The 143,150-nt window shown below is 37.1% G+C and overlaps 2 protein-coding genes and 1 pseudogene across 6 annotated transcripts; 1 reads left to right on the forward strand and 2 right to left on the reverse strand.

Annotated features, from left to right (window-relative positions):
- Positions 1–4,224: 4,224 nt before the first annotated feature.
- Positions 4,225–4,460, reverse strand: LOC100466681 (annotated as a pseudogene).
- A 22,872-nt stretch (positions 4,461–27,332) lies between these two features.
- NDC80 (NDC80 kinetochore complex component) lies at positions 27,333–77,409 on the reverse strand. The gene is made up of 17 exons (XM_011233410.3): positions 77,305–77,409; positions 75,844–75,953; positions 74,616–74,693; positions 71,771–71,894; positions 71,520–71,692; positions 70,729–70,831; positions 60,856–60,945; positions 58,221–58,314; positions 56,885–56,991; positions 55,995–56,139; positions 52,283–52,488; positions 47,476–47,628; positions 45,717–45,806; positions 35,933–36,025; positions 34,370–34,500; positions 31,989–32,091; positions 27,333–27,780 (listed from the first exon to the last, which is right to left on the reverse strand). Exons 2-17 carry the CDS (start codon positions 75,942–75,944, stop codon positions 27,643–27,645), a joined length of 1,929 nt encoding a protein of 642 aa, XP_011231712.2. The 5' UTR covers positions 75,945–75,953; positions 77,305–77,409; the 3' UTR covers positions 27,333–27,642.
- METTL4 (methyltransferase like 4) lies at positions 77,373–121,584 on the forward strand. Of its 5 annotated transcripts, none has more exons than XM_011233412.3 (9): positions 77,373–77,502; positions 79,451–79,851; positions 81,743–81,802; positions 91,196–91,565; positions 93,556–93,625; positions 110,656–110,830; positions 113,534–113,640; positions 114,020–114,111; positions 119,872–121,584. In XM_011233412.3, the coding sequence occupies exons 2-9, from the start codon at positions 79,459–79,461 to the stop codon at positions 120,015–120,017; spliced, it is 1,413 nt and encodes a 470-aa protein (XP_011231714.1). In that variant the 5' UTR covers positions 77,373–77,502; positions 79,451–79,458; the 3' UTR covers positions 120,018–121,584. The 5 variants fall into 5 exon arrangements, with proteins under 5 accessions (XP_011231714.1, XP_034498360.1, XP_034498357.1 ...); XM_034642469.1 differs by having other exon boundaries at positions 77,446–77,502; positions 79,010–79,851; XM_034642466.1 differs by lacking the exon at positions 77,373–77,502 and adding an exon at positions 77,516–77,787 and having other exon boundaries at positions 79,010–79,851.
- Positions 121,585–143,150: the final 21,566 nt, after the last annotated feature.

Genomic DNA, 143,150 nt, shown 5'->3' on the forward strand with positions numbered 1-143,150 from the left:
AATGGATCATAGGGGGCTACCAAAGTAATAGTCTGTGACAAAGTTCTCCTGGGGCAAGAAAGCATACAGCCTGCTATTTTTTGAATGGGGATAAGGAGTTGGTGGAGTTGGTGAAGGGAAAATCAAAGAAGGAAAAAGAATGTTAAAATATGTTAATATCTCAGAATATATCACTAGCCATATAGGCCTTTGTCAACTTTCTCCTGATACATTAGCTTTAATTTCCACGTCACTTAAAGAATTAACTTTGAATGAAACACCTTAAAATTTTTAAATTAACTGTTTGATTGTGTTTTCACCTTTTGGTAATAAAACACTGATTATTTTTTCCTTCAAGAAATCCATGTCTTTGGCCAGGACCACGGGGACCAGCAGCGCCCCAGCCTGGACCTCTAAGTCTCACAGCCCGGGTCACGGCCCTCCTGGCCCCTCACTTGGTGGGCTCTGCTGGCGTGAGGAGGACACCATGGCAGGAGACATTTTAAGACTGGAAGAACTTAGCCAGCAGAAAAAGGTATGTCCCTGAAGAAGCAAATAAAGGCCCCAGGCATTGAACTGCCAACACTGCAACATTTTAGAAACCCAGGATTCATGTTTGAAGCTGAATGAAACTTCTCAGACCCTGCCCAGAGAAGAAGATTATCAGGATAAGTTAGCAGCTGAAGAAAGAACCAGTAGTGAAGAAGGAAAGTACAAGACACGCAGACTTGGGAGGGCTCCAGTGAAGCAAGACTCAGATTTGGAAGGACTCATTCATTCATTCATTCTGTCCTCAAGTATTTATCTCTGCTCCTTCCATCATGCTTAAGGAGGAAACAGACATGTTTTGCATGTCCTTGGTACAGCCATGGGCTTTACATAAACTATCTTATTTAATTCTCACAGCAACCTTGTACCTTAATCATTTTATAGATTGAGAACCCAGAACTCAAAAGATTTTAGTAAATGTGCCCAAAACTCATACCCAGACTGGTGCAAAAGCTCTGTTCCTTGTCCTTCCAAGTTATTCTTTACCTGGGGAGATGGGGGAGCTATGTCACCAATAGGAAATTCCCCATATCTATCAGCAATATCAGTCAGCCTTTGTTGCTGTAACCAATATTCCAAAATTATCAATGATTTTTTAAAAATAATGCTTTTTAAAAATTGATGTATAATTAACATACAGCATTAGTTTCAGGTATACAATGTAATAATTCTACAGTTCTATACATTTCTCAGTGCTCCTCAGGATAAGTGTACTCCTAATCCCCTTCACCTATTTCTTCCATCCTCACATCCACCTGTTGCAACAAGCAGTTTGTTCTCTGTATTTAAGTCTGGTTTTTCTTCGTCTTTTTTCTTTGTTCATTTGTTTGTTTGTTTTATATTTCTCATATGAGTGAAACCATATGGTATTTGTCTTTCTCAGACTGACATTTCACTCAGCATTAAATTCTCTAGGTTCATCTATGCTGTTCCAAATGGCAAGATTTCATTTTTTTATGGCTGAATAATATGCAATTGTGTGTGTGTGTGCACATACATACATTCATACATACTACACCTTGATCTATTCATCTATTAGTGGACATCTAGGTTGTTTTCATACCTTGGCTATTGTAAATAGTGCTGCAATAAACACAAGGTGTGCATAAAAAAATCCATGTAGTTTTTTTTCCTTCATATATGAAAAATGTTACTTAATGTTTATTGAGTTCTTAAACTAATGGTACTTCTACAAAGATTTACATGTTCTCAATCTGTTTACATTTTTACACTTACACCATGAGATATTTCACACATACGAAGAGTATATAGAATCTAAATAACTATTAAAAGACAAAGACATTGGGGCGCCTGGGTGGCTCAGTCGTTAAGCAGCTGCCTTCCGCTCAGGTCATGATCCCAGGGTCCTGGGATGGAGCCCCACATGGGGCTCCCTGCTCAGCAGGAACTTGCTTCTCCCTCTCCAACTCCCCCTGCTTATGTTCCCTCTCTCACTGTCTCTTTCTTTCTGTTGAAGAAATAAATTTTTTAAAAATCTTAAAAAAAAATTAAAAAAATAAAAGACAAAGGCAAGTGTGATGTTACAGGATTTCTTGTCCTTCGGTGCCCAGGGTTCTTGGTCACACTGCTTTGAAGAATGAAGAGGTAGACCAGACAGAGCAGTGGGCAGCAAAACAAGGTTTATTGAGCGATAGTACAAAGCCCCAAGATGGAGGGGACCCGAGAGGGCTGCTACCGCAATTTTCTAAGTCTAGGGGGTTTTATGGGCTTGTTGGTGGGCTGTTTTAATCTGATTAACCCTCCTTGAGACTGTCACCCAATCAGGTTTTTGTCATCTACCTATCACCTGGCAAAGGGTGCAGGGCTCCTTCCAGGGTGGTGTAAAATCCTTTTAAGGGTGATTTCCTCTTAGGACAGGGACCTCCTTGTCCTTGCCTGCCTTTCTTCCAACTATCCTTCATCGTAGCCACCCCCCAACTTAAGAAAAAGGCCCAGTACGCCCCTCCCAAAATAGCATCTCTTTACTACCAAAGTACTCTCCATCCTGAAATGTGTAGGTATTTTTTTCTTTTGTTTACAATAGATTATTTGGTTTTTGAAAGATTCTGGATTTTACATATTGTAAAGGAAGAACAACACCTTCCTGCTGGGTGTCTCCTCCACTCCCATATTCCACTACAACACTACTTCACTTCTGACACTGGATGTGTGAGTTTTCCACACATCAAGCAATTCTGCGGCATCAGCTGGGCCCTCTACAGTTTACTAGATCCTACAGGTTAAGGGTTCAGTCCTACAGGACTGTCCCCTTGCTGCACTTCAGATGCTCAGTCACAAGTCCAGGTTGTTACCTGTGCTTCTGACCCAATGGCTAGTAATTGGAGGTTCCCACCACCACCTCCTTGGGTTCAATTAATTTGTTAGAGCAGCTCACAGAACTCAGAAAAACGTTTACTTACCAGATTACAGGTTTATTATAAAAAAATATAATTCAGGCAGAGTTGGATGGAAGAGATGCCTAGTGCAAGGTATGGGGGAAGGGACATGGAGCTTCCATGCTTTCTCTGGGCTCTCCGCTATTCCAGAAACTCTGTGTGTTCACCAACCCAGAAGCTCTCCAAACCCCATCCCTTTTGGGTTTTGTGGCATCTTCATTACATAGGCATGGTTGATTAAATCATTGGCCATTGGTGACTGATTCAACCTCTAGCTCCTCTCCCTTCCTAGGAGGTGGGCTGGTGAGGTGGGTGGGACTGAAAGTTCCTCTACTCCTTGTTGTTTCCACTGGCAATGAACATCCATCCTTAAGGGCTTTCTAAAAATCTGAAAATCCACCCCCCCAAATTAAAAAAAAAAATCTAAAAGTCCCCTCATTAACTCAGATGTGGTTGAAAAGGGATTGTTAAGAATAACAAAAGACACCATTATCACTCTTATCACTTAAGAAATTCCAAGGATTTTAAGGCTATGTGTCAGGAACAGCAAGACCAAATATACATTTCATATTATAAGTCACAGTTATGACTTAGACATTTATATATTTTTCTGCAACTATTTTTTTGGTGCAAATATTTGTGAGATTCATTCATGTTGATGCATGTAGCTGTAGCTCATTCTTTTTTAACTGCTATATGGTATTTCTTTTTTTTTTTTTTTTAAGATTTTATTTATTTATTTGACAGAGATAGAGACAGCCAGCGAGAGAGGGAACACAAGCAGGGGGAGTGGGAGAGGAAGAAGCAGGCTCATAGCAGAGGAGCCTGACGTGGGGCTCGATCCCATAACGCTGGATCACGCCCTGAGCCGAAGGCAGACGCTTAACCGCTGTGCCACCCAGGCGCCCCGCTATATGGTATTTCTTGATATGAATATGCCATAATTTTTGCATTCTATCAATGGACAATTATTTATTATTATTATTATTGATCGTTGGTGTTGAAGACCCATTTAATGTGGACACTCAAGGCCTGGGCAGAGTGGGGAATGCCCAGGAATTGGGCAGGCAGGCAAGGTGGGTAGGTCTCCAGCCCAGACCTGACCCCATGAGGGGTTGCCAGGTGATCGGGGCTGACCCAGGCACACCAAGGACAGTACCAGAAGGGGGCCCAGGCAGGAAAACCAACCAGGAGACCTGTAGGTCAGCCCTTGCAAAGGTATCCAAGCCAGGTGATGAGTGCGCAGGCCAAAGCCTGGCCCTGGGAGGCAGGTTTGGGGCTGGTTGGGGGCTCCCACAGCCTAGCAGCTGTCATCTCTAGGAGCCTCCCCCAGCTGCTGCTGGCGCTCAAGGCCAGTTGGATTCAAGCAGCTCCTGGAGCTGGGTGCGGAGGTAGTCCTTCTTCTCCTCCAGGTAGTCCACACAGGAGCTGATCTGGTCCAACGTGGAGCTGACTGACGGTAGTGTACTCTGCTTCCCTGGAGCCGTCGTCCCCGCCTTCCATAGGCATGCCCAGGTCCCCACTGGGGCCCAACATTGTGACCTCCAGAGCCCCTGGAGCCACGTGAAACAGAATGCAATAACCGTCGCACCACCAGCAGGTGCCAGGCAGAAGGATGGACTCAATGGACTTTTTTGGTTGGTTTTTTTTTTTTTTAAGATTTTGTTTATTTATTGAGAGAGACAGAGTGAGAGAGCACAAGCAGGGAGAGCAGCAGAGGGAGTGGGAGAAGAAGGCGGGAGCTGAGCAGGGAGCTGGATGCGGGGCTTGATCCCAGGACCCTGGGATCATGACCTGAGGGAAGGCAGATGCTTAACTGACTGAGCCACCCAGGCATCCCTCAATGGACATTTTAATTTTTTCCAGGATTGGGGTTTCTTGTTTGTTTTTGCTTTTTAAAAATCAGGCTTCTATGAATATTTGTGTGTTATATTCTGGTGCTCTTATGCAATGGATATATTGTGTAGGATATATATCAAGCATCAGAGTATGTGTACTTATAAATTTACCACATAATGCCAATTTTTTTTCAGCACTATAGAAAAGTTCCTGCTGTTCCATTTCCTTGTCAAGACTTAGGAATGTTTTTTACCTTAAAAAAATGTTTGCCAATCTGGTGAATGTGAAATAGTTTATCATTGTGGTTGTAATTTGCATTCCCCTCCTTGTAAATGAGACTGAGCATCTTTCCCTAGGTGTATTCCCTAATTGTGCTTCCACTTCAGTGAAATGCCTCTTCATGCCGAGCACCCGTTTTTTCTATGGGTTTGACTTTTCCCGTTGACATTTAGGAGTTCTCTCTATACAGTGGCTACTAACCCTTGGCTGGTTATATGTCTTCTTACCATCTTTCCTCTGTTTGTGGCTTGTATTTTCCTTTCTTTGGGAGATCTTTTAATGAACAGTAGTACTTGATCTTAATATGATGGACTTGGTGGCTCAGCTGGTTAAGCATCTGCCTTCAGCTCAGGTCATGATCTCAGTGTCCTGGGATCGAGCCCCACATTGGGACTCCCTGCTCAGCTGGGAGACTCCTTCTCCCTCTGCCTGTTGCTCCCCCTCCTTGGGCTCTCTCTCTTTGTCTTTCTGACAAATAAATAAATAAAATTAATATGATTGAATATATTAATTATTTCCATTATGGTTAGTGCTTTCTGGTTTCCTTTAAAAATTCCTCAACTTCCAGTGCTTTCTCAAATTTTATTCTTAAAGTTTAAATATTTTCCATTTAAAGTTTTTTTCCTCTAATTTGTATTGAGTTGATTTGTTTCATACCGACAAAGGAACCAATGCCATTCTTTTTTAATGCATAATTGAACATCATTTATAGTACAGTCAGCCTATCTTTCCTTGCTATGTCCCATGTAACTGAATGCATGCTTCTGTTCCCAGGTTTTCTAGTGTGTTGTATTGGTTATTTTTCTTCCTCTCAGGTAATATTGCACTGCCTTAATAACCTAGCTTTATTGTGCTTTGATGTCCTATAGAGCAAACCACCTCATTCTTCTACAGGGGAGTCATGGAGTTGTTTTTTAAGAGTGTTGACGTCTTCCTCTTTTTGCTTAGTGTTTTCTCACTAAGAGACACTTGAGGGACGCCTGAGTGACTCAGCTGGTTAAGAGGAGGCCTTTGGCTCAGGTCATGATTCCAGAACCCTGGGATCGAGTCCCACATCGGGCTCCTTGCTCAGTGGAGAGCCTGCTTCTCCCTCTGCCTGCCGCTCCCCCTGCTTGTGCTCTCTCTCGTGCTCTGTCAAATAAATAAATAAAATCTTAAAAAAAAAAAAGACACTTGAGATTATAGTCAACTGCCATTTCTACAGTAACAAAACCCATAGTTTAATAAGTACAGTATAAGCTTTTAAAATTGACTGGTATTACTTACTTTAAAATTTAATGTTTTTTAAGGTTACTTTAAAATTTAATGAGCACAGTATAAGCTTTTAAAATTGGGTGGTATTACTTACTACTAAACACTTAGTTGTGCTTGGAGAGGTGTTATCTGCTTCCACGTCAAGCTCATGAGATTCCCGAAAATCCTTTTTCATATTGTTCTTAACTACCCTGGGCATTCTGATTCAATTACAGCACAAATAGACAAGGTTACCTAACAACACAGAAGAAATAAATTTTCTAATCACTCACTGCTTATGCAAATTTTTTCCTTCCTGGATTTTCATGATTTTTACCAAGTGAACTAAATGGAAAAACTTGATTCTGTTTGTATGTAAACATGCATGAGACAAAATTTTTAAACGGAATAAAACTGCAAATTTTCTCCCTCAATTGCTAAAAGTAGAATTGACTCTCTGGACTAGAATGATGCATTACTTTATCCTGTGATTTTTCCATCCTCTCATACCCCAAATTGAGAAACACCTATCAGCAGTCAGAAGCAAGAGAAAAATTATATATGCGTGAGTGCCATAATAAGATCTATCCTAAAAACACCACTCTGGCAACAGTGTAAAGGAAGGATGACATTTTGTGCAGATACTATTTTGTACATTTTGTAAAGTAAGTAGGGTACCTTATGGTACCTTATTTAGAAGATACATAAAGTGATAATGAAAGATCTATTATCATTCATTCATCAAATATTTATTGTGTCCCAACTAGATATTGAGGATACAAATCAATTTCCTGTCTTCATGGATGGTGCTCATATTCAATACGGGGAGGCAGAAACAATTTCACAATGAAATATACAGAATGTCAGATGGTGATTAATGTGCTATGGAGAAAAATTTAAAAGGATAGGAGTCCTAGGGGGCAGAGGGTCACAATTTTTTTATAATAGAGAACATTTTCTGATAAGGTGATATTTGAGAAGAAAGCTGAAGGAAATAAAGGAGTGAGTTGTAAAGATCAATGAGACAAATGTTCCTGGCAGAAGGAAAAACAAGTGCAAAGACCCTGAGTTTTGAACATGGTTGGCATTGATAGAGCAATAGAGGGTGAGAATAATAATAATAGAGAGATGAATGGGGGAGAGAGGGACTAATGGAAAGGGCCTTTTAGGTCACTATGATGATTTTGGCATTCACCCTGAACAAAAGGGAAAGTATTGGAGGACTTTGAGCAAAGGAATTATATGCTCTGACATGTTTTTTTTAAGTCAAAATTTTCTAAAGATTTTTATTCATTTGAGAGAGAGACAGAGAGCTCAAGTGGGGATGGAGAGGCAGAGGGAGAAGCAAACTCCCCTTTGAGCAGGGAGCCCAGCCTGGGGCTCAATCCCAGGATCCGGAGATAATGATCTGAGCCAAATGCTCAACCATCTGAGCCACCCAGGTGCCCCTGACATATTTCTTAAGAGAACTACTCTGACTGCTATGTTGAAAATAGACTGTAAGAGGCTGAATGACTGGGGGCTGATTCAATAATCCAGGCCAGCAATTATAAGGGCTTGATCTAGGCTGGTGGTGGTGGACCTGAGGTGCAGTGGTCAGGTTCGGGATATATTCTGAAGGTGAAGCTGACAGATTTACTAACGGATTGGATGTGGAGTATGGGAAAAATAGAGGAGTCAAGGCAATCTCTAAAATGCGTGGCTACCTGAGAAGGATAGTGCATGCTTGTGTATTTTTGGCTACTCAGCCTCTCAATCTCCTATGTTTGGAGGATTCTCCATCATATAAATGTAGGTGCCAGACAGAGCACATCTCTGATTGAAGGTGTGGCTGTAAATGCCAGAAACTCCTTGTTCTAGTCTTCCAGGCCTCTGCGATGCACTCATGTGTCCCATCAGACCTTAATGGGGCAGCAACCAGAGCATCCAGCTAGTGGAGGCAACAGAGGCTCCCTTAGCCCAGGGTAGATCTGTGTCCACTGTGCAAGGGGCAGCTGGCAATGGGGTTCTCACGGAAGCAGTTCTTCATTCTCCCTACGCTTTCAGCTATGTAGCTCTCAAGTTGGATGTGTCAACCTCCCAGGAAATCCACAAGCTACGTAGATTCCTAGTCAAAAATATTGCGTCTGCTTTTACAAGGACCAGAGAAGGTTTTTGTTCCTTGCAACTAAAAACCACAATTGATACATTGCAGACTAATATCCTTACTGTGAATGTTGTCATAATAACTCCCATTATTGAGTTAAATGAGGCACTTATTTCAATTAATTCTGTTGGATAGATATTATTCTATACTGAGACATAAAGAAAAACCACTTGCCCAAGGTCATATGGCTAGTAATTGACAGAGCTGGGACTAAAATCCAAATTTGTTTGACTCGGAAGCCTAAACACATATACACTTGGATAAAGTCATCTGGGATTCATATGATATCGTGAACTGAACCATTTTTTCATTAATACAATTCTCTATATTACCTCTACATATATTCACACCAAGTATCAAATTTTCCTGAAATCCTCTAAAACTGTACAACTTAGTGCTAAAGTGTTAAGGTGTGTCATTGTTTTGAAAACTTATACTCTGGTAAGAACAGTACATCTAATTCAAAATAAATTCTAATATTTGTCAGCATTGTTTAAAATTTAGGCAAAATCTGGTGTTTTTTCCCTGAAAGCTTCAGTTTTAATAAACTTTATTTTGATCAACTAGAAATTGGAGGCAAAGTACTATATTGGCAAGCCCATCAAGCTTTTCTTCAGATGACTTAGCTCCATTAAGAAATTAGAGTTCCACAACAGACATTAGGCACCATGGCAGAGTCAAAAGTACACACTTACTGTGCTCTCTTACATCCATTAGAGAAAACATCTGTATTTACCTAAATACAAGGGTTTGAATATTTGAAATTCACAGCTTCAGAAAAATGTTGCTTACCCATAAGACATGTGGCTAACTGAGAAGAAATGAAACTAATTATCAGAAAAGAAACTGTGGTTTGTGAGCCTCTGAGAAGTCTCAGAGGTGGTGCATTTGTTTACTTGTACAGCATTAAAGAGTCGGCATGGTGGTAGGGACAAGAGGAGTGAGCTATGAGTAAGAACGTGTGCTCCCAAGTGCCGAGCCTAGCCTCTATCTAGCTATGCAACTGAGGGCAATTCAACAAATACTTCATGTCAGATTAATGAGTCAGAGAGGAATCAAACAGGCACAGAAACATAAATAATTGTGACGCCTTATCGGAAGTATTCATTTGTTTATTAATCCATTTGGCACTTGCTGCCAATCCTATCCCTATTGTGTGCCAAACACTGGGGGTTCAAAGATGAACAAAAAAGTGTCCCCCATCTCACACCCAGGCTATAACTATAGCTCAGACGCACTGTGGTGCTGACATTCCATTCCCCCTCCAATAGATGACTTTCGCCTTTCTGTGGCCCTTCCTAGCTCTGTCCTCCTCTACCAACCAACTCCCCACACACTCAGTTTAACTAACGAGGCTCACTTTAGACTTTATTCCCCCAAGGAAAACTTCTGTGCCCTGGGCTGCATACGCCCTCAACACACCCCAGGCCAGAATGATCTTTTAGAAACCTCGAACTTTGAAAATGTGATTGTGTCTCCCACTCCACACATAAAATACAAGTACAATCAATACGAAACTGTAAGATGAGTAAAACTATATATAGTTAATCTGCCCTTCTAGATAATCCAAACCTTGGAAAATCTAATGCAATTTATCATCTTTTCTCCAGGAGAGGAGGAGAACATATCCGAGCACGTTTCAACCCTTGCATACATTTTCATGCGGTTTGTCAATTTTCTGAAGTCCCACATGGCTCCCAGATGATTCTAAAATATTATTTATCCCTGAATTAAGAAAAAGGGTTAGTTCCTAAAGGCCCTAAATTCGACTTAAATGTTTTGTACTGTGTCAGGACGACAATGGGAATAAGGAACTATTGAAGGTTTTTAATCTAGGATAAGGTGCACTTAGATTTGCATTTTAGAAAGTTCTCTCTGACTGTAGTATGGAGAATGGGACACAAGTGCTTATACTAGTAACTTGTTGGAGGCTGTTAAGGGAACCCAAGTGAGAGACTACAGTTAACGGCTACAGGGTGCTGATTTCTTTCTGGGGTGATAAAAATATCGAAGGTTAGACTGTGGTTGCACAACTCTGTGAATATACATGCAACCATTGAATTGTACACATTAAATGGGTGAATTTTACGGTATGTGAATTATATATCTCAGTAAAGATGTTTTCAAATAGCAACAGATTAAAACATAAAAACTCTCATACCTAAATAAATAAATAAGAAGGTCATGGTTGTGTTATGAACTAGTATGAAAGACTTTTAGGATATAAGAGAAGGGAGTGGGGGGGAGCTAGCGGTCACAAATGACTATTAGGTTTTGGGTTCAGGCCACTGGCTGGCTAATGATGCTTTTACTGAAATGGGGAGAAATATAAGTGATCTTAGTGCAATGGAAGGGATTTTGGAGGGCACAACAGAAGGAGCTGGAAGGGAGCACCAAAGGAATACTGAGGATTCCGTCAAATTTAGGAAAGGAAGGACAAATTTTACTTATCATCAGTGCGAGGGTGTCAGACTTTCTGAGGAAGCCAAAAAGACTGGCTCACCAAATTCAAAACACACTTACGGGGAAAGAAAGGTAAAATTATCAAGGGTACCAACTTCAATTAGCCTGTTCATTGTGGGGAAAAAACCCAACTTTTTTAGGGAATCCAGGTTTACAGGAAATTTCCCAAGGTTTATTAGTCTGGATACCAGAACAAGTCAGGATGACCCTACTATTTTCAGTTTATCTAATAGTGCAAAATGGTTTAATTTTGCTTCTAACTATAGTGGGTGATATGCTTAATCATACCGGAAGCAGCACAAAGTATACGTTTTGCTTTTATAGATTAGTAATGACATAACTCATGCAGAGGGAAGGAGAGGACGCAGGAAGAATGGGACTGACAGTGTGTAAGCACACGGTAGGTTGGGCATGGCAGGTAAGTGAGGCAGCAAGAAAATATTAAAGGAGGAAGTATTCGTTGTTTCTGAGACTCCCATGAGTCCTCTGTGAGCACTCGGGTATTTCAGAGGTCCTGTGAGGCCACAAAGCAGCCAGGTCATTCGTTTCCAACCTTTGACTCTGGCTCCAAATAAAATGTTGGTGAGGATTCATTGTAGTTCTTGGAGAAGATAGAACCGAACACCCGAGATCCTACTCCAATTGTTGCAGAAAGATATTGTCTGACTCAAAGAAAACCACCTTCCTAAAGATTTGACAACAGCCCAGCTTGGAAGTTTCAGGCTTCATCTGGTGGCAAATCAAAGATAAGGTATTTATAAGCTTTTCTACAAAGAAAGAGTCAAAGTCTACAGGAAATTACCATCTCCGGCAATAACAAACTAAAGTCTTCTCAATTGGCAATAGAAGGTGAATTTACACACAGGCTCTATAAAAAAGCTAGATAGTGAAGCTCCAATCTTCCACTTGGGAATCTCTTTATGTTGTTTTCACCACCGATTCCCTCTTTAAAATTCTCTCACTGTCACGAACACAGATCTTCTCCTTAATTGCCGGCAGCACAGCTGAGATCCTGCTGGGGTGATCAGACTTTAGTATGCATAAGAAAAAACCCTGTAAGGGGTGTTTAAGATACAGATTCCTAGATTCCATGCTGAGATATTTTAAATGAGTCAGTGTAGGCATCCCTCATCTTATCATGCTTCACTTGATTGCATTTCACAGATACTGTGGTTTGTTGTTGTTTACAAATTGAAGGTTTGTGTCATCCCTACATAGAGCAAGTCTGTTGGTGCCATTTTCCAACAGCATTTGCTCACTTTGTGTCTCTGCGTCACGTTTAGGTAATTCTTGCGGTATTTCAAACTTTTTCATTATTATCATATTCATTATGGTGATCTGTGATGAGTGATCTTCGATGTCACTGTTGTAATTACTTTGGGGCACCACGAACTGTGCATGCCTAGAAGGGCAAACTTCTGTGGCAAATGCTGTGTGTGTTCTGACTGCTATACCCACCAGCGTTCTGTCTCCTTCCCTTTCCTTGGGCCTTCTTATTCCCGTAGACACAACAATACTAAAATCAGGCCAATTTATTACCCTACAATGGAGTCTGAGTGTTCAAGGAAAATGAGGAGTCTCACATCTTTCCCTTGAAATCAAAAGCTAGAAACAAGCATAGTGAGGAAGGCATGTTGAAAGATGAGACAGGCCAAAAGCTAGGCCTCTTGCATCGTTTAGCTATGTTATGAGTGCGAAGCAAAAATTCTCGAATGAAATTAAAAGCACTCACCCAGTGAACACATGAGTGATAAGAAAGCTAAATAGTCTTATTGCTGGTAATGGAGAAAGTATGAGTGGTCTGGATAGAGGATCAAACCACCCACAACATTCCCTTAAGCCAAAGTCTAACCCAGGGCAAAGCCTAACTCTCTTCAATTCTATGAAGGCTGAGAGAGGTGAGGAGGCTGCAGGAGAAAAGTCTGATGCTGCCAGTGGGGGGTTCATGAGGTTTAAAGAAAGAGGCCGCCTCCATGACGTCAAAGTGAGAGGTGAAGCAGCGGTGCTGATGGAGAAGCTGCCGCCAGTGACCCAGAAGCTCTAGCGTGGATAATCAATGAGGGTGGCTACCCTAAAACACAGATTTTCAGTGTAGACAAAATAGCCTTCTATTGGAAGAAGATGCCGTCTAGGACTTTCACAGAAGAAGACAATGCCTGGTTTCAAAGCTCCAAAGGACCAGCTGACTCTCCTATTAGAGCTACTGCAGCTGGGACTTTAAGTTGAAGTCAATGTTCGTTTACTATTCTGAACATTCTCGGGCTTTTAAGAATCATGCTAAATTAGGGCAGCTGGGTGGCTCAGTTGGTTAAGCTTCTGACTCTTTTTTTTTTATAATAATATTTTTTTATTATATTATGTTAGTCACCATACAGTACATCCCTGGTTTTCGATGTAAAGTTCGATGATTCATTAGTTGCGTATAACACCCAGTGCACCATGCAATACGTGCCCTCCTTACTACCCATCACCAGCCTATCCCATTCCCCCACCCCCTCCCCTCTGAAGCCCTCAGTTTGTTTCTCAGAGTCCATAGTCTCTCATGCTTCATCCCTTCTGATTACCCCCCCTTTCTTTATCCCTTTCTTCTCCTACCGATCTTCCTAGTTCTTATGTTCCATAGATGAGAGAAACCATATGATAATTGTCTTTCTCTGCTTGACTTATTTGGGTCCATATATACAGTGGAATATTACTCAGCTATCAAAAAGAACAATTTCTCAACATTTGCTGCAACATGGATGGCACTGGAGGAGATAATGCTGAGTGAAATAAGTCAAGCTTCTGACTCTTGATTTCAGCTTGGGTCATGATCTTGGTCCTGGGATTAGGCCCTGTGTTGGACTCTGTATTCAGTGGGGAGTCTGCTTGAGGATTTTCTCCCTCTTCCTCTGCCTCTCCTCCCGCTCATGCTCTCTCTCTCTCAATCAAATAAATAAATTTAAAACAATAATTATAATAAATTTACTATGCGTTGGCTCTGTAAGTGGAGCAACAAAGCCTGGATGGCAGCACATCTGTTTACAACATGGCTTACTGGATCTTTTAAACCCCCTGTTGAGACCCACTGCTCAGAAAAAAAGATGCTTTTCAAAATAGTACTTATTAATAATGCACCTGGTGACCCGAGAGCTCTGGTGGAGATGCGCAATTAGATGTATGTTGCTTTCATGCCTGCTAACACAAAATCCATTTGGCAGCTCATGGATCAAGGAGTAATTTCAACTCAAATCTTATTATTGAAGAAATACATGCCAGAGGGCTGTAGCTTCCATGGACAGTGATTCTTCTGATGGATCTGGGCACAAAGTCAATGGAAAGTCTTCTGGAAAAGATTCGTTATTGTAGATGCCATTAAGAACATTTGTGATTCATGGGAAGAGGTCAAAATATCCACATTACCAGGAGTGTGGAAGAAGTTGATTCCACCTCTGTGGGGAACCTTGAGGGGTTCCAGACTTCAGTGGAAGAAGTCACTGCAGATGTGGTGGAAACAGCAAGAGAACCAGAATTAGAAGTGGAGCCTGAAGATATGACCAAATGGCTGCAATCTCATGATAAAGCTTTAGTGGCGGAGGGGTTGCTTCTGACGGACGAACAAAGAAATGGTTCCTTCAGGTGGAATCTACTCCTGGGGAAGATGCTGTGAGCATTGTTGAAATGACAACAGAGGACTTAGAATATTCCATAAACTTAGTTGGTAAAGCAGTGACGGGGTTTGAGAGGATTGACTCTCATTTGGAAAGAAGTTCTGCTGTGGATAAAATGCTGTCAAAAGTGTTCATGCTACAGAGAAATCATTCATGAAAGGAAGAGTCAATTGATGCGGCAAACTTCGTTGTTGTCTTATTTTAAGAAATTGCCATGGCTGCCTCAGCCTCCAGCCACCACCTTCCTAATGAGTCAACAGCTATCAACACGAAGCTTGGGTGATGGTTAGCTTTATTTTTTTTAACAATAAAGTATTTTTAAATTAAGATATGTACGGTCTTTCCAGGCACAATGCTATTGTACACTTAAAACACTACAGTATAGTGTAAACATGACTTTTATATGCAGTGGGAAACCAAAACATTCATCTGACTTTCTTCAATGCAGTAGTCACTTTATTGGGGTGACTAGGACAGAATCCACAATATCTCTGAGGTGTGCCCATACTCTACGGGACCAGGAATTTTTATTTTTAACAACTTCCAGGTGATTCTAGTGTAGGTAGTCTAAATACCGTATTTTGAGAAAGATTGGACCAAAGGGGACAAAAAGGTGATGAATATAAAAAAGAATATATAGTCTGATTTACAAAATATCAGTGAATCATTTGCAGCATATAGCCCTTGCCTTCAGATGGGTGGGGGTGGTCTTCCCCTAGTCATCAGTAGTCTCTCAAACATGTCTACCTTGTTTCCAATATAGTTCCCAAACAAAACTCAGAAAGAAAGACAAGATCCCCCGTGGACTAAGTTTCCATTTCCTATCTAGGTTTCACTTTCTTGAAAGAGAAGCTTTTGCCTGAAAACTGGACACTACTCATCGTCCCCTTATAAGGCAGCTGGCCTGTCATAAAGGTGGGAGTCAGCATCCCCATCAGAGATTCAAGTAGCTCATTTACTTTTACATAACCACATAAATTAGGAAAACAAGGACAACCTGTATTTTTCACATTCCGTAACATCTTTATTTTTTAGTTCTAAATGCTCTCATCAGTAATTTAGTTAATTTGACCTCAGCCAAGCTCAGGACTGTTCCTCTTCCCAGACCCTCCTTCCGCATGAGGCGAACATCATCCCCTAATGGTATTTCGCTCCTCATGCTCTGCTATGTGATCTAGAAAAGAAACACTCTCCAAAGGAAACAATAAATGTGCAAAGATAGAACTGCTTAAGTTATGCTGGGTACACTGCGCAAAGAGAACCAAGCATCCCCATTCCCCATCATACACAGATGAAATGTGGGCTTTTTAAAGAGAGTTAGTTGGAACAAAATATGTGCAAACACTCTCAATTTTCATGTTTTTGTTCTTCAGTTTTAGAGTAGATGTTTCCTGCTTCTACAGCTGTTGGGTGTGTCCCTCCTTCTGTTCCTGTGATCTAAACCTAAAAAAAGGCTTCTCAAAAAAGAAGAAAGAAGTTGAGTAGAGTCGCAAGTCACCCACACACACGCATACACACACATGGTGTATTACAGGGTCCCACGAACACTTTAGATTTTTAGATTCACAGTATCTCAACTCTTCCCATTTTAGAGAACATTTTTGGCTTATATTACAAAACTCAACCTGTCCAACCCTGTTGCTTTTTCAGAACAAAGGAAGTTTATAGTAAATAGTGTATTGTCTCTAATTTTGCTTGCGTAAGAAGAAAACTGCTTACAACTCAAAGCCAAATTCCTCAAGGTGTGTTCTAGCACAAAGCCAACCACAACAGGAAGGGGAAGTACATGGTATCTTACATTTAATACGATTTTGTTATTCTCTTCCCATGTGCCAAAATCTCCTCACAGAGTAAAGTATCCATGGGAGTGCAGGAAATAGCTTCAGCTACGCTGGGCAGCCTCCAGCCTCTACACAAGCCATAGTCCCCCTTGGTCTGCTTTCATGGAATTTTCCTTGAGGGCCCCTCTAGAGCTACAACCCCTCTGAGGCTTTTCCATGGCCTTCCACTCAGCCAAATTACTTTCCCCAACCAGGACCTTTAATCTAATGGGAGCCTGAGAAAGTGCAGCGCAACTCCGCTAGCCGTTAGGCTGTGATAAACAAGGTTTTCAACAGGACTTGGGTCCACAGAACTATGTTTCTAATGAAACACATTGAAGACTCCACAGCAGTTGCAAGCAAGGTTAGCAACCCGTCTCTTCTTAGAACCAACCAGCACAAACACAAACCCTATTCTATCTTACTGAGACACCCCTGAATCAGTTTTTCCTAACAAGAAACCCCAGGTACGACTTGAGGGCCTTTTCTTTGGTTGGGGTGCTATAACTGGCTTTTGTCAGTTTTGGGTAACTTCTTCAACTCTCAGAATGACTGTCCTGCAGAATTGAAGTCTCCTTATTTTTCCTTTCCCTAGAAGCCACACTATGCCCCTCACTTGATCAAGCTCCCCAAGTTCCCTTTCTTTGCCCCAGAGTAGAGCTTTCCTTAAGGAAAGATACCAGGATATGCTGTTCTCAGTTGCTAGTTACCCAATTACTGAGCTTGTCTTCACTTACAGATGGAGAGTATCTACCACAGGCTGATATGGGATTTCTTGCCTTTGACACCTACTGCTTGCCCATCATCTTCCTCCAGAGGCTTGCTGCGGGATGTGTGAGAGCCCCTTCAGCCTCTCCCCCTCCTCCACGGCCAACTTTATATCCGGCCTGATATAATTCCACATCTTCTCCTGCATGCTTGAGAATGGACAATTTCAAGTAATCAGCTTGAAGTAATCCACCTCTCCATATTTCTTTTCCAGAATATGAGGCAGGAGGGTGTAGGTATGAGGGCAGATGTGGAATTCCTTTTCCACGGTCCAAATAACTTGGTGTCTAAGAAACCACGCCTCTCAAACAGACCTAATCTCATCTTCCCCAACCCAAAACTGTCAGATACCTAAGAAATTAGTTTTACAACCATTCCATTTCTCTACTAGCATATGGGTGGAGTTTTGCGTTGTCTGTCCTTGTGAGCAAAGACGAAAGGCCTTTTCTTATGAGCTTGGGAAACTAACTTGTAGAGAACAAACATTCTTTTTTTTTTTTTTAAGATTTTATTTATTGGGGTGCCTGGGTGGCTCAGTTAAGCGTCTACCTACAGCTCAGGTCATGATCCCAAGGTCCTGGGATCAAATCCCACATCAGCCTCCTTGCTCAGTGGGGAGCCTGTTTCTTTCTCCCCCTGCTTGTGCTCGCTCTCTCTCTCTCACTCTGTCAAATTAATAAATAAAATATTTAAAAAATATATATTTATTTATTTGTGAGAGAGAGAGAGAGCGAGCACAAGCAGGGGGAGTGACAGGCAGAGGGAGAGGGAGAAGCAAGTTCTCCGCTGAGCAGAGAGCATATTGTGGGGCTCGATCCCAGGACCCTGGGATCATGACTTGAGCTGAGGACAGGCGTTTAACCAACTGAGCCACCCAGGCGCCCTGAGAACAAATATTCTGTCTACTTCTCAGTCCTAAAGATAAGCAGGCAGTAATTTTTCCTTGTAACCATACTGCTCTGGTTTGTGTCCTCTTTCAGACATAATACCGAAGGACTTCCTTAAGGTGAGCTCGTTTCTGCTAGTGAACAAACTAGCTTCCTCAGCACGGGTATCTTTCTCCTTTCTTAGGAGTTGAAAGTCTTGCCAGTAGAGAGCTACTCATTACCCCACCCTCCACCACAATGGAGCTGTCACCTCCCTTTCACAGGCAAACAACTCAGGGGCCTTCCCTATTTGTATCTTACCCCTGCAATGGTCTGGTGGGTGGAGTCTTCTGATTCAGAGCTCATATCTTCCTCCCCAGTCAGAGGTTGGGAGGTCTGTAAGAGGTGACTATCTCACTATCAGAACCCTCTCACAGATTGCTGGTGGAGCTTGTCCCTAATCACTCTGTTGCTCAACATGAGCCATTTACAATCCCCAATTTAACTGCATCTCCCCTGCCCCACCACACTGCAGCCTTGCTAAGTGTGCCACGCCCTTGGCAATTTCACTGACCAATATTCCATTAATTTACAGATCCTTTCTCTCTAGTTGTGTTATATTTTGCACAATTCCTCAGCTCCTCAGAGATTACCTGACTTCCTGGATACCTTGCTAAATTGCTTCACAAACTCCCATGTCCTCACAATTCTTTTTACTGATTTTCCCTGGGAGATCTCTCTTCCTCCTACCGAATGGCTTGACGCCCCAGTGATGCCACACAGAGAAAAATCTAATGAACACCCATGAAAGTCAACATGATATGATAGTTAAGAGTAGAGGTTCTGAAGTCAAACTCCCTGAATTCGGTTTTGCCCTTCCCTAAAGAACATTACCATTTACTAACGAGAACTTGATAAAATTACTTAGTCTTTGTTTCTCAATCTATGAGAGATCAAGTAAATAAAAAATAATTGTGGAAACCTTAGTTATATAGTTGATAAGGTAGATCTGATTGATAATATATCCAATTAAATATCCTAAATATCCTAAAAAGGACTCAATTGCCCATAAATACTCACAAAAACTGTTAGGCCACAAAGAAAATCCTCAGCAAAGTCCAAACAGTAAACAGTAAAGACGGTATTCTCTAATTACAACACAATATAACTAAAAATTAATAAAAATCAGGGGAACAAAACTTCAATGTGGAGATTTAAAACCACTTTAAACAATGCTTAAAACAAAGAGAAGTCACCAACTGAATCTGTAGACAACGGTAACATACAAAGACTTGTGATGTCACTCGCTGCAGCCAGCCTGCACTCCACGTGCTCCTGTGTCTCAGCCTCCCAGCTCCTCTGCTCCCAGCCCCTGCGGGTGGCAATGCAAGAAGAAATCACCACACTAGTCATTGACAATGGCTTTGGCATGTGTAAAGTTGGCTTTGCAGGGAATGATGAGCCCTAGACGTGTTCCCATTTATTATTGGGCACCTAACACCAGGGTGTCATGGTGGGCATGAGGCAGAAGGACAGCTACATGAGTGACAAGGCCCAGAGCAATTGGTGCATCCTGACCATGAAGTAGCACATGGAGCACAGCATGGTCACCAGCTGGGATGACCTGGGGAAACCTGGCTTCACACCTTCTATAGTGAGCTCCATTATGAGCTATGTCCTCTGGAAGCACACCTGGGACTGCTGACTGAGGCAACAGACAGAAGATGACTCTGATCATGTTTGAGACCTTCAACATGTGGGTCATGTGCATGGCCATCCAGGCTGTGCCGGTCACACCTCTGGTATTGTCATGGGCCCTCGGGATGGGGTCACCCACAGGGTGCCCATCTACTAGGGCTGCACCCAGCCTTAGTCATCCTGGGTCTGGACCTTGCTGGCTGGGACCTGGCTGACTTCCTCATGAAGATCCTCCCAGAGCAAGGCTACAGCTTCGCTTCCACCACTGAGCAAAAGAAATCACGCATGAATTCGAGAAGAACTCTGCTATGTCACCCTGGATTTGCAGCAGGGATGACCACCACTCTGTCCTCCTCCTACCAGGAGAATTACAAGCATCCAGACAGCCAGGTGATCACATGAGCAATGAATGTCTGTACTGTCCAGAGGAACTCTTTCATTTCTCCTTCCTGGCTGCTGAGTCCTGTGAGACCATATCCATGAGACCACCTTCAACTCCATCATGAAGTGTGATGTTGACATTGAGAAGAAACTGTATGTCAACGTGGTGTGTCTGGTGGGACCATCATGTACTCTGACATTGCCGATAAGATGCAGAAATAGATCACTGCCCTGGCTCACAGCACAATGAAGGTCAAGATCATCACTCTTCCTGAAAGTAAGTACTTAGTGTGGATTGGGGACCCCATCCTGGCCTCACTGTCCACTCTTCAGCCAATGTGGATCAGCAAGCAGAGGAAGGACAAGTTGGACCCCTCCATCATTCACGGCAGGTGTTTCTAAATGGGCTGCGAGAAGATTCACAGCATTTGCTGCATGAGGTGATTCAGAAGTGTACGTTTGCTTCACCTCCTGCTGGTCTCATGAAACTGGAATAAGGCTTTGAAGAGAAATTCATCATTGAAGGTTGTATCTGTTATTAGCACTGGATTTAGAATTTGCTGCTGACTTTGAGGTTGTATTCGGGTATTCCCTCGTGTATGTTTAAAACCCTGCATATATCTTTGATTTAAATCCTTAGTACATGTGGCTTAGTCACTTGTGAGGTGATAGGACATGTTTATGGAAGAGAAATCCATTTGCTCGCTGAGAATTTGCAAAACCATCAATTTCTTGATATGTGCAGAGTATTAATGTGTAGAACTGACTATTCCAGGATTTCTCGAGAGGCTGGCAAGAGTTCTTGGGCCACTTGTTATTTCTGTCTTGCTTGTCTTATAGGGTCGGCAAAGTCCAAGACTTGTCACTCAGTTTCCTTTCTTACCTGATATTTCCCTGCCAGAACATGGTGGGTCCTTACTTGCCTTGAATTGGAAAAGGTTTTGCATTGACACCTGCAAATTTATTCATCGTTTTAATCTATGTTGTTCTCCAGGGACCATCCTGTTTCTGAGAGAGCCAGACTGGTGAATTAAGTGGAGATATGATAGTGAATCCTTCACCACGTCTCAATCCTTCAGGTCTTTAATGGTGCCGTTAATGTCTGCCATCCTCCCTGGTATATGATGTTATTTTTATTTACTATCTTGGCGAAGCTGGCATTTTCAGCAGTTTCCATTAGGGCTTTCCTCATTATTACCGCTTTTATGCTTGCATACCATATGCTTGCATACCATATTGTGGGGTTGTGGGGTATACTCCAAATCCCAAAAATACTAATTTCAATTATGTACTTGGGGGTTGAGGAAATGACTTTTGGGTGGGTCCATAGACCCAAGGGGTACATGATGAGCCAGATTTGAGCCAGGACTCTATTAATTAGTCCTTGTAGGCTCTACTCTCATAGAGGGGCCATCTGTGTTGGTGCTTTTGGTTAATGTCAACTCATATCCTGTGTCAAATAGTCCTAAACAGTCTGGTTAGTTTTCTTTTCACACTGTACAATCACTCAAGTAAGTGGCTGTGGGTCTCATTGGGGGAAGGACGGGGGGAATCATCACCATATACACTTGCCATGATGTCGCTAGGTCCCTCCTTCTGGAGACTCAGCTGCCTCTTCAGTCAATGGGATTCATATCTGAAAGTGGCCCAGATCTGGTAACTGAGCAAGGGATTATGACTTTTTATAGGGATGACCATCCTTAGCCCCCTGCTCTAATACTCTTGCTTTTGTTGATTATAGAGTTAAAAAAACACACTTGTTCAATTTCACTGTTAACGTAAAACTACTCTAAAAAATAGTCTATCAGTTAAAGAAAAAAAAAAGGTTACCCCCTCCTTGGTATATTTCTTTAGATTTTACTATCACAGAGAGTAGGAGAGTGTCGTTCTGTCCTTCTCTTTTGCCCCTGGGGATATCATCTCTATTAACCACCTCCACAACTTCTTCAGATTAAGCCCCTTAAACCACTTTTCTGACCTTGTCCATCACTGTGGGCAGCCTCCTGGCCTTTGCCCATTATCCCCATGGATGTTCATGAGCTCATCTCTCTGCCTGCCTCTTCCTCTGTCAACCTGGCCTGTAAAAGAGCTACCACTGGACTTCCTAATGATATGAACTCACAGTTTGTAGTATATTGATACAGATAGAAATATATAGATATGTGTATGTACGTGAATACTTATATTTTCTAGCTCCATCCTTGGGGAAGGACTGGAAACACTGGCATGTTAGGAGCAATGGATACATACAGTGCTCAGGTCTTGGTTTCCAAATATCATTGTTCATTAAGAGGGACCAGTCAGGGGCGCCTGGGTGGCACAGCGGTTAAAGCGTCTGCCTTCGGCTCAGGGCGTGATCCCAGTCATCCTTGGAGAACTGGCCAATTCCAGGGATTGAGCAAGGAAAGTAAAGACTGGGCCTGAAATATTGGATTGTGCCAGAAAGCAAGTAAATACTCGAAGAAAGACAGAGAAATGTCAAAAAGGATAGAGCAGTCAGCCTGAAGAGGTCTCCCACTGGTCAAACCTGGGACAATTTAAACATCAGATAAATAATGATAGTTATAGATTATAATACATTGATTAAAATAAGACTCCATGGGTCCATACTGATATAAATAAATGAAAAGGGAAAGTTCTTCCTTAGAGTAGAATGGCAAGTGATTAGTGTAGAAGTAATGAATAATAGAAGTTAAAAATCACTTTCCACCTAAAAATTTCTAGAATTAGAAATTTAAAAATCAGTGTATAGCAGGTGGCTATAGTTAACAATACTGTATTGTATATTTGAAAGTTGCTTAGAGAGTAGATCTTAACAGTTCTCATCACAAGAAAAATGTGTAACTGTGTGATGATGAGTGTTAATTAGACTTATTGTGGTGAACATTTTGCAATATACACAAATACTGAATCATGTTGTACACCTGAAACTAATATGTCAATTATTTCTCAATAAAAAAATCATTTTTAACTATCATAGTAATAATTCATTCAAGAGACATAGATGTTAAAACTAGTGGCTGAAAGCTTAATGATAAATATTTACATAGCCCCAAAGTATCCTCCTCACTTTTTTTTTTTTTTACACAGAGGGAGGAAGAGAGGGAGTTGGGGGAGAGGCAGAGGGCGAGGGAGAGAGAGAGAATCTCTGCCCAGTGTAGAGCCTGATGTGGGGCTCCATCTCACAACCCTGAGATCATGACCTGAGCTGAAATCAAGAGTCGGATGCTTAACTGACTGAGCCACCCAGGCACCCCTCCTCCTCACTTCTTATTTACGAAGAGGAAAATCGTAACTTTGCACATACTAACAAAATCAAGTGATTAAATTACATTAATGGTACCAATAAACATCATGTACCTTTCGATGCAAATTACTGAAAAGAACGTAACATCATTTCTGTGGTGTCCTGCAAGAAACATATCCTATCTAACCATGAGAATAAATTAAGCAAAAATTGAGGGACAGCCTATAAGTTGACTAGACACTTCAAAAATGCCAAGATCATGAAAGTCAAAGATATAATGACCAGCTCTTCCAGCATAAAGGAGAGTAAATAGATTTGACAACTATTGGAAGTGTGATCCTGGAATGGATCCTGGACTAAGAAAAAAAATCCTAATAAAGGACATGTGGCAAAATTCAAGTACATTCCATAGATTAGATACCAACATACCAATATTACTTTTTTGTTTTATGTATTTATTTGTCAGAGAGAGAGAGAGAGCACAAGCAGGGAGAGCAGCAGGCAGAGGGAGAAGGCTCCCTGCTGAGCAAGGAGTTGGGTGTGGGACTCGATCCCAGGACCCCAGGACCATGACCTGAGCCGAAGGCAGATGCTTAACCGACTGAGCCACCCAGGTGTGCCCGGTATTGTTTTTGATAATCGTCTCTCTCTCTCTCACTTTTTTAAAGATTTTATTTATATATTTAACAGAGATAGGTACAGCCAGTGAGAGAGGGAACACAAGCAGGGGGAGTGGGAGAGGAAGAAGCAGGCTCATAGCGGAGGAGCCTGATGTGGGGCTCGATCCGATAACGCCGGGATCACACCCTGAGCTGAAGGCAGACGCTTAACGACAGCGCCACCCAGGCACCCCACTTTCTCTTTTTAAAAGATTTTATTTATTTGAGAGAGAGAGAACCTTCTGGCAAGTAGCATTGCTCAACCATCAGATGCTTTCAAGTAATTAGCAGTTTGGAAACAGAACTATTGCTGGAAGTAGTCAGGACTAGGTGTGCCATCTACAAAAATGCCAAGGTTGGTATTCCTTATTGATTGAGAGGTTGAACTGTATGATATCTAAAGCCTTTTCTGACTGTAAGATTCTTGGAATTTTTAACTGGAATAATATCTGCCTCAATGGTGTTAGTACTGAAGATAAGCATGTCCTTAGGAATTCAGAAGAAAACTGTAGAGTGAGGAAAAAAAAAATGTTGAGTGAAAAGTGCCCTGCACATTTACTGATCACTTTTGTCTCTTGAACATGTTCTAGGTTGTGCTTAGGCAATTATGTCTGAACTTAGTATGTCATTTCTGTCATTTCTAAGTCACTATTAGTCTTGCACTATGAATTATACTTAACTAGTGGTGACTTTTAAAGTAGTGCATCTCAGATTTTAATGTACATACGAACAACTTGGAGACCTTTTAAAGATTCAGGTTTGGATTCTGATTTTGATTCAGTAGTCAAGCCCATTAAACTTCTAGAATAAAATATAGATGAAAATCATAGTGATGTTGGCAAAGATTTCTTGTGCTTGGCAAAGATTCCTTAAAAACCTCATAAAATGCAGAAAGTATAAAAGCAGCAATAAATTGGGCTTCAAGAAAATTAAAAACTTTTCCTTTTCAAAAGATGCTATTAAGAAAATGAAAAGGCAAGCCATAGACTGGGAGAAAATATTTCCAAAGCATGTACCAGACAAAGACTTGTACCTGGAACATATAAAAAATTTTGCAAATCAGTAATACGAAACAATCCAGTAAAAATACGGGCCAATATTCAGAGACACTTCGCCATGAAGATACATGGCTGACAAAAAAGCACATGAAAAAACGCTTAATGTTAGGGAAGTGCAAATTAATATCACGAGATAGAACCACACCCCCTTAGGATGGCTAAAATTAAAAAGACTGACCATACCACATGTGGGTAAGGATGTGGTGCAACTGGAAGTCTCATACACTGCAGGTAGAAACATATGGTACCATCACTTTTGAAAACATTATCTAAATTTCATAAAAAATTTGAATATGCACCTACCCTGTATGAACTAGCCAGCCCAATCGTAGGTATTTACCCAAGAGAAATGAAAGCGTATGTCCCTATAAACACTTGTACGTGAATATCCATGACTTTATTTGTAAGGCAAAAACTGTAAAGAATCTAAATGTCCATCAACAGGCGAATGGATAAACAAACTCAATATATTCATATAATGAACACTAGTCAGCAAAAAGGAATGAGCTACTGATAATCCAGTGTAATGTGGACCTCAAAATAATCTCGGATCTCAAAATATTCCGAAAGAAGCCATACAAGCGTACATACTATTTTACTGATCTACAGTAGCAGAAAGGAGATCCGTGTGCCTGGGGTAGATGTGGTTAAGTGTCAGGGGAAAGAGACAAAATTGCAAAGGGCCACAAGGAAAGTTTTAGTGGTGATGGATATATTCATTAGTTTGATTGTGATGATTTTATAGGTGTATATGGATGTCAAAACTTACGAAAAATTTAAAAATGTATAGCTTATGTCAATACACTATAGAAAGGTTCAGATTCTGATTCAGTAGGTTTGGGTGGGGTCAAGAGCCAAACTCCCACGTGCGGCTAATGCAGCTGTTTCCATACCATATTCTGAGGGGGCAAAGCTCTGAGTTGTCTTTGTCATAAACAGATATGTCATTTGAGTGCACAACGGATACATACGGCTGGTACCATACCAGTTAGTGCAGATAAAATATTTCCATCATTGAAGGAAGTTCTCTTGGATGTTAATGGTCAAGATTCTTGAGTACATTGGTAACTATTAATCCTATTAATCTTGTCCTATCATCTTTTTTTTTTTTTTTAAGATTTTATTTATTTATTTGACAGAGACAGAGACAGCCAGTGAGAGAGGGAACACGAGCATGGGGACTGGGAGAGGAAGAAGCAGGTTCATAGCGGAGAAGCCTGATGCAGGGCTTGATCCCAGAACGTCCGGATCATGCCCTGAGCCAAAGGCAGACGCTTAACGACTGAGCCACCCAGGCACCCCTATTATCTTCTAACTATAACCTGTTTCTGTTCATCCCACCCTCTCAGGCTGCATGCTGTCCTCTCATAAAGCTTTGGTGGAATTCCATTTTGGGTTCTTATATTGCTTACATTTCATTTTATCATGTTCTTCATTTTGACTTGCATCAGTTGTAATAAAGTTTGAATAAAAGTTCAACTAGGGGCAGATGTCAGTTGAATGTGAATCTGGTCTAACAATTTAGACAAATAATCTTACATTCTAATATGACTTCCTCACCGTCCAGAACATTCATCTTACTGTGGCTGGCTGTAGTCAGGATTGTGTACTGTTACAAGTTTGTGTGTGACTTCTACCCCTACAAAGAGGTGTGACCAGAGGTAAATCAGGTTTCTAGATATGAATTCTCATCTCTAAAATGAGGGGATTGAAATATTTTATTATTTCTTTTGATTCTCACATTCCATATTCTTCTGCTCATTTCAGAGTAATGGTGGCATGAAGCCAGAAAGAAATTTAGCTTCTTGGCTCTGAATAAGGAATGAGTTGGACTATGTTTTTTAAAGAGCCTCAACTTTTTTTTTTTTTTTTAAAGATTTTATTTATTTATTTGACAGAGATAGAGACAGCCAGTGAAAGAGGGAACACAAGCAGGGGGAGTGGGAGAGGAAGAAGCAGGCTCATAGTGGAGGAGCCTGATGTGGGGCTGGATCCCATAACGCCAGGATCACGTCCTGAGCCGAAGGCAGACACTCAACCGCTGTGCCACCCAGGCGCCCCTAAAGAGCCTCAACTTTTGTATAGGTTATACCAGACTGGCAAACTTTTGTGTAAAGGGCCAGATAGTACACATTTTTGGCCCTGCAGCCATATGGTCTCTGTCACATATAATAAACATTGCCACGGTAGCGCGAAAGCAGTCATAGATGATATATAAATGAATGGGTGTGACTGCATTTGGCCCACAGTTTGCTTATTTCCTGGTTTAGATCAAAATAACTATCTTCTAACCATCTGAAGTTAGGTTGAGAAATCAGGGAAAAACACATTTTGTTTATATAATTTTATTAACTCTGGATACATAATATAACTAGTCTTTCACATCTAAAGATAACAATACAAGTTATCATAATTTTAGGTTATACAGGCTTTAAATTAATGAACTAGATTTATAAAAGATATAAAAATATTTCACAGGCTTGGGAAGATACGGTCATAAGACTTCATTGAAAGGAGGGGTATAAGATATGTTAGAGATTTTTCTAACCTACAAAGGACATTTACAAATTTACACTGTTAATAAAGTTCTTGCTTAATCAGTATTTTATCTTCATTCATCAGAAGGCTTAATTAGAGCAGCTTTCTTCTTATACTTGTCTCCAATCTCTCTAATATTTTCCAAGAGATCTTCAGACATGTATTCTTCATACTCTCTATCAACTTTAACAATCTGCTCCTCAAGATGTTTCTAGTGAAAACAAAGAATTGTTAATGAAAAAACATTAATTTCTTTTAAAGAGTTTGTGAAATATACAAACAAGTGGTAACATTTCTAAGAACAGGGAATGTAAGGGATACTCTTGAATCCCCTTTTGTGCCCTTTCCTAATCATATCCCCATTTTTCTTCCCAGAGCCAACCACTCTCCTCAATGATGCTTTTCTTTATACTTTTACCCCCCACCCCATACAGATATGTATGTATGTATCTCTAAACAATATACTAGTTTAGTGGTACCTGGCTTTAACATTCATATTTACTGACATTAAATATAATGTTCTATGACTTTACTCCAACCAGTATTTTGATTCATTGATGTTAATGCAGATAGTTCATTTATTCATGTACTACCAAATAGTTTTCTATTGCATGAATATATCGATATTTATCCAGTTTACTATTGATGAATTTTAGTTTATTTCCAGGTATGGTAGGCTGAATAGCAACCCTCTCAAAGACGCCCATGGCCGAATCCCCAGAATCTGTGAATATGTTATCTTACGGGACAAAGGAACTTTACAGATGTGATTAAGGAGTTTGAGAAAAGGAGATCATTCTGCCTTGTCCCAGTGTGTCCAATGTAATCACAAAGGTCCTGGTAAGAGGGAATCAGCAATGTGAGAGTCAGAGAAAATATAAGGACAGAAGAGAGGTTAGAGGGGATAGAAGATGCTGTGCTGTTGGCTTGAAGGTGAAGAGGCTGCAAACCAAGGGGTGTAGGTGGTTCCATAAAAGGGAAAAGGCAAAGAAATTCCTTCCTAGAGTCTCTAAAAAGATTGTAGTCTGGAAGGCCCATTTTACACTCCTGACCTCCAGTTATATAAGGAAACAAATCTGTGTTGCTTTAAGCCATTAAGTTGGTTGTAATTTGCTACAGCAGTAACAGAAAACTAATATACTGGGTTATGTTTTTTACTACTTCAATTATAACAAATTTCAACACACGAGGTGGCTTAGGGCACCAGAAATTTATTTTCTCATAGTTTTGGAGGCTTGAGGTCCAAAATCAAGATACTGACAGGGCCACTTTCTCTGAAGGCTCTAGGGAAGAATCCTTCCTTACCTCTTACCAGCTTCTAGCAGTTCTGGGCAATCCTTAGGTTACAGCCGTGTTACTCTAATTTCTGCCTACATCTTCACACGGACTCTTGTAAGGATATCGGTCCCTAGACTGAGGGCCTACCCTCATCTAGTATGAACTCATCTTAGCTAATGACATCCACAAAGACCTTATTTTCAAATAAGAGCAGATGATGAAATTCTGGATACATACACATGAATTTTGAGAGGATACTATTTAACCTAGTACAGTACTCCACCACAGTGTAAAAATTTAATTAAATACCTAGAATGGAACCGCACCATTTTATTAGGGATTGCCAAATTGTTTCCTAAAATTGTTAACATCAATTTACAACCCCTGCAGTATAAATGAAAACTTGCATTTCTCCACGTTCCTGATGGCATTTAGTATTCTCAAACTTCAATTTTCTTGCCAATTTCTTGAGGGTGGGTGGTAGATCTTTTCCTGTTTAACAGCCACTTTAGCTTTCTGTGAAATTCCCATTCAAGTCTTTTGCCCACCTTCTGTAATTATTTTTCAGAGGTCATCAGGTATCTGGATGCTATTAGTTGTTTTGAAAAATATCATCTACTGTTTCGTCGCTTCTCTTTCCACTCTTTTTTTTTCTTTTAAAGATTTTATTTATTTATTTGTTTGTATGTTTGTTTATGGAGAATGATGGGGGGAGGGGCAGAGGGAGAGGGAGAAGCAGACTCCCAAATTAGCAGGGACCCCGATACAGGGCTGATCCCAGGACCCTGGGATCATAACCTAAGCTGAAGGCAGAAGCTTAAATGTACTGAGCCACCCAGGTGCCCCTCCAGTCTTTCTTTGTCTTTTGATGTAGAGATCTTAACAAAGCTGAATTTATAAATAATTTCTTTTGTGGTTTGTACTTCTTGTGTCTAATTTAAGAACTCCTTTACAACTCTTGAGGTGTAAAGATCGTGTCTATAATTTTCTAAAAGTTAAAAATTTAGCCTCACATTGGGGCACCTGGGTGATTCAGTCGGTTAAGTGTCTGACTCTTGATTTCAGCTCAGGTCATGATCTCAGGGTTGTGGGATCGAGCTCCACTTCAGACTCTGCACTGGGAGTGGAGCCTGCTTAAGATTCTCTCTCCCTATCCCCCTGCCCCTCTCCCCAGCCTTCATTCTCTCTCCAAAAAAATAAACTTAAGTTCACATTAATTTCTTAATCCACCCCGAAGTGATTTTTGTCTAGGGTTTAAGGTAGGAATCCCAACTCCATTAATTGGCCAATTCATTTCACCCCACTAGTCTGCAATACAACCTCTCTTATAAATTAGTTTCCTGTCTATGCTCATCCATCTTTTTCTAGACTCTGAATCTGAACTTGGTTTATATGCATCAGTACTACAATAGGTTCGTTATTACAGCTTTATAATAATTTCTGAATATCGAAACAGACAAAAAAAGATTTTGTGCCCTTCAAAGATGTAGGAGTCTGGAACAGGAGTCAGCAACCTTTTAGGTTTTGTGAGCCACATGACCTTTGTTGCAACTGCTCAACCCTGCCATTGTAGTGGGAATGCAGCCATAAAGAGTACGGAAGTGAATGAAGTGCCTGTGTTCCAATAAAACTTTATTTACAAAAGCAGCCCCTGGGCACAATTTGGCCTGTGGGCTGTAGTTTGCTGTCTCCTAATCTAGAATATCAAGCCACATACAGGACCTGCACGGGGCTCCAACCAGGAACTACTCAAAGAAACGTTTTACTTCAGAGGAAAAATATCCCATCTAAAGATACCATTAGATCCACAATCCTCTATTTTCTTCAGTCTAATTTCATCACTTGTAAAATTCCCCCATATTAGGTTTTAAAGACGATTGGTTGACTTTAGGGGCTCCTTCCATTGCTTATTGGCTAGTTGTGAATTTTACACAGTGCGAAGTAAGTGCTCTGTAAATGCAGTCTGACCTTGAACAACAATGGACCATAGAAACTAAAAAATAATAATCTATCGTTAGGGTTTCAAATCTAACTTCATGTTAACTGATTAAACCTTTGACAGTTGTGGTTACCTTTCACATAAATCCCTCGTGCTAAATCACTATAGGGCTAACACTGAGGTCAAACTAATTGTTACAGATAATGGAAAGGATGTTGGCAATGATTTAGTACAACCCTCTCATTATACAGATGAAGAAAGTGAAGACCAAAAGAAGCAAAATGACACATATGGGCAGACTTTCTCAATTTGAGCCAACCATCATAGGTTGTGAATGAATTTTCCTCTTATGCATTTATTATACATCATCCTTGAGAGAACAAGAAAGTAATTACTCAAATAATTATCTGGTCTGTGGTTCAAATTAACAAGACTGGTTGAAAAAGGATCTATGAAGGTTATAGAGCCACTAAGTGGGGAGAATCCAGGTTTTCTGATGTAGGATCCAGCATATATTTCCTAGTTCTTTACACCAAACAGGGAAGAGCACTAGCAAAGAAGAAAATGCAGTTCAATGTCTTTCAGGAGAAAGGAGGGGAAGTAGGATATCACATGCTCTGTTTTCAATAAATGGAAGCCCATCAATGTGATATAATGAGTTTTTTTCTCTTAAACCATTCACAATTGGAAATATATTATCACCTGATAGACTATCAAGGAATTCGTTTAGCAATTTATCTTGGCTTCTGGGCTCTGTTCAGCAGGTTGGAAGAATAGTATTATTGTTGAAATTTTAACCTATGCTTCATGTTTCATAAGTACTTTATTCTATATTTTATAAGTACTTCACACAAAATTAATGGAAAGGAAAAATATTTGTCATAACACACGCTCTTTCATCTTAATCTTAATGAAACCTTAAATGTGTTGATGTTTTCAGTATGTAGAATGTGGCCTGGCATATCATTATATACTACTGATGTAATAAATACCATTAATGTTGTTTATGTGAACAAAACAGATTACTTTATGAAATGCAGATGTTCCTTACACACCACTAAATAGGACTCTTCTGATGACTTTTTACTAGAACATATTTTACATAGGAAAAAAAATTTATCATTTAATTTCTGTAGAAATAAAACAGAAATATAATTTTGAAAAGCTTTATTAGAATGTAGGAAAGACATTCATACACTTACCTCCACAGAGCCTACATGTGTAGCAACCATCTCTAAAAGACGCTGCAAGTTATTTCCCACTTTTCGTCGTTCTTCAGTTGTGGTTTGCACAACTAGTTGGTATCTGTAGAATAAAAACTATTGTTTGAGTTGTCTAGGAAAAAACCTAATGCATCAGTTCTAGTGAGCTCACTTCTCCTTTTCTTATTCAATAAAACCAGTCTGTGGGGTATGCGCTGTTTGCTTCTCAACCATTAAAACAGCAAAGATCCTCAACCATTAAAACAGCAAAGATCCAAGCAACAAAACAAAAAAGCACCAACACCTTGTGCTTTAACATATAAAACCTGGGAGCAAATGGTCTTGATTGAATCTCCAGAAGGATTGTAAACTTAAATGCTTTCAGGGAGAAGGCATTCAATACATTTGAGTGGGGGAGTGGGAGTCTCCCTTTTAGGCATGCAAATTCAAATTAAAAACAAAGACTGCAGGCCAAAAAAAATGCTTCAGCTGAGTTTTTTATCCCTAAACTACAAATAAGCAAATGAAGAGGTTTGATTTTCTTAAGGGCTGTACTTCTAACCTCAAAGTCAGATTTTTTTAGTTGAGGACCACTTAATTAAGACTTTAAAAAAAAGAGCCTATGGATTAACTATTCAATATATTGACTTTATAGAGGTTGCATGAGAGAATTATATACACAAAAGCAGAATACTCTTTAAAAAAGGGATGTCACCATTTTAGATACTGTTAATACACAATGTGGCTAAAACTCTTCCAATGTAAGTTTTTTTTTTTTTTTAAAGATTTTATTTGTTTATTCGACAGAGACAGCCAGCGAGAGAGGGAACGCAAGCAGGGGGAGAGGGAGAGGAAGAAGCAGGCTCATAGCAGAGGAGCCTGACGTGGGGCTTGATCCCATAACGCCGGGATCACGCGCTGAGCCGAAGGCAGACGCTTAACCGCTGTGCCACCCAGGCGCCCCCCAATGTAAGTTTTAAAATAATAGGGAAACCAAGAGGGAAAACTTAAGAACTAAGAAATGTAACAATACGGTTAGTTTTGCTGCTTGTTTGGAAATATGTATTTGTTCCAATTGGATTGTTATATTATGTAGCAATTTAAGCATAATGCAAAAATTTGTGTTTGCTTAAATGCCATTTCTTTCCTTTTTTTTTTAAATTAATTTATTTTTTTTAGTAATCTCTACACTCAATGTGGGGCTCAAACTCACAATCCTGAGATCAAGATTTACACTCTAAAAAAAAAAAAAAAAGTTTCATGTTCTTCCCACTGAGTCACACGGTGTCCCTATGCCATTTCCTTCTTGAGAAACACGAGGTGAATGCAGAAAACCACACTCAGTTGAATCCAGATGCAAAGGAATATACAAAACACATAAACACACATCTCAAATGTGTACCGGCTCCCTCAGTTCATTGCATTATGTGATGAGTCACATGCATCCAAATCTGGTGCTAAACTTTCTATCTGATTTCAGATAATCCTTCTTCCACCTCATCTCAATAATCTAAAAGCTGCAACCCTTTGAATGCTCCTTTCCCCAAGCAAACTTCAGGTCTCTCTAAGACAAAGTGTCATATTTATCATAGCATTTATGTATTTCTTAACCATTTAACAGGTGTACATTGTGCTAACATTTTAGTTAGGTTCCCATCTTTTGTTTATGTGTGTCACTGACAGAGATTTTGAGTGTTGTACCCAATCCCAATTTTACTATAAGTCCTGATTTTTTATTGCTTGATTTTGCAGTGCAGTGATTATTATGAAGGCACATATTGTGTTACAGTAGAATGACCATATAATTTATAGTACATAGTTTACTATATATGTAATTTCTAGAAAGTATAAATAGTAACCAAGAGCCAAAATATTTCAATTGATTGAAAATTTTATGTTGTTCTCAGGGTTTATTTATTTATTTAGTTTTAAAGATTTTATTTATTTATTTGACACAGAGAGAGAGGCAGCCAGCGAGAGAGGGAACACAAACAGGGGAGTGGGAGAGGAAGAAGCAGGCTCCCAGTGGGGGAGCCTCATGCGGGGCTCGATCCCAGAACACTGGGATCACGCCCTGAGCCGAAGGCAATGCTTAATGACTGAGCCACCCGGCGCCCCTGTTTTCAGGGTTTAAAAGCCATTTATTAATTAGATGTAAAAATGAATGATTTCTTAGGGGGCAATAGCTATTATAGCAACAGAATACTGGGACAGTATTCCAAGTTACAAGCTCTTTTTGTGCATGTTCTATTCACTACTTCCTCTTCCCCAAATAGCTCTATAATATAAATTAAAGCTAATAAACATAGATCTAGTTTTACAGAAATGTTAAATAATTAATTAGAAAATAAACATTATAAATCTTGGTTACACAAACTTACTCTCGCTGAATGGCATCTAATTCATTCATAGCTTCACTGAGGCCATCGTTAACAGCGCTCTCCAGCAGATGCTTGTGTTTCTCCAAGGACTCCAGCTCACTGGCACATTTCTTGTCCTCTTCTTCAGCTTCCTATCAAGACAAGGGCATGGCTATGGTTTTTGATGTTTATGTTCTATATACTTCATATACTATGAATACTCCATATACTAAATATACTCCACATACCATATATATGTAACACGTTACAAAAATCAGCTTGCATCATCATTTGTATTCTCAGAATGTGTATCGTCTTACACGTAAGACTTTATAATGCTCCTTTGGGAATTTTATACTATAAACCTAAATATGACCTTCTCAACAGGCCTATATAGAATTCATTCAGCAGTATTTTCAAGTAGGTACTATAGGAAACATTAGGATACTGATTTAAATATTTCCTGTGATCATCAAAGAGGCCTTTTATATATGCAAAAATGTGCGTAACTTTCACACTACTTTTATTTCACATATGTATTCATTATGCACAGCCAAAGGAGCCCAAAGTCATCAACTCGTAGGTTTCTCAAGATGAAATATGAAAGCCTTTCACTGAAGTGCTTTAAGAGGATAAATGCAAGTACTGTCATGGAGAACATATAAAAAAACAAAAATGATTACCAATTGCCTCATATTTCACATGTAGATCATATTACTGTGGTGTATTTTCTAAAAATTTCTCACTGCTTAACAAAATGTATAGGCCCTAACTACAACACAAGGCCAAGAGAGTTTTCAATTCCTGATACTTTGTTGGTATAACTAAGTAAAATATATTAGTATGACTAAAATTTTCACAAAAGTTATATAAATGGTAATGAGCAGTCATCTGAGTGCTTCCCTAAGTAAAATGCTGGCCAGAAGATGGATGGATTAGTGGTGGTGGGAAATGAATCCTATTATTTTACCCACATTCCAAATTTCATATAAATGATCTTTGGAATTTGGCCAAGATAGTCAGTTTGCAATGACTCTTTACTGGCAATCACATACATGAAGTTTGTGTTGGAGGTTTATGCTTTAGGAGTACTTAACACTAAATTTCTATAAAAAGGTAGAAGAGATTACATTTAAAACATGTTTTGGTCTTGCAAGCATACAGAATCTCATATTCAAGTCTAAAATATCAATGGAACAGTAAACATGTTGTAGTGTGAAATAGCTCAATTCAGGAAAAAGTCCTTTAAAAGAACAAAATAGGGCGCCTGATGGCTCAGTTGTTAAGCGCCTGCCTTCGGCTCAGGTCATGATCCCAGGGCCCTGGGATGGAGCCCCATATAGAGCTTAGCAGAAAGCCTGTTTCTCCCGCTTTCTCTGCCTGTTGCTCCCCCTGTTTGTGCTCTGTCAAATAAATAAGTAAAATCTTAAAAAAGAAGAAAAAAAAAAGAACAAAATAACTCCTTATAATAAACTTTAGAAGATTAGATGAAACTTAAATATAAGTTATAGGATAGCTTAAAGATTTTGTTAGATGTCAGAACAGGTCAAGGCTTACCTATATAAACTGTGGCAAAGTTCTTACCTTAACTTTTTGTTGGTAAAGATCATCCAGCTTTTGAACTTCTTCTTTCAGAGTTCTTACACCTCTCCTGCTTTCTGTTATCATTGTATTTAACTTGGAAAAGAAAACTTTGGTTGAGAAATCATAACCATCCATCAAAAACATTTTAGTAAGTTATAAAACTTTCATATTACTGACTGAACCATGTTATTTCTAGTCCTTTTGGATTCTCACGTATCATTTGTCCCCAGAATTTATTATTCCCCAAAGAGGAGTTAAAAAGCAATAACAACAACAACAACACACACACACATACACACCCCCCTTACGCTTTTTGATGTACAATACTTAAATGCAGAGTGGCATTAGTTAGGAATCAAAAATCTGGCTTCATTCTCAGTAAAATAAGGATACCAATAACTTTTCCACTAGTTGCTGTGGAAGTGTTTTTAAGTTCTCATATATATTATATAAATATCATATGCATTATATACACTCTTAACATTTTTATATTAATTAATACATGTAAGTTGTTTTTGCCCTCTAGTTTTGAAGTCTAGCTTTAGTTAGATTTGATCTATTTTATTAGTTATCTAGCTTTTCATCTGCGTGTTTACTTTCTAGGATGTTAAAAAGAAGTTTTCATATTGATTTTATTAGATCTTTGCTAACTGATTATTAGTCAGTACATTCTTCCAAAGAGTAATAAATTTAACACATTTAATCTCATTAAAGTTTGAGCTTTAAGATCTGTTGAAACCAAAACTAAAGAAAAAAAGTGTTTCCAAATTTTATTTCCTGCCAAATTTCATTTCCTGCTAATACCGCTAATACCAGTTGAATGCCAGTAATTAATATGGAATGTTTTCCAGCTAGACCAAGAAGAGAATATTTGCTGTAGGAAATAGAAAATAGCAAAATGTATAAATAAGCTGGATCTTTCTTTAAAAGGACAATTCAACACATAAATGAAGTTACAAAAAAATTACATATACAAATTTTTGGGAAAAATTTAGTGAAGCAATTGTTATTTGGTAAATGATAGGATGGTAAAATGGATATCCATTTTTTAGAGAAACTTGCATATACTTTTAATTCAATTATCAAGAGTCTCTTTGTAGGGAATATTCCTCTCCTACTTCACAAATGAGAAGAGTTGGCCAGAATGAATGCTATTCACTTAGGATCATGCAGCAAGCATATGCCCAGAACTCCAACCTAGATGTTCTAACTCCAAGGACTTTTTCTATACCACCTGACTTTCAAGTTATTTTAAAGACTAGAGGGGTGTGGGTAGCTCAGTTGGTTAAGTGTCTGACTCTTGATTTTGGTTCAGGTCATGATCTCAGGGTCATGGATTGAGCCCTGTGGTGGGCTCTATCCTAGGTGTGGAGCCTGTTTAAGATTCTTTCTCTCCCCCCGGACCCTTAAAAAAAAAAAAAAGATTCCCTCCCTCGTCTCCCTCTGGCTCCCCCGCTTTCCCTCCACAAAGACTAGAGTTACTGAAGCTATTCTTTTTTTTTTTTTTTAAAGATTTTATTTATTCATTTGACAGAGATAGAGACAGCCAGTGAGAGAGGGAACACAAGCAGGGGGAGTGGGAGAGGAAGAAGCAGGCTCATAGCGGAGGAGCCTGATGTGGCTTGATCCCATAACGCTGGGATCACGCCCTGAGCTGAAGGCAGACGCTTAACCGCTGTGCCACCCAGGCGCCCCTACTGAAGCTATTCTTGAGCAGGAAAAAATTTTCTCTACCCTTAAGGTTCTTTTGGTTGGTCTAAGGATTAAACTGACATGAGACTGATAAACAGAAGATCAAATTTAATCTTGTATGTATGGGGAATCCACAAAGACACGAGATTCTAAAGACAAGCAAAATGTAGTATATTTGTCATCCTGAACTAAAGATAAGGGGGTAGTGGTCTGGGATTTCAAGAAAAGGAAAGCAATTCACAGGCAGATGGAAGAGTAAACGTTTGGAAAACAATGTTTGCTGGGCCACACAGACCCAAATGGGACTTAGAGAGGAATTCTAAGAGACTTTGCTAAGTTTCTCCCTGTCTGCCATCCCTAGTTTATATTATACTGTAGTTATCTATGGTGATAGCTCCCTTTTGGGAGGAGGTCCTTTAATTTTGTTTAGGCAGTTAGGGGGTGGGTGGAGATCAAAGTTTCTTCCTGAGTCTTTTGGGTCTTGAATATTTTCAGCTTTAAATAAGCTGCATGCCAAAGTGGCACATTTTGGGGCAATTCACACTTGACTCCTACACTATAAACTTCCAGTCTAAAGATACGTTACTTCTGAAGTAAATGAGAAGTTAAACAAGTTATTTCATTAAATTTACCTGCAGTAAGACCACTTGATACCCAAATAATCAGAACTTCCACTAGGAAGTCATGTTTGGTCAAAAGCATGTTTACTTAATCTCTGAGCAGCTTCTAACTTTCATGTGAGCTTTACTAAGGTTTCATCAATTAAACATTGCCCCTCTCCCCCGACCCCATTACAAAAATATACATTTCCATTGTGGTAAATAAGGGAAAATTAAGGAAAATAACAATTACGAATAATTCTATCATCCCAAAGAACTGCTATTATATTTGGCATACTTCCTCCAGTATTTCTTTCTTTCTTTCATTCATTCATTCATTCATTCATTCAATTAAACAACTTTCCAGCAGCTTATAAGCAAAGAAGGTATCATTAGTTACTTTAATTCTTTTTCTTTTGTCATTAAGACAAAAGCCACTAGATATACACTACTTTCTAACTACTGTTACATCTTTTCTCCTTCGGCTCAAACTTCTGTGATGGTCTAATCTGTAGCATACCATGGAAAGTAGACTATTCGTACTGTAGTATCTTCCTCTACTACTGCTCAACTTCAGTTCACAGCCATGTGCTTTCTGGCTCCTCTGCTTCTTGAAGTCGATTTTATAAAAGTCACCATCAACATCTTAATTGCTAACAATGAACACCTTTAAGAGTTAATTTTATTTGATATCTGAGTAACATATATAGTTGCTGATCACGCCTTTCTGAAATCCCCTTCCTTGGTTTCTATGACAATGGAAGCTTCTAGTTTTCTCTTTAAGTCTTGGGAGGTCCTTCTAATTCCTCCTTATAGGTTTCTCTTTCTCTGCTTGTACCTTGGATGTGGATGTTCTCCCAGGATTCTGATCTTGGCTGTATTCTCATCTGCTCACTTGGGAGAGCTTGCTCTTTCATTTTCACACCTGGGAAATCTCTTGGCTTTAATTAACTGCATGCTAACAAATACCTGTTTATATCTATATACACAATCCAACTGCCTACAGGACATTCTCCACTCTGATGTTCTAGAGATCTGAAACTCAGCATATCCTGGCCTGAAATTCTTTCTTCTTCTTCTTCTTTTTTTTTTTTTTTTTAAAGATTTTATTTATTTATTTGACACAGAGAGACAGCCAGAGAGAGAGGGAACACAAGCATGGGGAGTGGGAGGGAAGAAGCAGGCTCCCAGCATAGGAGCCTGATGTGGGGCTCGATCCCAGAATGGTGGGATCATGCCCTGAGCCGAAGGCAGACGCTTAACGACTGAGCCACCCAGGCGCCCCTGAAATTCTTTCTTCTATACCCTTCTCTTGTATTCTTCATCAAGGCTCTAGAACATCACCACCAAAAAATTCTCCTCGACCAAACTACTCAGCTCTTCTGAACTCTCTTCTCAAAGAGGCTGACTTTTTGGCTTCTGTGTTTCTTTGTATTGTCCAGTTTCAGCAAGAATCATGCTTATGACAGTTTAATCAGAATCCCTAACCTCAATATCTAATCAGGTCCCTCATCCTCCAACATCCTCCAGCTAATATCTGATCACCTTGACCTGCTTTCAGCAAGAACGCTATTAGGTTGGTTTAGACAGTATCCTCCCTTACCCCTAGTGTTTCTTCTCAGTAATTCTTTATCCACTGATCTGCACCCTACTCTCCTTGGCTACAAATTCCCATTTTCGTTGTTGTTGTTGTATTTGGAGTTGAGCTCAATTTCTCACCTATTATAAAACCTCTTTGTAATAGTCCCCCTGAATGAAGTCCACCTTACTTCCTTTAACAAGTGTCATGAATAATTTTTCTTTTTCTTTAACATCATATACCAAAGCTAGACACCTGAACATTCTCAATTTCTCTCTTCCTTAACCTTCATATCCAAATGGGCCACTAAATTACACCCTTTCAGTCTTTAAATCTCTTTTTTCCATCCTCGGGGCAATAGCCTTGGTTTGAGTTTTTACCATTTGTCACTTAGGATACTGTTAGGCTTCCGAACTGTGTGCCTCTAGTTCCTTGGACTTTTAAACTAGCCTTCAAAATGCCAGCATTATGGGCTTACTAAAACACAAGGGTGTTATGCCCTGACTTAAAAATCTTCAGGGGCGCCTGGGTGGATCAGTCAGTTAAGCGTCTGACTCTTGATTTTGGCTCAGGTCATGATCTCTGGGTTGTGGGATGGAGTCCAGCTGGGCTCACATCCAAATGGACCACTAGGGGGCGCCTGGGTGGCACAGCGGTTAAGCGTCTGCCTTTGGCTCGGCGTGATCCCGGCGTTGTGGGATCGAGCCCCATATCAGGCTCCTCCGCTATGAGCCTGTTTCTTCTTCTCCCACTCCCCCTGCTTGTGTTCCCTCTCTCAGTGGCTGTCTCTATCTCTGTTGAATAAATATAAATAAATAAAATCTTTAAAAAAAAAAAAAACAAATGGACCACTAAATTATATTGTTTCGATCTTTAAAATCACTCTTTTTCATGCATACTGCAATAGCCTTGGTTTGAGTTTTTACCATTTATCAGTCAGGAGACTATCAGGCTTCCTAACTGTGTGCCTCTAGTCTCGTTCCCTTTCTGTAGCCATTTGGAGCTCCCTTCTATTTGCTAGATGGGATGCTGCCTGATTTATGAATTGTTGAACAAAGCCAATTAGATCTTCAAGTTTACTCACTTCTTTACAAAACTAGAAATGCAGCTCTAGATGCATTTCAAAGTTCATCTATTTCTTTTTACCAGCCCCCAAACCTCCCCTATTTATTTTAAAAGGCTTGTAACTTGTATTCTATTCCTGTGCCTTTGAGATGTAAATGTTAAAGTACAGACTTAAGGGAGGTAATTCTTATCAGGAAAAAAATGAAAAAAGAAAATATCATTTAAAACTTAGTTTAAGCCATCCAAGCAGGTAGCCTTAACTTATTCCTCTACCAGAAAAACAACTTAGATACAAATTCTTTTAAACTAGTAAAACAGAAGCCATAAGGTCTCTGTTTACAACTGTCTATATGTTTATGTGTGTCTATTATATGTGCAATAAAGGTGTGTGGTATTTTTCTATCTCTGGATGGTATTGATATGAATTAGTTTGTAAAAAAGCTCTATTTAATTGACCTAAAATAAGTGCTTAAATACATTCAGTATTCATAAAAAGTTAAAAATGGAATGGAAACTAACCCAAATGCTTTCTGAATTCACAATCACCTAAGAAAATATTTAATATTCAAGTTAGCTTAAGTTTGTTGATTTAATTAAACCTTTCTTTCAAGTTATCAACATTGAATAACATGCATACATATAAGTCTTATTCCACCTGGATTTATCAATCAAATGAGTTTATGTTATCTCTTACAAAATTTGTCAGCAAGAAAAATTAGCTTGGTATTTGGAACAACTTTTAATTTCAGGCGAGGAGAAAACCTAACTGACCCCTGGTTTGTATAGTTGAAGGCAGCAATCCCTGTGATTTAATCCATTAACAGGACCACCTTAACAGAAAGATTTGGGCCCCAACAGGGCTTTTCTTTGTTTGTGGTGGTTATTATTCCCCTTGGGCCTATGAATGCCTACATGGCTAATATATAATTGGGCAATGCCTCTTAGGTTATTTAATTGTGCCTCTAACTGTCCACAAACTGAGATACCTCACTAGTCACCTCCTGAAATTTAAATTGTCAAGGCAGAAGGGATTTACCAGGAGTCATGAATGCCTCCTTATCTTTTAGCCAAGCAGGGGGCATTTGTGTTGAGGTCAACACTACCTGCTGCACCTGGACTAACACTTCTGGGGACGCTGGAACTCAGTTACATAAGATCACTAAGGAAGCCACTTGGCTTAAAAAGATGACTCCTTCAGTGGAGTCTTTCTTTGACTTGGTATCAGTCCCGGGAGCGTGGTTCAAAAGTGTACTCCAAACATTGGGAATTACCTTATTTATTATAATCATAAAGATCTCCTAGTGTGCTATATTCTCTCAAAAGCTTTAATCTCCCTAGGACTGGAACATCAGAAAAGAAGTGAAAAGAATGACAGACAGGATTATTAACCTGGAATTGGGAACTGTAACTGTCACAAGGTTTAGGCAAAAATGTCACGATCTAAGGATATCACAGGAAGGAACAACAAAAGCTACAAGTGGTACTGGAGAGTAGTGCTAATGCCTTAAATTGTGTCAAGCTGATAGTGTGATCAAAAGGGGGAAATTGTTAAATGGGAAACCACCAGTTCAAAATAGAGTCATTTGTGTTAGGCCCAAGTCACCAAACCAGAGCTTAATGCCTAACCTAACTGCAGTTTCAATCTTCTCCAGGAATGTAGTCTTAACAGGTCAGTCTGAAGCTTTCTGGTTAACACGAGTGAGGTAATACACCTAATAAGGCCCTTTCGTGTTTCAAAGGGAAGTGAAATCTTGCCTGAAATAATTCTTTTTTTTTTTTTTTTAAAGTTTATGACTTCCTTGTCCTGCCTTAAAAATTGTTTTCCTTTCTGCAGTCCTTTAGAGCTCTTGTCTAATTGCTAAATGGGATGCTGCCCAATTTTTGACTTGCCGAATAAAGCGATTTAGATCTTCAGATTTATTCACTTGAAATTTTAACATTGTTTTAGCTATTTTAATTCATTAATTTACGTTTAACCATCACTACTTCAAATAGCTGTTTTACCTTATGTTACCTTAATTTGGTTAAATTGTCAAATTTTGAAAACTGTTTTAGTCTTTAGTCTCTGAGGCATATGACATTATTGATTGTTCCTTTTTCCTCGCCTAGTTTTGAGATATAACTAATATATACTATTGTATAGGTTTAAGGTGTACAAAATCATGATTTAATATATGTATATAATGTGAAGTAACTACCACAGTAAATTTAATTAGAATCAGGACTTTCTTGAAATTCTTCCCTACTTTGGCTTTTACAGCATTTCTCTTCCTCTGATTGTTCTCTTGACTATTTTGTCCACTTCTTCTTTTTAGATTTTATTTGTTTATTTGAAGGAGAGAGAATGAGAGAGAGAGAGTGAGCATGAGAGGAGGGTCAGAGGGAGAAGCAGACTCCCTGCTGAGCAGGGAGCCTGATGCGGGACTCAATCCTGGGACTCCAGGATCATGACTGGGATGAAGGCAGTTGCTTAACCAACTGAGCCACTCAGGTGCCCTTTGTCCACTTCTAAGAATTTTTCCCAGGATCTCCTTCCTTTGCCTATCTCTTAAGTAGTGCTGTTTCTTAAGATTTAATCCCTGCCACTTTCCTCTACATAGTCTATGAAATATTCCCCACATCTGGGTTCAAGTAACCCCTATATGGTAAAGACTCTGAAATCTGTATTTTCAGACCCAATCTCTCCACGTGTTCTGAATCTATTGCTTTGGCTTCCTTTTGGATGTCTATGTTCTGCAGACAGCAAGCTCAACATCTCCAGTACTGTGCTGATCAGCTGCACTCATTTTTTTCTCCCCAAGGTTGCCCACACTGGAAAAATGGAAGTTACTACTGGTACTTCTTTCCCTCCCAGCTTTCACAGTCTACCACAAAATGCTTGAGGTCTACCTCAACATTTCCTAAACCTGTCCCCTTACTTCTATTTCTACTGTAATACTTTGGTTTAACTTCTTAACAATTTTAGATGCTTCCCTACAAGTCACTTTTTTCTATGCCCAAAATGGTTTTGAAAAATGTGAATCTGATTAGCATAACTGCAGGTCAGTCTTTTTCTCCAAATGGGAGCTTACATTTCATTCAAACTTGTTATATTTATTTTTGGAATATTAACATTGGGCCTAGCCTATACTATAGGAGGCATTTAAAAAAAAAGATTTCTGTATTTATTTTAGAGAGACAGAGAGAAAGAGAGAGTGTGAGCACATGGTGGGGGGGGCAGAGGGAGAGAATCTCAGGCAGACACCCCACCGAACATGGTACCCCAATCTGAGGACCCTGAGATCATGACCCGGGCTGAAATCAAGAGTCAGATGATTAACCGACTGAGCCATCCAGGTGCCCCACCTATAGCAGGCATTTTATAACTCTTCCCCAAGTTTTCCTGCCTCAAGCCTTTAAAAAGTTTCAAGTCAGTTTGAAAGTCTACAGGATGGGGCGCCTGGGTGGCACAGCGGTTAAGCGTCTGCCTTCGGCTCAGGGTGTGATCCCGGCGTTGGGGGATCGAGCCCCACATCAGGCTCTTCTGCTATGGGCCTGCGTCTTCCTCTCCCACTCCTCCTGCTTGTGTTCTCTCTCTCGCTGCCTGTCTCTATCTCTGTCAAATAAATAAATAAAATCTTTAAAAAAAAAAAAAAAGAAAAAAAGAAAGTCTACAGGTTTAGTGCGCATTCCAACAAAAGACCAATCAAACTGAAGGGAAGTTAAGCAAAGACTTCATCTTAAACAACCGTCGCACCCTGCAGAGTACCTGTTAAAGCAGTCCTAATTCTTTATCTTCTTTCCATTGTGTGATGCTACAGAAATCCCAAATAATAATAGTATCATGAAATTGCCCACTTATCTAATGTTACAAAGTTTGCTATTTTTTTGAGGAGTGGGAATTCTTTCTAATACAAAGTAAGTTTTGATAGAATTTGTTAACATGAAAAAAATGTGGGTTACTTGCATAATTTGTGAAATGCATAGGTTTTATTTCCAGATGACAAAAACACATTTCTATTCTGAGTGAAGATAGGATTTTGTATCTTGAAATGCCACAATACTTCTTGAAGAGCTGAGTTAACCAGGGTTTTCCTTCAATTGTTTGGTGTCATATAAACAATACCTTTTGAGTGTAGTGGAGAAGTAGTTTCTTAACTTTTCTTAATGAACTTTAACAATATTTAAAGGTTACTGAATTAATAGTAGTGTTCTCTCTCAGGGATATTGGTCATATTACGTTTCAAGTATCTTAGAAGCAGGAACTTTCTGACCTACTTTTTGGAAATAGACTTTTATAGGCACCTGAGTTCCCCTGAATTTCATGGTGCAGAATGAAAAATGTGGTTAATAAAAATCTCTTAATTTATCATAGCTACTTAGACTCAAGCCCCAAATGATACATATCTACTTTTAAGGTAGCCATCTCAAATTCCTTATAGTATTAAGAGATACTAAGGGGCGCCTGTCTGGCTCAGTCTGACGAGCATGCAACTCTTGATCTCAGGGTCGTAAGTTTGAGCCCCATGTTGGGTGTAGAGATTTATTTAAATAAAAATAAAACTTAAAAAAAAGGATATTAGATTATCTCAAGTTGAAGGGGGCAATTCTCCATTTAAAATCAAGGGAAATTTACTCAGTTTTTTTCACTTCATCATCAATGATAATGTGTAGCCTAGGATGTTTAAGTTATTTAAAAAATTACTTCAGATGTTTCTAAGTCACGGGTATAACCAATTCTCATTTTCCATGATATCGTATTAAAATTTCATTCCTTAAAAGCTACAAATTCATTCCTTAGAAACTACAAACCACATTTAAGTGTTAAAAATCTTATTTTTGCTTTTAAAAACTCTGTTTTGTTACTTACCTGTTCTAAAGTATCCTCTAACCCCATTTTTTTATTTAGAGCTTTATTAATTTCTTCTTCAGTTTGGTTCAAGAGTTCCTTGAGTGGTACCTATAAAATACATAGGAATATGGGTTACATATGATATACATAAGTACAAAATTTATCATGAGGCATCTACACATTGTGATAGAAGGAGCCACTTTTGGAGGGAAAAAAGTGAAGCCATGATGTTTTTAAACTAAATTAATACATCATAAATAAGATAATAAAAGTAACTTTTTAAAAAAGATTTATTTATGAGAGAGAGAGAGAGACAGTGTGCATGCAGGGGGAAGGACAAAGGGAGGAGAGAATCTCAAGCAGACTCCCTGCTGAGCAAGGAGCCTGATGTGGGGCTTGATCTTTCAACTCTGAGATCATGACCTGAAACCAAGATGTTGCTCAACCGACTGAGCCACCCAGGAGTGCCAATAAAATTAATTTTCAATGTAATTTCTATAAATATAGAATGCAACTTGCTTTTGGGTTTTGAATACTTGTAAAATTTTAGGCTTGCTAAGTTGGTACAGCCACTCTGGAAAACAGTGTGGAGGTCCCTTAAAAAGTTAAAAATTGAGCTACCCTATGACCCAGCCATTGCACTACTGGGTGTTTACCCCAAAGATACAGATGTAGTGAAGAGAAGGGCCATATGCACCCCAATGTTCATAGCAGCATTGTCCACAATAGCTAAATCGTGGAAGGAGCCGGGATGCCCTTCAACAGATGACTGGATTAAGAAGCTGTGGTCCATATATACAATGGAATATTACTCAGCTATCAGAAAGAACGAATTCTCAACATTTGCTGCAACATGGACGGCACTGGAGGAGATAATGCTAAGTGAAGTAAGACAAGCAGAGAAAGACAATTATCATATGATTTCTCTCATCTATGGAACATAAGAACTAGGATGATCGGTAGGGGAAGAAAGGGATAAAGAAAGGGGGGATAATCAGAAAGGGGAATGAAACATGAGACACTATGGACTATGAGAAACAAACTGAAGACTTCAGAGGGGAGGGGGGTGGGGGAATGGGATAGACTGGTGATGGGTAGTAAGGAGGGCATGTATTGCATGGTGCACTGGGTGTTATATGCAACTAATGAAGCATCGAACTTTACATCGGAATCCGGGGATATACTGTATGGTGACTAACATAATATAATAAAAAAACCATCAAAAAAAAATTTAGGCTTGCTTATGGATTCTGGAGATTCACTGCTATTATTTAAACATTTTATAAGTACACTTATTTTAATGCAGTATCTTTCTTAAAAATAATTTATATTTTTTTCTTAATCCTTTTCAATTGTTTAATCTTACAATTATCTGCTTGTATTTCTTCTTTCTGCTATTCATTGGAATTCTGTTGTAATAGCAAAAGACTTGAAACAGCATATGTCCACCAGCAGGGACTGGCTGAATAAGCAACACAAGGAGGACTCTGAGACTGCAAAAAGAACCAGGAAGATCTCGACATACTACTGCAGAGAGACTGACAGGGTGGGTTGTTCTGTGAATACAGCAAGGTGGGTGTCCAGAACAGGCAAATGTTTACCAGTACCAAATGTTTACTAAGAACCAAAACTAAGGAAGGTTAAGTTTCAGTGTTTTATTTCTATGTTCAGTCGCCAGTTATAAACATGCTGAAGTTTAAACTCTTACTTATAAATAAATGAACAAGACATTAGTCATATCATTTAAAAATCTTTTGAAGTACTCATGATTACTTACATAAACTTGAGCTCTGTATTTGACAAGGCAGTTGGCACCAGCTTCAGGATTAAATTTAATTTCGAAGTCATAACCTTTGGAATTTTCAGCACCCTTAGGGATAAGTTTTAATTTTCTGGCTAACTTGTGATACTCTGATAATTGTGCTTCAATCTGTAAGAAGAGAACACAAAAAGAAACATTAAAGTAAACCAAACAGCCCCATTCCATATGGTTTTCAATTGGTATTTCTGCAATTACACATAAAAATTATAGTATTTTTTTGTACTTTAGTAATTTGGTTTATTTTAGTAGTAAGGGTGGCAGTTTTAAAATACAAAGATTGAATGATTTTATTCACACTAAATCTGTAGGATAATTTAAAAACCGTAATTAATTAGTAAGCAATATACTATTGTTCTTTCATTTACTGGACAAATAGTTTGGAACGAAAATCCATATTTAGGTATAAACTAAAATTTACTTTTTAAAGTGTCAGAGAAATTATGAAACCAAACAAACCTTAGTGTTGTCAATGTACAAAATAAATAAATAAATTTCATTTATCCAAAATAAGTGAAATACAATCACTTAAGTCACAAATGTTATTTTAACAAAAATATTTTAATAACAATTCTATATTTCCTGGTCTCCTTCCCTTCCTTCAGGGCTCTCTGTTCAAATTACATCATCAGAAAGTCTTTTGCTTTAATATAGCCCCCTGAATTTCTCAATCCTGTTTATTTTTATTTATAGCACTTACTACTACCTGACATATTTATTTACTTTATTTACTTTCATCGTTAGCTCCATGAAAGCAGTCCCCTCAGGACACAGTACAGTACTTGGCATTTAGTAGGTACTTAATATTTGAAAAAATAAATGAATTTGCAGACAATTTATTTTCATACTGCTTCCTCCATTTAATACACACATAGTTTCTCACTGTTGTAACCTATCCACAAAACTGAACACATTGAGTGAAAGAATGCAGTGGGGGAAGAGCACCCATTGAAACTTGCTTAATTTCTAATTTCCAAAAATTTATCAGCTCTCAAAAGCAATGCTACTTATATATTACACTGAAGATTTTTTAAAGTTATTTATTCATTTAAGTAACCTCTATACCCAAAGTGGGGCTCATACTCATGACCCCAAGATCAAGAGTCTCAGAATCTTCAGACTGAGCCAGCCAGGTGCCCCTCATTTAAGAATTCTTACTGATGAATCAGGAAATAATTTCAACTACTCTAATTTGTAATATAGTAGCTCTTTAGGGATTACTAAAATGTGTACCTCTGTTTGTCCTTACACTAAATGGTATTATAGGTAGTTGCTTCTGTTCTTCACTAGCATTTTATTTATCTAAATGAAAACCATTTTCACAAGCCCATGCACTTTACCATGTCTAATTGCAGGGAGAGCTAATGTGTAGCACATTCTTCTTCCCACAAGCAATTCAGACAGTGAAAACTGATCACACATTTTCCTGATGAGCAGATGCTGGCTCAATGTTTATCTCAACATAGAGATCCAGAAGGCTACTACTAGCCAGAGCTGGCATGTGGAATAAAAATTAATTCAGAAAAAAAGATGATGGATCAAATGTTTATATTAAATTTCTGCATTCTGCTATCATTCTTTAATCTCTCTCTCATCTAGTACCCTTCTTCTCACTGTGTATGGCTTACTCTGCCCTAATCAGATCACTGCTTACCTACTTCCCATATAATTTTCTTCTTTCAGCCCGATCTTCCAAAATAAAGAATAGCATTTATACAGCTGATTTCAGCTAGCTAAACTCAGGAGCTCATTTGGTCCAGAGATTCATAACTTCCCCATTCCCACACAGTGACTGAGATATAAAATATATTAATGTTTGTTGAAGGAACTCACTTCAGGTTCACTGATGTAGTTTAACCATACCTCACTTTATTAATCAGGAAACCAAGGCTATGAGAGGTTAGATAACATGCTGAGTTCACACAGGGTTAAAATACAGGTTTACCAAATTCTAGCTTCAAAGATTTTTGGGATCACCACTATAGTCTACTTCTTACAAATGTCTATGTTTCTCCTTAATACACAGGGACAGAGATTACCTAGGGGCTTAGGATGAGGGAGTAAAGATACAAGGCAAAGCATAGGTATTGTGAAACAGGGATTAAAAAAGGAGGCAATATGTATGCTCACACTGAACCATTCTTTCCACATGAAAAATTACATATATAGGTGTGCAAAATAAAAATTTAAAAAAATTCAAAAGAGTTAAAACTTAAGAAACTATTTGTATTATGCCTATAATGTACTTTATAAGGTGGCCAGAATGAAAAACCAGTATTTTCCCTTTGGGCAAAAAAGAGCTGCTTTGTTTGAACTACTTTTTTTATTTTAACAATAGTGATAAATGTTTATAAGAAATAACGTACTAAGGAAAGTGCTGGAAGTAATAGGATAAAAAACCCTATTACCTTTGGAATAAAACAGAGACTAAATTTTTCTCAGTGAGGTATACATTTTAGTACCATACCTACCAATAAACATTATAACTGAAAATACTAGGGTAGAAAACTTCAAAATTTAATTTTGAAACTGTCTAGTTTATTTTTTCCATTAAAAAAAAAGAGAACCCTTTGAAAGACTCGTTTTATTACCTTTTCTTAAAAAAGTGTCTTAACTTACATAACTTTTCTTAGGAATGCAATATTATATATAGCAGAAAAGATCACTTTGGAATTATTTGATAGGAAAATATTATTTGGTCCCCAGACAACCTGTTAACTTATTGTTGTTTCAGAATATATTGGTGTCACATCCATGATTATGTTAAAATCATTAAGAAAAAGCTCATGTCTACCGAGAGCTACATTAAAAAGGAAGAGTAAGAGTCCATAGCTAGCAAGGCAGAAGAATAGAACATTTATAAGGGACTGCCAACAAAAATAAGGATAAATTTTAATTATCCAGAATGTTGGATAAAAGGATAATGAACTACCTATAAAACTGAAATGAAGTCAAATAATTTGATTCTGGTGAAAGTCACTAGTGACTGCTGTTACCAAATCTGACAGAAACTTTTAAATCCCGTGATTGCATTTGACACTGCTAGTTCCTTCCTGACTTCCTTTCTCAGCTTCTATCCTCTTGACCTGTCTGGCTAGTCCTCACTTACTTTTAGGCCTCTCTTAAGGGACCTTTGCTCACTTTAAGATGCTGGTGCTGCTCTCTTCCACCTATGTATTCTTCCTTGGTGAATTCATCTACCCTTGTGGTTTCAATCACAATACATACTGATTTTTATTTGATTTATATTGCAGACCCTCATATTTTATGCTGAGGTTCAGACTCACAGAACAATAGCCTATTAGATATTTTCACTTGGATGCCCCATGGACATAACAGGTCCAGCATACCATCCCTATTCCTTACTGGCCACTTCCCTTCTATTTTGGAGTGAGGAGTACTATTGTTTGTCCCATGGCCCAAGCCAGACACTGTGAATGCCCTCTTTTTTCTTTCATCAAGTCTTATTCACTCCGCCTCCTAAATAGTTAGAATCCACCCACTTTGAATCTCCACTAGCACTATCTAAATTCAGCTCATAACTTCTCACCACATTACTGCCATAGATCCTTATCTGTTTTGCTCCCTTCCATTTTTCACATGACCAAAAATGAGATCTTTCTGAAATGTAGTATCTGTTTAAAAATCTTAAGGGCTTCTTGGAGCTTTCAGGATAAATTTTTTTTTTTTTAAGATTTATTTATTCATTTATTTGACAGAGATAGAGACAGCCAGCGAGAGAGGGAACACAAGCAGGGGGAGTGGGAGAGGAAGAAGCAGGCTCATGGCGGGAGCCTGACGTGGGGCTCGATCCCAGAACGCCGGGATCACGCCCTGAGCCGAAGGCACACGCTTAACCGCTGTGCCACCCAGGCGTCCCTGGAGCTTTCAGGATAAAGTCCAAACTTTTAAATATGAAAAGAATCTTTATCATCTGGTCTGTGCTTTTTCTTTTGAGTCTTCTCTTTTGTGTGCCCCTATCCCTTGCTATTAAGCTCCAGCCATATGAAAAGATTCTGATGCCAGAGTACAACACGCTATTTTCTCTCTGAGCTTTACCATATACTTGTTTGCTGACTCTCCTACCCTTGCCAAGATAACTTTTACTTATACTTCCCAATTCAGTTCAGGTATTATCTCTTCAAGGAAACCTTTCTAAAAATCACCTCATACAACTTCCCACACCACAAACACTACATCTGGGTTAGGAATACTATATGCTTCCTCAATACCCTATGCAAACATATTTTAGAAGTCTGTTCTCATGGTCTCATATCAACTAGATTGGAAGTTTCTTGAGGGGAGAGTCTGTCTTTTTATCTCTATTATTCTAAGCTCAGCAGGGGGGTTGGCACACAGCAGATTTTAAACAAATGTTTGAAGAGTGAATAGGTAAATGAAGAATTGACTCATATCCTCTTCTAGAATAAAAGGCATGTGATTTATGAACATTATTTTCATGGGCTTAGAGACATTTTTGGAAGGCAGCTATGCTCACCACTATACCACCAACGCTGCACGTACAGACATTTTTGCTTATTTCTTGGTTCACTGCTAAATAATGGAGGCTACCTTAAATCTGATTGAGAGAAATTGGAGTGTTAATGAATTGACATAAAGGGATGAGTGTGTTTTAGTAAAATGTCAATGCTACAAAGTTTTAACTCTTTAGCCAATTTATTCTATCCACTCAGTTTTTCTTAACAGGGATAGACCTTGACGAACGTCAGCTCTAAGTTGCCACTCTGGAAATGGGACGACATACCGCCTCTTTCCCTCTGGCATATTTTAGCTCTTCATTCCACAACTGCTGCTGTTCAGCCTCCAGGTCCTTGGTTAATTTATTAATGGTCTGCTGCAATTCATTTCTTTCATGATTTATTCTCTCGATGTCTGCAACTGAGTACTTCTGGTTATCGACAATGTTCTGTAGGCGAGTATTCTCCTGTTTCATTGTTTCATATTCTAGTTCTGTATTGAAGAAAACAAATTTGTTAAGTTCTTTCAATTCCTACAAAGAAATTGAGGCCATTATTTGTTTATTTTTAAAACATTGTTGAGCCAGATTTTAGTTTTTTTAACTCAGTCTATATACCCAACGTAGGGCTCAAACTCACACCCCCAAGGTCAAGACTTGCATGCTCTACGGATTGAGTCAGTCAGGTGCCCTGATATCATTATTAATAGAGTTGATTAATATGTCTAAATTTCCAAGTTATGTACATGTATATTTTTCTCTTCTCTTTTTGGGGATGATTCTATTTGATCCTACTTTGTTAACATTCCTGAAAGATGATACAATTAAAGTTTTATGTTAGAAACTTACTTCCCTCTTGGCTTGTGTGATTTTCAGAAACTGCTACATGAAAAAAATAGGGCCCCACAAATAATGATTAGGATTAAGAATTATTACATTTAAGAGGGATAGTCTGCCAATGTTCACTTTAATTTTTAATTTTTTTTTTTAAGATTTTATTTATTTATTTGACAGAGAGAGAGACAGCCAGCGAGAGAGGGAACACAAGCAGGGGGAGTGGGAGAGGACGAAGCAGGCTCCTAGCGGAGAAGCCTGATGTGGGGCTTGATCCCAGAATGCTGGGATCACGCCCTGAGCCAAAGGCAGCTGCTTAATGACTGTGCCACCCAGGCACCCCGCCAATGTTCACTTTAAATGTTTTTAATACTCCAGCATGAGTCTCTGCTATGTCAGAAAACCCACAAGGTTTTCACAAATATAAAAATATTTATATTCAAATATATCACTTTATTCTTATTTCACTGACATTTTCAGTAGTTTGATCAAATATTAAGTAACTACAGTGGTTAAGTTCTCGTTCTATTTACCAAAATTTGTTTTTTTAAAAAAGATTTATTTATTTGAGAAAAAGAGAGAGAGCGTGAGGGGCAGAAGGGGAGAGAATTGCAAGCAGACTCCACACTGAGCGAGCAGCCTGATGCGGGCTCGATCTTGATCCCAGGACCCCAAAATCATGACCTGAGCTGAAACCAAGAGTCACACGCTTAACTGACTGCACCACCCAGGAGCCCATCTATTTACCAAAATTTGTAAGCAAGAATGACTATATTATTGTACTAAGACAAAATGGTACTTACAACCAGCAAATGATCGTGCAAAGGGCAAGAAAAGTTATCAAACTTAAAATATTTGAGGTTATATAGAATGGTATTTTCCAACCTTTTGTTATTCATAGCTAATAAAGAATATGATAGTACTTTAAAGCAGGCTGGGATAGATGGATGAGAATACACATGACCAAAGGGGCCAAGACAATCATTCCATGGGCTGACAGGATCAAGATCTTGGCTTTGTTATAACTCATTTGTAGCATTGTACTTGGAAAGTCCCACACTGAGCTCAAAATAAAAACTGCTGAAGTAAAACATTATACATTTATCACAGGAATCTGCACAAAAAATCCACAAGGTACATCCATCTATCTATCTATCTTTCTTTTCCTTTTCTTTCTTTCTTCCTCCTTCCCTCCCTCCCTTCTTCCCCTCCTTCCTTCTTCCTCTCTTTATCTATCTATCTATCTATCTATCTATCTATCTATCTATCTAATTTATACGGTTTAAATAGGTCTCTTTGATTCTTGGTCATGAATGACTTTAATCCTGAAAGTTAAAATATTCAGAATAAAAACATCTTAGGTTAAATTATCAAATTATTATCTCAAACTAAATCAATCTGGAATGGCAAATAATTGCTAAAGGATCTCTCTCACATCTTTAGCTTGTAATTATTGGGAAAAAATTCTCACAAGTAGGAAATACGAAAATTCTCTTGATATATACCAATGAGGAAGACAGAATATTATAAAGTATTGATTTAATTGCATTACAAATATATATATATTTTTAAAGATTTTATTTAATGTATTTGTCAAAGAGAGAGAGAGTGAGCACAGGCAGGGGGAGCGGCAGGCAGAGGGTGAAGCGGGCTCCCCGCTGAGCAAGGAGCCTGATGCAGAACTCGATTCCAGGACCCTGGGATCATGACCTGAGCAGAAGGTAGATGCTTAACCAAGTGAGCCACCCAGGTGTCACTGCATTACAAATACTGCTATAATAAAAAATTAGTCTATGGCTTCTTGTCATCCTGGAGAACAAACATTAGGGGCTACATGTAAATTATTTAAAGGCTTGGTTTAGAGCAAATCTAATACATGTAATCAGAATTATTTGGAAAAAAATAAATTGATTTAAGCAAATACTTCATACAATTATTATCTTTAACTTGACAGATGGTTATGATTATATAGACTATGCATTAAATCAAATATCCTAAGGACTATCTACACAAATCCTATGTGGGACAGACACAGCCTGTAAAATCCTATAAGAATAAAACTGAAGCAGACAAACACCTAGAAGAACAGTACAGTAGGTCCACAGAGTTATTCATTTTGTAAAGTGCCGTCCAGTGGCTCTGTGATTTATGGGATTTACTTTCCTTTGCTTTTCTTCTGGTAGTACAGAAATATCACTCCATGTGTTACAGTATTGTTAATTTTATGATTATGACTGATATGTGCTTATGAAAAACAAGGCCAGGCACACACAGGATATAAACATGCTTTCTTTAATTGGGCTTTTACTTCCAAAGAATTGTCGTACTTCCATCTTTCCATCTTACTTTTCAATCAGCTTAAGCTGCTAAGTGGCTTAGGAGGTAGTGAGGGAGGATAAGACAACTGTAGCAGACTGAAGCCAGCAGAGATTTAAGAATCTGGTTTATTAATTACAAGGTGGAATAGAATATATATTTATATCAGGCAGCATATGTTCTTAGGTTAGGTCCCTCTTGGCTTTAAAAAATCAGACAACTGAAAATATGTTAGAAGGTGTAGTAGGTTGAATAATGGTCACCAAACATATGAAATCCTAATCCCCGAATTTGTAAACATTTCCTTATTTGGTAAAGGGGTTTTTGCAGAATGATTACATTAAATATTTTGAGACGAGATTGCCCTGGATTATCTAGTGGGGCCTAAATGCCATCATAAATGTCCTTAAAAGATAGAGGTTGAGAGAAATGGACACAAACAGAAGAGGAGACACACATACAGAGAAAATGCAATGTGAGGATAAAGGTAGAACGTGGAGTGACATGGCCAAAAGCTCAGGAATATCATCAGATATCAGAAGCTGGAAGAGGCAAGAAATGAATTCTCCCCTAGAGTCCATGGAGGAAGCTTGGCTGTGCTAAATTTTGGAATTCTGGCCTTTAGAACAAATTTCTATTGTTCTAATCTACCAAATTTGTGGTATTTTTCTATAGCAGCCTCAGAAAACTAATACATGTAGAAGGCATTGAAAACTTGGTGTCCTGCTATAGCCATTCACCATTAAAGAAAAAATGATATGGATGACAAAGCTGTCTCCGTATGTGATAAACCCCAGGCAGGTCCCCATTCTAGTCTGAAATGTTCTCTTTTTGCATTGGTTGTGCTTACCTACTCTAGAGATTTCTTCATCAAGACCATTCAATTTCTGGTCAAGAATGGCTGAATGAGACTCCAAATTGCTCATGTATGCCTGATATTTTTGAACATCTGCTTGTAAGGAAGTTTTCAATTTTCTCAATGACTCTAGACGATTCTTTAAAAGAAAAAAAACATATTATTCTAATTGATAACCATTCCTTTACTTGAAAATAACACAATATTATTTAAATTCATCTTGGAGAAAGGTATATTAGCGTTTCTTTTCCCTTTTAGAGGGAGCCAAAGAACTAAAAGGGAACTTTGCTGTTATTACCTAAATTAAGAAGATGTACTTTCCAGGAAGTCAGTTTGGGATACAAAAACGCAAGAGCCAGAATGAAAAAGCACAAACATTTAAAATCTGATGTTTTACAACGGTCTAGGCACTTCAGTAATATAATACCCCAAATAAAATTAGGTATCTGGATATTATCATTTAGCTTTTAGAAAGCCCTTAGAATACAGTATATTATATAAACCCACTTACCACCATTCCCTTTTCACTAACTACATAACTCAGGGCTTCTTGTAAATTGTGCTCCCCAGAGGTGTGTAACATGGCGATCTTGTTCAAAAGATCTTTTTGGTCTTATGTAAATAGGTAAGACTCTTTCATCATATTCTGAACACCATTAGTTCAAGACTGATAGATCACAAGGGAAAACAAAGCTCTAGAGATACCAAACATGTTTTCATGGGGAGTTCTGTCCTATGTAAAAAAAATTAACTTTTAAGAAGCTTATTTTGTTAATTTTTTTTTTTTTTTGAATAAAGAAACAGCTGGTATTCTCTAAGGAGGTCCAAGAGTCCAAAAGAGCTAAGTATATAAGCCTGTTGATGAAATAAGCATGTTTACTAACCGGTTCTTTTTCTCTTTCTTGTTCCAATCTCGCAATCTGTTCATTCAATGCTTTGTTTTTTGCTGCTAATGATTCCAGCTTGGAAGCATCTACATTAAATAAATCCTCTGGAGAGAAAACCCCAGAACTTAGTAAGATTTCAATTCTGCCTAGATACATTTTCCCCCCAGGTCTTCACCATTCCTCTATCCCTTATTACCTTCTTAGTCTCTGCTCAAAATGCTACCAGTGAAGGATAGCTTACCCTCTAAAACAGCAAACCTTTCCCTTCACTACACTTTCTACCCTCTTACCTTGCTTTATTTTTGTTCGTATCACTTATCACCCTTTGAATGATAGTTGTTTATTTTATTATTATCTCTAGTAGAGGTAACCTCATAGGTCAGGGATTTTCTCTTATTCATTACTGTATCCTCAGTGCCTAAATAGTGGCTTGCCCACTGTAGGTATACAAAAATACTGTGTGAATAAATGAATTCACTAAATGCTTTTTATATTAGATCACTATGAATTTTCCTCTTTTAAAATGAAACATCATTTACTTTGCTCCCTTTCTTATGTCGACAAGCTGAAATTGTCCTATTATTTCAGGAAGATACATCCAATGGGAACATAGGGGAAATGCTTTCACCTTTTATGCTGATAGTGGCAAGGTGATATTTTCCTGTTTTGATTGATTTCATTGGAGAAATAGTTTTACACATCTTAAATTTATCTGTTTTACCTACCATTCTACCATTTTACATATGAGACTATCTTAATAAAAGAAAAAAAATTAAACTAATTCCTCTGGAACATTTTAGAGTTAGCTAGTAAACACTGAATGTCCCTAGGTTATAACAGAGTGGAAACACCATAAAGAATTTCTCTCTTTGGATATATAATGGTCCATTAACTGCCTGCCACACATTTTGAAGGGACCTTAGGTCTTTTGACTAATTGGTACTTTAATTTCTCAAACAGTAAAGCAAGAATATCATAGGAATATCACAGGAATAACATTTGCTGATTATCTTCTGTGTTCCTGGTAGTGTTTGATACTTTATGTACATGGCCACCTAGTCTTGCAAAACTTCGTTAGACAGGTTAAGTAATTTGTTAAGGTCATGTAGCCAGGAAAAGATTTTGCCTCAGGTCTGACTCCAAAATTGGTATTCTTTCTGCTTAACTATCACTTCCCGCCACCAAAGAAACAATGAAGACAAAAATTAGTAGGCATCCAAACACATTTAGAGTAGCTTATATAAACACTGGGTGTGGTAAAATGAGCTACAACTCCACGAACAGAGTTTATTACATGACTAATAGCAAGCACATGAGGAATGAGAACACTTACTCAGCTTTGACTGCAACTCTGCATTCATCTCTTCAAAACTGTCAGCACCGGTCATGAAACTCTCATAGCATTTTATGGTGTAGTCCAAAAACAACTGATTGGGTTAAGCAGATTTAAAAACAAAGCTATTATTCTCTATTTAGTTTGTTCCATTTTTCTAAGTGAAAATTTAAATTTGAATTAAAAAAAGAAAAGTCAGGAATACTTAGTAGTTATAAGAACTCCTATAAATGAAACACAAACCTATGATATATCATTAATTACGCTGCACAGACTTAGTCTGCTGCTTCTAATGTGAATGAGAATAATAAAGAACACTTAAATTTGGATAAAGGTGATAATTAGCAAACAGTAAAGAAACCATACCTTCAGAATTTTGAGGTCAAACAAGGAAGCTTATTAATAAAGATAACTCAACATAAAATGCACATTTATCTTTATGCAATCAACCTTATGAGAAATTTAAATGAACTGATGATGACCTAAGTCCAATGAATCTGACTAAGTCTAGCTGTGAAAATCAGAATGAAGGCTATAGTTACACTGTAACTTTAGTCTAAAAAAAATGGCATGGTTAGTAGAAATCTAAATAGTAGAATATTAGCATTCTTAATATTTATCCAAGAGAAAGTAACACTATTTTTTGCAGTTATGAGGTGATTTGGTCACTGAAGATGCATGCTTTGTTAGGAGGTGAGGATGGCTGATTAGAATTTTCCAAAGCCTATATGAAATAAATATCCCTCAAGACAAACCAATTCCCTTTGCACTGATTCTCTGCTAACTAAGCAACCTCCATATTACTTGGTTGATATGGAAAGGGTACCCTGAATAGGCAGTATGAGTATTCCTGTAACTGGAAAGTTATATCACTGATGATAAATTAATATATTTTCATTCTATTTCAGATCATTTCTTTAAGCTTGGTCAATTTTGATTTTGCAGATTAAAAAACAAATTAAATTTCTGCAGTCAAATGCTCTGCTACTAAGCAGCACAAAGGTGAGGTTCAGAATCTGGTGAAATTGGGTACTTTGATAACCTTTAATTTAAATACTTTTTTATAATATTTTATACAGAGCAACACTTCATAATTTCCAAAGTGCTGCTCTGTATATTGTCATTTGAAATAATAGCTAAAATAGTAAGAATAACTTTTACTGGTTTAACCTTTAGGATAAATGTCAAAAAATTTAATATTTAATAAGTGGTATATTTGGCTGCAAAATGAGGTATAGATAAATCTAGTCCAGTGCACATATTGCAATATGGGAGGAGAATTCTCTCAAGAGTAGGATCAAAGTCTTTCTAACTGCTTCTCCAGCAGGGGTCAAGGCTGAAGTAGTAAAAGGTATGATTACTCTGTTAAAAAAAAAAAAAGTAACAGTACCTCTTTGAACTATTTCCCAGGTAGTAATAAAAAATGAGACTAAAGTTTCTTGCCATTTTCATTTTATGTCAAATGCTCCAAAGAGTGTAGATTAGAATTAGTGCAGAAAATAGTTTTTCTTTTTAGGGACCTGCATGGTGATTGATCTTTTACATGTGCTAGGGTGCATTAATGTTTAATCTAATATATTATAAATCACTTCCTTGGAGTTGCTGTTTGCTCCATTTAGATGCATAAATTTGCCTATTTTAGGAAATAGGGTGGGGTTAGTTACATAGTTTAGGCTCCAATAAAGTATGGCCTGGGAACCAACTTAGACCATGTTTACTTTTATCTCAATTCCTTTTGGCAGTGGTAACTCAGATCTAAGTGGTAATACGCCTACCTTAAAAAGGCCAAAACAAAACATAACACCTATATGTAATATTTTAAGACTCAAAGACTTATGCTTTCTATTGACAAAGAATTATACTAGACTTATGTTGCAGTATTGGTATCTTCATTCTAAAAGGTAGGCAAGAAAAGAAACGCTACATTTATATATAAAACAATAACATGTTATGACTTAATTCCAATTTCCATGCATTTTTTTACTTAGTTAACATTTTTATTTAGATTTATTTTTTAAAAAAGATTTATTTATTTCAGAGAGACAGAGAGCAACAAGCATGAAAGCATGTGGCTGCACATGTGGGAGGAGGGGCAGAGAGGGAGGGAGAAAGTCTCAAGCAGAATCCAAGCTGAGCATGGAGCCAGATGTGGGACTCGATCCCATGACCCTGAGATCATGACCTGAGCTGGACGCTTAACCAACTGCACCATACAGGTGTCCCACTTGGTTAACATTTTAAATTTCTATGCCTACTTAATTTTAAGAAAATACAGTGTGATTCCGAGACTAAATCTATTGAAAATTCAATTTTAGAAGATTTTTAGGAAGCAAAAAGACAAACTCTACAAAAGTGTATATTAATTTTTTTTTTTCCTTTAAAGATTTTTACTTATTTTTGTGAGAGAGAAAGAGCAAGAGAGCACGAGCAGGGGGAGGGGCAGAGAGAGAAGCAGAGCCCCCGCTGAGCAAGGAGCCCAAGGTAGGGCTTGACCCCAGGACCGTGGGATCACGACACGAGCCAAAGGCAGACACTTAACTGACTGAGCCACCCATGTGCCCAACTATATTAATTTCAACAGTAACACAGTTAATAACACGAAGATAACTCTAATGTTTGTGGTAGTATAAGGTACCTTATTATGCATAATTCCATCTTCAGTTTCTTCTCCCCAAGGCTGTCCATCATCAAATAAAGGTGAGCTTTCTTTCATGGCATTATGCAACTAGTAAGTACACAAGCAACATATTTAAGTCGATGAAATGTCAGGAAAACACATAGCTTTCATGTTTTGTAACATTTGTTTTAGTGTCATTTTTAGAAGCATTTACATTATTGCATGACTGAAAGTCTCTAGAGAGGTCATTTTATTGAGCATTAAAATGTAATCCTTTTGATATTTTAGTAAATAAATAAATCCTTTTGATATTTTAGTAAATAAATTCTTTTTTAGAATTAAAAAAGAATGGATTGCATATTTAGTTCTATAAAATATGCTGATCTTTATACTACTAGTAATTGAGAGCATATACACACATTTTAATGCAACTCTTGAGAATCTAAAAAAAAAAACCCTGCCACATTAAAGGTGAGCCAAAAAGAATTATTTCTCTTTTATATGAATTCAAGTTCAGTGCTTAAATGTTATCTACAGACTCCTTTAGTATGTATAAATATGAACTTCAGATTGATTATAATATGAAATATTCAGAAACAATTGTCTAAGCTTGAAATTGATAACAGAGAATACATTACAGCAAAATAGTCAGATGTTTATAATGGTAAGCTAAAAGCAAAATGGCTAAAGGTTTTTAAGGCAAAGAAATTCCATTTTGGAACACCTAGTCATATAAATTGTTTTAAAAATACAACCTTCCAAACATGAAAAAATAACTAGAAAATGTAAATGAAACTGCTATGAAATGTAAAAATATAAATGTGTATCTAGTTAATGCACATTAAGTTTCTAAGAAAAACACCATGCATTAGGAATGAAAAGGGCAACGCGGTTTCTGTTAAAAATATTTCATTAATTTTTCTTATCCTAGGACTTACATATCAGAATCCCAAGTCCTTAGCCCAGAATTTCTTGCCATATCTACTTCTTTCCTATTCCAAAGATACTCATATAAGACTTTTTGTACACCAAAGGTGAATGCAGGCAAACTCTACTAACTCATCCCTTACTACTTCTTCCTTTGATAAGGCCTCAGGTAACAATCAGATTTAAGTAAGTCTGAAAGACATGTAGGGCAGAGCCCAAGATTAAGAACAGAATCTTCTACTTGTTATCAGGGTAGATAAAGACAGTGTTTCTGTTGCTTTGTCAAAGGTCCATGTGAAAATTTTTGATACTCCACAAAGACAAAAAAAAGATCCTTATAGAGGGACAAACAACTTACCAGGAGCTGTATAAAAGAATACTACAAGAATTGAAAGTTCTTCCGAACTGAGATTTGGTTGAAATAGTTTCAACCTGAAATTGTAGAGATAATCAGAAATATGGATTTGAGTAATATTTTTTCAGTAAAAGGTCATATTTTCCAGTATACCACTTCTCTATATAGTGAAATATAAGAGAGGAGAAAAGGACTCAGAAGGCCTGAGCCTGCCCCTCTGCCCAGGAAGGGGAATTAATCCATAGCCTCACCCACTACTCAGTGTAGCTCTTAACCCTACCTGACCAGAAAGCTAGACACCTGAAAAGCTTCTTAGCTCAGAAACACTTGAGCTAAGAGCCTGGAAGGCAGAACTGATCATCCACTGAGCAAAGCTATAGCTAGTGAGCTTATTTGGACAGGAAACTTGGGGCATGTGTTGCCTTAAGACTACAAAGAACCCTTGGGGCCTGTTCTCCTGCTCTGCTCAGGCAGGAGAACTAATTCACAACCTTACCCATGGCTAGTACAGCTTCTGGCCCTGTCCAAGCTGGAAGCCTAGCTGGAGCACCTGGAAAACTGCCTGGCTCAGGATCAGGTGAAGAAAGGCTGGCTGGGGCTTTGATCATCTGCAGAGCCAAGTCAGCAACCCTGTCTGGCCAGAGTCTGGTGCACAGGTTTGCCCGATTAACTTCCCAAGAACCTTGCCAGCTTTGGGGTCTGTTTTGTCTCCTTCCTCCTCTCTGGTAAGGAATCTAATCTATAGCCCTGCCCACTGCTAAATACAGCCTCCAACCCTGCTAACCAGGAAACCTTACCAGAGCTCATGGGAATCTCAATAGCCCACCCTCTAGCACTGGGTACAGCAGCAATTGAGTGGCTAACCTGCTCAGTGGCTCTGCTTCTGCAGACCCAAGACAGTAGAATTGTTATTCGGGGAGCCAAGCATGCAATTCTCTCTGATTTGATTCTTGCTGGCCATGAGGCTTGGTCTGAAGCCCCAGTGGGACAGGGAAGATAATTTATGGTGCTGTCCAAAGCTGAATACAGTCTTCAGCCCCACCTGACCAGAAAACCTAACCAGAGCACCTGGGAATATGTGTAACCCACCTGACAACTCTGATTATAGTGGCAGTGGAATGAAGAATCTGGCTGGTGGCCCTATCATCTGCAGGGCTGGGATGGTGGCCTGTTAGGTCAGGGAACTTGGAGCATAGTTCTGCTTAATTTGAACCCCAAACAAGAGCTTTTCTAATCTTGGAGCATGTATGGGGGCCCCCTCCCAGGCATGGAAACTAAATTGCAGTTTTGCCAGCTGCTTTTTACAGCCTTCAGCCCGCCTGACCAGGAAACCTAACCAGAGTATATGCAATGCTGTGTAGCTCATCCTATATTACAGTGACACTTGAAGAGAGAGCACAGCTCATGGCCTTCCTTGTATGTAGAGCAAAACAAGTGGTGGCTCCTTCTGTTCAGGAAATTCAGCATATACTCATACCATTGGTTTGGGACTCTAAATGAGCCATTAGGCTTTGGGGCTGTTCTACTGCACCAGGGCAGGGAAGTTAATTTATAGCACTTCCTATTGCTGAGTATGGTACCCAGGCCCAACTATCCAAGAAATCATGGCGTCTACCCTATAGCCTCACTTGGGCAGGGAACCAAGCCAGCAACTGTATCATTTGATGATGATCTGTTCTCAAATAGTAGCACTTCCCCTCTCTCCTAACCTCACAGCTTGGGCAGTGACCTTTCCCAAACATAGACCCTGATAAAAGCCCCACCTGCCCAAGCACGTTACCAGCTGATACATCTAAAAACCCAATCTGAGCTGACTGGTAAAGAACTGTCTCTACCAAAGAGAACCTGTCAAATGTGGGAGAAGAGAACACTTACTCAAAGATGCAGGTATCATCATAAAGAATCAATGATCATGAAAAATAAAGTAAACATGACACTACCAAAGATAACTAATAAAGCTCCAATAACTGATCCTACAGAAATGGAGATATATGAACTAATTCAGAATAATACTCTCAAAGATGTTAAGTAAACTACAAGAACACACAGCCAACTAAACAAAGTTAGAAAAACAATGTATGAACAAAACAAGAAATTCAACGAAGAAACAGAAAGTATAAAAAAAAATCAAATGAGGTGTGAAAAAAAAGACTGATCTAAAGAATTAAACAGCTTCAAAAGCAAAGCCAACCATGCAGAAGAAGGAATCAGTGAGCTAGAGGACAGGACATTTGAAATTATCCAGTCACAGAAACAGAAAGAAAAAAGAATGAAAAAGAGTGAAGAAAGTCTATGGGACTTATGGATCATCATCAAATGATACAGTATCTGCATTACGGGAATCTCAAAAGGAGAGGAGAAAGAAAAGGGGACAAAGTATAAAGCAATAAGAGGCTTAAAGCAATAAGAGATGAAAGTATAAAGTGTAAAAGTATAAAAAGAAAGCATAAAGCAATGAGACTTAAAGCAGTAAGAGATGAAAACTTCCCAAACATAATAAGAAAAATGGACATCCAGATTCATGAAGCCCACAGGACCCCAAACAGGGCTATGTTGACACATATTATAATCAAATTGTCAAAAATCAAGACAAAGAATTTTGAAAGCAGCAAGAGAAAAGGAAGAAGTTACATACAAGAAAACCTCAATAAGACTATTGGTGGAATAGAAATTTTTTAGGCCAGGAAAGAAAGGGATGGCATAGTCAAAATATTGAAAGGAAAAAAACTGTCAACCCAAAATACTGTATCTGGCAAAACTGCCCTCCAGAAATGAGGGAGAGATATAGACTTTCCAAAATAAAAGCTGAGGGAGTTCATCACCACAAGACCTGCCTTACAAGGAAAGTTACAGGGAATTCTTTGAGTAGAAGCAAAAAGATGCTAATTAACATTATAAAAACATATGAAGGAAGTGTAAAACTCATTGGTAACGATAAACATACAAAGTCTGCTTTTTTTTTTTTTTTAAAAGATTTTATTTATTTATTAGACAGAGATAGAGACAGCCAGCGAGAGAGGGAACACAAGCAGGGGGAGTGGGAGAAGAAGAAGCAGGCTCATAGTGGAGGAGCCTGATGTGGGACTCGATCCCGGGATGTGGGACTCGATCCCGGAACGCTGGGATCACGCCCTGAGCCGAAGGCAGACGCTTAACCGCTGTGCCACCCAGGCGCCCCCCCAAAGTCTGCTTTTCTAATATGGTGGTGTGTAATTCACTTATGACTCTAGCTTAATAGTTAAAAAATAAATGTATTAAAAAGAACCAAAACTGCAATAACATATTATTGGAAACACGATATAAAAAAGTATGTAAACTGTAACATCTATAACCTAAAAGTGAAAGTGTAAAGTTTATGAATGTTATTGAAACTATCAGTTTAAAATAGAATGTTATAGCTGTTTTTATTTCCCTTAAATTAGGCTCTACACCCAGCATGGAGCCTGATGTGGGGCTTGAACTCATGACCCTGAGATCAAGACCTGAGCTGAGATCGAGAGTCAGCTGCTTAACCAACTGAACTACCCAGGCGCCCTGAATGTTATAGTTTTAAAGATATTTTATGTAAGCCTCATGATAATCACAAGGGAAAAACATGAAGTAGATACATAAAAAAGTGATAGTCAAAGTATGCTGATACCAAAGATCATCAAATTCCAAAAGAAGATAGAATAAGGACCACACAGAACAATAGATCTACAAAACAGAAAACTATGAACAAAATGGCAATAAGCCCTTACCTATGGATAATCACTTTAAGTGTAAATGGATTAAATTTAGCAACCAAAGACACAGAATGACTGAATGGACAAAAATAAGATCCAAAAATAAGAGACTCACTTTATTTAGTTTTAGAGACACAGACTGAGAGTGAAGGGATGAAAAAGATATACCAGACAAAATAGACTTTAAACTAAAAATGGTAGAAGAGACAACAAAAGTCATTACATAATGATAAAAGGGTCAATCCATCAAGAAGATAAAACATTTGTAAATATTTATGTAACCAACATGGAAGCATCTAAATATATAAAGCAAATACTAATAGAAGTAAAAGAAATAACAGCAATACAATAATAGTTGGAAGATTTTAATACCACACTCTTAACAATGGGGAAGATCATCCAGACAGAGAATAAATAAACAGCAACTTGAACAACACTACAGACAAAATGGACTCAACAGACATATACAGAACATACCCAACAAGAGCAAAATATACATTTTTCTCATGTGTACAAGGAATATTTTCTAGGAGAGATCATAAGTCATAAGACAAAGTCTTAGTATGATTCAAAAAGAAATTATACCAAGTATCTTCTCTAACCAAAATGGTATGAAACTAGAAATCAACAATAGAAAGAAAACTGGAAAAGTCATGGGAACATGGCAGTTAAATATTACTCTCATGAACAACCAATGCAGCAAAGCAGAAATTAAAGGGGAAATGAAAATTATCTTGAGACAAATGAAAATGGAAACAACATACCAAACTTACAGGATGTAGCAAAAGCAGTTTAAAGAGGGAAGTTTTTAGCTATAAATGCATAATAAAGAACCTAACTTTACACCTCAAGGAACTAGAAAGAGAAGACCAAAATACATCCAAAGTTAGCAGAAAGAAGGAAACAATAAATACAAAGAAGTTATAAAAATACTAGGGAAAAAGTGGAGGATTTTTTTTTTTTTTTAAACATCAGAGACTAAAGGAGGTCAGCCGAAGTCTGGCTAAATTTCTAGGATTCTCTTAAGTAGGAAAGATAATTAGAACAAGAAACCTATGGTGTCTCATTGATTCTTACAATCTCTCATTGATTCTTATAGTGTTCAGTTCTACCACCTCAAGGAAACCAAGACAGCAAGGAGGAAATTTCAACCTATATAATAAACTTGGAGGCATCTCAAGAGTCCCTCCCCAGCAGAAGCCAAAGCAGGTACTCCATTAGCTTCTGCATCACTGTGGAAATGCTATCTCCTAACCACATATGAATGACATAAGCTACTTAGTGAAACAAGGGTAAAGTGTTCTATTGACAACAGACGTATTTGCTGATGGGAAAAGAGAGGTAGTTATCCAATGTCCATAGATATCACTGAGGAGAAACAAATTGAAAGCACACATGTTATATACAAAGTTCAGTAAAATGTGAATTGTATTAATGGACTATGGTATTGGATTTCTACTCCTATCTTGATAATGGTGGTGCTGACAGTACTGAGATATCTTCTGGGTCAAAATTCACCCACCTAGTGCCTGCCTATATTTTGTTAAGGGACTGTCTATGGCCAAGAAAATGTCAGGAAGACAGGATTCCAGCACTAAGGACAGGAAACTCAGAAACTATAAAATGAAGAAACTGAATTAGACTAAAGATTTGTATTTCTCAACAGTCAAAATACAGCACATAAATCAAAAGGGAAAAAATATTTGTACCATATCCATACGAGCTAATTACCCCAAATTGACTGTTTTTGATGTTCAAAATGGTGCTCCTACAAATCAATAAGAAAACAGAAAAATGGCAAAAGACACAAATAGGCAATTGTAATAAGTGTGAAATATGTTCAAGTTGAAAAAATTGAAAATATGAAAAAAATGCTTTTACTCATTCACTTAAAATATTGATAAACTTAAAATATAAGTTTAATTTATAAAGGTTAAAATTTACAGCAGATGCAAAAAAAATATATACATAAAATAGGACAAAAAAGCCCACAAGAAATATCAATGACAAACCATACAAAAAGACAATTGCTTTAATAATATATATATTTAACAAGCTATTTTTTCACCTTTCAAATGGTAAAGATTTCAAAATGATGATATGGATGACATGGGAAAATGTATATGCTCATGCATTGTTGAGGAGCTTTTAACTGGTACAAGTTTTCTGAAGGGAAATTTGTCAATATATATCAAAAGTTAAAAGAAAAACCCACATAATTTGTGCAGCAAAAATGCACCTTTAAAATTATAGCCCAAGGAAATGTTTTACATTGTCGTCTTTGAGTTGTGGGATTATGGGTATACCACTTTCTGTGTATTTCTGTATTTTCCAAAAATTTTTTGCATGAATACGGATTTTAGTTAAAAAAGGGAAAAAACCCAAAGTAATGTTATGTATATAAATGGGGGAAAGAATTCCTTTTTTTTTTAAAGCTTCAAAACCTTATGAAAACAAATAATTTCCTTGCCAATGTGGTAATTCCTTACTCTCACCTCTAGAAGCATTTGTTAATAGTGTGAAGAACTTAAAATCAAATGTGCTTTGAAAAATGAAAAGTGATGCAGACTTTGAGATAGCTAGCAAAAGACAGACTGAATGAAAAGCCTACAGTAAATATCATTCTCAAAGGCAAAAAGCTGAAAGCCTTTCCCTTAAGATCAAGAACACGACAAGGATGCCCACTCTCACCACTATTATTCAACATAGTACTAGAAGTCCTTGCAACAGCCATCAGGCAACAAAAAGGGATAAAAGGTATCCAAATCGGCAAAGAAGAAGTCAAACTGCCTCTCTTCGCAGATGACATGATACTCTATATGGAAAATCCAAAAGACTCCACCTCCAAACTACTAGAAGTTATAGAGCAATTCAGTAATGTGGCGGGATACAAAATCAATGCTCAGAAATCAGCTGCATTTCTATACACGAACAATGAGACTGAAGAAAGAGAAATTAGGGAATCCATTTCATTTACAATAGCACCAAAAATCATACGTTCTCTCGGAATTAACTTAATCAGAGAGGTAAAGGATCTATATTCTAGAAACTACAAATCACTCTTGAAAGGCATTGAAGAAGACACAAAAAGATGGAAAAATATTCCATGCTCATGGATCAGAAGACTAAACATAGTTAAAATGTCTATGCTACCCAGAGCAATCTACACTTTCAATGCCATCCCAATCAAAATACCAATGACATTTTTCAAAGAACTGGAACAAACAGCCCTTAAATTTGTGTGGAACCAGAAAAGGTCCCAAATCGCCAAGGAATTGCTGAAAAGGAAAAACAAAGCTGGGGTCATCACGTTGCCAGATTTCAAGCTATACTACAAAGCTGTGATCACAAAGACAGCATGGTACTGGCACAAAAACAGACACATAGACCAATGGAACAGAATAGAGAACCCAGAAATGGACCCTTGGCTCTTTGGGCAACTAATCTTTGACAAAGCAGGAAAAAACAACCAGTGGAAAAAAGACAGTCTCTTCAATAAATGGTGCTGGGAAAATTGGACAGCTCTATGCAAAAGAATGAAACTTGACCACTCTCTCACACCATACACAAAAACGAACTCCAGGTGGATGAAAGACCTCGATGTGGGACAGGAATCCATCAAAATCACAGAGGAAAACATAGGCTGCAACCTATACGACATCGGCCAAAGCAACCTTTTTCATGACACATCTCCAAAGGCAAGAGAAACAAAAGATAAAATGAACTTGTGGGACTTCATCAAGATAAAAAGCACAGCCAAGGGAACAGTCAAAAAAACTAAGAGGCAGCCCACGGAATGGGAGAAGACATTTGCAAATGACACTACAGAAAAAAGACGTGTATCCAAGATCTACAAAGAACCTCTCAAACTCAATACACGTGAAACAAACAATCAAATCAAAATATGGGCAGAAGATATGAACAGACACTTTTCCAATGAAGACATACAAATGGCTAACAGACACATGAAAAAATATTCAATGTCATTAGCCATCAGGGAAATTCAAATCAAAACCACCTTGAGATACCACCTGACACCAGTGAGAATGGCAAAAATTGACAAGGCAAGAAACAACAAATTTTGGAGAGGATGTGGAAAAAGGGGATCCCTCTTACACTGTTGGTGGAATGCAAGTTGGGACAGCCACTTTGGAAAACAGTGTGGAGGTCCCTTAAAAAGTTAAAAATTGAGCCACCCTATGATCCAGCAATTGCACTACTGGGTATTTACCCCAAAGATACAGACGTAGTGAAGAGAAGGGCCACATGCACCCCAATGTTCACAGCGGCATTGTCCAGAATAGCTAAATTGTGGAAGGAGCCGGGATGCCCTTCAACAGATGACTGGATTAAGCAGATGTGGTCCATATATAAAATGGAATATTACTCAGCCATCAGAAAGAACGATTACCCAACATTTGCAGCAACATGGACGGGACTGGAGGAGATTAGGCTAAGTGAAATAAGTCAAGCAGAGAAAGACAATTATCATATAGTTTCACTCATTTATGGAACATAAGAAATAGGAAGATCGGTAGGAGAAGGAAGGGAAGAATGAAGGGGGGGTAAACAGAAGGGGGAATGAACCAGGAGAGACTGTGGACTCTGGGAAACAAACTGAGGGCTTCAGAGGGGAGGGGGGTGGGGGACGGGGATAGGCTGGTGATGGGTATTAAGGAGGGCACATATTGCATGGTGCACTGGGTGTTATACGCAAATAAAATCATGGAACATTGCATCAAAAACTGGGGATGTATTGTATGGTGACTAATATAACAAAATAAAAATTATTAAAAAAAAAAAGACAGACTGAGAGAGAAATAACACTATCTTGAGGAAAAAAATCTTTCCTACTTATACATTTTAAAATGAAAAATCAAATACCTTGATGCAGTCTATTAGCCAAACCAAGGCTGCCACAATGTGTGGCCATGTATGAGGGGCCCCCACTGTATACATGGAGCTTTTGGATAATGCAAAAGGATACCTATGAAAAATTAGGAAAAAAAATAGAAGGCAACAATGTTAATTTTGTGAAAATAGCCTAAAGTAGGCAAGAAGTTACATTAGAAAATTCCATATATATACCAACAGCCTTGACTTGTTTAGAAGTAAGATATTTATTGAGATTTTGTCCTTGATCATCTTACTCTGGAAATGATTTTGTGTATTTTTAAATTTCTTCTCTGCAGATTATTTTATACATATATCCCTAGCACTGCAGAACTTGATTTATGTTGGACTTCTCTCCTAAAAGACTGTTTGTTCCCTCAAATTCAATGTACTCCAAATAACCCACATGTGTATACTCTTCATCCTCAAATTCATTCCTCCCCATGTTTACTCTACACAGCCATTCTTGACTTCATCCCACCCCATTTTCTCCAGGCATCCAAGCCTGTTATCTTCTATAAAATCTGTGGTATCCACCCCATCCTATCTATTCCTCGTCACTCAATATTTGGAAGGCCTATGAATTATCTTCTATAGTTCAGTAATAACCTCCAAACAGTCGTTTCTCTTGCCTTCTAAATTTATTGTAAGATATACTGCCCACCATGACCATCTTAAAATATATTATTTCTCTAACTCAGAATCTTTACAAATCAATTGAGTGTGATCTTCTCTGTGTTCCAACAATCTCTCTAGGCTAATAAGAAATATAACATACAAACCCAAGATCTTTAAAGATTCTTGGAACCTCTTCTTCAAACTTTGTGTCTGGAAGTTCATACGAAGGGCAGAGGAAGCCATAAAGAAAAGTGAAGATCTTTAGGAAATCTTTAACAGAAGGAGCTTGTAGAGATTTCATGGATACGCTATATGCGTAACCATTTTCTGTAAGAAACTACAATAATTTTTATGAAACATCAAACATTTTATAATAGAACAACTACTGGAAAATACTTGAGAGAATATAAAATACCTCACAGAGTTGTCGAATACACTGCTGAATGAATGCTTTGTCATTAAGTGGTCGTGGGTCCTTGATTTTTTCAGAACTGGAAAATATACCAAATTGACTATTCCGGGATCCATGTCCACTAGTTCTGGAAATAAAAACAGTCGGTCAAAACTATTTCAGTCTGTGGTCAAGCCTAAATTATTTCAAGGTGACTTTATATCTTACTAACAGTAACAAACATTAAAGTTCAATTCTTTTCTCTTATTCAAAGCAGAGAAAAAGAGTAAATAATGGTAAGTATAAAATGAGGTGGGAAGAAAAATGCACTGTGGTGCTTTGCATTCCTAACACATACACTATCACCTAAGAATGTGCATTTTGAGTCCACTAGATCTTCTGTACAACCATTCTCCAAGTCTATTCAGTAAGCCAAGTCCTTCGCCATCCTATTTAGCCTTCCATGATTGCTCCTTCACTCCTAACCCATTCATTTGCCATTATTTCTTGTGGGAAAATTGCTTTTGAGACGTTAAAATAGGTCGTGTATGCTTTTTCTCTTGAACATTTTTGTGTCATGCAATATTGTGTATCTGATTGTTATTTACCATAAATTAAAATGGTGCAACTCCTTAGTCATTAATGGATCCAACATATGTGCTCCATTCTAAGCCCTTCCCCTGCAAAACAAAACTTAATTTGTTTATATTTTTAAAATGGTTTCTTTTGCTTAACTTTGCGGCCTGATTTAGCTAACAACTGTAGTTTATTAAATATCCTTAGAATAATAATTTTCCTTATTGAACAGATGCTACAAAACTGAGTTGCAATGAACACTGCTGTAATATCTTAACTGTTCATCAGAGCTCTATTTCTCCCTGCAAGTTTGCTTACTGCTTTCAACTTCTCCCCTGCCAACGCTCTAAAAGTTCTTTAGCTTGGGCCCTCTCAATCCACAGCCTGGATCAGCGATTTTTTCCCCTGAGAATTTGCTAATCTGAGAACCACTTTTCTACATACTGCTATTACTTAATCTTTAGTGTGTGTGTGTGTGTTTTTTTACCTGAAAGGAGTACATGTATAGACTCAGCTCTCATTCTACACAAAACTGCACTATTAGATATCTTTTTAAATTATAAGAGAATTCCCTAACCAATCAAAATACTGCATCATTCAATTTATAGCTTAAGAGCACAGGGTCTAGAACCAGTCTGTGATTTCAAATTTGTCTCTGTTGCTAGTTGTATGACCTTGGGTAAATTACTTAACCTCTCTATGCTTCAATTTCCTTTTCTATAAAATGGATACAATAACAGTATCTATTCATAGGGCAGTTCTGAGGATTGGTTAAAAGAGTTAATACAGATAAAGCACTTAAAACAACGTCTGGCTTATAAAAATGCTCAGCAAATGTTATATTTTATAATAATTATCATCATCTCTGAGGTTCATCACTGGGCGAAAAGTTACATTAGAAAAATGCCTTAAGATTTTTCACCAACAGGAATGAATACCAGAAAGAGCTTAATTTGGTTTCAAGGCAAAGACTTTTCATAAGGTAACAAACGTTTCATCTCTGAATATTTTCAAAACAATGAACAGGTTTGCCTTAGAACAGTTATATTTTGTTTTGGTGAGTTAAAAGAACAGATTATTTTTTCAATCTTTCCTTAAAAAATAAATCAATTTTATTGAGGTGTAATTTGCTTAGAGTAAAATATAACTGTTTAAAAGTGTACAGTATGATGAAGTTTGACAATGTGGATCCTGTGTAATCTCTGCCACAATGAAGATATGAAGATATTGAACATTTTCATTGCAAAAGTGTTTTACTCCTTAACAGTCAATCCTTGCCCCACCTTCAGCACAGGCAACCACTATCTATGCTACACAGTGGTTCTCAAAGTGTGATCTTGGGGATCTGAGAAGGCAAAGCTATTTCCATACTGAAAAACTAAGATGTTATTTGCCCCTTTCATTCTCATTTTCTTATGAGTGTACACTGGAGTTTTTCAGCATTTGGCTACATGATGTGTGATATTTTAACAGACTGAATGTGGAAGTTGTAATGAGAAGATATCTACTATTTAGTCAGACATTAAAGAGATTTTCAAAAATGTAAAATAATATCACTTTTCTTACTGAAATAGTTTTGTTTTTGGAAAAATAATTCTTTTAAAAGTATGTTATTTTTATTAACATGTAAGGGGTTATTATAATTTTACGTTAAATAAATACATAATTAAAAATTTTCAGTTTTAATTTCTAATACGGTTAATATCCATAAATACAGCCCACAAAATAAAAGCTCTTTGGAATCTTAAAATCTGAAAGTATAAAAAAGCCTGGGACTAAAATGTTGAACTAGATGATGGCCTTCTAATTTTATTTAATTTTAATTTTATTTGATTATTTTTTTAAGATTTTATTTATTTATTTGACAGAGAGAGAGAGACAGCCAGCGAGAAAGGGAACAGCAGGAGGGGGAGTGGGAGAGGAAGAAGCAGGCTCTCAGCGGAGCAGGGAGCCCGATATGGGGCTCAATCCCAGAACACTGGGATCACGCCCTGAGCCGAAGGCAAACGCTTAATGACTGAGCCACCCAGGCGCCCCCACCTTCTAATTTTATAATGCTATGATTCCGTACTATCTGAAAGCTTGGTATAGAATTTTCAATCAACTATTCACTTATAACATGAAATAGTGGCCTGAATGCGCCGATATATCTCTTAGCACTATCTAGGACAGATATAACCATTTCCCCACTTAAGATGGAAGAAAGCTAGCTTGTAACTTTCTTTTGTAAGGGATCATGCCATCCAATTTTTTTAAGAATCCCTTCATTAAAACTAATAAAAAATGTCATTACCTTTTACCAAACACAGAGGCTTTTCTTTCAGATGTGGGTTTGTTTATATTCAACTTTCCAAAGGCTGGTTTCTCTTTGCTTTAACAAAATGAAAATAACAAATTTTAAAAAAATAATTATAAAAAATATTAGTTTAAGAAATTTTTGGAAATATGTAGGAATTAGCACCTCTTTCCCGATACCTATAAACATAATTCAGAATTATGAAAATTTTTAGTAGCAATCATAGCTGTTACAAATGGCTAACAACATGCACAAGTAATAATGCTGAAATGTTAAGAAAGCAGAAAAAACCATATCTACACTCTCATTTCAATCATTTTAATGTACGTACATTTATGGATAACCTTAAAGAAAAAAAATTAAAAATAGGTATCTTCAATCATAGGATGATAGCTACACTTAACATTTTTCTTTTAAGGCCTACTCTATGAGAATGCAGCTACACCTAAGAACATACATTATGTAAATAATAATCCCAAAACATTGCCAATGGCAGCCTTTTAGTTTTCAATAGAATTCAAGGCATAAATCTTTTAGTGTATGTAATGTGTAACAATACAAAAAATTTTTGTTTTCAGACGTTAAAGATACAAATAATTCAAATTTCTAAAAGTAGCTGAGGCTTATACAATGTAAACCTAAGTAATTTAAGTATAGTCATCTAGTAACTTGTACCTTGGTATCAGAGGATTGATAATAGCCCTCAGTGGCTTACAAACAGCTCTCTCTTAATGAGAGAATAAACTCACTTATAGAGAAAAACTAGTTTATGATAGTATAATTATATACCCTTTTCCAGTGAATACTGAGAAAACAGTTTGGAGAAGTGGTTCTGTAGGCTCTTCTAAACTGCAGCTTATCATTGAGCAAATAAGTAATAACTGATAATTTTGTCAGTTGGATATACTTCAGTAAATCCAAAGTTCTAGCAATAAGCCTGCTCAAATAAGCAGGTCTAGAATAAAAGAGGAAAATAGGAAAGACTGCTGAGAGGGAATTAACAGTCCTTTTTAGGGGTTGCTGGGCAAAGGATGTAGCTTTGGAAATTTACGGAACAAATTAGATAAAACACACCTAATAACATGCCATTTTTAGTCTTCATTAACCCAAATTAGGTACCACTGTGAACAAACAAGTTTCATTTGAACATCACTCATAGTACATTTTTGTATTGATTATCCTTACAGATTTCTTTGCCCAAGACGGTAAGGCAAGAGGTACTTACGTTTGGGGGGTATGGAGGCCTTGTTTATTGAAATCCTGAGACCTTAAATCCTGCATGGAGAGGCGGCCAGCACCACCGGTGGAAACCGAACTGCGCTTCATGCTTACTGCCTGCATTCATGAATTCAGTATTAAAAAATCTTTCCAGATTCAGACGCCACATTAAGCACAAACTGTTATCTTCATCCTCAAACACAAAGCGGCCAAGTCCCATTGCTTCTTCAAGATAATCTTTTCCTGGGCCCTCTTGTTCATATAAGGTGAAGTCCTCAATTGCAGGGAATGTGTATTTAACTTCATTTAAAAATATTCACACATGAGTATTTACTAACTGCCTACATGTACACCTGAATGTGCAAGGCAATTGAAATGACACAATGATAAATAAGGTATAATTCCTGCCTTCACATATCTATGGTAGTTAAAGCCCTGAAACCTAACACAGATCACCATACTGCTGTTGGCTGCACCTTTTCATTGGGAAAGTCAAAGACTATCTGACAAGAATTACCTCAAGAAGTTTCCTTCGCTTTGGTTTTAGAGAATACAGCTATTCTGTTTTCTTTTTCTAACATCCATCTCTCTTGCTCTGGCCTTAACCCACTGTTTCCCATTTATATTCAATTAGTGCCCCTCTTACTTCAATCCCCTTCCAACAAGGATCAATTATCTGGTTCACAAAATTGTCTACAGGCTGCTTATTTCTCAGAAAATTAACATTTCATTTCCTTCATTATCTACTGAAACAGCTGCCTCCTAGAATACTCATGACTGACAAACCTTTGATCTTATCTCATCTCTGTGGCATATTCACCTAGATTTCCCAGGTCCTGTCTTGGTTTCCAGCGAAGTGGACATTTGTGGTTATCCTGTCACTTTCCTCGGCTCTCCTTTGTCTTTTATACTGATTACACTCTTTCCATCTTGGTTGGGCCACCTCTTTCTTTTACTTCTTTATACATTTCTGCTACCCATTCAACTTTCCTACTCACCTATATGTGCACTCCAAATCTCCACTTATAATGTAACTTAAGATTAAGACTTCCCTACACGCCCACTAGGACGTTACAGTAGTAACTCAAACCCAACACCTCAAACAGTTCATTTCCTCCCTCCTCTCCCTGCTCCCATCAATTCTTCCCGTTTCCTCCCTCCAGACTCTCTGCTCCCCACTAGTGTGCCCCCAGGTCCTCCTCTTCTCCCTTGGAAGTCACTGTCAGTAGAAATTTATCGGACTCCGGAAAACCGGCGCCTCGCAGAGTCTGCCCAGGGGCCTCTCACAATAGTAGACACTAAAACGTTGTCCTTCAGGGCCTCTAAATCTAAGGTGTTGGCGCGATTGCTTTCTCCCTTCAGAACAGTTCTGCCGGCACAAAATTAACTCAAAGTCATTAGTTACCTTTCTTCCAGTTTCGTGACCCAACCCAGGGACCGAATTTCTGTAACCTGTGCAACTACTTACCGGGCAGGAAAGCAGCCGCCAAAACACCCAACTCCTCCCTCCACCCGCCGGCGCAGTTCGAATTTTAAAAATCTCCGCTGGTGTCTACGTCATCACGTTCGTCGAGCACGTACGCAACTCATACGCGCCGCTCGCCGTCGCAGGAATTCTGCGTATTGGGGGCGTCCCGCCGCCTCACTCAGCACACTGACATCTCTGGTAAGTGCAAGTGTGCCCTACAAAGTCTGGTACGATTTCTAAAGTTAGCGCTGAAGACACGGGCGCTGTTTGTCTCTGAGTAGCGGACAGAACTGTTCAAATCGTCCTGGTAACGCTTTTTCCGTACAGCAATATGGCCGCGCCCGTTGGCTCTTAGAAAAAGAGAAATTTCTTTCCTTTGCCTTGAAAGTGGCGTCTTTCATGACCGCTGTTTAGAGGGTTGCTTCTTTCATGATGCATGTCTGGGAGACGTCGTGCAGTTTTACTGACAGGGGAAGCAGTGAGGTAGGAGATAGTGACTGCTGAGGGTGGGTGTAGCCGGCTTCGAGGATGGAGCCGGTGTGACGGCCGCTAGGGTTCGGGTTCGCAATTTGCTTGTTAAGGTTTCACGGTCCTCTAGTGGTAGCCCTAGTGAAGCTAGGAGGAACCCAAGGCGGTGGGGGGTGGGTTTGGGTGTGAAGGGGAGAGGTGGGGGGGGGAGGGGAGAGGCAGAGAGGGAGAGAGAGTTTAAGCACAATACTTTGCCGAAATAGGACTTCCCTGCTTCCCTGAATTTGAACTCAGAGACATGTACCTGGAGAGAGATGGGGGTGGGAGAAAAACTTTGAGCCAAAGTCCTGATACTAATTCTTGGAGCAGTTTTGCGGTTAACTAGAATTGTAATTTTGGGTACGTCACCTTTTTTGAGTTTCAGTCTTATTGACTAAATTTCTAGCGCTCACTAGCAATTACATTACCTCCTCACTACAAGTGGTGACTGTGAAGGGAGGGCCAGTACCAGGGTTACCATCACTAATAGCATTTGTTTGAACGGTTGCTACGTGTCAGGCACCGCAAAGCACTTCATGTAGATTATCTCATTTAATTCTCTAAACTGCCTTCTGAGATGTCATAGAAAATGATGAATTTGAGACTCTGAGATTAACTTGTCCATGGTCATACTGCTAACACTACATGGAGTTGGAAGTTTGGATCTAAGTGCTACAATTACTAACTGTGCGCTAACCACTTATGTATATCTTATTCTGTCCCCCTCGTAAGTTCTCCATTATACTAGATTTAGTAGGCAAAGCCAGAATTTTATCCCCTTCCCTCTTTTTTTGTAAAAAGGTAAGTTTTGAAAAACATAGCTGTCAAAGGAGGACTGCTCAGAACCAATAACCTTCCAGTTTTGTTAGGGTTTGGTACTTCTGAAATCTGTGAAAATTGCACTGTGCTCTGCCTAGACCAGTCTTTCATTTTATGCTTTTTGCACTCCCTTGGTAGCAGTGGTTAAGTACAGCAGTGTTACTGGGCAGTATTAATGGGCTGACTTATGGCAAATGTGCTTTGAAAAAACAAGGGCTGATATGCTAACAACTCCTCTTGAAATTCTGTGACCTCTCTGGGTTTATCTCATTAAAAAGGGTGAATTTACATAGGTAATGTAAATGCTTTGGCAGGATGTAGTGTAAATGTAAATTGTAATGTAATGTAATGTAAATGTAAATGTAAATTGCTTTGGCAGGACACTCTCCACCTTTAAGAATTGAATGACTTTTGACTTGGAGTATGTGGCCCTAGTGGCTAGATTCCAGGACCGAACAGGAGTTTGTGCGGAGGGCCAAGGAAGATAGGAGAATTCAATTGGGATTCCAGAAATAAGATCATGTTTTAATTCTCTTTTGCTAAATTGACTGAAAATTTTGAATTATTAACATTGTAATTAAAAGTTTATATTAAAACATTACATTTTCCTTAACATATCATGAATGTCAAATTCTCTTTTGTGTATATGTTAAGTTTATGTACTTACACTTGAAATATACCCGTGTATGTGAAATATATTTTTATTGAAATGCAGGACATTTAAGAAGTTAATCTGGAAAGTTGGGTTTTACATCTAGACCCTCATTTCCAGAGGTTTTTTTTTTCTTTCTTCCTTTCTTTCTTTCTTTCTTTTTTTAAGAGAAGAGAATGTCTGTGGTGCACCAGCTGTCACCAGGATGGTTACTAGATCATCTTTCTTTTATTAACAACATAAACTATCAACTTCACCAACATGAGCCTTGTTGCAGTAAAAATGAGCCTACTTCATCTGTCCACGTTGATGCTCTTCAAATGGATTCTTTGATCTCTTTGGGAACCTCTGCTACATTTATTGCTTTTGACTCTACCACTAAGCCAGATAATGAAAACAGAGGAAACTGTGAAATCTTCATACAGAAATATGTTTTTCGATCTGAGCTATTTAATGTCACCAAACCTTATATAACTCCAGCTGTTCACAAAGAATGCCGACAAAGGAAGGAAAAGGAAGATCCAGTGGATGGTGTTAAAGAAGAAAGCCGCATTTCTATTATTGGGAAGGTAGAAAGTTTTTAAATACATTTTTATTTTTCTAAAGAACATGCAGAAGTTTATTATTCCAGTATCTTAAATATCTTGTAATTTACTAAGTCTAAAAAACAATAAAGCGTAGGAAGGCTTTAGTTATAGCCAATGTAATTTTTAACTCTTACCTAACTTTCTACCAAATTTGCATAATTCAAAAGTAAGCAAAGTTTGCTCAAAAGTGAATGCTCTGTAAATAAAACAAAACTAAATAACAATAACAAAAAAAATCCTTTCTGCTTGGTCATTTGTATTTATTGCATGTTTTTACAACTGTTTTTGTTCAACAACGTGCTGCTTTGTCTGCAAAATCCTAAAGCAGTTCATGGATTTTGGGAGATCCTTAGAGACCTGTCCATTGGGGATAAACTCATATAATGAAGTTTGCAAGAAGGGTGTTATTTCATTAAGTTTTTAATAATAAAAGTAAGAAGCTACTATAGAAAATTGTGTATGTTTTTAAAGCATATGTATTTGTATGTACACTGGTGCAGTCTTTTGGTGAAGTTTCAAGAATGCTATACAGGATCAAATTAATTATACTTTAATACTTTTTATGTTTCTGAAGAGTTCAGAGGTGATTAAACAAAGCCCATTTCAGATAGATTATATTAACGTTTTCTTTGATAGAGATAGGAATAACTTTATTACTTGCCCACAAATGTTTGAGATATTTCCATGTGCTGTTGTACACACAGGAATGAAACAAGAAAAACACTGTTGGTACCCTCACGGATCTTATAATTGAGATCCATGAAGAAAGATACTAAATAAGAAAGCATGTTGAGAATTAGAATAAGGAAAGTAATAGGGATAATTTATTACATTGTTCTAGTTTCCTGAAGTAGAACTTTTAATAGTCTTGTAATTTCTTCTGTTTTTTTCTTTGGACAAATATTTATTGATCCTGTGCTGTGTGTTGGGCATAGGAAAGAAAACATATAATGTCTGAGATTTCAGTAAAATAGTATATAAATTATTTATCACTACTATTACTAATTCAAAGAAATAATAACAAGCCTTTACAGTTTACTGAGTATGGGCATCTTTTAATGTTTCCACTGTTATGTTGGGTAAATTTCTTATTTTAATATGGAAAAATATAGATGAATGTATGTAATGAATTATCTTGACAAAACTTACCTTAATTCTGATATGCTAGAGCAAATTGTACAGTTGGCTAAATCTTCAGTCCATTTATTTATTCAGCCAGCAAACATTTATTGTTAGCCTGCTGGGAGTAAACTACCATGTAAGCACTGGTGTTTCAGCAATAAGAGGTACAAAGTCTCTGCTCTATTTTGCACCGTCCCACATGTTCTTTTCTATGGAATTGTTAGGTACAGAACAGTGTTAGTATATCCGATTTGTACCTAGCCCTCAGATCAGTCATAAAGAACTATTGAAAGTGTACTGGATTTTTTTTTTAATGATAGTATATGAATAGTTCCTCTCCTCAGAAATGAAGTTGAGAATTGTAGGATATATATCAACTGATAGATGACGCTAGTAACTTTATACAGCGTCATAGTTTTCTTGTGTTTCCATGGATGTCTGTGATACATTTTATCATTGGTACTAGTTCTTATTAGTAGCAGATAAGGCTTAGGTGACCTTTTATCACTCATTATGCTTGTAGTAATAATAATAATAATAATAATAATAATAAATAGTAATTTTTTATTTGGGAAAGCTTATTTCCTTAGTCCATACACTTTTCACTGATTTTGACTTTACTAGTCAATTAACCTTTTAAAGACTGAGATACTATGGAAAATGTGATAAAAAAAGAAATACTAATGTATTTCAAAATACCAATATTGTGATAGATGGCAACATAATTTTCTCCCTGTAATTTACTCTTTAGAAGCGTAAAAGATGTGTTTTCAATCAAGGTGAATTGGATGCTATGGAATATCATACAAAGGTAAGGTGTAAAATGTTCTTTAATGACATTGGAAGATTAATGTGAAGTAGTATAAATGAACAATATGAATAAGGATGTTCTTAAAAATTAAGCAATTATTTTGATCTAAGTTAAGAATTTAATAGAGTGATTTATTTTTACTTTTATAGTAATAAACAGTTCAAACCAGTTTTTATTAAAATTTTATATACTTCTATTTTACTATTTAACACAAGTAAACTTATACTATATTGGTTAAGTTTAGAAATTTGATAAGTTTTAAAGTCTCTTGTCCATAGGTAAAACAACTTATTAAGATAGTCGCAGAAGAAAGCATGAACGATGTGAAGGAAGTATTTTTAGAACATAACAATAAAGGGACCTAGTAACGAAATAAGAGGAAGCAGAGGGTATCCAAGTATTTTAAGCTTTAACTCTCTAAGGAACCCCTTTGATTGAAATGGGAAAATTGGGGCTGGAATTTGGCTTAGGAGGGATGGTAGTAAACGCGGTCTTGGACATGTTGAGTTAATTTGATGGTGGAACCTAGGATTTTTTTCTCTTTTTTGTGGGAAAATATACGTAATAAAATTTGCTGTTTTACCATTTTTAGGTGTATAATTCAGTGGCATTAAGTACATTCACAATATTGTGCCATAATCACCATGCATCCATCTCCAGAACTTTCTCATCATCCCACATAGAATCTACAATGGTTATTTTTTTTATTTTTTTATTTTTTACTGAATGAATCTATCTGTGCCCCTCCCTTTCTTCTTATCTAATTCACTTGTTTATACATTTATTCACTCATTAAGTACTTTAATTCACTTTACTTACAGATATTCATTAAGTGCCAACTGTACAGCAGAAAGTGTTATCCCTGGGACTTCAGTATAAGTACGGATAAACACAATGCTTCTGTTTCAGCACTTAGGCTCTTGAGGGACACGGATGATTAAAGTCAACTATATATCATAAAACGCACTATCATAGGACAATTCTAGGGTACAAGAGTGCATAAAGTGCGCGTCCAACTTACACTGGAGAATGGGGTATCAAGGAAAGCTTTATGGAGGCACTGATTTTGTTTGAGTCTTTGTAGTAGGCATTAGTCATGAAGAGGGTGATGAAGGATATTCTAGGCTTTGAGAATAGCATTTTGCTAAAGTTTAAAAGCAAGATGTAATAAAGCTTGTTTAAAGAGCTGAAAAAGGTTCAGGATAGCTGGGCTGTGGAATGTGGAGAGAATGGTTGGAGGTGAAACTGGGGGAATAAGAAGCCACAGATCATGTGAGATTTTACAAGACTGTCTTACGACATTTAGAATTACGGGTGTTGGGAAGCTGTTGAAAGCAGATGACATGATCAGATCTGCATTTTATTTAATTTATTTAATATTAACTTTATTTTTAGATAGGTAATGCATTCATTTGGTAAAGTTCAAAATGTACAAATAATATATAGTAGGTCTTTCTCTAATCCGTATCCCTCAGTCAACCTGCTTTCTCCTCTCAGTGTATTTGTCTAGTGGTGGTGGTGTTCATATATGAAATACAATATGTACATATATTCCCCTTCTCCGTTTTTGTTTAGGTGGTAGCGTACTTTTTTTTTTTAAAGATTTTATTTATTTATTTGACAGAGATAGAGACAGCTAGTGAGAGAGGGAACACAGCAGGGGGAGTGGGAGAGGAAGAAGCAGACTCATACCGGAGGAACCTGATGTGGGGCTGGATCCTACAACGCCGGGATCACGCCCTGACCCGAAGGCAGATGCTTAACCGCTGTGCCACTCAGGCGCCCCTAGGTGGTAGCATACTTGATACAGTTTTGCACCTTGATTTTTTTCCCTTCAGATAAACATACTTTACAGATTGTTTTATGTCACATTGTCTTTCATACTTAATTAGTCTTGAACTGTTTACATTTAGGTATATTATATACATGCTGTTGTCCATACATATGTGTGTATCTGCAGGATACATTTCAAGCAATTAAGCTGTTGGTCAGAGCTTTGAACCTTTTGATAAATACTGTCAAATTGCTGCTGTAGAGGTTTTATCATCTTATTAGCAAACCAGAAATGGGTAATTTTGGCTGTTTTCCCACATCCTTGCCGTCACAGTATGTGATGTATTGTTTTTGATCTTTGCCGATTTTATAGGTAAAAAATAATATTTCAGTATGATTTTAATTTGCATTCCCTTATTAAGAGTGTAGTTAAGTTTTTTACATACATTTAAAAACCATTTGTATTTTTTTAATGTAAGCTGTTTCTTTTGCATATTAAAAATATTGTGTCTTTAATTTACAGGTGCTCTTTATATGTTAGGGGAGCTAGTCCTTTGTTTCTGATATAAATTGCAAATATATTTTTACCAGTTTGTCATTTTAATTTTAATTATATATATATATTTTTTACCACATACACAGTATTATATTTTTATTTAGCTGAATTTATTTTTTTTCTTTTATGACTTATGGATTTTTGAGTCATAATTAAAAAGGTATTTCTTATTCAAGGCTTTAAGTTTTTCCATGGGAAAAAAATGAATTTTCCCATTTTTTTTCTAGAATATTATTTCATTTCACATTTATACCTTCGATTCATTTAGATTTCATTGTGGTATGAAGTGTGAGTTACACATACTCATATGTATTTGAGTTTATTTCTGGATTTTATGTCTTAATTTGTCTTATCTTCCAGTCTCTTTTCAGGTTTTTATAACATGAGTATGTTTTAATATTTGGTATGCTCACCCTCCCTCTTATTGCTGTTTTACAGAGTTTTTCTATTTGTTTGTTTGTTTATTTTCCCATATGATTTCCCATTAGGATCAATTTAATTCTGGTTGGAAAAAGAAGCAATTGGAATTTTTATGGCATCAAATTTGTAAATTAAATTAGGGCCTACTGACATCTTTAAGATGTTGATAACACAAATATGTCTTTCCATTTGTTTCAGTTTCTTTTGTCATTCTATAAGATTTTCTTTATAAAAATCTTGCCAATTTTTTAAGTTGCTGTAGTTTTTTTTTTTCCTTTTAATCTCTGGGGTTTTCCAGGGAGTACCTATAACTCCTGAAAATAGGAATACTTTTAATTATAGCTTTCTAATTATTTTATCTCCAATTTATTTTTCGTTTGTAAATGTATAGGCTAGAAAATACAATATGGTATTAAATCATGACAATATGTATCTTTGTCTTGTTTCTGACTCAGTGGGGATGATTTCATTACTAAGCATAATACTGGCTTTTGGACTGATCTGCAAATAGCATGTTAAGGAAGTTTCCATCTGTTCTTTTTTATTACCCTTTTTTTTTTTAAAAAGAGATTTTATTGATTATTTGAGAGAATGTGAGAAAGTGAGCATGAAGGGGGAGAGTGGGGGGGGGAGAAGGAGAGGGATCCTGATGTGGGGCTCAATCCCAGGACCCCGGGACCATGACCTGAGCCAAGGGCAGACACTTAACTGACTGAACCACCCGGGCACCCCTCCATCTGTTCTTATTTATTATTATCAAACATGGTTATTCAATTTTATGAAATGTTTTTTAAGCATCTGTGGAGATTTTTGAAAAGGTGATTTTTCTACTAATATTGCCTTTTGATATTTCCTCATGTGTAACCATCCTTGTGTTTGTAGTATATATTCCAAATGACCAGCTGTCAGTGCCTCTCCTCACTCAGAGATACATGGTAAATTGTCTCCCATTTGCCTGGTGAATCATGAGGTTTCTCAGTCTGAATACTGGAAACAGGCACCATTCTTGGCCCTGTGGGAACTTCTTGGCTCTGTGGAAGCTTCTTCTATCCTTTGGGTGGTTCTTTTCCTGGCCTTGGATAATTCCCTCATACACTTAAGCACATCAGTACATAGGGGGATTTCTCCAGTGTGACTGCATACAGATCTACATGGGTCTCTTTCTGTGTAGCTCTTTCCTGTCTGGTACTCTGTCCTGTGAATTCTTGTCTTGACCTCCCTATATTCTCTGCTTTGTGTACTCAGCTCTGGATTTTTCCTAGGCTCTGTCCAGATTCTTTTTTCTTGTGGCCTGGAAACTTCCCAGGCAGTTTGCTGGGGCAGTCATAGGGCTTACCTATGATTTCTTTCATCGTCCTTTATTGCCTGATATCCTATGTCTTGAAAGCTGTTGTTCCTGAGACTCCATCTTGGTTGAAAGTAAAGTCTTTGGCTGCTTTGAACATTTTTTCTTTATTATTGATTTTTAGCAATTTGATTATGATGTTCATTAATGCAGTTTCCCCCTCCTTCTTTGTGTTTTGAACTTGAATCTATGAATTAATAGTCTTCAGCAATTTTGGAAATTTTTTGGCCATTACCTCTTCAAATATTTTTTCTGTCCTCTTCATTTTAGATACTTTTGTGTTGTTTTCAAGTGCACTAATCTTTTCTTCTTCAGTGCCTGCTGTTAACACAACCTAGCATATATTTCCTTTTTGCATTGAACAGGCATACCTTGTTTTATTGTGCTTTGCTTTATTGCACTTTGCAGATATCACACTTTTTAAAAAATGAAAGTTTGTGGCAACCCTGCATCGAACAAGTCTATCAGTGCCGTTTTTCCAACAGCATTTGCTCACTTTGTGTCTCTAGGTCACATTTAGATAATTCTTGCAGTATTTTAAACTTTTTTGTTATTAGAACATTCGTCATGGTGACCTGTGATGAGTGATTTTTGATGTTACCATTGTAATTGTTTTGGGGCAGCACAAGCTGCGCACATATAAGATGGCAAACTTAATTTATAAATGTTGTGTGCTCTCACTCCTCCACCAACAAGCCATTCCCCTGTCTCTCTCCCTCTCCTTGGGCCTCCCTATTGCCTGAGATACAGCAGTCTTGAAATTAGGTTAATTAGTATCCCTGCAATTGCCTCCAAGTGTTCAAGTGAAGGGAAGAGTTGCATGTCTCATACTTCAAATTTTTTTTTTGAAAGATTTTATTTGAGAGAGAGATAGTGAGAGAGAGAGAGAGAGAGAGAGAGCACGAGCCGGGGGAAGGGGCAGAGGGGGAAGCAGAAACCCTGCTGAGCAGAGAGCCCTATGTGGGGCTCCAGTCCCAGGACCCTGGGATCATGACCTGAGCTGAAGGCAGATGCTTAACTGACTGAGCGACCCAGGTACCCCTAATTTTTTTTTTTTTTTGAAAGAGGGCGGGGGCAGGGAGGTAGAAGGGCAGAGGGAGAGGGAGAGAGAGACTTAAACAGGCTCAACAGCCAGCACGGAGCCCGATTTAGGGCTCGATTTCATGACCCTGAGATCATGGCCTGAGCCGAAATCAAGAGTCGGATGCTTAACCAACCGAGCCACTCAAGAACCCCAATATGTCTTATGGTTTAAATCAAAAGCTGGAAATGATTAAGTTTAGTGAAGAAGGCAGATTAAAAGCTGAAATATGCTGAAAACTAGGCCCCTTGCAGCAAACTGTTAGCCAAGTTGTGAATGCAAGGCAAAAGTTCTTGAAGGAAATTTAAAGTGCTAACCCAGTGAACATATGAATGATAAGTGAAATCAGCCTTATTGCTGATATGGAGAGAGTTTGAGTGGTCTGGTTAGAAGACTGAACCAGCCACAACATTCCCTTAAGCCAAAGCCTAATCCAGAGCAAGGCCCTGACTCTCTCCAGTTCTGTGAAGGCTGAGAGGAGGTGGGAAGAAGTTGTAGAAGAAGAATTTGAAGCCGGCAGAGGTTGGTTCATGAGGTTTAAGAAGCTGCCTCCGTAACATCAAAGTGCGAGGTGAAGCAGCAGGTGCTGATGGAGAAGCTGCCGCCAGTGACCCAGATGATGCAGCTAAGATCATTACTTAGGTGGCTACACTGAACAGATTCTCAATGTAGACGAAACACCCTTCTGTTGGAAGAAGATGCCATCTAGGAATTTCATAGGTAGTTGGGGAGAATGCCTGACATGCAAGTTTGAAGGAACAGGCTGACTCTCCTGCTAGGGGCTAATGAAGCTGGTGACTTTAAGTTGATGTCAATGCTCATTTGCTATTCTGAAAATTCTAGGGCCCTTAAGAATCATTCTAAATCGGGGCACCTGGTGGCTCAGCTGGTTAAGCGTCTGACTCTTGATTTCAGCTTGGGTCATAATCTTGGGGTCCTGGAATCAAGCCCTATGTCTGGCTCTGTGCTCAGCAGGGAGTCTGCTTGAGGATTTTCTCCCTCTCCCTCTGCCCCTGTTCATGCTCTCTCTCTTTCTCTAAAATAAATAAATCTTAAAAAAAAAATTATGCTAGATTTACCATGTGTTGGCTTTGTAAGTGGAGCAACAAAGCCTGGATGGCAGCATATCTGTTTACAACATGGCTTACTGGATCTTTTAAACCCCCTGTTGAGACCCACTGCTCAGAAAAAAAGATGCTTTTCAAAATAGTACTTATTAATAAATGCACCTGGTGACCCGAGAGCTCTGGTGGAGATGCGCAATTAGATGTATGTTGCTTTCATGCCTGCTAACACAAAATCCATTTGGCAGCTCATGGATCAAGGAGTAATTTCAACTCAAATCTTATTATTGAAGAAATACATGCCATAGGGCTGTAGCTTCCACAGACAGTGATTCCTCTGATGGATCTGGGCACAAAGTCAATGGAAAGTCTTCTGGANGTGGATCAAGGAGTAATTTCAACTCAAATCTTATTATTGAAGAAATACATGCCAGAGGGCTGTAGCTTCCACAGACAGTGATTCCTCTGATGGATCTGGGCACAAAGTCAATGGAAAGTCTTCTGGAAAAGATTCGTTATTGTAGATGCCATTAAGAACATTTGTGATTCATGGGAAGAGGTCAAAATATCCACATTACCAGGAGTGTGGAAGAAGTTGATTCCACCTCTGTGGGGAACCTTGAGGGGTTCCAGACTTCAGTGGAAGAAGTCACTGCAGATGTGGTGGAAACAGCAAGAGAACCAGAATTAGAAGTGGAGCCTGAAGATATGACCAAATGGCTGCAATCTCATGATAAAGCTTTAGTGGCGGAGGGGTTGCTTCTGACGGACGAACAAAGAAATGGTTCCTTCAGGTGGAATCTACTCCTGGGGAAGATGCTGTGAGCATTGGAAATGACAACAGAGGACTTAGAATATTCCATAAACTTAGTTGGTAAAGCAGTGACGGGGTTTGAGAGGATTGACTCTCATTTGGAAAGAAGTTCTGCTGTGGGTAAAATGCTGCATTCATGAAGGGTCAATTGATGCAGCAAACTTCGTTGTTGTCTTAATTTAAAAAACTGCCATGGCTGCCTCAGCCTCCAGCCACCACCACCCTAATGAGTCAACAGCTAACAACACGGAGGCAAGACCCTCCACCTGCAAAAAGAATATGACTTGCTGAAATTTCAGATAACAGTTTGCATTTTTTAGCAATAAGGTATTTTTAAGTTTAGGTATATACATTGTTTTTAAGGATGTAATGCTATGAGTCCTTAATATACAATGGTACAGTATAAATATAACTTTTATATGCACTGGGAAACCAAAAAATTAATTTGACTCACTTTATTGCAATAGTCACTTTATTGTGGTGGCCTGGAACTAAACCCCCAACATCTCCTGTATGGGATTAGGAATTTGATTTTTAACAACTTCCAGGTGATTCCAATGGAGGTAGTACAAATACCGTATCTTGAGAAAGACTGCACCAAGAGGGACAAAAAAATGTAATGTATATAGAAAATAACATATAGTCTGATTTATAAAATACAGGTGAATCTTTTGCAGCTTACAGCCCTTGCCTTCAATTGATTGACTTTATTGCAATAACTTGGCTTTATTCTAGTGATCTGGAACCCAACCCACAATATTTCTGTGGTATGCAGTTTTCTTCTCTAGAAGCTTGATTTTTTAAAGTAGTTTTTGTGCCTCTTTAACATTCTCATTTTTTTCTGTACCTTTTTGAACATATGAATATGGTTATGATAAGTGCCTTATTATACTTTTCTACTTTTGTTCCTAATCTTTTAAATGGGCTGCAAGTAAACCTATCCAGCCTTTTCTACTGTTTGTATCATCTGTGTTATTCCTGTGTGTTTCTGTTGAGTTCTATTATTTCTCTATAATGTGTTGCATTGTCTTGCTTCTTTATATTTCTGGTAATTTTTTATTTTTTGTAAGACATTTCAATTTTAGTTTGTTGGGCACTAAATATTTTCATATTCCATTAAAGCAACTTTTCAATTCCATAAATATTCTTGAACTTTGTTTTTGGACAAAGTTACTTTGAAACTGGTTGATCCTTTTACGACTTTGTTTTAAAGTTTTGAAGCTTGTTTTAAGGTTTTTTAGTTAGGACCAGAGCAGTCTTTAGAGCTATTTTTCCCCCCACTCATGAGGCAGTATACCCTTTTGAGTAGTCTACCTGATGCCTTGTAAATTAGGAGATTTTCCATTTTGGCTGGTGGGAGCACTGTTCCCAGCCCTGTGTGAGCTCTGTGGATTGTTGCCTCTGATCATTTCACATCATTTCTTTCCCTGACCTTGGGGAGACTTGAGTGGACCTTCCTGCAGCTTTTGAGAACTCTATCTCTGTGCAGCTCTCTCCTCTTTGGTATCCTGCCCTGCAAACTCTAGCTGCTTTGACCTTTACAGATTTCCAGCTGCATCTTCTCAGCTCAGAGACTGTTGGACTCTGAATGGGTCTCCTTTGCTGTGCTGCTGCCTGGAGACTTTCTCAAGGTAGTAAGCTGGAACAATCATTCGTTTCTCCTTTTTTGGGACCAGTATTTTTCACTACTTGACATCCATCTAAGGTCTGAAAGCCTTTTAAAAAAAATTCATTATATACTTTTTTAAAAAAGTAATTTCAGATGAAAAGTTAAAGCTGACTTCTGGTATTGCATCTTGCCCAGAAGCGGAACTTAATTTTCTAATTATCGTAGTTGTATTTTTGCAAAACTTTGTTTAGATGTTTGTTTAACAGTTACTTTTTTTTTCTTTACAATTTAAGAAGTATACATTCAAAGGTAAGTTTATTTTAAAATTAGATCACTAGAAAATTTAATATTAAATGTGATTTAAATTCAGTTTGCTTTATAGATTAAAATTCTGCTTTCTTCTAGAAACAGTCATGTTATCAAATTCATCTTTATTTCAAATTCATTTTAATACATTTTTAAGATTGTCTTTTTATGTGTATTGCTTGGTTATTTAATTGTAAGTGATATGAGGTTTGTTTTATTCCACATTTAAGAAACAGCAATTCAAGGGTATACTTACACATTCTTGCCTTTTACATTTTATCATAAAATTATTTTAGTGTAAGCTTTAAAATATTGATTTCAATCCATAAGTTCAAATATTCAAAGCACAGTAAGAATTTCATTATTTAGAGAATTGTTTTAATGTAAATGATCTTTTAACGTACCTTAACAAATTTTTCTTACAGATCAGGGGACTGATTTTGGATGGCTCTTCAGAGTTAATCCAAGAAGGTCTCAAAAGTGGCTTTCTTCATCCACTTTCTGAAAACTGGGACAAGTGTAGTGATCCCATTACTTTACCACTTGACACCTGCAATTTGTCAGAATTATGTGCAATGGCAAAGCATTTGCCTTCTCTGAATGAAATGGAACTTCAGGCGTTACGATTGATGGAAGAAGATGTATCTGTTACAGAACAGGATTTATTTTCACGGGTTGTTGAAAACAACTCTAGCTTTACAAAAATGATTACTTTAATGGGACAGAAATACCTGGTGCCACCAAAAAGCAGTTTTCTTTTGTCTGACATTTCTTGCATGCATCCACTTCTGAACTGTAAGTAATTACTGTGTTATTAGAAAAATATAATTTTTTTTGTAGCCTCAGAAGTCATCAACTAGTCTGAATGCTGAATGTGGGTCAACATTATGAGGATAGAATAAGTTCTTAATTTTCTCTGTGTGATTTTTTCTTTTAAACTTAATTTTAAAGTTCTGACTTTTGATTTAAAAACATTTAAATACTTTGAAAAAATTAAAAAATAAGACTAGTGAACAAAGGGTCAGAAAGTAATTGGTCCCCATGAAAGCAAATGTAGTTGCTGCTCTGTACTTAAGAATTCATGATACAACTGGGCTTGGCCAAATGATTTTATTTAACTTTTCTTTATAGCAAAGTAGGAGCACTTCAGATATGAATATTAACACTGTAGCCTTTTAGGTGACATTTTAAGCTAGTTCTAGTTTATTGTCTAAAATTTCTTGAAATATTTTCCTGTGTAATGTCAACAAAATTTAAAGATTGAAGTCCACAGTCATGCACACCTGAATTTGAATTTAGATTCTAAAGCTTAACCATTCATCTTTGAGCTATTCACTTCACAAAACTGAGCCTCAGTTTCCTAGTTTATAAAATAGTTATGATAATAATCTACTTCTGAAGGTCATTTTGAAGATTAAATGAATTAATCTGCATCAACTCTTATCTCAGGGATTTATATATTTAATAAGTCATAATCTAAGAGATGAAGTAGGAAAGAAATGTATGGATGGAATTTAATATGCTATTTATTGTTATTTGGATATTTAATATAAAAATTTTAAGTTATTAAATGACATAGTTCATTAAGGAAAAGCTTCTTTTAAATGCTGTCAAGCCATGTGACACGTGAGTGTTTATTCATGTCACAGTGTCATAAATTCTTCAGGGTAAATGACAGGATAATAAATTAATGGGAAAATTATGTTATGTTTGAACATTGTTTTCTGTTTTTTATTACTTTTATAGTTTAAAAACCATTACTTCCTCATTTTAATTTGCACTGTTTTGATTACTTGTGAAATTGTACATTTACCAAAATATACCTGTGTTTATAAAAGCAGAAAGGACAGTTCTTCCTTACAGTAAAATTCCAGTTAATAAACGTGGGTGGTATGATGGAACTAGAAAGTTTCTATTTGGCGAACACCATAGTAATTAGCTGTCGAAATAGTAGGTGAAAAGATGAGACACGGTATTTGCACAGTTGTAAAGTATCTCCTTACAAGATTCTTATTAATTACAAAGTGAAAACTGGAGAAACCTGTTAGACAATCCTTTAGCCAAATGATTAAAGGTAGTATCACCAATAATGAGACATTTTGACATCTTGTATTTCCTGATTACTTGGTAGTATTCTTGCCAAAAGTTAATAATCTAAATTTAATCACAAGGAAATACCAAACCCAAATTAAGAGATATTCTATAAAATAACTGGCCAATAGCCTTCAGCGTATCAAGGTCATAAGTGACAAAGAAAGACTGAGGAACGTTCCCCGATTGGAAGAGATTGAGGAGACATGGCATTTAAGATGCAGTGTGTGATCCTGCTTTGGCCAGAAGAAAAGATACCTGTAGACAATTGAGGAAGTTTTATTATGGTCAGTGTATCAGTTTTAAGATAAGTTATTTCAAAATGAAGCTTAAAAAAAGTAAAGCAAAAAAATGAAAAACAAAACAAAAAAACCCATTTAGGTTTGAAAGGACCATATTAATACGGCTGTCAAGACATAAAGGGCATTTACAAATGATTGGTGTCCAGCTAAGTGAGCTGTAGTTATTTTCAGGTAGTCTTTGCAAAAATAGCAATAGGTGAATTTATGTTAAAATCCCTGTGGTACTAAATGATAAGGGAAATCTCAATTTTTAAAAATTATTCTATTTGAATAAATGTTAAATCCTTTTGTTGCATTCCATCATATCTGTGTCTGTAGTCAATGCACTTTAGTTTTTAAAGTGATCACCTACAGAAGGTAGGTATTTTCTGAAGTTGTGCGTTTGTTTTCAGGTAGGAAAACATATGATGTAATTGTGATAGATCCACCGTGGCAGAACAAATCAGTTAAAAGAAGTAACAGGTAAGTGTAAATAAATTGTCTATTAGATAATCTGCCTTGTATTTTTGCTGCTGTTGTTGTTGTTTTGTGTTTCAATTAAGTAGGCTCCATGTCCAGCATGGACCTCAACGTGGGGCCTAAACTCAAGACCCTGAGATCAAGACCTGAACTGAGACCAAGAGTCAGGTGCTTAATTTACTGAACCCCCCCAGGCACCCCATACTTTTCTAAAAGCTATTGTCCTTTTTACATTCTGGTTATATTGCTAAAAGCATTACTTTGGGATGTGGGTTGTCTGAAGCTACTAAAATATTTTCAGTTCAATTTTGAATTCCCTTAATTAGGTATTTGTCTTGCACTACAATGACGTATAGGTATAAGACTGTCACAAATAATATACTTATGAATGACTGAGGTTACTGACTGAACCAGTTCAGGGGTATTGCCGTAACACCAAAGGGCAACATTTTTGTCTCCTTCGATATCACATTTTGAAGTTTAGAAATATGTGCCAAAATATGGGCGACCTTGTTTTATTGTGCTTCACTTTATTGTACTTTGCAGATACTGCCTTTTTAAAAAATAATTGAAGGTTTGTGGCAACCCTGCATTGAGCACATCTATTGGCACCAGTTTTCCAACAGCATTTGCTCTCTTTGTGTAACATTTTGCAATATTTCAAACTTTTTCATTATTGTCTTGGTGTTCTGTGAACAGAGATTATGACTCACTGAAAGCTCAGATGATGGTTAGCACTTTTTAGCAATGAAGTGTGTATGTTGTTTTCTTAGACATAATGCCATTGCATACTTAGTTGACTACAGTATAGTGTAAACATAACTGTTACATGCACTGGAAAGCCCCCAAATTGTATTTGACTCACGTTATTAAAGTGATATAGCTTTGTTGTGGTGGTCTGGAACTGAACCTGCAGTGTCTCTGAGGTATGCCTGTATAGTTTTCCTCAGGAGCTGCTATGAATGAATTTGTCTATTCCATCTTAAATTTGTTTTATGTCCCCTTTTTTGTTGATGTCACCTCTTAGAGTGATCAGTTCAATTAATTACTGAGAAGACATTTCATTTTAATAGCTTTTTAAAACTTTTAAGTTTTTCTCTCCATTCTAGTGAATATCTTCAGTTCTATTTCCTCTCAATGTTCAGTTTCTAGCCTGGCAATTCTATTACCTTGACTTCAACTTCATATGAAGTTTCTTTATCCCCTCAATTATCTCCAGCTTTCTTATGCTTTTTTGTTTATGAGCTCCTACAGTGGGATTTTTTTTCTCTTAAAGTTGCAAGAATCATACAAAATATTCATGTATCTGTTCTCTATGTGTTTGTGTGTGTAAATATCTATACCTATACATAATTTTTAAAAAACCATTTGAAAGTAAGAGAAAATAAGTTGCTTTGAAATAATTTCATTTTATTAAAATTTCCTGAAAACAAAGAAATTCTCTCGTATAATTATAACGCAATTGTCAAAATAGGTAATTAACATTGATACAGTACTGTTATTGATACCACTAGTATCTAATCCATACACTTTATTCAGGTTTTCCCAGTTATCCCAGAAACATCCTTCATAGCAAAATAAAATCTTGGATCATGACTTATATTCACTTGTCATGTCTCTTTAGTATACTTTTTAAAAAAGATTTATTTTATTATTTGCGAGAGAGAAAGAGAGAGAGAGAATGAATGAGGAGGAGGAACAGAGGGAGAGGGAGAGAAAATCTCAAGCAGACTCTGCACTGAGTGCAGAGCCCAATGTGGGCTTGATCTCAGCATGCTGAGATCATAACCTAAGCTGAAACCAAGAGTTGGAGGCTTAACCCATTCTGCCACCCAGGTGCCCCTCTTTAAAATCCTTTAATTTGGAAGTTCCTGAGTCTTTTCTGGTGTTTCATGAAATTGACATTTCTGAAAGCAGCAATAGAAAACTAATACGGCATCTATTGATGAGTCTTGCCCAAATCAGTTATTATTAAGGCAGTTGCCAAATGGTGATTGTATATGTGTGGGTTTATTTTTGGGCTCTCTATTCTGTTCCATTGATGTTTGTGTGGTTTTTTTTTGTACCAGTACCATACTGTTTTTATTAGTATAGCTTTTTAACATTTTTGAATTCAGGAAGCATGATAACCTCCAGCTTTGTTTTTTTGTAAGATCACTTTGGCTATTTAGGGTCTTTTGTAGTTTCATACACATTTTAGGANAAATGAAGCTTAAAAAAAGTAAAGCAAAAAAATGAAAAACAACAAAAAAACCCATTTAGGTTTGAAAGGACCATTTTAATACGGCTGTCAAGACATAAAGGGCATTTACAAATGTTTGGTGTCCAGCTAAGTGAGCCGTAGTTATTTTCAGGTAGTCTTTGCAAAAATAGCAATAGGTGAATTTATGTTAAAATCCCTGTGGTACTAAATGATAAGGGAAATCTCAATTTTTAAAAATTATTCTATTTGAATAAATGTTAAATCCTTTTGTTGCATTCCATCATATCTGTGTCTGTAGTCAATGCACTTTAGTTTTTAAAGTGATCACCTACAGAAGGTAGGTATTTTCTGAAGTTGTGCGTTTGTTTTCAGGTAGGAAAACATATGATGTAATTGTGATAGATCCACCGTGGCAGAACAAATCAGTTAAAAGAAGTAACAGGTAAGTGTAAATAAATTGTCTATTAGATAATCTGCCTTGTATTTTTGCTGCTGTTGTTGTTGTTTTGTGTTTCAATTAAGTAGGCTCCATGTCCAGCATGGACCTCAACGTGGGGCCTAAACTCAAGACCCTGAGATCAAGACCTGAACTGAGACCAAGAGTCAGGTGCTTAATTTACTGAACCCCCCCAGGCACCCCATACTTTTCTAAAAGCTATTGTCCTTTTTACATTCTGGTTATATTGCTAAAAGCATTACTTTGGGATGTGGGTTGTCTGAAGCTACTAAAATATTTTCAGTTCAATTTTGAATTCCCTTAATTAGGTATTTGTCTTGCACTACAATGACGTATAGGTATAAGACTGTCACAAATAATATACTTATGAATGACTGAGGTTACTGACTGAACCAGTTCAGGGGTATTGCCGTAACACCAAAGGGCAACATTTTTGTCTCCTTCGATATCACATTTTGAAGTTTAGAAATATGTGCCAAAATATGGGCGACCTTGTTTTATTGTGCTTCACTTTATTGTACTTTGCAGATACTGCCTTTTTAAAAAATAATTGAAGGTTTGTGGCAACCCTGCATTGAGCACATCTATTGGCACCAGTTTTCCAACAGCATTTGCTCTCTTTGTGTAACATTTTGCAATATTTCAAACTTTTTCATTATTGTCTTGGTGTTCTGTGAACAGAGATTATGACTCACTGAAAGCTCAGATGATGGTTAGCACTTTTTAGCAATGAAGTGTGTATGTTGTTTTCTTAGACATAATGCCATTGCATACTTAGTTGACTACAGTATAGTGTAAACATAACTGTTACATGCACTGGAAAGCCCCCAAATTGTATTTGACTCACGTTATTAAAGTGATATAGCTTTGTTGTGGTGGTCTGGAACTGAACCTGCAGTGTCTCTGAGGTATGCCTGTATAGTTTTCCTCAGGAGCTGCTATGAATGAATTTGTCTATTCCATCTTAAATTTGTTTTATGTCCCCTTTTTTGTTGATGTCACCTCTTAGAGTGATCAGTTCAATTAATTACTGAGAAGACATTTCATTTTAATAGCTTTTTAAAACTTTTAAGTTTTTCTCTCCATTCTAGTGAATATCTTCAGTTCTATTTCCTCTCAATGTTCAGTTTCTAGCCTGGCAATTCTATTACCTTGACTTCAACTTCATATGAAGTTTCTTTATCCCCTCAATTATCTCCAGCTTTCTTATGCTTTTTTGTTTATGAGCTCTACAGTGGGATTTTTTTTCTCTTAAAGTTGCAAGAATCATACAAAATATTCATGTATCTGTTCTCTATGTGTTTGTGTGTGTAAATATCTATATCTATACATAATTTTTTAAAAACCATTTGAAAGTAAGAGAAAATAAGTTGCTTTGAAATAATTTCATTTTATTAAAATTTCCTGAAAACAAAGAAATTCTCTCGTATAATTATAACGCAATTGTCAAAATAGGTAATTAACATTGATACAGTACTGTTATTGATACCACTAGTATCTAATCCATACACTTTATTCAGGTTTTCCCAGTTATCCCAGAAACATCCTTCATAGCAAAATAAAATCTTGGATCATGACTTATATTCACTTGTCATGTCTCTTTAGTATACTTTTTAAAAAAGATTTATTTTATTATTTGCGAGAGAGAAAGAGAGAGAGAGAATGAATGAGGAGGAGGAACAGAGGGAGAGGGAGAGAAAATCTCAAGCAGACTCTGCACTGAGTGCAGAGCCCAATGTGGGCTTGATCTCAGCATGCTGAGATCATAACCTAAGCTGAAACCAAGAGTTGGAGGCTTAACCCATTCTGCCACCCAGGTGCCCCTCTTTAAAATCCTTTAATTTGGAAGTTCCTGAGTCTTTTCTGGTGTTTCATGAAATTGACATTTCTGAAAGCAGCAATAGAAAACTAATACGGCATCTATTGATGAGTCTTGCCCAAATCAGTTATTATTAAGGCAGTTGCCAAATGGTGATTGTATATGTGTGGGTTTATTTTTGGGCTCTCTATTCTGTTCCATTGATGTTTGTGTGGTTTTTTTTTGTACCAGTACCATACTGTTTTTATTAGTATAGCTTTTTAACATTTTTGAATTCAGGAAGCATGATAACCTCCAGCTTTGTTTTTTTGTAAGATCACTTTGGCTATTTAGGGTCTTTTGTAGTTTCATACACATTTTAGGACTCTTTGTTCTAGTTCTGTTAAAAATGCCATTGGTATTTTGATAGGGATTGTGTTAATTCCTTTTTTTTTTTAAAAAGATTTTATTTATTTATTTGAGAGAGAGAATGAGTGAGAGAGAGAGAGAGAGAGATTGAGAGAACGAGAGAGGCAGAAGGAGAAGCAGACTCCCTGTGGAGCAGGGAGCCCAATGTGGGACTGGATCCCAGGACCTGGGATTATGACCTGAGCCGAAGATAGACAGTTAACTGACCGAGCCACCCAGGTGCCCTGATAGGGACTGCATTAAGTCATTAATCTGCATTAATCATTGTTAGACATTCTAACAGTATTAATTCTTCCAGTCCATGAGCACAGTATATATTTCCATTTATTTGTGATGTCTTCAATTTTTTTCATTTTATACTCTTCAGAGGACAGGTCTTTCACAGGTTAAATTTTTTTCTAGGTATTTTTCTAGGTATTTTGTTCTTTTTGATGCAGTTGTGAATGGGATTGTTCTCTTGATTTCTCTTTCTGATAGCTTGTTATTAGTGTATAGAAATTCAACAGATTTCTGTATGTTCATTTTGTATCCTGTGACTTTACTGAATTATTTTAATAGTTCTAATAGTTTTTTGGTAGAGCCTTAATGGTTTTCTATATATGATATCATGTCATCTGCAATTAGTGACAGTTTTACTACTTTTTCAATTTGGATGCCTTTGATTTTTTTTCCCTTGCCTAATTGATGTGGCTGGGATTTCCAATACTATGTTGAATAAATTGTGAGAATGGGTATCCTTGTCTTGTTTCTTATGTTAGAGGAAAAGCTTTTAGCATTTCACCATTGAGTATAATGTTAGCTGAGAGTTTATCATATCTGGCCTTTATTATACTTTGTATGTTCTTTCTGTACCTGCTGTGTTGAGGGTTTTTATCATTAATGGATGTTATATATGTCAAATGCTCTTTGGCATCTATTTACATGATCATCTTTTTATCTTTAATCTTGTTAGTGTGGTATATTATGTTGGTAAATTTCACTGGATCATGGTGTATGATCCTATTAATGTATTGTGATTTTTATTTGCTAATATTTTGAAGAGGATTTTTGCATCTATGTTCACTGGGGATATTGGCCTTTTTTTTAGTGGTATCTTTGATTATGCTGGCCTTGTAAAATGAGTTTGGAACCATTTCTTCCTCTTTAATTTTTTGGAATAATTTGAGAAGGATAGTTACTAACTCTTCTTTAAATGTTTGGTAGAATTCATATATGAAGCAGTCTGGTCCTGGGCTTTTGTTTTCTGGGAGTTTTTAAATTACTGATTCAATTTCATTACTTGTAATTGGAATATTCATATTTTCTATTTCTTTGTGATTCAGTCTTGGAAGGTTGTGTTTTTAGGAATTTATCCATTTCTTCTAGGTTTCCTGTTTTTTTGGCGTATAGTCTCCTATGTATTTTTGTGGTTTCAGTTGTAACTTTTATTTCATTTTTGTTTTTATTCATTTGAGCCTTTTCTTTTTTTCTTGAGGAGTCTGGCTAGAGTTTTTCAATTTCAACTTTTCAAAGAATCAGGTTTTAATTTCATTAATTTTTTTTCTTTTTTAGTTTCTATTTCAATTATTTCCACTCTAATCTTTATTATTTCCTTCCTTCTACTAACTTTGGGCTTTGTTCTTTTTCTAGTTTAGGTTAGATTGTTTACTTGGGGTTTTTCATATTTTTTTAAGGTAGGTTTATATTGCTATGAACTTCCCTCTTAAAACTGCTTTTGTTGCAATTTTGGAAAGTTGTGTTTCCATTTTCTTTTGTCTGAAAGTATTTTTTGATCTCCTCTTTGATTTTTTTGTTTACCCATTGGTTGTTAGTAATGTTTCTTAGTATCTACTTGTTTATTTTATCTTATTATTATTATTTTTTTTAGTTTTCTTCTTGTAAATGATTTCTAGTTTCATACTGTTGTTGGAAAAGATGCTCGATATGATTTAAGTCTTTTTAAATTTATTGAGACTTGTTTTGTGGCCTAATATATGATCTGTCCTGAAGAATGTTCCATGTACCATTGAAAAAAATGTGCATTCTGCAGTTTTTGGGTGAAATGTGCTGTATACATATATTAAGTCCATCTCATCTAATGTGTTAAGGACAGTGTTTCCTTATCGATTTTCTGGATGATCTATGCATTGATGTAAGTGGGGTATTGAAGTTCTCTATCATTGTTGTATTAATGTCAATTTCTTCCTTTAGGTCTATTAATATTTGGTTTATATATTTAGGTGCTACTATACTGGGTACATAAATATTTGTAACTGTTATATTATCTTCTTGGGTTGACCTCTTTATCATTATGTAATGCTTTTCTTTATCTTTTGTTGAAGTCTTTGTTGTAAAGTCTATTTTGTCTGATATGAGTATTGGTACTCGAGCCTTCATTTTGTTTTTATTTGCATGGAATACCTTTTCCATCCCTTTCTTTTTAGTCTATGTTTGTCTTTAGATGTGAAGTAAGATTCTTGCAGGTAGCATATAGATGGGTCTTGTTTTTTTCAGCAATTTAGCTTCCTTATGTCTTTTAATTGGAGCATTTAGGTCATTTATATTTAAAGTAATTACTGATAGACATGTACTTATTGACATTTTAATTGTTTTCTGGTTATTTTTGTATTTCTCTGTTTATTTGTCCTTCCTTTGGTCTCTTCCTTTGTGATTTGATGGTTTTCTTTAGAGTTATGTTTGGGTTCTTTTGTTTTTGTTTTTTGTATATCTATTGTAGCTTCTTGGACTGTGGTTCTTAAAAAGTGTATATATATATATCGATATATATATATTGACCTAGGTATATAGCAGTCTATTTTAAGCTGATAGTTGTTTCAGTTTGAATGCATTCTAAAAGCACTACTTTTTTACTGCCTCTCAACATTTTGTTTTTGACATCATATTTTATATCTTTTTATTTTGTATATCCCTTATCTACTTATTGTAGTTATAGCTGAGTTTACTTTTTTGTCTTTAACCTCATACTAGCTTCTTCATTGGTTCATGTGCTGCCTTTACTACACTTTTGCCTTTAAGAGGGAGATTTTTTTCTTTCATATAGTTTCTTGTTTTTATTCATGGCATTTTCTTTTCTGCTTGAAGATCTTTTAACATTTCTTGTAAGGCTGGTTTAGTTGGGGAGAATTCCTTTAGTTTTTGCTTTTCTGGGAAACCCTTTATCTCTTTAAATTCTGAATGAAAGCCTTGCTGAATAGGATATTTTTGGTTGTAAGCTTTTCCCTTTCAGTACTTTAAATACATCCTGGCACTCCTTCTGGCTTGCAAAGTTTTTATTGAAAAATGAGCTGATTATCTTATGGGATTTTCCTCATCTATGACTATTTGTTTCTTTATTGCTGCCTTCAACATTCTCTCATTATCTTTAACTTTTGCCATTTTATTTATAATATGTCTTGCTGGATCTCATTGGTTTCATTTTATTAGGGACTCTATGCTTTTTTGCATTGGATGTGTGTTTCCTTTCCCAAGTTAGGGAAATTTTCAGCCATTATTTCTTCAAATTTTCTGGCCCTTTCCTCTCTCTTTTCCTTCTAGGACCCATACAATGTGAATGCTGGTATGCTTGTTGTTCCAGAGGTCCCTTAAAAATGTCCTCATTAAAAAAAAATTTTTTTTTTCTGTTTTCTTTGTGTAATTTTCACTATTCCCTCTTCCCAGATTGCTGATTCATTCTTTTCTATCATGTAATCTGCTTTTGGTTCTTTCTGGTATCTTTTTCATTTCAGTTATTGTATTCCTCCACTCTGATTGGTTCTTTTTTATATTTTGTTTTTCTGTGTTGAAGTCGTCAATGTGTTCTTCCATTCTTCTCCTGTGTTTGGTGAGCATCTTTATGATCATTACTTTGAACTCTTTACCAGGTAAATGACTTATCTCCTTTTCTTTAGGTTTTCCTTTTTTTCTGGGGTTTTATGTAGTTGTTTTGTTTGGAACATATTTCTCTGTCTCCTCATTTTGTTTGGCTGTGTGTGTTTCTATGAATTAGCTGTAAAAGCTAACTGTCCCGGTATTGAAGGAGTGGCCTTATGTAGGACTGCCTGCTGCATAGACTGTATGCCTGGTGGCTTTGGCAGCCTTGATGGAGCTGGAGTGGGCATCGCATGGAGGTCCTGGGGCATGTTGAGCTGTGGCCACTTCTGTGGAATTGCTGGAGTAGAAGTGGGCATAGGGTGAGTATGTCCCAGGATGTGCTGTGCTGGGGGCACAGGCCACTTGGGTCCTGGAGAATGCTGCTTTGGCAGGATGGCTGGAGCTAGGGCTGATGTGTTTGGGGACCTGGAGCATACTGCATGGGGACCGCCTTTGAGGGATAGCTGGAGCTGGAGTGGTCCAGGGGTCTGGAGTGTGCTGGGGTGGCCCTACTTGGTTGGTAATGTACCCGGACCCTGCTTCTGTTTACGCTATGAAGGTAGATGCAAAATGTAAAAATGGCGCTTTCTGGTTCCTCTTACCCAGTGAGTTTCATTGGTTCTGTACCTGTTTGTTGAAGGCTGTAGCATTAGTAAATGGATTTCCTTCATTTATAGTCTATCTGCCCTTAAGCTGCTATGTCCACGGCAGGTGAATCTGTGCATTGGCCCCTCATCAGTATCCTTCTCTACTGTAGGTCACCTAGTCAAGAGCGGGGTTCCTGTTGTATCCATATTTCTCCTACTTTTCCCCATTGGTCCCTTTATCATTTGTTGTGTAGAGGCTGTGCAGTCAGCCCTCTCTTCTTCTTCTGGAGGAATGTCTCCATATATAGGTATAGAGTTAGTGTGTGGGAGGAGATGCATTCAGATTTTTCCTGTGCCACCATCTTGGACCCTCTTAGCAAATTTTAATGTTTTCAGTCTGTTCTGTATTTTAGTTACAATGGTGAGTAATCTCTTTTTTCTTTTATTATTAGATTTTAAACATTGGATTGGGGGCGCCTGGGTGGCACAGCGGTTAAGCGTCTGCCTTCAGCTTAGGGCGTGATCCCGGCGTTATGGGATCGAGCTCCACATCAGGCTCCTCCGCTGGGAGCCTGCTTCTTCCTCTCCCACTCCCCCTGCTTGTGTTCCCTCTCTCGCTGCCTGTCTCTATCTTGTCAAATAAAGAAATAAAATCTTTAAAAAAAAATTAAAAAAAAACATTGGATTGGGTGCTCTTTGAGATAAGGGTGCTAATATAGGTGCTNGCTCCTCCGCTAGGAGCCTGCTTCTTCCTCTCCCACTCCCCCTGCTTGTGTTCCCTCTCTCGCTGCCTGTCTATCTTGTCAAATAAAGAAATAAAATCTTTAAAAAAAAATAAAAAAAAAACATTGGATTGGGTGCTCTTTGAGATAAGGGTGCTAATATAGGTGCTTTTTTTTTTTTTAAGATTTGTTTATTTGAGAGTGAGAAAGAGACAGTGAACATTAATGGAAGGGGCAGAGGAAGAGAGAGAGAGAATCCCAAGCAGACTCCATTCTGAGTGCGGAGCCTCACTGGGGCTTGATCTCATGACCCTGAGATCACAACCTAAGCTGAAACCAAGAGTCTAGTGCTTAACTGACTATGCCACCCAGGCTTCCCACGTTTTTGAAAACTAGATAAAATTAACCATTTTAGTCACGTTAAAGTGTACAGTTTAGTGGTTTTAAAGCATTCACAATGTTGTGCAATAACTACCTTATCTAATTCTGGATTATTTCTATCACCGCCAAAAGAATCCCTGTTCCTGCCAGTTCCTCTCTTTGCCCATACTCTGGCAATCATTAATCTTCTCTTTGTCTCCATGAACCTACCTTTTGGGACATTACATATAAATGGAATCATATAACATATGGCCTTTGTGTCTGGCTTACTTCATTTGATATTTGTTTTCATAATTCATCCATGTTTTAGCATATATCAGTACTTCATTCCTTTTAATGGCTGCATAATATTCCATTGGATGGATATATCTATATATCTCTATGTCTATCTATGTCTATATCTATATCTATATCTATATCTATATCATATTTTATCTATCAGTTGGTGATATTTGCATGGTTTCCAGCTTTTGGCTATAGTGCTGCTATAAACATTTGTGTACAAGCTTTTCTTTTTCTATTCTTTTTTTTTTTTTTTTAAAGATTTTATTTATTCGACAGAGATAGAGACAGCCAGCAAGAGAGGGAACACAAGCAGGGGGAGTGGGAGAGGAAGAAGCAGGCTCATAGCGGAGGAGCCTGATGTGGGGCTCGATCCCGTAACGCCGGGACCACGCCCTGAGCCGAAGGCAGACGCTTAACTGCTGTGCCACCCAGGCGCCCCTTCTATTCTTTTTTTAAGACTTATTTATTTATTTTAGAGAGAGCGTACATGTATGAGCAGTAGGGGCAGGAGAGGGAGAGAGAATCACAAGCAGACTGCATGCTGAGTGTGGAGACTGACATGGGCTTGATCTCACAGCCCTGAGATAAGACCTGAGTTGAAACCAAGAGTTGGATGCGTAACCAACTGCGCCACCCAGGCACCCCTGTGCAAGTTTTTGTCTGAACGTGTGTATTAAAAAATTTGGCCATGCCCAAACAAAGTTTGACTTTTGCCTTCAGTTTCTGGGAGGGAATCTATTCCTGATAGGATTATTTTTACATAGTGTGCGTGGGTTGGGGGGGAAGTTGGGAGACTGGCTATATAAATAATCTTAGGGTGGGGACTACTACCCCAGAAAGGCCAACCATGTCATTTAGGGTAGGCTTTGGGTCCCAGTGGTCTTAATTAACCTGGCGACTGAGTTCAGCTGCTTGGGCAATTAGTCACTCTATTTTGCCTATGTAATGCATCTCCAATGAAAACTCTGGACACTGAAGCTGGGGTGAACTTCCCTGGTTAGCAGTACTCTGTGTGTATTATCACACACAGATGCCAGGAGAGTAATGTGTTCTGATTCCATGGGAGAGGACCATTGGAGGCTCTGTATTTGTAAGCCCCCCAGACTCTGCTCTGAGTTTCTTCCTTTGGCTGATTTTAATTGTATGAAACCATAATAACCTTTACGTGATAAATTGTAATAAGTCTTCTCTTATAATAAACTGTAATCATGATTATAATAGCTTTCAGTAAAGTTCTGTGGGTCTTTTTGACAAATTTTTTAAACCTCAGAGTGGTTTTGGAAACTGCCCAAACTTCTAGTTGGTTGTGGAAGAGAGGGCAGTCTTAAGGCTTGTTCCTTCAGACTTTGTAGTTGCCTAATTCCGGACAACATGTTTTCATTTCTCTTGGGTATATACCTAGGAGCAGAGTTGTTGCAACACATGGCTAACTCTTAAGGGACTACTGAACTTTTTCACAGTGAATATGTCATTTACGTTTTACCTTCCCACTGGAAGCTGATTCCAGTTTCTCCACATTCTCAGTGACACTTTTCTGTTTTGTGTTTGTTTGTTTTCAGTTATAGCCATCCTGGTGAGTATGAAGTGATAATCTTGTGGTTTTGATTTGCATTTCTCTCATTGAGCATCTTTTCATGTCCTTATTGGTCATCTGTATATATTCTTTGGAGAATTGACTGTTCTGATCCTTTGTACATTTTAAAATTAAGTTACTTGTCTTTTTGTTGATTTCTAAGAGTTCTTTATATATTCTGGATATTAGGCCCTTACCTTATATGGTTGGCAAGTATTTTCTCCCATTTTCTCTTGTTGCCTTTTCACTTTCTTTCTAGTGTTCTCACAGCACAAAGTTTTACATTTTGTTGAAGTCCGGCTTAACCTCTTTTTCTTTTTGTTGCTGTGTATTTAGTGTTGTATTTAAGAAACCATCGCCTTGATCAGGGTCACGATGATGTACATCTGTGTTTTCTAAGAGTTTCAGCTCTCACATTTATGTCTTTGATACATTTTGAGTTTAATTTTATATATGATGTGAGGTGGAATCACAATTTTTAAAAATTTTTTTATTTTTTATTTATTTATTTATTTTATTTTTTATTATTTATTTGACAGAGATAGAGACAGTCAGTGAGAGAGGGAACACAAGCAGGGGGAGTGGGAGAGGAAGAAGCAGGCTCATAGCGGAAGAGCCTGATGTGGGGCTCGATCCCATAATGCTGGGATCACGCCCGGAGCCGAAGGCAGACACTTAACTGCTGTGCCACCCAGGCGCCCCCACAATTTTTTTTTTAAAGATTTTATTTATTTATTTGACAGAGAGAGACAGCAAAAGGGGGAACACAAGCAGGGGGAGTGGGAGAGGGAGAAGCAGGCTTCCTGCTGAGCAGGGAGCCTGATGCGGTGCTCGATCCCAGGACCCTGGGATCATAACCTGAGCTTAAGGCAGACTCTTAACGGCTGAGCCACCCAGGCTCCCCTGGAATCACAGTTTTATCCTTTTGCATTTGGATGTCCAGTTGTCCCAACATCATTTGTTGAAAAGATTGTTCCCAATTACTTCTCATTATTAGGGTTACGTGTTAAATTCAAAAGAATCAAAGAGCCTAATTTTGTAACATTCTTTGGTAATGTGTTCCAGTTTTCTCTAAGAATTATTCTTAAAATACTAAGTTTAAATTTCGTTTGCCTTGTATTTTAATGAAAATTGATAGTTTTTTATGTGTTATTCTTTTTTTTTTTTTTATTATGTTATGTTAGTCACCATACAGTACATCATTAGTTTTTGATGTAGTGTTCCATGACTCATTGTTTGGGTATAACACCCAGTGCTCCATGCAATATGTGCCCTCCTTAGTACCCATCACAGCATCCCCCCCCCCCATAAAACCCTATTTGTTTCCCGGAGTCCATAGTTTGTTATGGTTCATCTCCACCTCTGATTTCCCCCCTTCATTTTCCCCTTCCTTCTCCTAATGTCCTCCCTGCTATTCCTTATGTTCCACAAATAAGTGAAACCATGTGATAATTAGCTTTCTCTGAATACTCTTTAGAAGTTTTAAAAAAGTAAACAAATAATAATTAGCAACATCTTTGGAGGCACTTTTATAATTCTGAAAAATAGACTCATTCCGTTTATAATGTCCTATGATAAATTTTACATAGCACATTTTGAAATTTTTTGTTTTCAAAAAATTTTTTTTGAAATTCTTTGTTTTTTTTTAGCTTTTAAGCATACCTTTATGATCTTTTTGTAATGATTTATTGTATTGTTTCTTTCCCTCAACTTTTGACTTTAAAAATTCCAAACTGGGAGAAAAGTTGAAAGAATAGTACACGAATATCAAATTACCTTTCCTGTAGATTCACCAGGTTTTAGTATTCTACCACATTGTGTGTATTTTCTCCTTCTTCGTCTCTCTGCTTTTTATCTGATATTGTAGACATCATGCTTTCATCAATAACTTCTTTTGCGAGTATCTCCTAAAAACAAGGATATTCTTCTACATAACTGTGATGCCATTATTACTCCAATAAAATTAATATTGCCATTAATAATATTATTAAATATATTTATATATTCTTTTTTAATTTTTAACCTCTGCTCAATGTGTTTTTTTATGGCTGTATTTTTCTTTTTCGGTTTTCAGATTTAAGCTCTAGTCAGGGATCACACATTACATTTGATCTTTATTTTTCTTTTTTTCCTTTAATGCAGAATAGTCTCCTGGCCGTTTTTTACTTTTCAGGATATTGACTCTTTTTTAGTATCCCATGCCCCTTTTTTGCAATTTTCTACCATTTGGATTTGTCAGATTGTTTCTTCATGATTAGATTCAGGTTAAACATTTTTGGTAAGAATAGTACCTTGGTGATAAAGATGTGTATTTTGGAATTTGTTCAGTGATTTCTAGGAGATTAAGACTAAAAAATGGAATATTTCATTCCTCTCCCCTTACCCCACATCAACCCAATTAAATAAAATCGAGGCAAAGAATCTGCAGTTATTGGGAACATCAAACTTCAAATTTTTGATCTGATGTTTTTCATACTTAGGCAAACTTAGTTTTTTGAAATTACCGCTTTGATTATAAGAAATGCTAGTCTACTGGAAGAGCACTGGTCTGGATGGTATTGCGTGAGATATGAATTGTTTTACTCGTTTATTTAAGAAATTCTTACTGATCACTTCCTCACATCATACAGTTGCTATGTGTGAGAACTGGATTCCAGTGCTTATTGCATTTGGCCATTAGGAGGTCATTTACTTTTTCCGGAGCAGGTATAGTAGTTGAAACCTCATTATAGTCGATTGAGGAATAAAATAAAGGAGAGGATGTAGAAAGACTAAATGCATATCAGTCCTTAGCTTAGGTATAGACATAAGACTGAATGGAGGGAATTTCTCTTCTCTTCTCTCTTCCCCTTCCCACCTGCCCTGTTTCTCTCCTCTTTCTTCCTTTAAAACCTAGGCTGACGGTAAGGAACTGCTAGAGAGGTTGAAACACAGAAGGAGAGGAATAACTAGCATTGTAAGATACTGGAAGATGGGAATAAGAGAACAGAGTTGGAGGGATAAGCTTTAGATAGGTGAAGCCATACCATTTGATTTAAGAGGAAATGTATACAAATGGATAAGTGAAAGTATATAAGGAGAGAGAGAGGGTTAGGTAGTTGAAGGAGTCAGGTGGCCTTTGTTTTTACTGATATGAGTTAACTTCATATGCCAAGAGTTGAGTTTTGGTAAGAGATTTGAAAAGAGATGAGGGTTTGTAAGAATTGATGAGTCATGTTGAGAGCCTGAGAATGGGTTTAGTTGACCCAATTCTTCACTTGCATTTTTTTCAACCTAATTTTCCCCATATGAAGAGGTTAAATTGAATTGTGTGAAAGTTGGGTTGAATTGAAGATAAGAGGTTTGAAGGAGCTGTGGGGTGAAGGGTAAAGGGGGGATGGGAATTTAGGGTGCTAATGCGAGGGCAGTGAAATGATTGGTAATCTGTGGAGAAGAGGAGCGTATGTGCAGGAAGAAATGAAAGACTCAATAAAGTAGAGGGATAGGGCATGGTTTGCTTTGATAAGGTCTAGGAATAGGTTAGGGATAGGAGGTTAGAGCCAGAGATAGATTGATGTTTAGTTTCAGAGATGGAATAAGTGTGAGTGATGGTGAGGTCCAGGTTAGGGTCACTGGAATGGATTATTGGGGTGAATGCAATTGTATTTGTTTAGGGGAAGAATAGTTGAGGTATGCACATTATATAGATTGTGTCTTGAAATTGCCCAGGACAATGGCAAGATTTGTGTTGGTAAGGTAGAAGGATCTTAGAGCTTAAGGCTTCATTGATTGTGGAGAGTGAGGAAGAAATGGGTTCAATAAAGAACATTACAGTCTAGCACAGCCAGATAGCATACCTCTCAAAGAGGAGTGGATTTTATGCAAGTGTGGAGGAATTTTAGCCTGAAAGCAGCTAATAGGGGAGCTAGGAGAATACGGACTCTCCGCTCTCTGTTGTGTGTGTTGGATGTTGGAGAAAGGCCTACATTCATTAGATTGGGTTTTATAGAGCAAGTAGTTCTAGCAAGAGAAATAAAACTTTATGCTGTTAATGACTAGGAGGTGAAAAACTATAGAATTTTTTTTTTAATGAAAGCATGAGGGTTTTCTTTCTTTCTTTCTTTCTTTCTTTCTTTCTTTCTTTCTTTCTTTCTTTCTTTCTTTCTTTCATTTTTAAAGATTTTATCTATTTATTTGTGAGAGAGAGAGGAGAGAGCACAGCAGAGGGAGAGGGAGAAGCATGCTCCCCGCTGAGCAGGGACCTCCATGACCTCAGCTAAAGGCAGACGCTTAACCAGCTGAGCCACCCAGGCACCCTGAAAACATGAGGGTTTCAAAGAGCCCAGTGGAATTAATTGGGATTAAGAAAGAAGCAGGATGATAGATCGAGGGTTGAAAATACAGTGGAATATTGAGAGAGCAGTTTCAAGACTCACTGTGATGGGGTCCCTGTGTAATGTACAGATTATGGAAACCAAACAACGATATTTGCTAAATTTTGAATGGGGAAGAAGCATATTAGTGAAATTACTGAAATGTAATACATTTAGAAATGATAAGTATAGCCTGACAATTTTATACTATTAAAAATGGAAAAGGGTTAATTTTGACTTGCATGTAATAATGTGTCCACTGGGTGTCACTGTGGCTTCATGTTTAGTATACAAACCACTCTGCTCTGTGTGGAGTTAACATCACATGGGTCTTCTCTCTGCTGATTTTTCCTTTTTGCAGTGAATTTTGCTAATATCTTTTTCTGTTTACTTTTAGGTACAGCTATTTATCACCACTGCAAATAAAGCAGATACCTGTTCCTAAACTGGCGGCTCCAAACTGTCTTGTTATTACTTGGGTGACCAATAGACAGAAGCACCTACGTTTTGTAAAGGAAGAACTATATCCTTCTTGGTCTGTTGAGATAGTTGCTGAGTGGCACTGGGTAAAAGTAAGTTGAAAAATTAACTTATATGTTAATATAGTGTGACATAGAAGTCACATGAATGTAGCGTCTAATTTTTAACGCTTAACATGTCACTGCTCTACTCCTTCAAAACATTTGTCTTTTTAAAACTTTTACTTTGATACTAAATACTTTTTTTGATACTAAATAGTTACATCTTCTTATTCTCAAAGGCTTTAAACCTTTTGTTCTGTGTCTTTTTGTAGTAGAGCCTCAAACTGCTGGCCTTAGCAAATGATTCAGGGAGATACCAGGATGACCTTCTAAAAAGCTCTGATGTCTAGTTTAAAAAACAACAAACAAAAACTTCGGAGAATCTATCAGTAAACACAGTGTTATTCTTCATCTTCTTGCTCTTTACACATCCAAAATTTCAGTCACCCTTTGTGACTTCTTTCCTGTTTTTTTTTCTTCTCTTTTTTCTTTTTCTTTTTTCTTATGTTGCTGGGAGAATAAGTAACCCAGCACGGAAGAGGTAGAAAGAACCAAGAACCTTACATACTTTAAGTCCTCGGTGCCTTATGTGCCACTGTGTTTATTTTTGAAAGAAATGATTCCAGCTGTTGGATTGGCTGAATGATCTTTAATATCTCTGTTTACTATAAGAACAAAAAAATACAGAAAAATAAGGCGTCAGATCAGAGTCCATTGGACATCCTTTTATTTATTTATTTATTATTTACTTATTTTTTAAACGATTTTATTTATTTATTTTTNATAAGAACAAAAAAATACAGAAAAATAAGGCGTCAGATCAGAGTCCATTGGACATCCTTTTATTTATTTATTATTTATTTATTTTTTAAACGATTTTATTTATTTATTTTTCAGAGACAGCCAGCAAGAGAGGGAACACAAGCAGGGGGAGTGGGAGAGGAAGAAGCAGGCTCCTAGCAGAGGAGCCTGATGTGGGGCTCGATCCCAGAACTCTGGGATCACGCCCTGAGCTGAGGGCAGATGCTTAACAACTGTGCCACCCAGGCGCCCCGTGGACATCCTTTTAAAGATGCATTGTCTACTTACATGAATTTTGCAAAAGCCCCCCTACATTTTAAAAAGATAAACCAACTTGTTATCAGTTGAATGTTTAATATTTATATAGCTGATATATTCATTTTAGACAGGGGAGTTCTATTTTTATGTGCTTTGTATGTATTTTGTAGTTTACTGTTGTATCGTCTAAAAGGTGTTGTGTACATTGTTTATTTGCACATATTTTAATGGACTTAGCAAACAAACATTAACGGTTGTATCTTTGCTTTTATAATGTACTTTGGGCTTAGCTGTGGTTGATTTGGTATATAGGACATTGATGGGAATATAAAACTCCATTCTACGCTGTACGTTACGACAGTTCTTTTATTTTAGAGACAGGGGCCAAAGTCAGGAAAAGGGTACCTTTTGAAATCAAAACTAGTAAAATGTTAATACATTAAATCTAAGACTATTCTGTTCATTTGTAGTACTAATCAGTACAAGAGATGATATGAAAAGCCTAGAGTTTAAAATAAAAATGCAGTATATTATATGAGACACTGTTAAGTAATTACATGTACTGTTATAACAGAAGGAGTGATTTGCGTTGAATATAAAGTATATCCAAAGAAGAAGAATTTGCCTGTATTTATACAGCACTGTGTGGAAGAGATGCTGTCCCTCCTGGGCCCTAGAAGTGATAAAAGGACTTTACTGATTTGGCTTTTTAGTTATCTTGATATTGAGTAGAAGGTTCAATAGATGATAGATAGGAATATTCTGATGGTGAAAATGTGTATTTCAATGGTTAGTTAATAAATTGATATTGCTATTATAAATTGTGTTTTCAGTTTGATTAGCTTTAAGTGAGTCTTGGAGAGTATGATCACTCCAGGGTGAAATGACGAAATTGAATTTCTGGGTTTTATAATGCCAAGGGATTAGACTAAATATTGTCTATCTTATCAGTCCCTGAGTTTTTTTTTTTATTTAATTCTAGCTCTGATGGTATTTAATGACACTATTTTCTCTAAAGTTTAATAAGGTATACTTTATTAGAATCCACTTAGTCACATTGCTTGTAATCAGTAAATATTATTTGAATGAATAAATGAATTAATGATGATATGGTTTCAGGAATACATTTTAATGAAAAGTAGATTTTTATGTGTAAGATGATAAAATATTTAAAATATTTTAGTCCCTTAGAGCTTGCCCTGTCCAAGTGATACTCCTTAGCCATATGTGGCTCTTTTGTGTTTGAAACGTGACTACTCAAAATTGAATTGATGTTAAGTGTAAAATGTACACTGGATTTGAAACACTTAGTATGAAAGAAAAAATATAACACACCTCAATAACTTCTTGAATTTATTATATATTGAAATAGTATTTTGGATATTGAGACTAAGCTAAATATATAATTAAAATTACTTCCACATTCTTTTTACTTTTTTAATATTTAATGTTGTTAGTAGAAAATTTAAATTTTCTACTTTAAATTTAAGTTAGAAAATTTAAATTACATATGGGGTTTGCATTTGTGGCTTACATTATATTTTTATTGGATAACACTAGCCTAGAGGGTTTAGTAATTTCTTTTTCTTTGGCAGAAACTGTATAGTGATAGAAAAAAAAACCCCAAACTCTTTCCTGGATATTTACAGATGTATGGTTTTATTTTCTTTTGTTTTTTTGTCTCCTTCCTCTCAGATCACCAGTTCAGGAGAGTTTGTGTTCCCATTAGATTCTCCACACAAAAAGCCTTATGAAGGTCTTATCCTGGGGAGAGTTCGAGAAAAAACTGCTGTACCATTAAGGTAGGAAAGTGATTTTTCAAAATTGTATAAATGTATACATTTATAAATTTTATAAAATTAATAGTGTGGTGATCATTGATTTTCCTTAATTTTCACATTTTTGAAAATCTGAAAATGGCCCAGACAGAAAAGTGTGAATGATGGCACATGAAATTTTATATTATTTTTTGTTTTACCTAGTGTAATTGTCATTAGAAAAGGAAATTATTGGTACTGTGTCAACACTTAAATTGCTGATTTCCATTATTGCTTCTATTCTTGAATTTATTTTTAAATTCAGTTTCGATTTGAAAAGTGAAAAAAATCAAGGCAACTGTGGCTTATATATGAAAAATTGTCCTTTAAAATATAATTTACTTTGTTGTTTTGTTTTAATTAGGAATGAAGATGTAAAAGTACTTCCCATTCCAGATCACAAGTTAATTGTCAGTGTGCCCTGTACTCTTCATTCACATAAGCCACCGCTTGCTGGTATGTTTTTATAGAATAGAATTGTTCTGACTTCTGTCAAATTGAAAAAAGGATTGAATATAGTATTTGAGTGGTGTAGAGATTGGAAATTAACTGGGATGTTTTATTTTCATTAATATTTTAAAATTTTACAGCAGAATTTATGAATTGTCATTTTAATTTTTATTTTGTTACAAAAGCTTTACTGTTTTCATTTGGTCCGTGACTTAAGAGAGGGCTCTATGATGGTTAAAGGGCTGCCTAGTGGCTGCAGGGAGAGGCACAGGCAGAAGCCCTGACATCAGGGGGATGTGGAGGTACCCCTCAAAGGCTGCTGGGCTCTGGAGGCTCCTAGCTGTGCTTGAGGGTCAGCCTTTTGAAGAGATACTTGACTTGCCCAGCCCAGCTAGGAGCCAGCCACCAGCCAGCCTGTGGAGGTCAGTCAGGTGGTCACCCATGTTCTTGGTGAGTTTTGCCTCCTCATCTGGAAGTGGCTCTCCAGGAAGTCACACAGATGGCGATTTGTGTGGGCAGAACCCAGAAGGCATGCATACCCAGAAGGGCCTGGTTCAGGCTTTGCCTCACTCATCTTGGGAGGGGTGCTTCATGTTTCGGAGAAGGGTATGGCTGCCGCACTGGTTTTGCATCTTCCAAGAGATGCCTGGCCAACTTGAGGAAGAAGTGCGTAGGCCTTCCAGAGTCACATCGTCACAGTCCAAATAGAAGCCCTGAAAGAGTTGGGTGTAGGAGGTCTGCAAATACAGGCTGACCAGACAGTGGCCTCCACCTTGGGAGAATAATTCTGATGAATCTGGGAGCTCATCGTTGGTCAGCAATAAGGAGTTAACTACAAAAAATGGGGTTGGCTGGTCCTGAAGGTTGTTCCTGGAAAGGAGATCGGAGGTGGTTGGAGGATGGTCAGAGAATGGAAGAAGGGGAGTCCCTGGGTCTGTTCCATCCAAAGACTGTTGAACAAGGTAATTGAACTGTTGAAGCAAGAGATAGGTTTGTGGGATTGCCGGATGTGCTGTGTAGATTAGTTTTACTTCACCTCTGCTTTTCCTCTATACCATTTTTTAGGTTCCCCTTATTATTGATTGTTACTCCCTCACTGTCCTTGATAGACTGAAGACTGATGGGTTATCTAAGGAATGTAGTTCTACTAGGGGCTTCATTTGACTATGAGGGCTCTATCCCTTGCTGTTCTGAAACTTGATACTTGGTAGAGATTTAGTTTTATGTTGAGGTAGTGTTGCTTTTCTGAACCATTGGAAAGGTAACTGCTGCAGCCTAGAATTCTTACTAGTCTTAATGCTTTACTATAATGTTCATCATTCAGTGAAACTAAGCAGCAAGGACTAATGGAAAGCGTTGGCTTTTGGAGATCGGATGAGTTTGAATCCTGGTTCTGCTACTTAATGAGTTACTCTAACCATTTTCTACCTCAAAGTCCTCACTTAAAGAGAGACTAATGGTATTTAATCTTTTAGAGTTGTGAGGATTGCTTATAATGTATTTGAAATTCTATAGCATATAGTAGAAGCTCCATAAATGCTAGATTTTTCAAGTGAGAGTTTAAAAAAATAGGAGTGTAGGGGCACCTGGGTAGCTAGTTGCTTAAGTGTCTGACTTTTGATTTTGGCTCCAGTCATGATCCTTAGGGTCGTGAGATCGAGCCCCTGTGTTGGGCTTCTCACTGGGCATGGAGCCTGCTTAAGATTTTCTCTCTCCCTCTCTCTGTGCCCTCCCCTCCTAAAAAAAAATAGGAATGTAAATCTTGAGATAGACTCAATTTGATATTGTTTCCTGTTCAAAACATTTTTTGAGGAATATCTTTTTTATTAATTTGGTGATCCCTGTTTAAAAAAACCCAAAACATGGGGCGCCTGGGTGGCTCAGTCATTAAGCGTCTGCCTTCGGCTCAGGGCGTGATCCCGGCGTTATGGGATCGAGCCCTACGTCAGGCTCTTCTGCTGGGAGCCTGCTTCTTCCTCTCCCACTCCCCCCGCTTGTGTTCCGTCTCTCGCTGGCTGTGTCTCTCTCTGTCAAATAAATAAATAAAATCTTTAAAAAAAAATACAAAACTTTTAAGCATCCATTGAGGAAAACTACAGGGTCCCCAGCCGGTCATATTATTTTGTGGAATATGGGATAGTTCATGAGCTAGAATACATAGGAAAGTGAATACAAATTCTGAAGGTAATTTTTATTGATCGCACTTAGAATTTCTGATATCTTAAATGGCTTATGCAGAAGAATTTGTAGTGTTACTTCATTTGAGAAGTATTCAGATGTTTACCTGATGATCCGTTTTTTGACTTAGAAGCATGCTGAATGAGTAATCATCTTTAAGCTCTGTACTGTCATAGACTCTTCATTGCATTAAATATGTGCCTTATATGAAAAGTGAGATTGCACTGTTTTTTGAGAAAAAAATTATGTTTGGTACCAGTATTCAATGGAGGAAATCTAATTTGTATTTTTTTCATTTGAGTTTTCTTTATCATTCAGTGACTATCAAAGCATAATTTTAGTATTCATCTTAGGGCTTATTTTTTTACTTTTAAAAATCTTAAAGCCAAGACCCAACCTTTCATTCTCAAATTATAGTTAAATTGTTTATCAATTCCTTTTACATAGGATAAAATTATGTTTAAAGATTAATCTTAAGAAACAAGGTTTTAAAATAGTAAATAAAAATTAGTCTTAACGTCCTGTATGTATGAAGCGCAGTTCTGCCATATTCCCAGTAGAGGGCAGCACAAACACATTTATAGGATTGAGAACCTTTAAAAAGAAAAGTTAAATTTTTTGGGGGGGAATCCACGTGACTTGATATGTAATCCTTATGTTTTGTTTAGGTAGTGGTAGACAAGAAGTATTTGTAATCCTGTATTTTTAAGTTTATGTTACTATGTAGGAAGTGCATGTATTTTTAGGTATAGTGCTATACAAATTAAAGCCATCGAAAAACAATTTCTGCTTTATATTTTACCCTGAAATCATAACTCTAGGATTTGGGATAGTACATGTTCTATATGTAATGCTTAGACCTTTTATGTGTAAATGTTCTTAAACTGTTTTATGCAAATTCATAAAAAGAAATGTTCTCTTTTTTGCTTCTAGAAGCACAAAGATTTAAAAAAAAATTTTAATTTATTGCTGCATTTACTCTGTTTTTAAGTTTTGAAGTTTCCTGCTACAGATCAAAAGATAAGCCATCAGTAGCTATGGCTTGTAAGCTAACATTATAAACGAATATTAAATTTAAAGATTTAAAAATATTTGGATCAAAAATTTTTTTTATATTTTACCTTAGAGGAATTTCTACTCCTTTTACTACTTTACTCACTAACAGTTTCTATCTGAAGAGTAAAACAGAGTTTGATGAGATTCTGCGCACTGGTGTTTGAACCTCTTTTCCCTTAGCCCTGCCCCATGTTCCCAGAACAAAATGGGAATGACTGGCTATGCGTGGAATATTTCCTCTTCCTTGGTTAGAAGTATGTTTTGCTAATGTCAGATGTTATATAATTATCTAAGTATGTGTGTATGTCATAGTCATACTTTAATTTATACATTTGAATTTTTTAAAAATTGAGGTATAACTGACACACACCATTATATTAGTTTCAGCTGTATAACATAATGATTTGGTGTATATGTACATTGAGAAATGATCACCAAACACAATGAGTCTAGTTAACATCCGTTACCACACATAGTTAGAAAATTTTTCTCTGTGATTAGAACTTTTAAGATCTTGAGTTTACTTTTAAATTGGTATTTAAAATTAGTAAGAATAAAACGTTTCCATTCATTTGCTTTTATTTCTTTTGCTTTGTTTTGAAATGTGGTTAACATTTTGAAAATATTACTTCTTGACTTTCTGTTTTTCTCAACCAGAAAGGGGAAAAAAAAAAAAAAAGCAACCATGCAGGAACGTGTTACATTGAGAAAGTAGGAGGTAGCAAATTGGTGTAGGTTTTGTGTACTGTATTTGTCAACTCCTGAGTGCTTGGCCATCTTTTTCTACTGGATTGTGTACTCTTAGAAAACATGGCTGTCTGTTTCCTTTGTTGAATTCCGTAGCACTATAGTGGATGCTCAGAATGGTAAACATTTTTGACTGACTCCCGCCCGTTTGGACTCCAGATTATGGTTCCAGAATAGAGTTGCTAATGTATTTGTACCAAAACACTGAACAAACAAGCAAAAACAAACAAAACCTTGCTTCAGTATAACCTTAGACCACATTAAAAGTGAATTGAGGTTGGTTAGGCATTGAATTCATGGAGAAAAAATGGAAAAGGGATATAAGTTTATCATCCTCTAAGACTCTGGGGAAATCTTTCTCTTTCAGGTTTAATAACATTTAATTATACACTTATGAAAGGACTAGAAGTCTCATGTTAGCATCTCCTAAAAGCTATCAAAGCCCAAATTTGACTTCAGTTGGATTATAGACAATGAATGCTTTAAATTCTTTGATTTTTGATAAACAGGACCAATACTTTTATAGAAATAAACTTATTTTGTTGTGAGAGTGATTGGAAAACATTATGAACATAAAATTTTTTATATATTTTCTTTTAAACTTTACCTATATCAAGTACTCCTAAGGAATACTTATCATTCCTAAAGGGAATTTGATAAATTTCTTCCAAGCTTTATCTTGTATAGTAATTAGGAACTATATTTAAAAAATGCTCTTCTAGGACTTTTCATCCCTGAATTGTTATTTTCATACCCAGTTCTTGTAATGTGGATAATATAGCTAACCGGCAATGATCAAGGTTAAATTGATTTAAATATTTGTAATCTAAATGAACATGTGCTTTAAAAAAAAGCTTCTATGGTATTTTCTTTCTGTTACTGGGTATCATAGCATTAAGTTAACATATGTATGAGGTACCTTTTTCCTGATAAAATATAATTTTCATTCGTTATTAATACATTACATAAGGACTACTCGTGGAAATAATATGGTGAAATTTTGGGTAAAAAGGATCTATAATTTAGAAATGATGGAGGGGCGCCTGGGCGGCACAGCGGTTAAGCGTCTGCCTTCGGCTCAGGGCGTGATCCTGGCGTTATGGGATCAAGCCCCACATCAGGCTCTTGCCGCTATGAGCCTGCTTCTTCCTCTCCCACTCCCCCTGCTTGTGTTCCCTCTCTCGCTGGCTGTCTCTATCTCTGTCAAATAAATAAATAAAATCTTAAAAAAAAAAAAAGAAATGATGGAATTTGCTACCAAGTTATAGCTACGAGGGTATTGTATTTGTTAGTTATATGTGTTCAATATTTTTATTGGTATCCAGTTCTTCATTTACTGCTCTTTTGCTAATATATATGCTTGCAGAGACTTATATTTTATCTCAGTTTTTTAAGTGGGTTATTTTTGTGTTGTTCCTTTATATTTCTTTTTCATGCACAGGTTACATTTATTAAAAAATTAAGTTAAGGAGATGTGTCAGCAGTATTGGTAAACTGAGTCACCTATGAGGGCACGAAAATTCTTATTTATCATCTACAAATGAAAACTGATAAATCAGAACTCCTGAAATTTCCAGTGGTGTGTTTCCAATCTCAGGAGTGCTTATTTCAAATGATTTCTAACTATAAATAGTAAAGCCTGTGTTGAAATCCTTGAAATTAATTAGTTGTTCCCTGCCCCCCCCCTTTTAAGGAAACATTCCTGCTTTTCTGCTTTAAACTGCTAAAGGGAAATTGATTCCTTTTTTAATAATAATTTTTGTGTTTTTTCTCTTTTTTGGACAGAGGTTCTAAAAGACTATATCAAGCCAGATGGGGAATGTTTGGAATTGTTCGCTCGAAATTTACAGCCAGGTTGGACTAGTTGGGGCAATGAAGTTCTCAAATTTCAACACATGGATTATTTTGTTGCTCTGCAGTCTAGAAGCTGACTATGATCTTAAAGTTGTGATTTTCTTCAGGTTTTCTTCACCCCTTTTTCCTTCATTCTAACTGATATTTCCTTTTCTTACCAACCGGTATGCTTAGAAATGTAAATAGGCTTGGTTTTTCTGAGGAAGACCAGAAGTGACTAGTCTTTGTGTAATTTTGAGATGAATTTACTTCAGTTGCACTAGTATTCCCCATTATTCCAGATTCACTGCAAATAAAGAGGTAAGCAGTTAGAAAAATGATAAGACTTTGTTATTGAAAAAGTTTGGAAAGCACGTGCTATGGACCAGAGGTCATAATTCTGCCTATGGATGTGTTTTATTTGGCCCGTATGGTGTTGTAAAAAAAATTTGAACCATCATTCTGAAAAATTGGGAGATTGCACATAAAGTGTAGATTTTTGCTTTTCTTTAAACATCAGAAGCTCTGGCTGCACTGTGGTCTGTATTCTTCCTGGCATCAGTCAGTAGGACCTAGTGATAGCAGCTCACTTGGGAAGGGACATGGACTCTGCAGTTTACCACAGTAACACTTGCTCCATGCCACTCACTTGTGTTGTCTACTTGGCCCCTGTGCAACCCAAATTTATGACTCTGGTATACTGTTACATTCTGGAAAAAATATTGAGAGATCTGGCAAGTACCTCATCATTGCACTGAGCTTATGAAACCTTTTTGGAGGGTTTTAAATTGCATTCAAGGTCACTTTTCAAGTACTTCTTAGTTTTGCTTGGTTTTCTAGAAGATTTAAAAAGTATTTCTTATAAAAATGTCAGAAGATAACACTGCTTATGATTTAAAGGATATTTATATTATGTACATTTTCCATAAATATTTTTTTACTAAGTAAAATATTTTTTACTGAAATGATTCTTTGAAAAGCATGCTGATTTATTGTGTATAACCTTTTTTAAATTGAGATACGATTTCACATAAAATTCTCCAATTTTTACTATAGGTTCAGTGAGTTTAGAAAACATATATATGGTTGTCTGTCTACTACCATAGTCACGATATAGAACGTTTTCTTCACCTCCAAAACTCATGTGTCCAATTACAGTCAGTCCCTTCCTCCCACCCCTGGCCTTTGGTAAACAATGGTTTGTATTCTGTCATTAGTTTTGCTTTTTTAGAATTTCATGTAAACAGAATCATAGAATATGTCATCTGTTGTATCTGGCTTCTTTCACTTAGCATTTTGACAAAAGTGTTTATTTAATTTACAGCTTTTCTACAAATATTTATCTGCTAAATAAAATGTTAGTTTGAAATGGTTATCTGACAGGATTGCCAGTTTGTTTACTGATTTTGCCAATGAAAAATGTTATTTTGGAAGTTTTTCATTCTTTGAGTGTGTGAATATAGTATTGTAGACTTAACTTTGTATTTATAGGGATATTCTAACTTGTTAATGAAATGAAAAAAGGTATTAAACTTGAAGCAAACATCTCACAACCTCATTTGAAACTCTTTCCAGCCTCTTGTAGTATTTTTAGATTTTGTGTAATTTGTGGAAACATTCTACCCTCACCAAGTTTTTGGACTTTTGTTTTTGTACCATAAATATGATACTTGAGAGAAAAAGAATTTTTATTCACTGAATTTTTATTCACTTTATTCAAGACACAGAGGGTTTGTTTATTTGTTTTTTTGACACAGAAGTTGTAGTCTTAGCTCTGCTCCTAAGTTGTACAACCTGTGGGCCTTGTTTGTAATGCCTGTTTAATTATTGGGCTCTTTTTTTTTGAAGAAAGGATGATTCTGGAAAATGGAACAATCACATACCTCGTGAGAACAAAAAGGCCAGACTAAGAGCACTGAACTTTGATTTCGTTACCACTGAATTTTAGCCGACTGACCTAATGAACTTTATTATTCTTTTAATGTTATAAGATATCTTCATTCAGAGATTTTTATATTGCTTTTAAAACCTGTAAGGATTTTATTTTCTATCATATTCTTTTTTCAGACTTAAAGTCTTTTAGGACTCTTGGAAATGCTTAGACAAAGGGATAGAGTTAATGTTTGTTGAATAGTGTGTGTTACTCTTTGCTACACTTTTTACTTTTTATTGCATTTAATCCTTATACAGTGCTGAGAGATATTATCTCCATTTAATAGCCAAGATAACTGAGGCCAAGGAGACATTTTGTCCTAAAACCTATGGTAAGTATTGGAACTAGGAAGAGAATGCATAGCTCCCTGACTTCTAGCCCAGCCCTAGAGTTTGGTTTGATTTCAACTTACCTGGAGGCCGTGCAGTCGAAATTGGCATCCTGAGCAACCACACAAAAAGCCTCTTCACCTGCACGTGGTTAACTCAAGAAACTTTGGGGAATCTTGGCTCATAAGGTGGTACCCTTAGAATTCATGGCTCTTCTCTTGACACTGTTTCACCTTCCCATTCATGGTCCATTAGAGTAAAATCACAGAGCGTTAACTACTCTTTTGGAAGTAGATCCTCTTTAACTTGGTCCTTTTTGTTTTCCTTTCTCAGAAATGGGAACTAATGATACTTATCTCCTAAGTTGTTATAAGGATTATTAAATTAGTTAACACATGTAAGGCACTTGGAACTGTACTTGGAATATTTTAAGCAATGTTTGAACTCTTCACATATTTTTTAGTTTCAGGTGACAAAGGTTTTCTTTCACAATCTGTACTCCAATTGAGGTGATTCACCTGAATACTCCCCATAGAGTTCTTCTGTCTAAACATCATATTTTCTTGATCTTTTTCTTGAGATCAGATTTCCTAGCTTGCACCTGGTTTCATACATGAGGAAGCTTTGAAATCCATCATTTCCACTGTGGTCCTGCCTAGAAACAAATACTTAAAAACGAATTAAAACAAAGGCCACATGTAGCTTTGGGCTTCAACTCTTGACTCTGAACTTCATAGTTACTGTACATTGTTCTTTGATGACTTCCATAGGTGGTTAATTGGTGGCCTTGCTGATGTTTCTTCTATTCAGAGACTTTAGGCTTGTGTCACATTAATTTTGGTTCAGAATTGATCTGTTACACTTGCAGGACCTTGATTTTTATGTGTAACAGCTGTGGACTGAATGTTTGTACCGTCCCAAAATTCACATGCTGAAACTCTAACCTTCACTGTGATGGTATTTAGGGGTGGGGCCTTTGGGAGGCAATTAGGGTTAGATGAGGTCATCAGCATAGGGCCTCATAATAGGATTAATGGCTTTATAAAAAGAAACATGGGACCTCACTCTCTGCCTGCAAGCACCAATAAAAGGCCAGGTGAGGACATAACCAGGAAGATGGCTCTTACCAGGAACCTGACCAGGCTGACACCTGATCTTGAACTTTCAACCTCCTGAACCCCAAAGAATAACTTTGTTATGTAAGCCACCCAATCTGTGGTAATTTGTCATAGTAGCCTGGAACTGACTGAGTCAGCCACCAAACGAATTTTCTCGATAAGATACCTACCAAGTAAATAAGGCGTTTTTCTTTGGATGGTCTGAAAGTAAGAATAGGTTTTTCTTCTTGGATGTCAACATTTGAGCTCCCTCAAAAAAGCCAGTGTCACTGTGGGCTGGTTGTCTTCTTGGAGGAGGACAGAGAGATTAGCCCATGACTCAGGTCTGGGGCCGGCTTTAATTGCTACCTTGCTCTGTCCTTGCTGTAGGCTGTATCTACCTTGTCCCATTCTAGTCCTCCAAATTCTATGACTCAAACTCATTCTTATCAGAAACCCCAAATGCACCTTCTCAGGTTTGGTATCCTAGAGACCTATCTTTAGTAAATTCTTATATATTCAGCTTCAGTGAGACTTTGGGTTTTCTACTGATAGTGATTCCGAGGAGGATTATAATCACGTTAAAGGACCTTCCCTTCCCTGACGATGCCCACCAATTCACCTCATTTGACTCCTGTCATGCACCGTGGGCCTACCACACCCTGGGAAGCACCACAGCACTGCTGGTGTAGTTCTCTGGTTATCAGAGTTCTTTTACTTCAATTATGTCACTTTACCCTCAAAGCAGTTTTATGAAGTTGTAGTTATAATGAGGGAGGAACTTCATAGAGGATAGCTGACATGGCTAATAAGTGATAACCAGGACTTGAATTCTGATTCCTAAATTAAGGCGCTTTATGTTGTATCATGTTTGCTAATGAACCTGAGATCTTAATAATGGGCTCATTAGCTGCTAATCAGAGGATCCATTGGGTAGCCTGAAGCAAATTTAAAATGAATCATATATAATCATCCAAACACCTTTCTTCATATATGATATCATCAGTGTTAAGTTATTAACACAATATTTTTCATTAAAGATTTCAATGACATTGATTGAACCAATAGCCAGAGTGCCACTCAGAATCAGATGGGCTGTGAAACCCTTTGACATAAGTCGTTAGCATATTTACCATGCAATTATGTGTTCTTCAATTAGATTAGCCATTTTAAGTTCACACTTTTAAGGAAACTCTTAGGCAAAACACAGATTTGGATGTGAAGATGGCTATTTAAATAGAAAGGAGAGATTAAAAAATTAAGTATAGGTGCAAATTATTTTATGTACCATGGTGATCTGTTACCAGTGTTTGGATGTATGGACCAACCCAGAACTATGTAGATGGTCTTAATTCATGGTTCTATTGACTAGTCTACTCCAGCTTGAAAGCAAGTCGGATTACCATGATAACTCCACAACCAGCCTTTTCCCTTAAATATTCCTAGGAGTTAACCTAAATCGTCTGGGACTTCTGTGAACTTGAGGGGAACTTCTTGGTCTTTTTCAGTAGCAGTCCAAGTCCTTGGGACCATGTAAAAACAAATTGATCTCTAGGGGTGAAGAACATGGGGAAACTATTTTTTTTATTCACTTTTTCTGATTGGGCTTTGGCCTAATTATCAGATAACTGTGACACAACAATGGGATAACTTTGGATGACAACTCAGGCAAATGAATGGTCACTTACAGTGTTAAATCATTTTTGGTCATTATCTCTTAGGGAAAATGTAAGGCACCCGGATTGATTTTTAGCTGCTTCTCCCAAAATTGCCCACATATATCCTGATTGTTAGTCAAACTAGACTGTTTGTTGTTATTTGAATTTAGGACTCTGTGCTTTTGCTCATGAATCTTCCTCAGGAAAAGACTTGACTGTGGGATCAGCTGGATCTGTATTTTGGGTCTTGATATTCATCTAAGTGACTGAATAATTATTTAAACTATGCTTTCTTGTTTCCTGAGGAATAAGAAGGCTGATCTTTGCACTTTGTAGGATTATTATGAAGATGAAGTGAAATAACGTATGTAAAGTTGCCTCGCATAGGACCTGGTGCTTAGAAGTTATTCAACGTATATGCTTATTTCTCTTTATCTAGTCTTCCTTTACAGTCTTCCTGGCAACATGTCTTACTTCATGATCCATTTTTTCCCCCCTGAAAGAAGGCTTTTATTCTTGCTCTTAGAGCCACTTTTCATGTGTATGGATTATCCAGATAGGTTTTCCCTCACATTTATCACGAAAAGAGAAGAGTGGTTTATTCTTTAGGTGGCTCATGGAAAAAACAAAAAACAAAAACAGACGACTTTATATCCTCTTGAATACCTTATGAGAGGAGGACAAATTTTTATTTATGTTTTTCCTACCAGCATACCTGGAACTGCCAATATTTAATGAATGAGCTAACTCTTGGCCTTCAAGTATCTTTGCATTCTGTTGAGTAGGCAAGACTCATGTAAGAAACCATTAGAGCATAACAAACCACAGTGTACAGTCAAAGGTTAAGTGGGGGAATAGACGGGAAGTGGTGCAGAAGTTTAGAGAAGCAGGTCACTTAGACATCACGAAGCAATGTGAGAAACAGAGCGAACCAAGTCCTGATTAAATTTTGGTTTACTTTCTAACTGTAATGATGTCACTAGACGGTAGGAAACTAAAATGTGTGAGTTCAGAAGAATTACAAAGAAACCATTTTGTTCTTTCTAGATTGTAAACTTTAAAATATTTTATATTTCTCTAGAAATATAGAGGATATTAGTTCATGCAATTTATTTTATCAATTTGTTAGGACCAGAGGCTAAATTGACAGGAGTTTTTACTTCTCTGTGTTTTCCACCTTTTGAATGAAAATGTTATTTGGGCATCTTTTCTAGAGTTGTCTAGTAGGATTATTTTTATTATTTTACAGCTGTACTGAGGTATAATATAAATAAATTGTACATACTTAAAGTGTACGGTTTAATGAACTTTGACTTATGTGTATACCTGTGAAGCTACCATCACAAGCAAGATAATAAACAGTCTCCCAAGATTTTGTCAAAGCCTTGTATATCCATCTTCTGTAAGTACCCCTTTACCTTTTATCCCTACACAATCATTGATCTGTATTTTGTACATAGAATTGTGTGCATTTTCTAGAATTGTACATAGATGAAATTATACAGCATTCACTCTTATTTTTGTGTAACTTTCCTTCACTAACATAATTATTTTGACTTTATTTTTGTGTGTGTGTATCAAGAATTCATTCCTTTTTATTGCTTAGTAGTATTAAATTATATGGACATACCACATTTTATCTTTTCATATATTAATTTTCTATTGCTGCCCTAATGAATTACCACCATCATAACGACTTAAAAAAACACTCATTATTAGTTTACAGTTTGGTAGGTCAGGATTCTGGGCAGGCTCACCTGGGTCACTGCCTAGGATCTCAGAAGACCAAAAACTAGGTGTTGGCTAGGCTGAGCTCTTCTCTGGAGGCTCTAGGGAAGAATCCACTTTCAAAGTCATTCAGATTGATAGCCAGATACAGTTCTGTTCCTTTAATGGCTGTCAGCTAGGACCTGCTGCTCTCCAGTCCTTGCCCATGGCTCCCTCTATCTTCAAACTCACAATAGCACATTGAGTACTTAGCCTTCAGATTCTCTCTGGCTTCCCCTTGTGCTGCCATCTAAAGTAAAGACTTTTAAAAGGGCCTTTGTGATTTGATTTGACCCACCTGAATAATTTCCCTTTTGTGATTGATACGTGATCATATTCACAGGTTCCAACCAAATTCAAAGGGGAGGAGATTTTACTTGTGTGAAGCTCTTTGGGAGTCGTTCTTAGAATTTTGCCTACCATGGGCCCAATCTCTGGCCCCCAGTGATCCCTATCTGTCCCACGTGTAAAATACATTCACTCCTTCCCAAGGTTTGCAAGGATATCATTCCATCAGTTCAAAGTCCAGGATCTCATATAAATTTCTTCAGCTTGAAAGTCTCAAATCTCATCCTTTAAGTCACCTAAATCAGGTTAGAACAGAGGCTTCTGGTATAATCCATTAAGTACAGCTTCAGGGCAAAAGTCCTCTCCATTAGTGGACCTGTGGAACTACAGAAACAAGTGGCCTGCCTCCAACATAATCAACATACAATAGTGGGACATGCAAAGCTTAAGAGTTCTAGCTATTCCAGTTAAAAAAAGAGGGGGTGTTGGAAAAAATGGCTTTACTTGTCCAAAACAGTTTGAAAATCTAGCCAAGTGAACTCCAGGAAGACTTCCTTGATTAGACTTCAATATGAATTCAGTAAAGCTTGGCAATAACCCTGGCTTCCAGCTCTTGGCTCCACCCTCTGAGCTTTGGTTCAACTCTCTTGGCTTTTGTTTTCATCATTTGAGTAATCCTCCCTCTTCTATGAAAGGTAGCATGTGTTTACAGCTGACTTCTTTTATCCCTGCTTCCTGTCAGTATAATTTGGGGAGTTTGACAGCCTTCTTTTCATTTTATACAGTCTCCCATTTAGTCCAAGCTGGTATCATTTCTGCTGGCATAAATTCTCAAGAACCTTGTGGATCTTGTTTGGAATTGTTTGTTTGTTTGTTTTTTTTTAGATGCTTTTTATCAGCTTGGGGAAGTTCCCTTCTATTCCTACTGTTTTGAGAGTTTTTATCGTGACTAAATGTTGTATTCATCAGATGCCTTTCTGTGTCAATTGATAAGATCATATGATTTTTTTTCTTCTTTAGTTTGTTAATATGATGTATTACATTGACTGGCCTTCAAATTATGAGGTAGCCTTTCAAACTGAATAAATCCCTCTTGGGTGAGGTCTATAATTATTTTTTTATACACTGCTGTTTTTGGTTTGCTAGTATTTAAAAAAAGCTTTACTGAACCCAATATCATTCACATTTTCTGTTATTTTTTCTTCTAGAAGTTTTATACAATTTGGTTTACGATCTGTTTATAGTTATTTTTATGTATAGTGTGAGGTAAAGATCAATGTTTATTTTTTTCCAAATGTATAACCAATTAATATAGCACTAATTGTTGATACATCTTTTCTGCTACTGAATTTCATTGGCAACTTTGTTGAAAACAATTGACAGAGGTGTCTATTTCCAGATTCTTAGTTTGTTCCATTGAACTATGTCTTTATTTATGCCAGTTCCATACTATCTTGATTACTGTAATTTATAATTAGAAGTCTTGAAATCAGATAGAATCAGTCCACAAACTTTGTTGTTGTTGTTTTTGGTCATCACTTAAAAATTTTTTTTTTAACTTAAATTCTGTTTAATTAACATGTAATGTGGTTTCNACTTAAATTCTGTTTAATTAACATGTAATGTGGTTTTGGGAGTAGAATTTAGTGATTCATCACTGACATATAACACCCAGTGCTCATCCCAACAAGTGCCCTTCTTAATACCCATCACTCATTTAGCCCACGCCTCACCCACCTCCCCTTCAGCAACCCTCAGTTTGTTCTCTATAGTTAGAAGTCTTTTATAGTTTGCCTCCCTCCCTCTCTCTTTTTTTTCCCCGTTCCCCCATGTTCATCTGTTTTGCTGCTTAAATTCCACATATGGCCATCACTTAAGAGATACCATTTTTATTTGTAAAATTTACATTTAAAAATTATCAGTAACACCAAACATTTAAAAATATTAGGCCATTCATATTTCTTTCCTGAATTATCAACAGTTCCTTCTGATTATCCATTTTCCTGCTGAGGCATTCATATTTTTAAACTAATTTTTCCAAGCTTTATGATATGGAAATTTATTTTTTTTATTTTTTATTTTTTAAAAAGATTTTATTTGTTTATTTGACAGAGATAGAGACAGCCAGCGAGAGAGGGAACACAAGCAGGGGGAGTGGGAGAGGAAGAAGCAGGCTCATAGCGGAGGAGCCTGATGTGGGGCTATCCCATAACGCCGGGATCACGCCCTGAGCTGAAGGCAGACGCTTAACCGCTGTGCCACCCAGGCGCCCCTATGATATGGAAATTTAAAACATACACAAAATAAGAGCCGATAGAATGAACCTCTATATACCCATCATTCAACTCTAATTATCAATTTATGACCAGTTCTGATTGCTTTATACCCCTGCCTACCCCTCCCATTCTGGATTGTTAAAAAGACAGTCCCAGACATCATCTTATTTAATTTGTGGTGTCCTCATTCTATAGGTGAGCAAAATGAAATTTCAGAGAGTTTAAATGATTTGGTCAGTCACACAGCTAGTAAGTGGCAAAACTGGGACCTGAACCTAGTCTGTTTCACTCCAAACCCCACCCTTTTGTTTACTTGTTTCTTTCTTTATTTTTAAACCGCTTTACTGAGGTGTGATTGACATGAAAAAGCTGTACATATTTAATGTATACGACTTGATGAGTATGGGAATGAGTATATACTTGTGAAACCATCACCACTATCAAGGCCATAAACAAATCCATCACCTCCCAAAGTTTCCTCTTACCTTCTTTTTATTCTTCTTCCTCTTCCTCCTCTTCCTCCTCCTTCTTCTCCTTCACCTTCTTCTTCCTATTAGTAGTAGTATTGTGTATGTGTCTCTGTGTGTGTTAGAACATAATCCTCCTGTATCTCCCTCTCCCCTTCACCTGTTTTGCCAAACTTCCACCTCCCCTTTGGCAACCATCAATCTGTTCTCTATATTTATAGTTCCGATTCTGCTTTTTGTTTGTTTATTCATTGTTTTTTTTATTCCATTTATGAGTAGAATCATATACTATTTGTCTTTATCAGTCTGACTTATTTCACTTAGCATAATAATCTCTAGGTCTATCCATGTTGATTCAAATGGCATGATCTCATCCTTTTTTTTGGTTGTGTGGTGTTCCATTGTGTATATACATCACATTTTCCTTATCCATTAATCTACTGATGGACACTTAGGTTGCTTCCATGTCTTGGTAATTGCAAAAAATGCTGCAATAAACATCTGGGGCACATATATCTTTTCTAATAATGTTTTCATTTTCCCTAGATAAATATCCAATAGTAGAGTTAGGGGTCATATTTAGTCCTATTTTTAATTTTTTTAGGAATGTCCATACTATTTTCCAAAGTGGCTGTACCAATTTACATTCCCACCAACCGTTCACGAGGGTTCCTTTTCCCCCACATCCTCGCCAACACTTGTTTCTTGTTTCTTGATTTTAGCTATTCTGACAGGTATGAGGTGGTATCTCGTTGTGGTTTTGATTTGCATTTCTCTGATGATGAGTGACGTTGAACATCCTTTCATGTATCTGTTGGCTATCTGTATGTCTTCTTTGGAAAAATGCCTATTCAGGTCCTCTTCCCATTTTTTAATCAGTTGTTTATTTTCTTTGGTGTTGAGTTTTTTGAGTTCTTTAAATATTTTGGATATTAACCCTTATTTGATGTATCATTTGCAAATATCTTCTCCCATTCAGTAGGTTGTCTTTTTTTTTTTTGGTTGAAGGTTTCCTTTGCTGTGCTTAAGTTTTTTATTTTGATGTAGTACCAATAGTTTATTTTAGCTTTTGTTTCTCTTGCCCTAAGAAATATATATAAAAAAATGGCTAATGTCAGAGAAATTACTGCCTATGTTCTCTTCTAAGGTTTTGATGGTTTCATGTCTCATATTTAGGCCTTTAATCCATTTTGAGCTTATTTTTGTGTATGGTATAGGAAAGTGGTCTGTTTTTATTCTTTTGCATGTAGCTGTCCAGTTTTCCCAGCACCATTTATTGAAAAGGTAGTCTTTTCCCCACTGTTTATTTTTACCTCCTTTGTCATAGATTAATTGATCACTTACGTGGGCTTATTTCTGGGATTGCTATCCTGTTCTATTGATCTTTGTGGTTTTTGTTTTGTTTTGTTTTTTTGTGCCTGCACCATACTGTTTTGTTTACGACAGCTTTGTAATGTATCTTGAAATCTGAAATTGTGATAGCTGCAACTTTGTTCTTCTTTCTTAGGACTGCTTTGGCTATTCGGTGTCTTCTGTGGTTCCATTCAAATTATTTGTTCTAGTTTTGTGAAAAATGCTGTTGGTATTTTGATAAGGATTGTATTGAATCTGTAGATTGCTTTGGGTAATATTGACATTTTGACAATATTAATTCTTTCAATCCACGAGCATGGGATATTTTCCCATTTGTGTCGTCTTCAATTTCTTTCATCAGTGTTTTATAGTTTTCAGAGTATGGGTCTTTCATCTCCTTAGTTAAGTTTATTCTTGAGTATTTTACTCTTTTTGGTGCAATTGTAAATTATGTTATTTTTTAAATTTCCTGCAACTTTATTGTTAGTATATAGAAACACTACTGATTTCTGGGTATTAATTTTGTATCTTGCCACTTTACTGAATTTGTTTATTACTTATAGCAGTTTTTTGATGGAATCTTTAGGATTTTCTATGTATAGTATTATGCTATCTGTGAGTAGTGACAACTTAATTTCTTCTTTACCCATATGGATGCCTCTTATTGTTCTTAATTTTTAATTTTTGCCTCTTATTTTTCTTGTCTGATTGCTGTGGCTAGGAATTCTTTAAAAAAATTTTTTTTAATTTAAATTCAGTTTAATTAAGATATACTGTATTATTAGTTTCGGAGGTAAAATTTAGTGATTTATCAATTGCATACAGCTCATTACTTCAAGTGCCTTCCTTAATGCCCATCACTCCGTTACCCCATTCCCTACCTACCTCCCCTTCAGCATCTCTGTGTGTTCCCTGTAGTTCAGTGTCTCTTATGGTTTGCCTCCCTCTCTGTTTTCATCTTATTTTATTTTTCCTTCCCTTCATCTGTTTTGTTTCTTAAATTCTAAATGAGTGAAATCATATATTTGTCTTTCTCTGACTTATTTCGTGTAGCATAATACCTTCTAGTTCCATCCACGTCATTGTAAATGGCAAGATTTCATTCTTTTTGATGGCTGAGTAATATTCCTGTGTGTGTGTGTGTGTGCCACATCTTCTTTATCCAATCACCTCTTCATGGACATCTGGGCTCTTTTCATAGTTTGGCTATTGTGGACATTGCTGCTATAAACTTTGGGGTGCATGTGCCCCTTTGAATCACTATGTTTGTATCCTTTGGACAAATACCTAGTAGTGCAATTGCTGGGTTGTAGAGTAGCTCTTCTTTAACTTTTTTGAGTAACCTCCAAACTATTTTCCAGAGTGGCTGCACGAGTTACAATTCCACCAACAGTGTAAGAGGGTTCCCCTTTCTCAGCATCCTTGCCAACATCTGTTGTTTCCTGACTTGTTAATTTTAGCCATTCTGACTGGTGTGAGGTGGTATCTCATTGTGGTTTTGATTTGTTATTCCCTGATGCTGAGTGATGTTGAGCATTTTTTCATGTGTCTGTTGGCCATTTGTGTCTTTTTTGGAAAAATGTCTGTTCATGCCTTCCCCCCATTTCTTGACTGGATTTTTTGTATTTTTGGTGGAGTTTGATAAGTTCTTTATAGATTTTGGACACTAGCCCTTTATCTGATATGTCATTTGCAAATATCTTCTCTCATTCTGTCTGTTGTCTTTTGGTTTTGTCGACTATTTCCTTTGCTGTGCAAAAGCTTTCTATCTTGATGAAGTCCCAATAGTTCATTTTTGCTTTTGTTTCTTTTGCCTTTGGAGACATGTCTAGCAAGAAGTTGGCTATGGCTGAGGTCAAAGAGGTTGTTGCCTGTGTTCTCTAGGGTTTGGATGGATTCCTGTCTCACATTTAAATCTTTCACCCATTTTTAGTTTATTTTTTGTATACGGTGTAAGAAAGTGGTCCAGTTTCATTCTTCTGCATGTGGCTGTCAATTTTCCCAACACCATTTCTTGAAGAGACTGTCTTTATTCCATTGGATATTCTTTCCTGCTTTGTCGAAGATTAGTTGACCACAGAGTTATGGGTCCATTTCTGGGTTCTTTATTCTGTTCCATTGATCTGTATGTCTGTTTTGTGCCAGTACCATACTGTCTTGATGATTACAGGTTTGTTAATACAGCTTGAAGTCTGGAGTTGTGATGCCAACAGCTTTGGTGTTCTTTTTCAACATTCCTTTGTCTATTCAGGGTCTTTTCTGGTTCCGTAGAAATTAAGGATTGTTGTTCCAGCTCTGTGAAAAATGTCTGTGGTATTTTGATAGGGATTGCACTGAATGTGCAGATTGCTTTGGGTAGCACAGATGTTTTAACAATATTTGTTCTTCCAGTCCATTTCTTTATGTCTTCCTCAATTTCTTTCATCAGTTTTCTATACTTTTCAGAGTACAGATCCTTTACCTCTTTGGTTAGGTTTATTCCTGGGTATGTTATGGTTTTGGGTGCAATTGTAAATGGGATTGATTCCTTGATTTCTCTTTTTCTCGGCCTCGTTGTTAGTGTATAGAAATGCAACTGACTTCTGTGCATTGATTTTATATCCTCTGTGTCTAGGACTTCTAATACTATGTTGAATAAAAGTGGTAAGAGTGGACATCCTTGTCTTGTTGCTGACTTTAGAAGGAGAGCTCTCAGTTTTTCACCATTGAGATTGATGTTAGTTATGGGTTTTTCATATATGGCCTTTATTTAATGTTGAGTTATGTTCTTTTTTTTTTGAGTTTTATTGTGAATGGGTGTTGAATCTTGTCAAGTGCTTTATCTGCATTATTGAAATGATCATATGCTTTTAATCCTCTGTTTGTTCATGTGGTATATGATGTTGATTTGTGAATATTTAACCATCCTTGCATCCTAGGAATAAATCCTGCCTGACCGTGGTGAATGATCTTTTTAATGTATTGCTGTATGCAGTGTGCTAATACTTTGTGGAAGATTTTTTTCATCTATGTTTATCAGGGATATTGGCCTGTAGTTTCCTTTTTTTGTGGTGTCTTTGTATGGTTCTGGTATCAGGCTATCAGCTGCTGGCTTTGTAGAATGTTATTTTGGAAGCTTCCCTTCCTCTTCAATTTTTTGAGTGATTTGAAGAGAATAGATATTAACCTTCTTTAAATATCTGGTAAGATTCACTTGTGAATCCATCTAGTCCTGGACTTTTATTTTATGTCAGTTTTTTATTAGTGATTCAGTTCTGTTACTTGTATTCAATCCATTGACATTTTCTATTTCTTCATGGTTCAGTTCTGGAGGGCTGTACGTTTCTAGGAATTTATCCATTTCTTCTAGCTTGTCCAGTTTGTTGGCATATTATTTTTCATGGTATTGTCCTACTATCTTTTTGTATTTCTGTGGTATCAATTGTTGCTTCTCTTTCATTTCTAATTTTACTTATTTGGGTCCTTTCTCTTTTTTTCTTGGTGAGTCTTAACAGTGTGTCAGTTTTGTTTATCTTTTCAAAGAACCAGCTCTTGGTTTCATTGATAGTTTTCTTTTTTAAAGATTTTATTTATTTATTTGACAGAGAAACAGCCAGAGAGAGAGGGAATACAAGCAGGGGGAATGGGAGAGGAAGAAGCAGGCTCCCAGCCAAGGAGCACAATGTGGGGCTCGATCCCATAATGCTGGGATCATGCCCTGAGCTGAAGGCAGACACTTAATGACTAAGCCACCCAGGCGCCCCTCATTGATTTTTTTCTAATGTCCTTTTAGTTTCTACATCATTTATTTCTGCTTTGATCTTTATTATTTTCTTTCTTTTTCTCACCTTGAATTTTGTTGTTCTTCTTTTTCTCATTCCTTTTGGGGTAAGATTAGATTGTTTGAGTTTTTTATTTTTTCTGAGGTAGTTTTGTATTGCTATATACTTTTTTCTTAGAATGGCTTTTGCCGTGTTCCAGAGATTTTGGACTGTTGTGTTTTCATTTTCATTTGTCTCCATGTATTTTTTTCTTTCTTTGATTGCTTCATTGACCTGTTGGTTGTTTACTATTATGCTGTTTAGTCTCCACGTGTTGTGCTTTTTCCAGTTTTTTTTTTTTTTTTTTTGTGTGTGTGTGTGTGTGTGTGTGTGTGTGTGTGTGTGTGTGATTTATTTCTAGCTTCATATTGTGGTCAGAAAAGATGCATGGTATGATTTCAGTCTGCTTAAATTTATTGAGGCTTGTTTTATGTCCTAACATGTGACCTATTCTGGAGAATGTTCCGTGTGCACTTGAAAAGAGTGTTTATTCTGTTTTTGGGTGGGATGTTCTGTGTGTATCTGTTATGTTCATCTGGTCCAATGTGTTGTTCAAAGACATTGTTTCCTTATTGATTTTCTGTCTGGATGATCTATCCATTGATGTCCTCGGAGTGTTGAAGTTCCCTACTATTATTGTATTACCATCATTTTCTCTCTTTATGTCCTGTAATGTTTGCTTTATGTATTTAGGTGCTCCAGTGTTAGGTATGTTGATATTTACAATTGTTACATCCTCTTATTGAATTGATCCCTTTATCATTATTAATGCCTTTCTTTATCTGTCGTTATAGTCTTTGTTTTAAAGTTGGTTTTGTATGATTAAGTATTGCTACCCCAGCTTTTTTTTCACTTCCATTTGCATGGCAAATGTTCTTCCATCCTGAACTTCACTTTCAGACTGTATGTGTATTTAGGTCTGAGGTGAGTCTCTTGTAGGCAGCATATAGATAGGTCTTGTTTTTTAATCTATTCTATCGGTCTGTGTCTTTTGATTGAAACATTTAGGCCATTTACACTTAAAGTAATTATTGATAAGTATGTACATATTGACATTTTAATAATTTGTAGTTCTTCTTTATTCCTTTTTTCTTTTATTGCTCTCTTTCTTTATCATCAATGAGTATCTATAGTGTTTTGTCTGACTTTCTCTTTATTTTTTGTATGTCTATCGTAGGTTTTGGATTTGTGGTTACCATGAGGTTCATATATAACATCCTACTTAAGTAGCAGTCCATATTAATTTGATGGTCATTTAAGTTCAAATACATTCTAAAAAAACCAAAAAAACAACATTTTTTTTCTTTTCCTCCCCCTTTTCTTTCCTTTTTACTCCCCTCTTCACATTGTATTTATAAGTGGTCATATTTTACATCTTTTTATTCATATTTTTCTTATGTTTAATTATGGCCTTTTTTTTTCCACTTAAAGAAGTCCCTTTAACATTTCTTTTAAGTCCCGTTTAGTGATTATAAATCCCTTTATCTTTTTGCCTGTGAAGCTCTTTATATCTCCTTTAAATCTGAATGATAACCATTCTTGGTTGTAGGTTTTTTCCTTTCAGCACTTTGAATACATCATGCCACTCTCTTCTGGCTTACAAACTTCTGCTGAAAAATCAGTTGAGAGTCTTACAGGGTTTTCCCTTCTAGGTAACTTTTTGTTTCTCTCTTGCTGCTTTTAGGATTCTTTATCTTTAGCCTTTGACATGTCCATGGTGTGGATCTCTTTGGGTTCATCTTGTTTGGAACTCTGTGTTTCTTGGACTTGGATATATCTATTTCACTCCTTAGGTTAAGGATGTTTTCAGTTATTATCTCTTCAAATAAGTTTTCTATACCTTTCTCATTCTCTTCTTTTGAGATTCATATAATGTGAATGCTTGTTCACTTGATGTTCAAGAGATTTCTTATTCTATCCTTATTTTTATTTACTTTTTATTTTTTAAAAAGATTTTATTTATTGAGAGAGAGAGTGAGTGAGAACACAAGCAGGGGGAGGAGTAGAGGGATAGGGAGAAGCCAATTCCCTGCTGAGCAGGAAACCTGACACAGGGCTCAGTTCTGGGACTCTGGGATCATGACCTGAGCTGAAGGCAGATGCTTAACCAACTGAGCCACCCAGGCACCCCTCTATCCTTATTTTTTAAAAATTATTTTCTCTTTTGCTGTTCAGCTTGTGTGATTTCCATTATCCTGTCTTCCAGATCACTGATATGTTCTCTTGCATCCTCTAATCTACTGTTGAGTCCCTCTAGTGGGTTCTTTATTTTAGTTATTATATTCTTCAGCTCTGATTGGTTCTTTTTAATATTTTTTATCTCTTTATTGAAGGTCTCACGGACTTCTTCCATCTTTTCTCCAGCCCAGTGATTATTTTTATAATCATTTCTTTAAATTCTTTATCAGGTATATTGTGCATCTCTGTTTCATTTAATTCTTTTACTGAGGTTTTTTTCTTATTTTTTCTTTTTTAAATTATTTTTTCTTTTGAAGCATATTCTTCTTTATTTCCATTTTGCCTGACTTTCTGTGTTTGTTTGTATGGATTAGTGAAATGACTACTTCTAATATTGAAGGAGTGGTCTTATGTGTGGTGACCCATATGCAGACTGTATGTGTTTGGTTACTTTTTCTGGGTGGCTGGAGCTATGACTATATATACTATTTATGTTTTTTATAGAGAGAATAAAAAATAATAATAAAAGAAAAAATAAAAGAAGTAAAAAAATAAAAGAGAAAAAAGAAAAAGAGTGAAAAATAAAAAGAATAAAAAAGAAAAGAATAAAACCAAAAAGGAAAAAAAAAGACAAAACAAGACAAGCGTTCCTGTAGTTCCCTGGCCCCTCTAAACTGTGGGTTTTTTTTTTTTTTTTTTTTTTTTTTCTGTTTCCCAATGCAGCTAGGGCTGGTCTGGGCCTGCTTGCTGAGGTCGCAAGCCTTCTGTGATGATCTGATCTTCAATTTATGGTGTCTGAACCCCACCCCTTATGGTGGCCAGACCCTACTTTTGTCTGGGCCCTTGAAGTGGAAGGGGAGAGAGCATTACCACAGTTCTCTGGCCTCTCTGAACCTTGGATTTTCTTCTGTGTCCCGGTGCATCTAGGGCTGGTGTGGGCCTGTGGGCTCACTGAAGTTGCAAGCCCTCCAAGACCATTGACCTTCCTACCAAGGTGTCTGGACTCTCCTCTGGTCCAGGCTTCCAAGGTGGGGTGGGAACAAAATCCATGTCATTCTCTAGTCTGTTTGACCTGGAGAACTTCCCTGCAGCAACTCTGCTACTTGGCAGAGTTCTAGTGTTGTCTCTTTTATATGCAAGTTGCTCTTTTTTTAAAGATTTTATTTATTTATTTAACAGAGTGAGAGAGCACAAGCAGAGGGAGGGGGAGAAGCTGGCTCCTTGCTGAGCAGGGAGCCTGACACGGGGCTCGATCCCAGGACCCTGGGATCATGACCTGTGCCAAAGGGAGATGCTTAACCATCTGAGCCACCCAGGCTCCCTGCAAGTTGCTCTTTTAAACCGTGGGTTTTTTCCTGTGTCCAAGGACAGAGGGATCTGTTCCCAGTCTGTCAGTATTATCCAGGAAATGGACTTAGGGTGCCTTGCAGAGCCATCTTGCACTGGGCTGAGAGATGGGTTTCTGAGAACACAGATATAGTTGTTGAAGAATTGGAGGATATGAATAGAGGGTATGAGGGCAGGGAGGAGAAAGCCTCCAAAGTGCCAGGCATGTAAGGTGGTTGCTCTCCAAATTATGTTGTTCATACTCAGCCATGTATAGATATGTCAATGAAAAATGGTTTAAACATGAGAATAAATTAAGACTTTATCCTAGAGAAATATGAAAGGGTTAAGATAGTAGAAAGTAAATAAAAGAAATGCATAAGAAGCTAAAAACAACAAAAGGAAGGAGAAACAAATTAGGATAGGACAACTTAAAATTCCAGCAGTAACATTAACAGTTTTTAAAAATTTTAAAAAATTTTTTTACAGTAACATTAACAATTTTAACATGAAATAAGGACAAACTAGAAGTTTGTACTTACAGTTGTAAAGTAAATAAGTCACAGAGATGGGAAGTGTAGCATTAAGGAATATAGTCAATAATATTGTAAGGTTGTTTGGTATTAGATGGTGGCTGGACTTATTGTGGTAAGCACTGAGTAATGTATAAAATTGTTGAGTCACTGTTGTACACTTGAAGCTAATACAACATTGTATGCCAGTTGTATTTCAATAATAAAAGTGAAAAAAAATGAAATAAGGACAAAAGTAAAAGAATAAAACTGAGTGAAAGGTAAAGTTAGACAAAAGGTGAAACTGAGGCACATGGTAGATTAAATAAAAGGATCAAGAGATAAAGTTAAATAAGTGATTTAGCAGTTTAAGATGTGAGTGAGGAACTAAGTAAAGAGTTGGCAGGAATAAAGAGTGAACAGGAAGGAAATGGGGTCGAGGCCCTCAGTGTTCTTGTTGAAGCAGCTGACCTTTGTTGCTGGGAGTGGAGAGGCCTGAGAGCCTCCTTGGTGTACACAGAGGCCCTTTCTAGTCTTAGTGTGCTGTCTTCTTTCATTGTCAGTGGATGTAGCAAATAGAGCAATATAGTCTGACCTCAGGAAATACCCTCTTCAATTTCATTGTTGATGCTGTTTTTTTAATAAATAAATGTTGACAGCAGAGGGAGGAATCTAGTGGAATGCTGGGAAATGCTGTGGGGATGAGGAGATGAACATAGGGGAAGGGAAGGAAAAGTAAAATAAGACAAAAACAGAGAGGGAGACAAACCATAAGAGACTCTTAACTGTAGGAAACAAACTGAGGGTTGCTGGAAGGGAGATGGGTGGGGAGATGGGGTAATTGGATGATGGGCATTAAGGAGGGCACTTGATGTAATGAGCACTGGGTGTTATATGCAACTGATGAATCACTAAATTCTACCCCTGAAACTAATAATACAACATATGTTACCTAAATTGGATTTAAATAAAAAATTTTAAAAAAGAAAAAATAAATTATGGGATGCCTCGGTGGCTCAGCCGATTAAGCATCTGACTTTGGCTCAGGTCATGATCTCATGGTCCTGGGATAGAGTCCCATTCAGGCTCTGTGCTCAGTGGGGAGTCTGCTTGTGTTTCTGCCCCTCTCCCTGCTTGTGTGTTTTCTCTCCCTCTCTCTCTCTCAAATAAATAAATAAAAGCTTAAAATTAAAAAAAAAAGCATTAAATTATGATTATTTCCTTGTTTGGTTAGAGAGGTAAGTATCTGGTACTTGTTAAGAGTTCCAGGGAAGAGTAGTAAAGGTGCTAAACTTTATAATCACCTTTAGATAAAACTTATTACTAATGCTAGGAAATGAGGGCTTGCTGTAAAATTTCCCACTACCCTTTCTTTCTGTCTCTAATATAATTTTTATCTTAGAGTACTTCTTTTTCATTGAGTTCCATTTTAAGATGCTTTTGACTTAAAAAAAGCAAATTTATCTTTTACTATACTAGCAAAGAATTTCTGAAGCAATTTGACTCACCTTAGGGCCAGGTTCAACATTAAACTGAAATCTTTTTAATGGTAATACTGTTTTCTCACATGCTTTATGGTCCNAAAAGTAAATTTATCTTTTACTATACTAGCAAAGAATTTCTGAAGCAATTTGACTCACCTTAGGGCCAGGTTCAACATTAAACTGAAATCTTTTTAATGGTAATACTGTTTTCTCACATGCTTTATGGTCCTTTAGAGTATTGTTGGAAAAGTATGTAATCTTCGAATATATCTTACTGTAGGAATTTCCTTGTAAATTATAAAAAACTGGCTCAAGTTTACTTGGATTGATTCTTTTTTTTTTTNAATGATTTTTTTTTATTATATTATGTTAATCACCATACAGTACATCCCCAGATTCTGATGTAAAGTTCGATGCTTCATTAGTTGCGTATAACACCCAGTGCACCATGCAATACGTGCCCTCCTTACTACCCATCACCAGCCTATCCCATTCCCCCACCCCCTCCCCTCTGAAGTCTTCAGTTTGTTTCTCATAGTCCATAGTCTCTCATGTTTCATTCCCTCTTCTGATTACCCCCCTTTTCTATATCCCTTTCTTCCCCTACCGATCATCCTAGTTCTTATGTTCCATAGATGAGAGAAATCATATGATAATTGTCTTTCTCTGCTTGACTTATTTCACTTAGCATTATCTCCTCCAGTGCCGTCCATGTTGCAGCAAATGTTGAGAATTCGTTCTTTCTGATAGCTGAGTAATATTCCATTGTATATATGGACCACAGCTTCTTAATCCAGTCATCTGTTGAAGGGCATCTCGGCTCCTTCCACGATTTGGCTATTGTGGACAATGCAGCTATGAACATTGGGGTGCATATGACTTGGATTGATTCTTATGGAGAATGTATAATAATAAGGTTAAGGTATCAATATAGAGTTCCTAGATTCCTCACTGAACCCTATTTAAAAAATCTTGGCAATGCTGTTTCCTTTTTTTTCTTTGCTTCATGTAAGATTATATTAAGGAAAATATTAACAATTACAGTTGAAAAGTTATTTTTTCTGTACGTAAAGTTTCTTCTTGAGCATGATTGGCTGTATTGAGAAATGTTACAGGATAAATTCCAAAGTTTTTGTGTGGCATATATTTGTGCTTTCACTAAGTAGAAGAAAGTGGGGAGTAAAATGTGTATGTTGCCCCATTCTTCTTTGAAAGGGATTATAGTACTGAATTGAGGTGATTAGTGTCTGTTGGTGGGATTTATGAGAAATGAATCAAATGCTGTTTCGTTCAGACAGTGCTGGGATGCTGTCTGCACCATCATTTGCCAATAGTACTTTCTGCAGTGATGGAACTGTTCTATATCTGTGCTGTCAAACAGTTGTCCCGTGTAGCTATTGAATGCTTGAAATATGGCTAGTGTGACTGAATAACTGTGAATGTTTCATTTAGTTTCATTTTAATTAATTAAAATTTAAATCATGTAGGCTAGTGGCTACTTTGTTAGACAAACTTTCAATTTGTTTTCTTATTCCTATTGCAAAAAAAAATACTTTTGAGTTAGAAAAAAAACATGTTAAGTGTGCACAGTTTCTCTCTGTCTCTGTTGATTCTGTTAACGATGTTTTTGGAGAGGAGGCAGTATAGTATTGCGGAATGGGAAGGCTTGCATTCTCATCTGGCTATGCCATTAAACTGCTTGGGCCAATTATCTCTCTGGGTAATTTCCTTGCCTGGAAAATGAGGAGTCTATTGGTTTTCAAATTTATTTTTAGTATTGGGACTTTTTCTTAAAAACAAAGCCAAACAAACTGAGCAGAAACCTCTTAGATAAGACAGAGGTCAAAGTTAGGAGTGGGATGGGATTAGGCAGCAGAGTTCTGTCCCTAAAGTCATCGCTTTCTCTCTCAGTAATTCCCAAGCTCCTCTACTACAGTAGAGAGCTCGGTTTGCAAAGCATTGGAGTGGATGGAATCCAGGGTTCCTTCTAGCTCTGATAAAGCATGGTTTTTATAGGATTGAATATAGAGTTTTCTTTCCATTGATATGATCTTGGAAGTAATAATTCTTCAAAGGCCAATCTTTACATATATTTTGACCCAACTCAAATCATTAAAGTTGCGTTCAAGAGGTACTTAGGGCATTCAGTAGGGAGAGGTCCTTGTTCTCTTAACTCACCAGAAATGAAATGAAAATCTAGAGCTTAATGGTCATAGCAGATATGGGCAGGTCCAAATAATTTTGCATGCTCATTTGAAAAAATAGCCTTTTAAATTTCCTCCTTCGTGAATGGTTTTATCATTTTGATATATTCAGGACTGAGTTTCATAAAAGAAAACGATCGTTGAACTGGTTAAATTGGTATTATTAGTGGCTTACTCTGGTCTCTGTGGGCTCGAGGAACTCATGCTTCCCTCTTTCTCCCTCTAGGGAAAAGTAACTCAGATCTGGAATGGAGTCCTCAGGTATATACAACTGGAGTGTGAGGTTGAACTTGGCATAATAGGGAAAGTTTGAGAGGGAAGTATAAAGAGGTTGAAAGGGCTTTTTTCACATGCTCAAGGAAGAAGGAGAAAATCATATGGGCTCAGCTGTCTCAATGTATTTAACACAAGAGAAAAGCCTTGAGCCATGTTTTATAAGTAGTAGTACTGGAAGTATTTTTGGAAGTAGTACTGTATTTTGGAAGTAGTACTGTATTTTTGGAAGTAGTACTGTATTTTGGAAGTAGTACTGTATTTTGGAAGTAGTACTGTATTTTGG

This window comes from Ailuropoda melanoleuca, chromosome 14 (genome assembly GCF_002007445.2).
Source record: "Ailuropoda melanoleuca isolate Jingjing chromosome 14, ASM200744v2, whole genome shotgun sequence".
NCBI classification, from domain to species: domain Eukaryota; kingdom Metazoa; phylum Chordata; class Mammalia; order Carnivora; family Ursidae; genus Ailuropoda; species Ailuropoda melanoleuca.

Coding starts and splice junctions, on each gene's coding strand:
- METTL4 (XM_011233412.3), top strand. CDS start 79,459: ATGTCTGTGGTGCACCAGCTGTCACCAGGATGGTTACTAGATCATCTT. Junction 81,803..91,195: donor CTATGGAATATCATACAAAG/GTAAGGTGTAAA, acceptor TTTTTCTTACAG/ATCAGGGGACTGATTTTGGA. Junction 110,831..113,533: donor CTGAGTGGCACTGGGTAAAA/GTAAGTTGAAAA, acceptor CCTTCCTCTCAG/ATCACCAGTTCAGGAGAGTT.
- NDC80 (XM_011233410.3), bottom strand. CDS start 75,944: ATGAAGCGCAGTTCGGTTTCCACCGGTGGTGCTGGCCGCCTCTCCATG. Junction 70,832..71,519: donor AGAATCTTTAAAGATCTTGG/GTTTGTATGTTA, acceptor AATTTTTCATAG/GTATCCTTTTGCATTATCCA. Junction 34,501..35,932: donor TTTACCAACAAAAAGTTAAG/GTAAGAACTTTG, acceptor TTGTCTTGATAG/GAAGCTGAAGAAGAGGACAA.